This window comes from Enhydra lutris, unplaced genomic scaffold, assembly GCF_002288905.1.
Source record: "Enhydra lutris kenyoni isolate GAN:26980312 unplaced genomic scaffold, ASM228890v2 scaffoldscaffold9, whole genome shotgun sequence".
NCBI classification, from domain to species: domain Eukaryota; kingdom Metazoa; phylum Chordata; class Mammalia; order Carnivora; family Mustelidae; genus Enhydra; species Enhydra lutris.
In genome coordinates, this window is record NW_019154093.1 from 10,776,518 (window position 1) to 10,895,390 (window position 118,873).

The 118,873-nt window shown below is 38.7% G+C and overlaps 2 protein-coding genes across 2 annotated transcripts; both read left to right on the top strand.

The window, feature by feature from the left end:
* Positions 1–10,393: 10,393 nt before the first annotated feature.
* LOC111143462 (rearranged L-myc fusion) lies at positions 10,394–104,162 on the top strand. Its single transcript, XM_022497219.1, has 8 exons — positions 10,394–10,630; positions 42,970–43,124; positions 44,198–44,279; positions 48,207–48,339; positions 62,372–62,574; positions 81,372–81,508; positions 93,646–93,787; positions 99,048–104,162. The coding sequence occupies exons 1-8, from the start codon at positions 10,394–10,396 to the stop codon at positions 103,692–103,694; spliced, it is 5,736 nt and encodes a 1,911-aa protein (XP_022352927.1). The 3' UTR covers positions 103,695–104,162.
* A 6,190-nt stretch (positions 104,163–110,352) lies between these two features.
* Positions 110,353–112,972, top strand: LOC111142829 (transmembrane and coiled-coil domains 2). Its single transcript, XM_022496153.1, has 2 exons — positions 110,353–110,598; positions 112,661–112,972. Exons 1-2 carry the CDS (start codon positions 110,353–110,355, stop codon positions 112,970–112,972), a joined length of 558 nt encoding a protein of 185 aa, XP_022351861.1.
* The last annotated feature ends 5,901 nt before the right edge of the window (positions 112,973–118,873 follow it).

The window sequence follows — 118,873 nt, forward strand, 5'->3', positions numbered from 1 at the left end:
AAATGATAGAGTCAAGTTCTTGAACTTGCAAATCGGAAATTCTAGCCTAATCAGCAGCTTTAATGATCCACAATATAGGTCTGTCCTCTGACATTTTATGTCTCACACAACAGTCATGAAAATAGACTGTTTCCATAGTCACTATGTGTGGGAGTCTACCATAAGGGAAGCTAAAGTTATTCTCTGAGACTCAACCTCATAGAAACAATAGTAATCCTATTTATTGAGCACTTACTATGTGTCCAGCCCTCTTTGGTCACTTGAACAATCTCTCTCTTATTTTATTTTATTATTATCGTTGAGGAGGTTGAGAGGGGCAGAGGGTGAGGGAGAATCTTCAGAAAGCTCCACACTGAATGCGGAGCTCAATACAGGGTTCAATCTCACAAACACTGAGATCATGACCTGAGCCAAAGCAAGAGTCAGATGTTTAACTGACTGAGCCACCCAGGCATCCCTGATGATAGTTCTTTAGATACATGCTAGTATTATGTCCATCCTAAGATGAAGAATGTGAGACTCAAAGAAATTAAATGATCTAAAGGCACAGAACTAATCATGTAGTGGAGCTGGGATTCAGACCCGCCAAACTTGACTCTAGAATCCTCTGCTTTTCACGTATTTTGAAAAGAAGTTACCACAACCGTGGTAGATATCCACAAGGTTTTTTGAATCTGAAAAAAAGATCTGCAAAATGAAACTACCCTAAATCCTCATTTGTAAATGTATTACTGATGGCGTATTGGGAAATACCCAGCTTCATCAAGAACTGGGAGTCTGGGGGCGCCTGGGTGGCTCAGTGGGTTAAGCCACTGCCTTCGGCTCAGGTCATGATCTCGGGGTCCTGGGATCGAGCCCTGTATCGGGTTCTCTGCTCAGCAGGGAGCCTGCTTCCCTCTCTCTCTCTCTGCCTGCCTCTCTGTCTACTGTGATCTCTTTCTGTCAAATAAATAAATAAAATCTTAAAAAAAAAAAAAGAACTGGGAGTCTGTAGAACTAGAATACGACTCAAGACAAAGAAGTTAACTGTATTGTAGATTCTGGGGGAAAAATGCGAAACCCAGGGACATCCTTTATTCATGACACTGTTTTGTTTTTTTTTAAAGTATGTTCCACAACCCATGTGGGGCTTGAATTCATGACCCTGAGATCAGGAGTCACATGCTTTACTGGCTGAGCCAGCCAGGTGCCTCTGTTCAATGACCTATTTCTGCCTTGAGGACAGTACCTGAAATATAGCAGACTGGCCATGAGTATTTGTTAAACAAATGAAGAATGCCACCCAACACGGTGGCCCTTCAGTCTTCATGCACACATTTAGTAAGTATTCTTTCCTATCTTGCTCTGAAACAGCTCTAACTCTAAAGTTTCTTCTCTCCTCCAATGTTCAACATTGCTTCTCCCCACCTACTTACTGTCAGCTCAACACTTTAGCTCGTACTTCCTGGAGGAAGAAGCACTCAGCCAGCGACTCCAGAGTCGCCCACTGCCACATGGACACACACCTCCTCCCACCCAAACCCATATTTGCTAGCGTCCCTCCAGTTCACATAAAAACGTGTCTTTCATTTTTACCCTAGACCAAACCTTTTCCTATATTCTGGATATCTCCTCTCACCTTCTCAAGGACTTTTAGTTTGTCCTCTTTTTTTTTTTTTTTTAAGATTTTATTAGTTTATTTAAAAGAGAGAAAGAGAGCACATGAGTAGGGGGAGGGATAGAGGGTGAGAAAGAGGCAGACTCCCTGTTGAGCATGGAGCCCCATATGGGGCTCCATCTCAGGACCCTGGGATCATGACCCGAGCTGAGGGCAGATACTTAATGGACTGAGACACCCAGGTGCCCCTGTCCTCTTTTCAACATCACAGTTTTTCCTGTTTTCTTGTATCATTTCCATATGTATACAACCCATACTGTTTTGAAGTAAGGTAAGAATTTCCTTATCTTTAAGAATTCCTTCCAAAAATCTCACATCCCCATTTTTATGTCTTTTTTCACATAAAAAAACTTCTCAAAAGTTTAAACTTCCTCCCCTCCCCATCCTACCTTTTTCTTCAACCCTCTCCAATCAGGCTTCTGTACCAGAGATACACAGAAACTTCTCTAGTCAAGGCTATTAACATTACCTATGATGTCATTTCAAGTGGTTGCTTTTCTGTCCTCATCTTACCCAAACTCTTGTTAGCAGTCTACACACCTGACTATTCTCTTCCTGCCACTTTCTTCTTTTGTCTTCAGGAGTATTCTGCCCTTTTGGTTTGCCCCCTGCCTCTTCGATAACTCCTTTTCAACATTTTTGCAAGCTAGAGCCAATCCTTGTGTGTTTTGTGTCTTGTGGGGTGATTCTGGACCCTCCTCCTTTTTTATGTTTAAGGTCACAAATTATTGGTTCATCAGCCAATCTGAACGCATAGGTGGACATTATATGGCCTGTAGCTTTTTTTTTTAAGATTTTATTTTTATTTATTTGACAGAGAGAGAGAGAGAGAGAGAGAGAGATCACAAGTAGGCAGAGAGGCAGGCAGAGAGAGCAGGGGAAGCAGGCTCCTCGCTGAGCAGAGAACCCAAAGTAGGGCTCGATCCTAGGACCCTGGGATCATGACCTGAGCTGAAGGCAGAGACTTAACCCACTGAATCCCCAGGTGCCCCTAAATGGCCTGTAGTGTTTAAAAATCCAGATTTCCAATTTCTCTGGGAGAATTTGAAGATCTAACAAAATGGGATCTACATTTCCCCACAGCAATAATTTGCTGGAGTATCCGCTGCCTGGGTCATTTCTTAATCAGTTTTACTATTTCAAACATCTGATATCCAGCCTGCTTCATTCATTTAGGTTATTTGCCAAAGGTATACAAGAACATGAGCTTATTGGGGGTACCTGGGTGGCTTAGTTGGTTAAGCGTCTGCCTTCAGCTCAGGTCATAATCCCAGGGTCCTGGGATGGAGTCCCCGCATCAGGTTCTTTGCTCAGTGGGGAGACTGCTTCTCCCTCTTCCTCTGCTTGTGTTCTCTCTCTCTCTCTCTCTCTCTCTCTCTCTCTCTCTCTGACAAATAAAAAAAAACTTAAAAAAAAAGAATATGTGTTTGTGACTCCTGATTCACACTTTCCCTAAGATAGCTCCTCCAATCCCATTTAACACTACAAGCTTTTAAATTTCTTCTTTCATTTAATAAACAGTTGCCCACAATATGACAGGACCTATTGTACCAGAGACCCTAGGGTTACAGTATTGATAAAGCAAGTCACCCTATTTTCAAAGACCTTATTTTCTGTTATATGTCAGTTATAGCTCAATTGGAAAAAAAAAAAAAACCCTTACCTCTGGCAAGTGGAGACACACAAAATAATGATAATATAAAGCCAATTAATATGAAAAAATTAAAAGAAGAGCAAGGGGATAGAAAAAGCTATTTCAGATAGGTTCATGAAGAAATGCCTCTCTGAGGTGATAGTTGAACCTGAATGAAATGAGAAAAGGAAAAGTAACCAGAGAAAGCAAACAGTAGGTATGAAAGTCATGGGCCTGGTTTGTCTTGTTCAATCATGCTAAGGCCAGTGTGCCTGGAGCCACAACGGAGCAAGTAAGAAGTGGTGGGGACGTGAATTGGCGAGATAGCAGGGGACTCTGGTAAGGATGATGGGAAGCCACTGGAGTATTTTGAGCAGAGAGATACAATCTGTATTATGTCTTAGAAGTATTAATGTGGCTGTTGTCTGGAGAATTGAGTGCAGAAGGACAAGAATAGAAATAGCTAGTCTACCAGAAGGATTATCATGCATGTTTAGATGGGGGTGAGGAGCGGAGGGGCATTAGTGAAGAAGTCTGTGGGTAGAGCTGAGAAAGATTTGATTTGAGAATACATTTTCAACCTAGGGCGTGGATTAGATATGGAGTGTGTGAGAAAGAATGGAGATGAGCATGACTTCTTAGTCTTTGGCTTAAGCAGCTGAATGAGTACACAGTCATTTACCGGAAAAGGAAACTTTTGGGGCACTTTTTGCGTGAGATGCCTGCTAGATATGTAGAGGGCACAGGAGGCTGAGTCTGGATATGAGGACAGTGGTGATAGTCAGCAGGTTCACTCTTACTATTTGTAAGGTCAGGAACAAGAGCACAGATGGTGATCCATCTACCATATGTCTAGCTATTTAGAAGTTGTGACTAGAGGTGCCTGGGTGGCTCAGTAGGTTAAGCGTCTGCCTTTGGCTCAAGTCATGGGTTCTGGGTTTGAGCCCTTCGTGGGCTCTCTGTTCAGCAGGGAACCTGCTTCTGCCTTTCCCTCTGCCTGTGGCTCTCCCTGCTCGTGCTCTCTCTCTCTCTTTCCCTGTTAAATAAATAAATAATCTTTTTTAAAAAAAGTAATATATAAAATATAAACTGCCAAAATTGTTTTTTGTCTTAAAACATTCAAATTATCTACTAATATGCAAAATAAAATACAAAAATATCAGACTTTTAAAGATTTATTTATGTGTCATCTCTACACCAAATGTGGAGCTTGAACTCACAACCCTGAGATCAAGAGTTACATGGCTCTACCTGACCCAGACAGTCACCCCCAAAATAATCAGAATTTTAAATAAAAATTATACAAGCAATTCTGGAAATAGAAAGTTAACTTTATTAAGTTAAATTATTGCCTTATTAAATATTTTTATACAAATAAAGTTATTGTGGGTGCATTCCCAATTCATTGTTATCTATTGACTATGGAAAGAATCAGTCTCTCCAATATGTTACAAGCAGACAAATATACATATGAATATAACATTTAAGGGTCAAAAGAATTGTTTAGGATTGCAAAATTTTCTTCAGCCACTGTGGAAATTGTGCTAATACATCAATTGTTTCCAAACCATGAATTTGAACATGAAAAGAGGCAATTTTTAAAAAGGAACATTCACTACTACTGGAAAATAATACTCGGTTATGCAAGAATACGCTGCATTTGTGCTAAGAGGAAGAGTATGACAAGTTAATTTGTGTTTTCTCTTACCTAAGTACTTCTGCTGTTCAAATTCTCTTGGCATTGTAAAGCGATGCCTGTTTCTCTTAAGTGGTTCCACCCAAAACTGAGGCATTAGGAGGCAGTTGCCTTTCAGTTTTTTTTTTTTTTTTTTTAAAGATCATCTTTATTTATTTGAGAGAGAGGGAGAGAGCATGTTGGCGGGCCAGAGGGAGAGGGAGATGTAGGCTTCTTGCTGAGCAGGGAGCCTAACCCCAGGACCCTGGGATCATGACCTGAACCGAAGGCAAAGTTTTAACTGAATAATCACCCAGGTACCTCTCAGTTTTTTTTTTTTATATTGTGATAAAATATGTATAATGTAAAATTTACCCTTTAACCATTTTTTTAAAAAAATATTTATTTATGTATTTGAGAGGAGGAGGGGCAGAGGGAGAGACAAACCCAAGCAGACTCCATGCTGAGCCCTGAGCCAGACATAGGGCTTGATCTCTCGACCCTGGGATTAGGACCTAGGTGGAAACCAAGAGTCAGACACTTAATCGACAGCACTGCCTAGGCACTCACCATTTAACCATTTTTAAGTATATGGTTCCGTGGCATTAATTATATTCACATTGTTTTGCCACCTTACCACCATTCATCTCCAGAACTTCTTTATCTTCCTAAATTGATAATCAGTATGGGGACTCCTGGGTTCAGTACGGTTAAGCCTCTGCCTTCAGCTCAGGTCATGGTCCTGGGATGGAGCCCCACATTGGGCTCCCTGCTCAGTGGGGAGCCTACTTCTCCCTCTCCTCCCTGCTTGTGCTCTCTCTCACGATCTCTGTCTCTCCCTCTCTCAAACAAACAAACAAACAAATAAATAAAATTGTCAAAAAAATTGATACTCAGAACCTATTAAATACTAACTCCCTATTTTCCCTTTCCCCGGCCCCTTGAAATCACTGTTGTTTTTTGTCTCTGATTTTAAATTCTTAGGGTACCTCACATAGTTAGTATCATGTAATATTTGTCTCTAGGATTTACATATTTTACTTTGTAAAACATCTTCGAGTTTCATCGATTGTGTAGCATATGTCAGAATTTCCTTCCTTTTCAAGTTTGAGTAATATTCCATTCTGTATACTTGTATATATATGCCACATTTTGTTTATCCATTCATCTCTCAATGAATGCTTGGGTTGTTTCCACATTTTGGTGATTACAAATAATATTGTTGTGAACATATGTATACAAATATCTGCTCAAGTCTTTGCTTTCAATTCTTTTGGTGCCTTTCAGTTGAGGACATAGAGCAAAAGAAATGGGAAAATGTTCCTGAGCTTGAATAGTGGTAGTTATAAAAACAAATATTTAGAGTTGTGCTTTTTGGTGAGTGCTGGATCTTGAAAGATAGAGAAGCTTGTGTTCTCTAATATAATTATAAAGTGTATGTGTGTGTATGTGTGTGTATGTGTACACAGAGAGAGAGATTTTTGCCAGGGCAGAGTGCCTTTGGATGGTATTAATGGGTGTAAGTATTTAAGTGGTTTTAGAACTGGGTGAATATAGCAGTGAGTATAGATAGACAAGAGGTTGGGGAGCCTGGGTGATTTAGTCAGTTAAGCGTCCAACTCTTGATTTCCACTCAGGTCATGATCTCATGGTCATGGGATTAAGCCCCATGTTGGGCTCTGCGCTCAGCATGGAGTCTACTTGTCCTTGTCCTTTAGCCCCTCACCCTGGTCGCAATTTCTCTCTCAAATTAATAAATAAAAATCTTTTAAAAAGATTTTGAGGGCTGTGCCTGGAACATATAGAAATCAGAAAGAGAAGGGAGAGCAAGAAAAGAAACCAAGAAGAAACACCAGGAGACCATGGAGGCTTGGAAGCCAGGTGAAATCCAATATTGGGGAACGATCAACAAGCCCGATCACTGCCAAGAGAGTAGATAAAGGATTGATACTTCGCCATTTGATTCAGCAAAAGTGGAAATTACTGGTAACAGTAAAAAGGGTAGTTTCAGGGATGCCTTGGTGGCTCAGTCAGTTTAGCGTCTGCCTTTGGCTCAGGTCATGATCCCAGGATCTTGGTATCGAGTACCGCCTCAGGCTCCTTGCTCAGTGGGGAGCCTGCTTCTCTCTCTGCCTGCTGCTCCCTCTGCTTATGCTCTCTCTTTCTGAAAAATAACTAAAATCTTTTAAAAATGAAATAAAAATTTAAAAAGCAGTTTCAGTTAGGAGTGGGGATGAAAGCCTGGCTGAAAAGTGTTCAAGAGAGAATGAGAAGAAAGTATAAACAGAGGGCTTGGCCAGCTCTTTATAGGAGTTTTTCTAGAAAAGAGAGTAGAAAAATGGGATGGAAACTTAGAAGAGGATGTGGTGGAGTCAAAGAAGGTTTGTGGTTTTCTCTGTTGTTATCTTACAGCAGGAACATAACCGATGGCTCTGTGTCTCCAGCCCTGCTCTACCTGAAGTTCCAAAGACATATATCCAAGTGCATCCATTTGGATATCTCATAGGAAAATTAAAATTAATCTGTACCTGTCCCAAGCAGGACTCTTGGTTCTCTCTCCCTTTTCCCCCAATCTGTTCTTTTCTAATTCTTCATTTTTCTCGATAAGTGTCATTGCCAACCATTCAACCCAAAAGCCATGTGGCCACTTCAGATTCTTCTCTTTCCCTCACTCCTCATAACCCATGCATTTTCTGTTAGTTCTGCTTCCAAAATGTTTCCGTAATCTGTTTACCTTCACTATTGGGACTGCTACAATAGCTTCATTCTTGCCTCCTACCACCTATTCTGCATATGGTGGCAGCAAGAGTGTAAATCGGATGATATCACACAACCACTTAACACTTTCCAGTGGTTACGTGTCACATTTTATAAGATTTATTTATCTATTTGAGAGAGAATGAGAAAGAGAGCAAGAGAGAGCACAATAGGAAGGGGGACAGAGGGAGAGAGAAGATCAGCAAGGGAGTGTGGAGCATATGGCGATGTGGGGATAGATCTCACAACCCTGAGATCATGATCTGAACCAAAATCAAGAATCAGATGCTTAACCAACTGATTCACCCAGGCGCCCCTACTCGTCACACTTTTAGATCCCCACTGCTTGCCTTGAGCTATAAAATCGTATATTATCTGGCACTTTCCTCCTTCAACCTCATCTCCACCACCTTTCCTATCTGGAATCACACTACAGATACACTGACCTTCTCTCCATACCACCCAATCTCGCCTTTTTTATTTTATTTTATTTTTTTTAAAGATTTTATTTATTTATTTGACAGAGATCATAAGTAGGCAGAGAGGCAAGCAGAGAGAGAGAGGGAGAAGCAGGCTTCCCACTGAGCAGAGAGCCTGATGCGGGGCTCGATCCCAGGACCCTGGGATCATGATCTGAGCCGAAGGCACGGCTTTAACCCACTGAGCCACCCAGGCGCCCCTCGACTTTTTAAAACTTAATTATTTATATTCTAAAGATACCAAAAGAGCACAGAGAAAATTATAGAAAACCATGTTCCCACTACCTAGACCTAACACATTAATATTTAGTCACATTTGTCCATTAGAATATGTTGTTCTCTGAATCTGTTCAGTGCGCAATAGGTGCTAATTAATCAATGTTGAGGTATGCGGTTTACTATGCTAATATATGATGTTTTCATTCATTCAATTACTGGCTATATATTTCCATGTGTGAATATACCATAATTTGTTTGTCCATCTCTCTTTTGTTGAACATTTAGGCTATTTCTGATATTTTATCATTATAATAGTGTTACAATGAACACCAGCAACATAGTGGTTAAAAGGTCAGATTCTCGGGGCACCTGGGTAGCTCAGTCGGTTAAGTGATGGAATCTTGATTTTGGCTTAGGTCATCATCTCATGGTCATGAGATCAAGCTCATCCGGCTCTGTGCCTGCGAGATTCTCTCTTTCTCCTGCCCCACCTAAAAAAAAAAAAAAAAAAAAGGAAAAAGAGGTCAGATTTTGGAGCAGACTACTTAGGATTGAAGTCCAGGCACCATAATTTGCTAGTTCTGTCACTTTGGTCATGTTACTTAAATTCTCTGTGTCTGTTTCCTGAACTATAAAATGAAAGCAATAATAACTTTTCATGGTATTGTTAGTAGGATGAAATGATTTGAAATATGTAAGGAACCTTAAAAACTGCCTGACACATAATAAATCTCAATGAGTTATCAACTCTTATTAATGTTAGGAATTGCTGAGTCACAGGACGTTTGTATCTTCAATTTTATTAAATATTATACATTCTTCTAAGTGATGTACCAATAAATGCCTCCACTAGCAATATATAAATTCAATAATCCTAAATCCTAAAACATGGTACTAATTTAAATTTTCTGCCAATCTAATGGTATGAAATTATGTCTACATATAATTTATTTATCTAATCTCTACTCCCAACATAGGACTGGAACTCACGACCCTGAGATCAAGCATCACATACTGTTCTGACTGAGCCCCATATGTTGCCCCATATGTTGTTTTAATTTGTACCTTGACAGTTACAGTGAAGTTAAACATCTTTTCATGGGTTTATTGGCCATTCATATTTCTTTTTTGGTGAACTAGCTCTGTATACCCTTTATTTACTTTTCTACTAGATTGTATGCTTTTTTTCCTTTTGATTTTGGGAACTTTTTTTGGATATTAATCTTTTGCTGGTTTTATCTATTTGAATACCTTCTAGTTTTTGGCTTGTCTTTGTGTTGCATCTTTTTAAACTTATGTTGTTATAGAATTAACAAATTTTAATGCAGTCAAATCTAACAATATTTTCTCACATGGTTTGTACCTTTTGGATCTTATTTAAGAAATTCTTCCTTATTCTAATATCATACAGATATATTTCCTGAAAAATATTTCGAGGCCTTTAATCCTTCTGGGATTTATTTTTGGATATGGTTTGAAACATTTATTATTTTTCTTTCCTTTTGGAAAAAATTTTCTCAGCATCATTTCTTGAAGAGTTATCCTTTCCCTACTAACTTGTAATGCCCACTGTTAAAAACCACCTTCCCACGGAGCTAGTCTTCATTTCAGCTTCACAACCTTTGCTTATGTTCCTTCTACTGGTGATGCTTTTCTCTCGTTCTTGAGATCGCAGCTCCAGTGTCATCCCTCTCATATCTGGATTGTCTAAATGTATGTCAGGCTCGGTGACTTCGTGACTCTTAAGAGTCTAGAAGGGCTAAGGCAGGTAGGACTGAGGCCAGTAGCCTCCTGACGGTTGCCAGGGCGGCTGTTGGGAAGGCCGCTGAGAGAGAGTACCCTGGGACCCAGTGACGGAATCCGGCCCGCGCCCGCGTCGCCAAGGAGTGCGTCACCACGTGCGGTCGGCCGGGGGCGGGGCCGGGGCTGAATCACGTGGCTTGGTTGCCTACGCGCTGCTGGGCCGTGGGAAGATGGCGGACGGAAAGGGAGACGCCGCCGTCGCCGCCGGGGCCGGGGCTGAGGCTCCGGCGGGAACGGGAGCCGGAGACGGAACCGAGACTGAGTCCATGGCTCGGGGTCATCGCCCTGCATCTCCGGCGCCTGGAGCCCCGGGACTGCGACCGTGTCTGTGGCAGCTGGAGACAGAGCTGAGGGAGCAGGAGGTGTCGGAGGTCTCATCTTTGAACTACTGCCGGAGCTTCTGCCAGGTGAGGGGCTGGCTGACTGGCTGGGTGAGGGTGGCGGGGTGGGGAGGCCAGGGGAAGAGGCCCCCGATCCGTTGCCGCAGCCGGGGCCGGACTGAAAGGCGCCACCTTCGCGTCTTGCCGCGCCCCCGGGCCGAGAAGGCCCAGCTCGGGAAGCTCGACCGCTGGCCCCCCTTCACCACTGCCCGACTTTGGCCACCGCCAGGGCGGGTTGTGCTGGGCCAGACTGAGAGCCCCGAGGGCGCCGGCGGCTCCCTGGAAGGGCCGTGCCCTGTCGCCGTTGCCTGTCCCCCTGCCGGGTGGTTGGAGCGCCATTGCCTCCTGAGAGATTGATTGCTCGTTCTGCTGGGAGATCCTTTTTTGAGTGCATATCTCCAAACTGGAAAACCTGGGTTTTCCTGAATAATCCGGAGATATATGTTGTGGCCAGAGACTTATCTTTGGAGTCAACGTCATTTGGGCCCCTAAAAGATCTGACAGTTGGCTTTGAAAGGCATCTGGGGCTTTCTCATTAGGGATTGTGGAGCCCATTGGTTGTTTGTTTTTTTTAATTTTTTCTTATTTTCTTTTATTTTTTTGAGGCGGGGAGGGGGGGAGACTGTGAAGCTCTTCTTTTCGCCTCTCCTGTATTCCTTTGAGGCTTGTGCTACCAGGAATGAGGCTATTGAGCTTTGTAGTGGCTATTAGGATCTTTGAGTAGAAGAGGATTGAGAAAGGTGGGGGGAGTGTGGTCTCTTTTGGTAGTGGTATGACCATTTCTGTGCTATAGTGGGTCCTAACCTGTGGTTACGTATTTATTGGTATGTTTAGATTGGTCTGCATGGCCATTTCGGGATTTTTCTCTATAAAGATATGCCATTATGACTTATGCTGTTTGTTCTACCATGTTTCAGGGCCAGCCCTCTGCTCCTCACCTGGTGTATCTTAGAGAATGCAAAGTAATAGTATTATGTCGGTGCTTGGACACTTGATGAGTAGTTGAGTTAGCTGAATAAATTGCAGTGTTCCAAAGTTGTAATTTTAGGGGACAGTTTGCTCTGGTGGTCCAGTGGAAAATAAAAAGTAGACTTGTTTGATTGCTTTTCTACCTCCTCTCTGCCGAGCCAGAGACACCTCATCTCTTCAAATGGAATTTTGTTCTTGCTAATACATTGTATCATTACAGTTTTTATGTCTACACCTTACAGCATTTCCCTGCACTGGGAAGTGTTGAGGTGTAATTGTTCTTTGCTTTTTCTCTATTAATGAATATTCTTACTTACTGCACACATTTATTTTAACTAACTGAATGCATTGGATGGTGTCAGGCACTTCACCAGGTGCTGAGCAAATGAGTAAGACCGCACTTTACAACCTTGATGAACTTACAGTTAGGAGGAGGTGGTAGAAATAACTGTTTCCAAAACCAGTTTTGGTAATGATGGAAAAGGAGGTGTTGTAGAGACAATGTAGAGGGGAAAGTCATCATGGGACATCCTAATGGGAACGACAGTTAACTAGTAAAAATCAATTAAAAATTTAACTGTGATTTGTCGTTATGAACTTAGAAGTAATTGGGAGAGGCCGCTTTAGATAGGGTGGTCCAGGAAGCCCCTATGGCTGAAAGGATAAAAATGCATCATGGCAGTGTTAGGGGAAGGGAGGGGAGCGGAGCATTTCAGTGCCAAAAGGTAGAGATGTGAAGGAAAATTGAAGCTTTGGGAGAATGGGGAGCTAATTGGACAAGGAGGGAGAGTGAGGATGACGAGAAGATGTAGGTTTGGGGGAAGCCTAATTTTGTGTTGTCATCATAGAAAGATAACAAGAATGGATGTAACTAGTCAAATTGAAGTTTGTCAGAGGATACTATGTATATGTGTGTGTGTGTGTGTGTGTATAATTTCTTTCTTTCTTTTTTTCTTCATGCATGGTACTTGCGGCTCTCATCTATCTCATTTTAACTGAATGTTTAAATGTCTTGAGTCTTGGTGACACCTAGAAATGTCAGGGCACAGAAGAATTTCAGAAGGAAAGTACTTTTGTAATCTGTCTTTTCTACGAGTTTTCCTCTTGCCTAAAATTTTTCTCAAAATATATTTTTTGGACTAATAAATAAGAAAGATGTTTCTGTGATGACTGATATAATAGGAAGCACATTGGATTGAGAGCTAGTTGGGTCCTGATTGTGACTCTTCCACTTATTTGCTAATAACCTTGAGCAAACTGTGCCTGTGGAATTTAGTTTTCTGGCCTTTATCACCTTGTAATGCTTTATACAAACAGTAGACTAGAAAGTTTATAGACAGCTCTTCACAATATTTGCCACAATATTTTTGTCACTTTTTTTTTTCAATAGCCAAGATAAAATCAATTCAGGGTGTCCTTGTTCATAATTTTATGATGAAGGAGGAACAATGTCACCATTCAAATTTGGTTGAATAGCTCCTGGTTTCACATTTGAAAGGCAGAATAAGATTTATTCATTCCTTCACTGTGGTGTGCCTGACATTGCACTATGTGTTGGCGACAGGAACATGCCCTCTAGAAGTACTTAATATGTAAAGATAAGTAACCTGACTTGTGTTCTCTCAGATACTTAACTGACACAAAATATTTTCATCAGGTGTTCAGGTTTTTTTTTTTTTTTTTTTTTTCCTTTTTAAATATTTTATTTATTTATTTGAGAGAGAGAGCACAAGCAGGTGGAAGGACAGAGGGAGAAACACACTCCCCTCTGATCAGGGAGCCAGACTTGGGGCTTGATCCCAAAACCCCAGCATCATGACCTGAGCCAAAGGCAGATGCTTAATCAGCTGAGCCAACCAGGTGCCCCATCAGGTATTTAGTTTAGAAGTGTTCCAGAGACTTAGGTTGTACCAAGTAGATTCCTCCTGCAACAGGCTGGGACCATATTCTCTCCAGCTCTTGCAGTATGGCTCTATCTTTGGAATTGCACCAAATCAAGAAATAAACCAACATATGAAAGGATAGAGAGCTTGTCTCATTCTGGGCATGTTTTCAATTTTCAGAAGTTTGTGAAGATGATAAAAATGAAACTTCAGAAGTAATAGTTACTAAGAAAATGATACTTAGATCAACTTGTATTCAGTGAATATTTGTATTCAATGACTATGGGATGTGGCTTTTCCCTCCTTTCCCTTAATTCCTTTTCTGAAAACATTGTCTTCCAAGCGAGGTGGATAAGATTAACTCCAGAAAAAAGCCTTTCTCTGTTTTGTTGAAAAATTGATAATATCCTCTCAAGTTTTTGCTTTTTTGGGGCGGGGGCATCATGATTCCTGAAGTTATACAACTGGTAGTTTTTTTTGTAATATGTATTTTGAAGGCTTTTTAAGTAACCTTAACAAACTTGAAATTATTGAGTGAATGATTATACTATGAGAGTACCAAAGTAGTTTTAGCAAGAGGGGGAAGCAGGCTCCCCGCTGAGCAGAAGGCCCGATGCGGGGCTCGATCCCAGGACCCTGGGATCATGATCTGAGCTGAAGGCAGAGGCCCCAACCTACTGAGCCAGCCAGGCGCCCCAACTTTATAGATTTTTAAATGTTAAAATAAGTAAGGCATATATTTAAGTTTCTCCTAGGTTAGTAATTGAGTTCAAAGGGTCTAAAGCAGATAGGCATACAGGCTTCACCATTTAAACTAGAGAGGTACCTTGGTATGTTATTTTCTTTAACCCTTAGTTTTCTCATTGACAGATAGAATAATCATAGTACTTAGTGTTATCCAATTAAATGTATTGTTTTAAGGACTAAATAAGATAACCTGTAAACTACAGTGTTCCTGAAATTGTCTGAGTTTTCCAGATTTCTTAGCCTTAGAATAAAAAGTCTTCACCGCCTTACTCCCGGTTTACTTATCAGCTCTTAGCCTAGCCAATCCCATCATCATAATGCTGTTCTTATTTAGCGGTACTGAACTTGGAGTTCTTGGACCAAAATGCCATTTCAGTTACTCCTGTTATTAAAATTTTGCCTGTAAATTTCCAAGTGCATTACTTTGGGAAGGGTGATCTTAATTTTCATCTGATTCTTCAAGATCCCTCTTAGGCTTTCAGTAAATATTTACCAACTGCTTGATCTCCAAAAGGATAGAATTACTACTTTTACAAGATCTCAGGTCATTAAGCATTCTGTCTTCCCCTCCCACGGTGCTGTTCTGTCCTCTGTCCTTTACTTTCATTTTCTGTATAGCAAATTTTCCTTGTTTAGGGCCCACCGGCACATACCACCTCCTATGAAGCTTTCTCTGATTTCACTGGATAGATTTCCTCTTAGATGTTTGTGTTTTTTGACACTTTGTACATACCTATGCTTTTAACTCTTGCTTTTCATTCTGTCACTGTCTTAGTTCAGGCTTCATGATGTCCTATTGGAGCAGTCTGTTCATTAATCTCTCTTGCTTTCTGACTGGCTTCATCTACAGTCCATTTTGGTGTTCTTTCTAAATTGTAAATATAATCTCATTAGGCACTTTATTCCCTAAAATTCTAAAATGGTTTCTTACTCAAAGACAAGATAAAAGTCTGACTTAATAGCCTAGCCTGGCAGACAAAGCCTTTTAGAATCTGGCCACTGCCTCCCCCTTTCCCAGCTCCCATCTCCAACCTTTCCAGCTTCCTTTTGGGTGGGTGGGAGGGAGTCTACCTTCACTACAGTATCTCTCTCAGTTGGCCTCATTAACCTTAAGGTTCTTCCTTCCCCATCTGCCTATTTATCCTTTAAGACCAGGTTTAGATATTAAGTCTTTCAGAAGTGTTTTCTGATTTCAGCAGACAGAATGAGGTGATTATTTCACTTAATATACTCCAGTAGCATCTTTTATGTAAGTGTGGTACCTGAATAGTTGTTTCTTTGTCTGTTGTATTGACTAGTAAACCAACCTGAGTAGGGATCTTGTTTAGTCTTTTTTGTATACTTGGTACCTAGCAATTAATACAGTGCCTGGCACAGAAAACTAATTTGTTGAATGAATTCCATTGTAGAACCTAATGACATACTCAAGAGGTGAGTACTTCAAAAGGAACACTTGATGTAAAATCTGATATGTTAAAAAGCAACTTTATCGTAAGAAATTACTGTAATGGAACAGGAGAGGACACTTTGCGCGTTTCTTGGAAACATACCTTGTCAACTTAGTCTCCGTTCATATAAAAATGTACACATTTACATGTGTGGAATGAGGAGTAGTGTTGTTGGAGGGAGAAAATTGGAGGCATTATAGTATTGAGGAAGAGTTAGCAGCTGAATAAGGCAACAGTTCGAAGATGTTGAGATGGAGATCAGTCTTCCTAACTCCTTGAGATTGGTGGCCATGAAAACTTTAAAGCTCTTGAACTCTTTATTTTAAAGGATTTTTTAATACTTTATCTTTTCTTTTTGTGCTGCCTTCTCTTGGGAGATTTCTAAATAGAGACTGGATGACAGGTAGTTATAATAGCAGAAGCTAACATTGTACCGCATATGACCAAAACGTAATTATAAATGCGACTTGTGAAGCAGTGGGAACTTTGATGCTATCGGTTACTTGGTACCACCCAGTCTCTTTTATAGTAGTGATTTCTGTATCTACCTGTGGATCGTGCTCTTCTGAACAATGTTAATAAAAAGTCTAGTAGAAAGCACCACTTATTTCAAGCCTGCGAAGGCATCGGTAAACTAAAGTATGCTTTGTTTTCACTTAGTTCTAGACACTGTCACCTCTCCCAGAGGCCTTTCTTGACTACCTTATCTAAAACAAAGCTTTTTCATCTTCTTCCAACTCCTTAACATTGCTTTCTATTTCTTTAAATTACCAACTACTATCTGATATCTTATGACAAATGTGTCTATTTGTCTGTCTCTGCATTTCGAATGTAAGCGTCATGAAGGTGTTGACTGTTTATTTACCCAGTGCCTAGAATTGTCCCTGGCACTTAATGGGTATTCAGTCAAGATTTGTTCATCTTTTATCTTCTTCCTTCCTTAAATCCCTGACTAGACTTCTTGAGAGTAACAAGTCTTACACCTGTCTTTATTAAGAAATAGGGACATTTTTGGTTAGCCAGTTTATGTTGCTTCCCAGCAGGGATCCATTCTTATTCTTTATCTTCATTACTGAAGAGTAGAAATTAATTTTATTTATGTTTCTTAAGAATTTCCCATGGTTGGGGCGTCTGGGTGGCTCAGTGGGTTAAGCGTCTGCCTTTGGCTTGGGTCATGGTCTCAGGGTCCTGGGATCCAGCATCGGGCTCTCTGCTCAGCGGGGAGCCTGTTCCCCCCTCTCCCTCTGCCTGCCTCTCTGCCTACTTATGATTTCTCTCTCTGTCAAATAAATAAATAAGATCTTAAAAAAAAATTTCGCATGGTTGTCTATATTCCACAAATATTTAAAGACTTTTTTTAAACAGGGTTTGCTTAGCCAGATTGAAACATTTATTTTGGATATGATTGACATCAAACTGGAAAACTGGAACATAGATATGGGATTGAGCAAGATGGTATAAAAAAATAGATTCCTCATACTTGGATTGCTCACTAAAGCCAACATATAAAACATTACATGAAAAATTAGAGGGACTATTTATTTACTTATCAGTCAATCATCTTTTTTGTGCCAAGCACTCAGGTAAATGGTGTTATTTTCATTTTGCAGATAGAAAACTGAGGCTCAGGGAGGTTAAGTAACTTTCCCAGACACAGACTTTGCTGTGGCAGAGTCTTCAGACTCCTAAGACCATGCTCTCTTTCCTATATCAGCATTTCCTAAACTGTGTTTTGTTCCATGAGTTCTTTGTATTAGTTAGTACTTCTTGAACTAAGGATTCTGTGTTCATATAAGTTGGGATACATATTTTTTAATGTGTCATATATGTTAAGATGCATTATAGTCCCCCAGAGAGCATTAAGTGTTGTGCAGCATTTGCCAAACTTAGCAGGTCCAGAACGTTTAACATTTTGCCATGTTCTAAACCTGATATCACCCCCAAATTCCATGTTTTTCTTTCATTATAGCAAAGTAAATCACTGGGGAAGAGTGGATTGCTGTATGTATACATACCACTGAATTTTGATTCCCCAGTTTCAGCTTAAAACATGATAATGATCTTTTTTATGAAAAAAGTTTCCCTTTAAAGTTTTTGCAGGTTTTGAATTATACATACTGTCCCATATGAAAAATATTTCAGTGTATTGTAATTTTTTTTGAAATTGAGATTGAATTCTATTTCAGACATATCTTGATTTCAAGGTTATTCTTTTAGTTTTACCTGAATTTCTGCAGTGTAGCTAGCTGGGGAACTATGAATGTATTTGTCTCTTTCTTCTCATTTTTGTGCTGTGTCTGAATTCTTTAATGTGTTTTTTTAATGCCTTGCTTGTCCTTTTTGGGGTTATCTGTTAGGTTTTTGTGCTGACACTTGATTACATAGTATTTTTACTCCCAAGGAAATAGCCTGAATGTGTCACATTAGCCAGTACAGTAATGCTTTATTAATATGAACATATGTAGGAATTATTACCAGATATGATTGAATGACCTAGTTTGGAAATCGCATTTTTATGATATATGGTTGTATAAAATAGGCATATTTTTAATTGTGCTTTCATTTTCTTAAATTTGCTTTTTAAATATGTATGCTTAAAATACGTAAGATATATCTTAAAGTAATAAAATTAAATATGGGGGCCACTAGGTGGCTCAGTTGGTTAAGTGTCTCCCTTTGGCTCAGGTCATGATCTCGGGGTCCTGGGATTGAGCCCTATATCAGGCTCCCTGCTCAGCCTGGAGTCTCCTTCCTCCTCTCCCTCTGCTCCCCCCCCTCTGCTCCCCCCTACCCCGCCCCACTTGGACATGCACACATTCTTATGTGAATGTGAGGATGAGTCCTCTCTCAAATAAATAAATTCTAAAATCTTTAAAAAAAACTAAATATCTACATTTAAAAAATTTTGTGACTCTCATACATGCTCATTCTAAAAGCTTAAGACAAGATGTGTAAATGCAGAAAGTGAAACCACCATGTAATCTCATTATTAATAGCTTGGTCTATTAGTCTGATTTTTGGGAAAATATGTATACAGTATGTGTGTGTATGTAAGTATTAAAAAAGAAATTTTGAGTATAGTTGACACAGTGTTACATTAGTTTCAGGTGTACAATGTAGTGATTCAGCTTCTCTATATGTTATGCTATGCTCACAAGTGTAGCTACCATCCGTCAGCCATACAACGTTTTTACAGTGTCATTGAGTATATTCCCTATGCTGTACCTTTTATTCCCATGACTTACCCATTCTATAGCCAAAAGCCTGTATCTCCCACTCCCCCCAACTTTTTTTTCCCATTGTCCTACCCCCCCCTTCCCCTGGCAACCTTCTGTTCTTATTTATAGGTCTGATTCTCCTTTTTTTTTTTTTTTGTTTATTCATTTGTTTTGTTTTTTTAGAATCCACATGAGAATGAAATCCTTTGTTATTTGTCTTTCTCAGTCTGCCCTGCTTCACTTAGCACAGTACCCTCTAGGTCCAACCATGTTGTTGCAGATAGCAAGATCTTATCCCTTTTTTATTGCTGTGTAATATTCTATTATATGTATGTATATGCATTTGTCTGTTGATGCACTTAACATTGCTGCCATATCTTGGTTATTGTAAATAGTGCTATAGTAAGCACAGGGATGTATTTATCTTTTTGAGTTAGTGTTTTTGTTCTCCTTGGGTAAATTCCCAGAAGTGGAATTATTGGGTCATATGTACTTCTGGGGTTGGTTTTTTTTTTTTGTTTGTTTGTTTGTTTGTTTTTGGTACTTCTATTTTTACTGCCCCCCCATTTTTACTTTTTGAGGAGCCTCCATACTGTTTTCCACATCCTCACCAACACTTGTCATTTCTTGTCTTTTTGATTCTAGCCATTCTGGTAGATGTAAGGTGATATCTCCTTGTGGCTTTGATTTACATTTCCATGATAATTAGAGCTGTTGAGCAATTTTTCATGTGTCTATTGACTAGATATCTATATGGTTTTTTGGGGAGAAATTTGGTTCAGGTCCTCTACCCATTTTTTAATAGGATTGTTTGGTTTTTTTGGTGTTGGGTTGTTTAAGTTCTTTATATATTTGGGATATTAACCCCCTAGCAGATACATCATTTGCAAATATCTTCTCCCATTCAGTAGGTTGTCTTTTTGTTCTGTTGATTGTTTCCTTTGTGGTGCAAAAGGATATATTCCCAGGAGTTGATTTTTGCTTTGTTTCCCTTGCCTTGTGATATATATCAGAAAAATGTTGGTAGGGCTGGTGTTAGGGAAATTGATACCTATAGTCTTTTCTGGGTTTTTATGGTTTCAGGCCTCACATTTAGGTCCTTAATCCATTTTGAGTTTATTTTAGTATATGGTGTTAGAAAGTGGTCCATTTTCATTCTTTTACGTCTACCTGTCCAGTTTTCCCAGCACCATTTATTGAAGAGACTGTCTTTTCCCTATTTTATATTCTTGCTCCCTTCATCATATATTAGTTGACCACATAAGCGTGACTTTATTTCTGGGCTCTTTTTTCTGTTCCGTTGATCTGTATGTCTGTATTTGTGCCAGTATTGTACTTTTTGATCACTACAGCTTTGTAGTATATCTTGAAATCTGGAATTATGATATCTGCAGCTTTGTTTTTCTTTCTTAAGATTGCTTAAAGATTGGAATTTTTAATTGTTCCAACAATTCATGAATAGAATCTAATTGTAAAAAACTAGAACAGTGTAAAAGAAGAGCCAGTAAAGGATGACAGTTGTCACATAGCCTTATAGTTCAGTACTGTGTTTTTCTAGATTAATAGTTTTCTTTGGTTAACAGTTTGGGAATGTATACTTAGAGAATTTTTTTGTGAACAGTTTGGGAATGTATACTTACAGAATTTTTTTGTGTGTATACACACACACACACACACACACACACTTTTAGAAAAATAGTGTTGAGGTTATTTATTAAAACGTAATACAGACATCTTTCTCGTGGAATATACACATTTACTATTTAAAAAAAGAAAACATAGTATTCCATTGAAAAACACCCTTGATTTTAAATTCTGCAGGTAGCAAAGCCTTCTGTGCTCTTTTTAAAATTAATTAATTAAATATATTTTTTAAAATTTATTTATTTATTTATTTGACAGATAGAGATCATAGTAGGCAGAGAGGCAGGCAGAGAGAGAGAAGAGGAAGCAGGCTTCCCCGCGGAGCAGAGAGCCTGATGCTGGGCTCGATCCCAGGACCCTGGAATCATGACCCGAGCTGAAGGCAGAGGCTTAACCAACTGAGCCGCCCAGGCGCCCCTAATTAAATATTTTTATTTTAGAGAGTTTGAGAGAGAGAACACGAGTGGAGGGATGGGGAGAGGGAGAAGCGAGGGAGAAGCAGGCTTAGCAGGGCGCCTGCTTCAGGGCTCTATCCCAGACCCTGGGATCATGACCTGAGCTGAAGGCAGCTGCATAACTGACTGAGCCACCCAGGTACCCCTCAACACTTTTTAACTAAAAAAAAAAAAGTTTAACTATAAAAGCAGTGCTTTTATATAAAAAATACATAGTGCTACAGGAAGGCTTAAGGAAAAAGTAAAAGCCATCTTTTGCCTTCAGTCCCTCTAGTCACTCCCAGAAGAGTTAAATCTCTTGTGTATTCTTAAAAACTCAAATCTGCAATTTAGATTTTAATTTAGTATATTGAAAACAATTTTCTATATCAACACATGTTGAGCATGTACCATAATTAAATCATTGTTCTTCTTTATTATCATAAATAAGGTTGCAGTGAACATCCTTAAACATTAAGCAGTGGTTGTTAATACCTGTAGTATAAACTCTTTTTTTTTTTTTTAAGATTTTATTTGTTTATTTGACAGAGATCACAAGTAGGCAGAGAGGCAGGCAGAGAGAGAGGGGAGAAGCAGAGAGCCCGATGCGGGGCTTGATCCCAGGACCCTGAGATCATGACCTGAGCCAAAGGCAGAGTCTTTAACCCATTGAGCCACCCAGGCGCCCCCCTATAGCATAAATTCTTGGAATTGAAATTACTGTATTAAAGAGAATGTTTATTTTAAATTTTATTGAATATTAGCCTACAAAAAGCAGAATATGTACTTCGGTCAGTAGTGTTTGGGAGTCCCTGTTTGACTATATCCTTGCTAACACTGGTGTTATTGAACTTTTTAATATTGGCCAGTCTGATAGTGGCAAGTAATTGCTCTCATACCATTTTACTGATTTTCATCTTAACAGCATTTGCATGCTTTTTCATGTGTATTAGATACTTGAAATTTGTCTTTACTTTTTTTTTTTTTGCATACCTGTATTTTAAAGTGTTATTAGTTAAAAAAAATAAAATGTTACTAGTTGAAAGTCATTAAAATCTGCTTGTCTTGGGGCGCCTGGGTGGTTCAGTGGGTTAAAGCCTCTGCCTTCGGCTCAGGTCATGATCCCAGGGTCCTGGGATCGAGCCCCGAGTCAGGCTCTCTGCTCAGTGGGGAGCCTGCTTCCCCCCCCCCCCCCCGCCTCTCTGCCTACTTGTGATCTCTGTCAAATAAATAAATAAAATAGTAAAAAAAAAAAATCTGCTTGTCTAGGGATGCCTGGGTGCCTCAGTCAGTTAAGCCGCTGCCTTTGGCTCAGGTCATGATCCCGCAGTTCTGGGATCAAGTCCCGCACGGGGCTCCTTGCTTGGCGGGGAGCCTGCTTCTCCCTCTGCCTACTCTGCCTGCTGCTCCCCTGCTTGTGTTCTTTCTCTCTCTCTGACAAATAAATCTTTAAAAATAAATAAAAATGGGCCAAAGACATTAAAAAAATTTTTGATTGTCTAGTCTTGGAGAGTGATGATGTAATTTAAGATTCCATGCTGCTTTGAAAAGGCTCTAAAGAAGCATAGTTAGTTGCAGCCTAACCTGAAGCCGTTGGAATATATGATACCAATTAGTGATTGCTTGTTGCTGTGAGAAATGCCCATGTAGTCATTTTCCAACAAACGTTTATTGATGTTATATACCAGTGCTACTAGTGTCTAGGAAGACTTAAGTCATAGCTGAATAACTGGAAAGACCCTAGTGCTTTCCATTAGCTAACTTTTTCTTACATTGTTATTTTTATGTGTTTTAAGTAAGGTGCTACTGAATGGATGTATGAATTGGGCCAAATCAGTTTGTTTTGTGGGTTTCAGATTGCTGTTTAAATGAGATAATTTTTAAGCTTTGATTTTCCTTCAAAATTACATAATTTTTCTGTTGAAAAACATTTGCCAAGGATTATTTTCTAACTCTCCAAACATTTGTTATCCTTATTGAAATAAATGAATAATAAATCTTTTATTAATGCAGTGCCTATATTATAAGCAATCACAGAAAAATATTAATGTGATGAAATTTGGGGGGTTAAGTGGTTAAGCATGTGCCTTTGGCTCAGGTCATGATCTCATGGTCCTGGGGTTGAGCCCCACATCAGGCTTCCTGCTCAGTGGGAGATTGCTTCTCCCTCTGCCCCTCACCCCTCTTGTGCGTGTGTGCGAGCTCTAATAAAATCTTAAAAAAAAGAAAAGATGAAATATTTGAAAATCATTTAACATGTTAATACTGTATTTCTGCCCTTAGTAGGTTATTGCTTACCCCTGTAGTATAAATGCCCACCACAGTGGAAACCACTGTACTAATTTGAACTGAAGTTATTTGTTTACATTAGTTATGTTCATTGTCTTTATTTGGCTTTTTCCTTCAGAGTGAAATCTTTATTTCATTGTGTAAAGGACTTGATAACTGAATATGTTAAATACAGAAGAAATTATCCCACAAAGTTCTAACAGTAAATGTGGATACATCAACTTTGGTCTGTCTTATATTTTATTGTCTTATGAAATGGATAGCATATCCAATAGAAGTTAGGAGATTTCACTCTAAATATGCTTTCTAACATTCTTGTGACCTTAAACCTTGCCTTGGATCTTTTTCTTGAATATAAAATTGAAGGTAAGAGAAAGCTCCCTGATAGGTGATTGTGAATATTAAGTGGGACAGTATAACATTGCCATTAGCATAACTTTTGGTAGCAGATAGGTACCCAGTTTGTCAACTTCTTTATTTCCTTTCCATCCTGAGTAATGTTTTAAAGTATATCCTGTAGGGCAGCTTTCCACCATTTTCCTGTCGATATACAGCTCATTAAAAGAAAAAAGTTTCCTAGATGTTTATAGAGCATTTGCAATGTGGTTTTAGATTCAGAGAGCCGGTGATGAGCTTTGCAGACTGGAAGTGTAATTTACAGTAATTTTTTTTTTATGTTGAAACAATATGGATGCCCTTTAGGATCCATATCTAGTGGAAATAATGAGTTTGACCTGTTTAATAGATCATTCTGTATACAATTTTTTTTATTCCCTTGATTATTGGTTTTAATCTGGTTTACTGTTTGGCATTTAAATTATGTATCTCATTTTATTGAAATCCATACATACTAAAAGTGATTTGAATTTGTAACACATTGAATTTGAGTTCCTGGGTAAAAGGTGGCCATGTTTTCATAATCATATGTTTGAGGGAAGAACTTTAGAAGTTACCTAGTTCACTGCCTTTCCAGCCTAAAACTTTTTTTTTTTTTAAAGATTTTATTTATTTATTTGACAGAGAGATCACAAGCAGGCAGAGAGGCAGGCAGAGAGAGAGGAGGAAGCAGGCTCCCCTAGAGAGCAGAGAGCCCGATGCGGGGCTCGATCCCAGGACTCTGAGATGAGATCATGACCTGAGCCGAAGGCAGTGGCTTAACCCACTGAGCCACCCAGGCGCCCCTCCAGCTTAAAACTTTTAAGGGGGAAACTCCTCACTGTAGGATGTGGGCTGAGGATTCAAATAGGTGGTAGTATCAAAAAAATTCTGAACATTAACATACTTATTTACCACCAAACAAAATTCATGACTAGCATATCATTAATCTGTTAACACCCATCTAAAAAATAGGATCTAACCATTTCCTTGTAAAAATTCTCATTAGTGCAGTTTGGTCAATATTCTGCTGCTCTCCTTTGTAGGATTTGAATGAAGCAGTGAGAATCTGGAACCAAATCTACTTAGTTGAATTTGTTTTATTTATTTACATATTTATTTAGAATTTTTAAAAAAGATTTTATTAGAATGCACAAATGGGGGGAGGGGCAGAGGGAGAAGGAGAGAAGCAGACTCCCTGCTGAGTGGGGAACCCGACACAGGGCTCAATCCCAGGATCCCCGGGATCATGACCTGAGCTGAAGGCAGATGCTTCACCTACACTGAGCCACCCAGGCACCCCTGAATTTGTTTTAGTATACAGTCATATTTTACTCTCATCAAAGATGTGTATCTGAAAAACTTTTTTTTTTTTTTAAAGATTTCATTTATTTATTTGACAGAGAGAGAGGGGGACAGAGCAAGAGGCAGAGGGAGAGGGAGAAGGAGGCTCTCCACTGAGCAGGGAGCCATCAGAGGGCTCAATACCAGCACCCTGGAATCATGACCTGAGCCGAAGGCTGATGCTTAACCTACTGAGCCACCCAGGCGTCCCTCAAAAACTGTTTTAGTCAAACTTCAAAAATAAGTTAGCAAATCCTTTAAAAATACTACCAAGCATCAGAAGCAAGTCATTACAGAATACCTGCTATATACTACTCAGTATGCTGGGTTCTGGTCTACAGTGATGAGAAAACGGATATGGTTCTTGCCCTCCTAGTTTATTGTGTAGTGGAGAAGAGAAACATTAAACAATTTTTATGTTACATTTGCTTATTGCTACAATAGAGCTGTAGTCAGTGTTTGATGATCATATGTATTTTTCCATCTTCCATTAGTTTGCCCTTAGGTAAGAGGAGTATAAGTGAAACAATTCCATGTTTAATTATTGCTTAATAATTTTTTCTTTTTTTTTATTTAAAGATTTTTATTTATTTATTTGACAGAGAGAGATCACAAGTAGGCAGAGAGGCAGGCAGATAGAGAGGAAGGGAAGCAGGCTCCCTGCCAAGCAGAGAGCCTGATGGGGGGCTCGATCCCAGGACCCCAGGATCATGACCTGAGCCAAAGGCAGAGGCTTAACCCACTGAGCCACCCAGGCGCCCCTATTGCTTAATAATTTTGAGGTCGAATATAAATGGGTTTGAATAAACAACATTGTTCTTTTCCAGTTTGTATAGATTATAAATAAATGATTTTCCTTGCCACTTTTCTGTAGTCCACTTTGTTGGCCTTGGTTCCAAGCTAAAACATTGAAGCAAGTATATGGTTAAGAAGGGAAGATCTTACTAATTTAAGGGAGAGTAGGAATGCAGAAATCTTTTATATTTTAGGCTTGGAAATGCCAAAAAATTAAGTACCCTTTGAACATCACAAAACCAATAAGACATTTGAACCCAGGAGATTATTACAAAGAACTTGGAAAGCTTTTGTTTATGTACCTAAGGCATTTGTACCAAAATATTTTTAGGGTGTATTTGGAGGTTGGAAATTGGGAGTGGAATTAGATGGAATACAAGTGTGATTTTTCACTTCTTTTTTGCATACAAAATTTTAAAGTGGTGGGATTGTAGGTGAATTTTACGTTTTTGTTGTATTTCAGTATTTTTTTAAGTGAAATTTAAACAGATAAGGTAGTGCTATAGGTATTAGTATGAAAGGATATCCAAGATAAAAAGCAGTGATGTATAGAAAAAGTTTTGAAAGAATTACTAAAGTGTTATAGGTTACATGAGTTAGTGGGGCATTCATTTTGTTTCTTGGGTTTTTATATGGTTTGTACTTAACCTTTTACCTTTTTATTTTTATTTTATTTTAAGAAATATTTTATCTTAAAGTAATCTCTACACCCAGTGTGGGGCTCAAACTTAAAACCCCAAGATCAAGAGAATATAAGAGTTGTATTCTTGATCTGAGCCACTGACTGAGCCAGCCAGATGCCCCACCTGTTACTCTTTTAAATACGTTTTCATTTTATCAATTGTTGTTTTAGAACATCTTTTCTTCTCTCCCTCTTCTCTGTTTCCTACCTCCTGTGTCCTTTTCTCCTTTTACTCCCTTACTTTGGGTCTGAAGGAATACCCTCTAGTAGCTTTCTGAGATCTCTCCTATCTCTTGTTTGTGTTAGACTGGGTGAAAGAATCTAGGTTGAAAATCAGTTTTGCTCAGAACTTTGAAGCATATGTTAAATGTCAAATATCTCCAACATAGAAAACAGTAAAGAGAGTATAAAATGAACCTGACCTAAGAAATGGAATGATTGAAGCTACCTATGTACCCTTTCACAGATTCTTTTATCTCCCACCACCATCCTGATTTTGGTATTTATTTATTCTGCTGCATCTCTTGACTTAATATTTGTGCATTTTAATACAGTCTGTAGTATTATTCTATGTGTTTTTCAGCTTTACTTAAATGCTGTACTATATCTATTCTTCAGCTTTTTAATTCAGCATAATGGAAAAATAAAATAAATTCAACATACTGTATCTAAGATTTATCTGTATTTGTTTTATAGCTTTGGCACATTCATTTTTCAGTGGCATGTAGTGTCTTATTATGTAAGTATATTATAATTCATTTGTCCATTCTTCTATTAATGGATTTAGAGGCATTTATTTACATTAACTGTTGAGGTGGACATCTTTCCAGTATATCTTGAGATGCATGGGTACAAGAATTTCTTTAGAGTATATGCTTAAAGTGGGGTTGCTGGGTTCATATATAGGTCTGCCTTCAGCTATAATAAATACTGCCAAGTTATGCCACTTATCAGTGTGTGAAACTGAACATTGCCCCATGTTCTTGCCAATACTTGGTATACTTAAATTTTAGCCATTTGCATGGGTGGACTGTGATATCTCATTGTGGTTTTAATTTTTTTTTCCTGCTTACTTGTAAGGGGTTACAGGTTTAGTTATATTTATTGCTATTCATATTTTCTCTTCTGTGAATTTCTTTTTCTTATTTTTTAGTTGGGTTAATTGCCATTTTATTTTATCTTAGATTTTAAGTAGTCTCCACACCCAGCGTGGGGCTTGAACTAAGAACCAAAGATCAAGATTTGCATGCACTACTGATAAGAGCCAACCAGGCGTCCCTTATTTGTCTTTTTCTTTACTTTTTTTTTTTTTTTTAAAGATCTGATTTATTTATTTGAAAGCAGGTGAGAGAGAGCAAGCGTGCAGAAAAGTGCAGGGAGGGAGAGGGATAAGCAGACTCCACACTAAGCGGGGAGCCTGCTGTGGGGCTCAGTCTCACAACTCTGAGATCATGACCTGAGCCGAAATCAAGAGTTGGCCACTTAAACCAACTGAGTCACCTAGGCTCCCCGACTTTTTCTTTTTTTTAACCCCAACTTTTTCTTTACAGTTTTTATGAAATTATGTATGTTAAACATGAATCTTTTACTGGTCATATACCTTAGAATTATCTTCTCTTCAGTTTATCTTTTCATTTTTTACATTATATTTATGCACAGGAGTGTTATATTTTTTACAGTAAAAATTATAAGTCTGATCTGACAATTGAAACAATTTATTTAAATTCCTTTTATGATTTTTGTGTACTTTTGGCCCATGTCTTCTTTTTTTAAATTTTATTTTTGGTGCACCTGTTTGGCTTAGTCAGTTAAGTGTCCCGCTCTTGATTTCAGCTTAGGTCTTGATCTCAGGGTCATGAGTTCAAGACCCATATTGGGTGTGGAGCCTACTTTAAAAAAAATTTTTTTTTTATTTTTAAGTAATCTGTATGCCCATCGTGGGGCTCAAACTTAAAACTCTGAGATCAAGAGTCACACATTCCACTAACTGAGCCAGCCAGGCACCCTATAGCCTGTATGTCTTTAAAAACAGCTTTATTGAAGTATAATTGACATACAGTGAACTGCTCCTAGTTAAAATGTGCAATTTGATAAGCTTTGGCATATCCAGACACCCATGAAATAATCAAGATAATGAATATATCCATTACCCCTAGAAGTTCTTTCTCACTCCATTGCGTTTCCTCTTTCTTTCCCTACCATCTTTCCACCGTCACTCAACTATTGAGCTGCTTTCTGTCTTTATAGATTAGATTGCATTTTTAAGAATTTCATATAAATTAAACTCTACAATGTCTTTGACTTCTTTCACTTAGTATAATTATTTTGAAATTCACTCAAGTTGTTTGTATTACTAGTTAATACATTTTATTTTATGGTTCTGTCATGATTTGCTCATTCATCTGTTGTTGATAGACATTTGGCTTATTTCTCGTTTTTGGCTACTACAGTTAAAGTTGTTGTGAACATTAGTGTATAAGTCTTTGTGTGGACAGATGCTTTCTCTTGGATAAATACCTAAAGTGGAATGGCTGGATCACATGACATGTCTTTCAGAGTAGTTGTATCATTTAACATTCCTACCAACAATGTACGAGGGTTCTAATTTTCCACCTTCTGATCAACACTTGGTGTGGCCAGTCTTTGCTTAAGCCATTCTGAAATTAATAGTAGCTCTTTGTGGTTCTAATTTACATTTCCCTAATGACTTTATTTTATTTAATGACTGATTTATTCATTTGAGAGAGAGAGAGCACGCAGGGGATGGGCGAGGCAGAGGGAGAGGGAGATGCTTAACCACCCAGGCGCTCCTAATTTTTTTTTTTTAAGATTTATTTATTTTTGAGAGAGAGACAGAGAGAGGGAGCTATCCATGCATGCATGCGTGAATGGGGAGAAGGGCAAAGGGAGAAGGAATGGGAGAGAGAGAATCTTCAGCAGATGCCCCACTGAGTATGGAGCCTGACACAGCTTGATCTCACCTGATGAGAGCAAGACCTGAGCAGAAGTCAAGAGTTGGGCGCTTAACTGGCTTAGCCACCCAGGTGCCCCACTAATGAGTTACTATATTGAATATTTTTTTTTATGTGCTTATTTGCCATCCTTTTATCTTAATTGGTGAAGTACCTTTTGAGATCTTTTGGCCATTTAAAAATTGGGTTGTTTGTGTTCTTATTGTTGAGGTTTGAGAGGGGTGTGTGTGGGAGTCTGTTTCTGGACATAAACCATCAAATACCTATCTGTGTGTGTGTATGTGTATACACACAAAATATATATATTTTTTCATGTTGAGGCTTGATGGCAAAGAGTGGGCAGAATGGGGATGGTGATTTGTATCACTTCTAAGTTATACACATTCTGACTGTGGTTCACTTGGGACTCTGGAGGGAATACCCTTGGACTTGACACAGATTGCATTGTGGTGATGTGGCCAATGGTGGAAAGCCTGAGGTGCTCTCTACCTGCTCGTAGGGAGCAGATCACAAGGATAAGTTGAGGTGGATGTCACACATTCTGGACTGAACTGTTGGTGAACTCATGTGAGATACCGTGAAGAACTACTAGGAAATACTGGGTAAGACAGGAGGGAAAAGTCCTACATAACTAGGTGGCACACAAGCAGCCAAGCCATGGTTAATTTCTATTAAATTGATCCCTTCTATAACCATAGAGTTGCCGGGGTCAGGGGAAAAATGGAATTGAATATATTCTTTGCAAAAATACTCTCCTGGGCTGTGGCTTTTTTGTTGTTGTTGTTGTTGTTGTTTTTGTTGTTGTTCTCTTAACAGTGTATCTTGAGGGGTGCCTGGGTGGCTTATTGGGTTAAGCCTCTGCCTTTGGCTCAGGTCATGATCTCAGGGTCCTGGGATCATGCCCCACATCAGGCTTCTGTTCAGCAGGGAGCCTGCTTCCCCTTCTCTCTCTCTGCCTGCTTCTCTGCCTACTTGTGATTTCTGTCTGTCAAATAAATAAATAAAATCTTTAAAAAAATAAAAAACAACAAGTGTATCTTGAAGAATACAAGTGCTCGATTATGATAAAGTTCAGTCTATCAGCTTTCTCTTTTATGAATTATGTTTTTCATGTTCTATATGTAAGAAATCTGTCTGTCTCAAGACCATAAAGATTTTCTTCTATGTTTTTGCCCAGAAATTTGTTTGAGGTTTTACATTTAGATCTATGATCCACTTGAAGCTAATTTTTGTATATTGTATGGGGGGTGTTGGAAGTTTTTTGTGTTTTTAAAATAAATATCTAAATACTGCATTCCTTTGTTGAAAAGACTGCTTTCTCATTGAATTTAAGAAATTGCCTTTGCACCTTGTTAAAAATCAATTAGCCATATGTATGTAGGTGTACTTCTGGACTCTATTCTGTTCACTGATCTATTTGTCTACCCTGATGCCATTTATCATATTCTTGTACATTTCTTCACACAGAAAATATAATATGAAAGCTATATTGCACATAGACACAGAAAGTAGAATGGTGGTTGCCAGAGGGCTGAAGGGAGGGAGTAATAGGGAGTTACTGTTTAGGTGAAAATTCCTTTTTTTTTTTTTTTTTTTTTTTAAAGATTCTTTTTTTTTTATTTATTTGACAGATCACAAGTAGGCAGAGAGGCAGGCAGAGAGAGAGAGAGAGAGGAGGAGGAGGCAGGCTCCCTGCTGAGCAGGGAGCCCTATGCGGGACTCAATCCCAGGACCCTGAGATCATGACCTGAGCCAAAGGCAGAGGCTTTAACCACTGAGCCACCCAGGCGCCCCTAGGTGAAAATTCTATGGATGGATGTTCGTAGTGGTAGCATGACAATATAAATATACTTAATGCCACAGAACTGTACTTTGAAAAATGGTTAAGAAGGGTTTTTTTTGTTTTGTTTTTGTTTTGTTTTTTTCTTTTTTACTGAGCTCTTAATTATTAAAAGCTATATTGTATAATGTCTGGGGAAAAATGAATACTCAGTTTCAGGTGACAGATTTTAAAGTAATCAAGACCCAGAGAGGTCAGCTGGCAAATGATGAGGTAAGAGGTTTGAATGCACAACTACAGGACATAGCATTTCACTGTATTACATGGCTACGTCCAAATTGTAATACTTTTCCCCAATGTGATAAGGCTTGGATTTTAAAATCTCCAAACTTAAAAAGTATTCTAGATCAGTCCTTTTAGTAATAATGACTCACTAAAGCAGAAATGGAGGGTATTTGAATTTATCCTTTTCTCCTCCCCATCTTCCTGTTGTATGCTCGCTCACTCATGTTTCTTGAAAGTTGCCAATCGAAAATGACATGAAGTTGACTCTTTTTTGTTTTTGTTTTAAAGATTTTATTTATTTATTTGACAGAGAGAGAGAGAGACCACAAGCAGGGGGAGTAGCAGAGGGAGAGGGAGAAGCAGGCTCCCTGATCAGCACGGAACCTGATGTGGGGCTCAATTCCAGGACTCCGGGATCATAACCTGAGCTGAAGGCAGACACTTAACCAACTGAGCCACCCAGGCACCCCTTTTGGGGTGTTTTTTAAATTGTAGTAAATATAAAATTGTGCATAATATAAAATTTACCATTTTAAGCATTTTTAAGTGTATATTCATTGGTGTTAAATATATTGCATTGATAGGAAACCATCACCACCATTTATATCCCGAATATTTTCATCTTCCCAAACCAAAACTCTGCACCCATTAGATACTCATTCCCCATTCCTCCCTCTCTCCAGCCTCTGACAACCATACTTCCTTCTGTCTCTAAGAATTTGACTATGGTGCAACATAGGAGTGGAAACCATTATTTATCTCTTTGTGATTTGCTAATTTTACTTAGCATAATGTCTTCAGGATTCATCCATGTTGTAGTATTTTCAAATTTCCTTTTTTTTTTTTTTTTTAAAGATTTTATTTATTTGTTAGAGAGAGAGAGTACAAACAGGGTAAGCGGCAGGTAGAGCAGGCAGAGGGAGAAGCAGGCTCCCCGCTAGTAAGGAGCCCAGTGTGGGACTCAGCCACAGGACCCTGGGATTGTGACCTGAGCTGAAGACAAATGCTTAAGCAACTGAGTCACCCACAGATGTCCTTCACATTTCCTTTTTTTTTTTTTTTTTTTTTTTTAATTTATTTGACAGACAGATCACGAGTAGGCAGAGAGGCAGGCAGAGAGAGAGGAGGAGGCAGGCTCCCTGCTGAGCAGAGAGCCCGATGCGGGACTCGATCCCAGGACCCCGAGATCATGACCTGAGCCGAAGGCAGAGGCTTTAACCACTGAGCCACCCAGGCGCCCCCACATTTCCTTTTTAAAAAAAGATTTATTTGTTTGTTTGTTTTAGAGAGAGAGTGAGTGGGGGTGGGGGCAGAAGCAGAGGGAGAGAGACACTCAAGCAGATTTTGCAGAGCCTGACACGGGGTTCAGTCTCACAACCCTGAGATCATAACCTGAGCCAAAACCAAGAGTCAGACACTTAATTGAGAGAGCCGCCCAGGTGCCCCAAGTTTCCTTTAATTTTTAAGGCTGAATAATAGTCCATAGTGTGGGGTGCCTGGGTGGCTCAGTGGGTTAAAGCCTCTGCCTTCAGCTCGGGTCATGGTCTCAGGGTCCTGGGATCGAGCCCCACGTTGGGCTCTCCACTCAGCAGGGAGCCTGCTTCCCTTCCTCTCTCTCTGCCTGCTTCTCTGCCTGCTTGTGATCTCTGTCTGTCAAATAAATAAATAAAAATCTTTAAAAAAAATAGTCCATAGTGTGTTCATACTACAGTTTATTCATTCACACATTGGTGGATTCTTGGGTTGCTCCACCTTTTGGCTATTACAGATAGTGCTACTGTGAACATGGGTACAAGTACCTAATCAAGTCCTTGCTTTTGATTGTTTTGGGTGTATATCCAGAAGTGGATACTGGATCATATGACAGTTGTTAAATTTTGGGGGGAACTACCATGATATTTTTTGCAATGGCTGCACCATTCCTACTGACAACACCAGGGTTTCCACATTCTCCATTTCCTTGCCAGTACTTGTTATTTTTTGTTTTTTATTTGTGTTGTTTGGTAATAGCCATCCTAATGTATAAAGTGGTTATCTCATTGTGATTTTGATTTGCATTTTTAAAAGAATTAATTTTCAAAGAGAGAGCACGGGTGTGGGGAGGGGCAGAGGGAGAGGGTGAAAGAGCATCTCAAGGAGACTTAGCACTGAGTATGGAGCCCAATGGAGGGCTCGATCTCATAACCCTAAGATCATGACCTGAGCCAAAACCAAACCAACTGAGCTGCCCCAGGTGTCCCTGATTTTCATTTCTTCTTCTTCCTCCTCCTCCTCCTCTTCTTCCTTTTTTAAAGATTTATTTATTTATTTATTTATTTATTTATTTATTTATTTATTTGAGAGAGCACACATGTGCATGAGCCGGGGGAGGGGCAGAGAGAGAGAGGGAGAGAGAATCTCAAGCAGACTGCCCCACTGAGTATGGAGCCCAATGCAGGACTGGATCTCTTGACCTGTGAGATCATGACTGAGATGAAGTCATGAGTCAGGCACTCAACTAACTGAGCCACCCAGGCATGCCACTCCCTGATTTGCATTTCTTAATAGGTAATGTTAAGCATGTTTTTATGTGCTTTTTGGCCATTTGTGTATCTTCTTTAGAGAAATGCCTGTTCGAATCCTTTGCTTATTTTTAGTTGGGTTGTTTGTTTTTCTGTTGAATTTTAAGGCTTTTTAAAAAAAAGAGAAAGTGGCAAGGCAAGAGAGGGAACTCAAGCAGGGGGAGTGGGACGGAGAAGCAGGCTTCCCCCTGAGCAGGGAGCCTGATGCGGGGCTTGATCCAGGGACCCTGGGATCGTGACCTGAGCCGAAGGCAGATGCTTAATGACTGAGCCACCCAGGTGCCCCAAGACTGCTATATATATATATCACTTAGCAGATACATGATATACAAATATTTTCTTCTGTTCTTTGGGTTGCCTTTTTACCATGTTGATAGTGCCCTTGGGTGTATACAAGTTTTAAGTTTTGATATAATCCAATTTGTTTGTTTTTACTTTTGTCCTCCATGCTTTTGGTGTCTTACTTAAGAAATCATTTTAAAATCCAATGTCATGAAGCTTTTCCCCCTGTGTTTTCTTCTAAGAATTTTTAGCTCTTAGATCTGTATTAATTTTTGTGGATGGTATAGGGTAAGAGTCTAATTAATTCTTTTGTGTATGGATACCTAGTTTTCTAAACACTGTTTGTTGAGAAGACTGCCCTTTCTCTCATTGAATGGTCTTGGCACCCTTGGGGAAGCTCATTGACCATACATGTAAGGGTTTATTTCTGGACTCTCTGTTCCATTGGTCTCTGTGTCTGTCTTCTTGCTAGTATACAATGCTTTGATTACTCTGGCTTTGTAGTAAATTTTGAAATCAGGAAACGTGAGATCTATAACTTTGTTCTTCTTTTCAAGATTGTTTTGGCAATTCAGGGTCCCTTGGGATTCCATAACAATTTTAGGACAGATTTTTCTGTTTCTGCAAAAAAAAAAAAAAAAAAAAAAAAAAAGTATTTGAGATTTTGATAGGGATTGCATTGAATCTGTAGATTGCTTTGGGTAGTATTGGCATCTTAACATTATTAAGTTTCCTAGTCTGTGAACATTTCCATGTCATGTCTTTCCGTTTATTTGTGTCTTCTTTGATTTCTTTCAGCAAAGTTTTGTAGTTTTTGGTGTGCAAGTCTCTTTAGTTAAATTTATTCTTAACTATATTTTTGATGTTACTATAAATGAAATAACTTTTCAGATTATTCATTGTTATTGTATAAAAATCAGCTGATTTTTGTGTGTTAATTTTGTATCCTGCAAATTTTCTGAATTTGTTTATTCTCACTGTTTATTTTTAATGTGGAATCTTTATCATTTTCTACATATACAATCATGTAATTTGTAGACAGTGTGTTTCTACTCTCTCAGATTTGGGTGCCTTTTATTTCTTTTTCTTGGCCGAATTGCTCTCACTAGGACTTTAGTACTGTGTTAAATAGAATTGGTGAAAGTGGGCTTTTTAAAAATTTTTATTTTATTTATTTATTTATTTATTTATTTTTAAAGGCTGAAATTTTCTTTTTTTTTTTTTTAATTTTATTTATTTGACAGAGAGAGAGATCACAAGTAGGCGGAGAGTCAGGCGGGGGGAGGGGGGAGAGGAGAAGCAGGCTCTCTGCTGAGCAGAGAGCCCAATGCGGGGCTTGATCCCAGCACCCTGAGATCATGACCTGAGCCGAAGGCAGCGGCTTAATCCACTGAACCACCCAGGTGCCCCGAAAGTGGGCATTTTTTTTTTTAAAGATTTAATTTATTTATTTGTCAGAGAGAGTGAGCATAAGCAGAGGGAGTGGCAGACAGAGGGTGCAGCAGGCCCCCAACTGAGCAAGGAGCCCAATACCGGACTCCATCCCAGGACCCTGAGATAATGACTTGAGCAGGAGGCAGATGCTCAACTGACTGAGCCACCCAGGCATCCCTTTTTTTCTCAATCTTAAAGGAAAAGCTTTCAGTCTCACTATTGAGTTTAATGTTAGCTGTGGGTTTATAATTTATGATTATATTTTATGTTGAGATAGTTTCCATCTATTCCTTGTTTGTTGACTGTTTTTTATCTTCAAAAGTTGTTGAATTTTTCAGATGCCCTTTCTGCACTAGTTGAAGTAATCTTGAGGGTTTTCCCCTTTATTCTGTTAATTAATCATTATTACATTGATTGATTTTCATACAGTGAACCATCCTTGCATTCCAGGAATAAATCCCACTTGGTCATGGTATCTAATGCATTTTAAAATATCCTTGATTTTAGTTTACTAGTATTTTGTTGATTTTTTTAAAAAATCATGCTTATAAGGGATATTGATGTGTAGTTTTCTTTAGTCTTTGTCTGGTTTTGGTATCAGAATAATGCTGGCCTCATAGAATGAATTAGAGAATGTTTCTTCCTCTTTGGAAGATTAAAGTTAACTATTGGAGCTGTCCTCATCCAAGCTTTCTTCCTTACTGTTATTAATAACTCAGATGAAGACACTGTACAGATGCTATGGTGATTTTTTTTTTAAAGATTTTATTATTTGGTGAGAGATAGAGAGCACAGGAGCAAAGAGAGCATGGAGACATAGGCAGAGCAGCAGGCAGAGGGAGAGGGAGAAGCAGGCTCTCTGCTGAGCAGGGAGCCTGTTGTGGGGCTCGATCCCAGGACCCCAGGATCATGACCCGAGGCGAAGGCAGCCGCTTAACCTACTGAGCCACCCAGGCACTCTGCTATGGTGATTTTTTAAAATGATTTCATAAAAGAAATATATGAAAATTTTATATAACTTCACCATGACCCCAGGATCATGACCCGAGGCGAAGGCAGCCACTTAACCTACTGAGCCACCCAGGCACTCTGCTATGGTGATTTTTTAAAATGATTTCATAAAAGAAATATATGAAAATTTTATACAACTTCACCAAGAAATGATTGTAAATTGAATAAACAAAATAATTGTATTTCTCCTATACCGTTGATACTCAAAAAATTGTATTTACATTATAATATACAATAATTTTGACAGCTTCCAACTTGTCACTGTCTTAACACTAATAATAGGAATGTAAATTGGAACAAATTTTCTGGAGCACAATTTGGCATTATGTGAAGCCTTAAAAAATAATGCATCCTTTGACCCAGGAATTCCATTTATAGGATATTATCTTGAGAAAATTGTCATGGATACATGGAAGAAGTTGGAACAGTGCTTTCAACATTATAATAATGCAAAATTCAAACCATAATGTCCAGAAACAGAGAATTCGGTAATTGTGGTACACAACACAGGCCATGCAGCAATAACATACTGATGTTGGAGAAAATTTTATAAAACAATGTGTAGTACAATGCCACTAAAATGCTTCTATTTAGGCATTATTAAAAAAAAAACAACCTTTCAAACTTAGTGTTACTTCTTAACAGTGGTGTATTACTGAATGAGAGTAAGGATTCTTGATATTTTTATTTCTACTTCTCCATCTCTCTCTTTTTTAAAAGATTTTATTTATTTATTTGACAGAGAGAAATCACAAGCAGGCAGAGGGGCAGGCAGAGGGAGAGGGGGAAACAGGCTCCCACTGAGCAGAGAGCTCAACGCAGAGCTTGATCCCAGGACCCTGAAATCATGACCTGAGCCGAAGTCAGAGGCTTAACCCACTGTGTCACCCAGGTGCCCCTCCATCTTTCTATTTTTTAAACAGTAAATGATACTAGTTTTATGACAAAACAATAAAAGGTATTAGAATTCAAAATGGAAAGATTCAAGAAGTGTAGTTAAATCTTATGGCAGAATCATTATCTAAAAATAATCTTGGTAGGCTGGGATGATGGATTGAATCCAGTGAAGTTTAATCAGGATGGTTGAATTAGGTAGATACGATAGAGTAATAAGTCATACTTTTCTGGACTTAAAAAACCAACTATAACCAGTGCAGAAAGTATGAGGTGGGGCTCAGTAGCAACATATGTGAAAGACTTAAAGGTTTTAGTTGACTTAGCCACCTTCTGTGTGTGAGCAGCCAACCATTTTCCTCCCCTTCTATTTCATCTCACACCCAGTTTAGTTTCTTCATGGGAAGCCTCCATTGTTTCCTCACCGAGTGTTATTAAGTCTTGTTACCATTTGACCCCACTTGTTTTTTTTTTTTTTTTAATTTTATTTTTGATAAACATATAATATATTTTTATCCCCAGGGGTACAGGTCTGTGAATCGCCAGGTTTACACACTTCACAGCACTCACCATAGCACATACCCTCCCCAATGTCCATAATCCCACCCCCCCCACTCCCCTCCCCCCATTAACCCTCAGTTTGTTTTGTGAGATTAAGAGTCACTTATGGTTTGTCTCCCTCCCAATCCCATCTTGTTTCATTTACTCTTCTCCTACCCCCTTAACCCCCCATGTTGCATCTCCTCTCCCTCATATCAGGGAGATCATATGATAGTTGTCTTTCTCCGATTGACTTATTTTGCTAAGCATGATACCCTCTAGTTCCATCCACGTCGTCGCAAATGGCAAGATTTCATTTCTTTTGATGGCTGCATAGTATTCCCTTGTATATATATACCACATCTTCTTTATCCATTCGTCTGTTGATGGACATCTAGGTTCTTTCCATAGTTTGGCTATTGTAGACATTGCTGCTATAAACATTCGGGTGCACGTGCCCCTTCGGATCACTACGTTTGTATCTTTAGGGTAAATACCCAGCAGTGCAATTGCTGTGACCCCACTTGTTTTAGTCATTTCTGACTTTGTTCAACATTGCTGTCTCGTTGGAGTCCTCCTGTTCCTCTTACTTTTGCTTTTTCAAACTTGACCCATACTGCCGAAACCAAACTTTGTCTTGCTGGAAGCCTGTTTGTCATGGTGCAGTCACATTTTACTCAAATTTATTTAATTGTGGAAATTCTGATATGTTGAAAATTAAAATCTGTAAGATTTCTCACTTCATGTGCGAAATTTGAAATAATGTAAATCCTCTTCTATTATTAAAAGTGACGATTTCTGGGGCGCCTGGATGGCTCAGTCATTAAGCGTCTGCATTCTGCTAAGGTAATGGTCCCAGGGTCCTGGGATTGAGCCCCGTGTCAGGCTCCCTGCTCAGTGGGGAATCCGCTTCTCCCTTTCCCACTCCCCTGCTTGTGTTCCTCTCTCTCTCTTTGTCTTTCTCTGTCAAATAAATAATTAAAATCTTAAAAAAAAAAAAAGTGATGATTTCCTTTTGCCATAGGACATGTAGCTTTAATGATAAATACCAGATACCTCTTTTTCATTTCTTTGTGAACCACCAGCATGTCAGTCAGCTCCATTGCTGCAAAACCTTACCAGAAGCAGTCACTTCCATGATACTGCTTGCTGCTAAATATTAAAGATAGTGTGTGGGGGGAAGAAAGCAGAATTTAAAAGCACACTTAAAATAGTCATAGAATTGTGCTTTCTGAGAAGACCTAAAGCAAAGCCTAAAGTATGGGCTCTGGAGCCAGATGACCCTGAATTCAAATTTACATCCTGAATCCAGCAATTACTTACTGGGTGGCTTTGGACAAATAATCTGTCTGTGTTTTTGTTTTTTCATTTAAAAAAAAAAAAAAGATTTTAAAGTAATGTCTGCACCCAATGTGGGGATTAGCTTAAAACCCCGAGATCAAGACTTGCATGCTCTAACAACTGAGCCAGCCAGGTGCCTCTCTATTTCCTCATTTTTTTTTTTTTTTAAGATTTTATTTGTTTATTTGACAGAGAGAGATCACAAGTAGGCAAAGAGGCAGGCAGAGAGAGAGAGAGAGAGGGAGGGAAGCAGGCTCCCTGATGAGCAGAGAGCCTGATGCGGGACTCGATCCCAGGACCCTGAGATCATGACCTGAGCTGAAGGCAGAGGCTTTAACCCACTGAGCCACCCAGGCGCCCTCTATTTCCTCATTTTTAAAATGGGCTGGTGATAAATCACCGAGTTCACAGGGTTGTTGTAAATTGTGTTAGTAGCATGTAAAGCTCCTAGGAGAATGCCTAGCTTATACTATGTATTCAAAAATACTAGGAGTATTCCATTGGGAATACTCATCTTGAACCATTTGAGTTTTATTTATTATTTTATTATTTTTAATGACATTTTTGAAAAGGATTGATTTATTTGAAAGAGAGCATGCACACACATGCAGGAGAGCATGGAGAGGGAGAGAATCTCAAACAGATTCCCTGCTGAGTGTGGAGGCCTACCTGGGACTCAGCCCCAAGACCCTGAGATCAACAACCTGAACTGAAATCAAGAGTTGGATGCTTCACTTAACTGAATGAGCCACCAAGGTGCCCCACCATTTGAGTTTTAAATTGCAGTATATCTCTACATAAAATTTGACCATTCTGTAAAATGCTCCCTCTTCTGGGGCTCCTGGCTGGCTCAGGTGGAAGAGCATGCGACTCATAATCTTGGGGTCGTGAGTTTGAGCATGCTGGGTGTAGAGGTTACTTTAAATAAATAAATAGGGGCACCTGGGTGGCTCGGCGGTTTAAAGCCTCTGCCTTCAGCTCAGGTCATGATCCCGGGCTCCTGGGATCCAGCCCCGAATCGGTCTCTCTGCTTGGCAGGGAGCCTGCTTCCTCCTCTCTCTCTGCCTGCTTCTCTGCCTACTTGTGATCTCTGTCAAATAAATAAATAAAATCTTTATAAATAAATAAGTAAACTTAAGAAGAAAGAAATGCTCCCTCTTTGATATTTTTAGAAAATAGTAAGGATGCTGCCAATCTCTTTGAAACCATGTAGTGAGGAATATAGATAGAATTCGGATGAGGGGAGGGGCACTGGAGTGAGCCACCCAGGCGCCCCAGAGTGGTATTTATTATTTACCTTCCCTTTCTCTTTCAGTTTTGTTGGTGTCTAAAATTTAAATTTCTAAGAAGAAATAAGACCTCTGTTTTTCTCTACTGCTTCTGATGGAATGTCACGGATGGCTATAATTCATTTAACTTAATCCTGAATTTTTTTTAAAAAGGTTATAGTGAGGAAAATTGTTCCAGTAATTCTTTAAATGCTCACAATATGTCATAATGGATATATTAAAGGAGACCTGTTTAATTGGACTAATACATGAGGGTGAAAAGATTCAGGAATATAAGAATGTATAAGTCAATATAGGGCAAGCTATAAACATAAATACCCATGGGGTATTGGATCTTTGAAATTGTGTAACTTGTAGAAGAAGTCTTAATGGAATGATTGGGTCAGAAGATACTAGAATAGTGTCAGGAGAATTCTGAGTGGGAAGGTGGACTGGAAAGACCCACCTCATCTGTATGCACTGTACCCTTCTCTTTGTATACTTCAGGCACCAGTTGGTTAATTTGCATGTGTGGTTTCAACTGTCAGTCTGTGTTGACTCATTCTGAAAGCTCCATGAGGATAGGCCCCCCATGTCTTTTTCCCCAGCACTTAGCAGTGTAGGATTAGAGTAGGCTCTCCGTAAATATTTGTCCAATGAATGAAATGGTGGATGGATCAGCAAACATTTAGTGAGACTTGAGAATATTCTGTGGTGGTAGAAGTGGGCGGAGAATTGTTAGGCTTGTGAAGATTGATAACACATAATATCTGACCTCAGGGAACATAAAATCTGGTATTATGTATAAATTTGTCAAGTTCTTTGGTTTTAGATTAACCAGTGCAGACAATAAGTAATTTGGTGACTTGAAATGGGCTTTGTTTCTAAGAAAGATTTTAATAAATTTCTTAACAGATTATATAAACTTTTATTTATATAACAGATAAGCACATATTCTGTGTTCCTTCTCTGTACTCATTTAGCTGCAAAAAGGATTGTTATGGGGTGAGTTTTATGATCCTCTGTTATTAAGGGTGGTTTTTTTTTTATTAAAATTTGGGATTTGATCAAATGAGGACATAATGCTCTTCTGAAAATACGGAAGGAGCTCACATCTCTAAAATGTGGTAGGGTAGCAAGATAATTAATTGAATTGCTATACTAAAATAAATGGCTTGATCATTGAGGTATGCAAAGACCAGCTAATCTAGTATTATAATCAGATAATCCAGCTAAGCGTTTTTATCGTGTATGGTATAATTGTTTATCATGTATTTCCTTTAAGGTTCTTTTTTTTCTTTTTTTTTAAAAAGTAATCAAGGCTATTCTTAATTATTGGAACTGAGATAGGGACTGTTACTTTGGAAACTAAAATTGCAGAGAATCCAGTGGAATCCTGCAATGCTACCACCGCTATTTGTAGTTCTTTGGGCAAAAAAATTAAAGACAGGAAGTTAGAATTTTTTGAAGAAATTATTCTCAGAGTGGGGGTGAGTGGTAATGAATTCAAATCACATGTAATTCACTTAAGATAAAGCTACCTCTGAAAATAAGACTTTCCTGCAGAAGTAGCCCCAGTCAAAGAGTTAGGATTAGCCCAGTCAAAATGTGTTTCTAAATTTTAAAAATTTTTTAAAAATTAATTTTTAAAAATAAAAGTAGTTAAAAATACAAATAAACATCATTTTTTAATAAATTGGTTAGTGTAAATTAAGCCTAATCAATTCTCTGTATGTAGGAAAAAAAATGGATTTTACAGAGTTACACAGCTGAGGGTCAGGAATAAGTGTCTTTTTGTAGAAGGCAGGGATCATAGTTTTATTCTCGGATACCCAGTGCTTGGCACATGGTTGGGGCTCAATTTAATGTATAAGTGAAACTCATTATTGAATTTCAGAGATCGAAACTCCCAGACCTCTAGTGAGAACAGCCTTAGATATTTTATGGCTTTACTCTTAGATTTAGTCTCGTGTCAGAAGAGCAGTTCTGGCTTTTCTTTAACTCAGTAGAATCAGTTCATGAAGTGATGAAAATAGAATCTTCTAAACAAATCAGAGCCTAAAAAGTTGTATGCATTTATTAGAAAAAAAGGGGAGCAACCATGCATTTGAGAACAAAGACTGTTTCATTGTTTTTATTGTTTAATTAATACTTTAATTTTATTTTTTAGACCTTATTGCAATATGCAAGCAACAAGAATGCCTCAGAACATATGGTGTATCTTCTGGAGGTATATCGACTTGCCATCCAAAGCTTTGCCAGTGCACGCCCATATTTAACTACTGAATGTGAAGATGTCCTCTTAGTTCTTGGCAGATTAGTACTGTAAGTTGAAGTACTTAAGTCACTGTTAAAATTGAGTACTTAGGTTGTAATGTTTGCCTGACTTCTCTTTACTGTGAAATCCCATTATTCAGAGCACCAAAAGTCATACCTTCGGATGAAATTTCCTCTGCTCTGAGTCTGCATACTCTGGTTCCCAGGAGATTAAGTACAAGTGAAGCTCCAGCCAAACAACATAATCAACATAATCTTTAATTGCCTCCAGAGTCTCTTCTCACTCAGGCTTAGCATCCAAGAATGATACAGTTTCTTTCTTTAGGTATAGATCAGTATAACTAACAAGAGTATCTGGAAACTGTAGTGGTCTTTGAGGATCACTTTGAGGGGAAATACTATGAAATTCTGCAGTTCAGTTAGATTATTGGAACTAAGGACAATTTTACTAGCAGAAAATATCAGGATATATATAAGATTACCAGCCTGAGTCAATAATAATTTAGCTGCTGTTTTAATATTTGGCTGCCTAGTAGCAAATAAAATTACACCTTTCACGTAATTTTCATCTGCAAACTGAAGAGGTATAACAGCTATTCAATTTCTAGATTTGTTTAGCTTACAGATTGTTTGGGAGGATGATTTCTAGTCTGGGTGGCCTTGATATGTTAGAAGTAGAGAAATGATCTTGCCAATCTTTCTGTTCCTTTGCAAGTGACAAGAGCCTACACACATGATAGTTACATATATTTATCTCCTTATCAGCTGAATTGACAGTAGCATGAGCTCTTATTTTTGTCTTCTGGAATCAGAATGGTTCCTATTTGAGTACCCTCCTGTATCCTAATAAACTAAATAAAACTGCTTGGAATATGATTTCTAAAGGGAATATATTATTTTCCAAATGTTTTAAAGCCACAGTGTCCTTATAATGCCTCCTGGTTTTTCTTCTTTTCTCTTTTTTAAAGTTGAAAGCCAATATAACTACGTTGAAGAAAATTTTAAAGAATAAGAAGCAAATTTCAAATAAATGTGAAACGTATATACAGTATCATTGTCATACTGTATTTGATATGTGTATAGCCACATTTATATACTGACTTCATTATTTTACATTATAGGAGTTGTTTTGAATTACTGCTTTCAGTGTCTGAAAGTGAACTGCCATGTGAAGTCTGGGTACTCTTCCTTCAGTCTCTACAGGTGAGTTGATTTGGGCTGAAAAATGGTCTTTGTTTAGATATCCAAGACACCTACTTAATTTCTCCCAGCAAACTCAAATGGGAAATTTTGAAGAAAAACAAGTACATTGTATATTGGTATTCAGTTCATGAAATTTTGAGAAAGAGGTCTTCCAAATGAAGTGATGTGTTAAAAATTGTTTTTGTCTTTCATTTTGTCTTTCATTTGTTAGCCTTTGTATAGCTTAGCTTAGGAATCAACACAAGTTTTCATTACTCAGAAACAAAGTTTAAAAACAAAAGCAAAGTTTTTAGACAGAATAAAGCTATTAAAAATATAAAATTGTATGTGGTTATAAGGTAACAGTATTTGGATCATTCTGAGTACACTTATCTAGTAATTTTCCCCTAACACTTCAGAGATTGTGTCTAGCATAATGAGTCCCTCAGACAACCAAAATAGTCATCATAGATTCTATTCATGCATTTTACTTACAGAAGAGCTACATTGGCTCTCATATTGGCTTGATTATCAGCTTCCTTAATAGGTAAGTACATCAGAAAGCAGCAAGTTATGGAGGGTAGAATAGGATAGAAGGAAAATACTACAGGAGGCAAATTTGCATGTTACTGATAGAGACAGAAAAACTGTTCTAAAAAATACACATAATAGTAATAGCTGTCATCGTTATCACTGTATACTAAATACTGCTCTATTCGATGTGTTTTGTGTCTTGTAATCAAATTACAAACCTTATAATGTAGGGATCATTTGAATCTCCATTTACAAACAGGGAGACAGGCATAGAGAATATTAATTAGCTTGCCCAAAGGATTTATACCCAGAGCTTGCTTTTTGCCAGCTACTTCTTGGGACACAAACTCTAGTAGTCTGTACCTGTCTGATGTAGGCACAAGTAAAGATTTGCATATTAACATACATACTTCATTATCTGGACATTTCTTCCCTTTGGGATATATAACCCAAAATGAAATGATAATAATGTTAATCATCTTGTTTTGGGGAAAAGAGGATTTTTTTTTGGTCCTGTCCTTGGCCTGTTTTAATCCCTATAATGTGATCCTAATTCCTCACATACTCATAACAGCTGGTAAAATCACCATGCATACATAACACACCGATTTTTGTCACACTGTGTTTTGAGGCCTGCTAGTAGTTTTGTCCTGGCATACAATGGTCTAGAAGGGCAAATCTTACTATTCTTGTTTGGATTGTTACTGTTTACTTATAATAGTATTCTTTGCAGAGAGAATACTGTCTTATTTCTTTATTACTTTCTTAGATCTTATGCCTACATAAAATACTTGCCTTTTCCCTCTGTGTAACTTTTTCCACTATTTATCATATAGGATATATTTTTGAATATGTGTTCAATAAAATGAATGCAGTAGAGGTACAGATAAATGTAAGACATGGTCCCTATTGAAATCTAAAAGGTAAAAGCCCTGAAGTTTTCTTATTTTAGTGATAAAGGAACGAGGCAGCAGATAGTTGTTTTTTTTTTAAGTTTCAATTTTTATTTTATTTTATTTTTTATAAACATATATTTTTATCCCCAGGGGTACAGGTCTGTGAATTGCCATGTTTACACACTTCACAGCACTCACCATAGCACATACCCTCCCCAATGTCCATAACCCCACCCCCCCAACCCCCCTCCCCCCATCAACGCTCAGTTTGTTTTGTGAGATTAAGAATCACTTATGGTTTGTCTCTCTCCCAATCCCATCTTGTTTCGTTTACTCTTCTCCTACCCCCGTAACCCCCCATGTTGCATCTCCTCTCCCTCATATCAGGGAGATCATACGATAGTTGTCTTTCTCTGATTGACTTATTTCGCTAAGCATGATACCCTCTAGTTCCATCCACGTCGTCGCAAATGGCAAGGTTTCATTTCTTTTGATGGCTGCATAGTATTCCATTGTGTATATATACCACATCTTCTTTATCCATTCGTCTGTTGATGGACATCTAGGTTCTTTCCATAGTTTGGCTATTGTAGACATTGCTGCTATAAACAGCAGATAGTTTTGAGGAAAGTTTTGGTAAGAGAATAGTTTTATCAGAGCAGGCTGCAGAGAGAACACTCTCATTCACTACGTTCAGTTTATGTAACCCTCCCAGATCTTTTGCCTATGGATATGAAAATAAACCCTGAAATGGATTTTCTAATAAACAAAAATGAGGTCCTATTTTTTGCAACTTTTTTAAACCTAATTTTATCATGGGTGTGTGTCTAAGTTTGTATCTATAGTTCTCCCTTATTTGATGATTGCCTGCGCTTCTGTTATGTGGTTGCACCATAAGTTATTTGGCCACATCTCTGTAATTTATTGTAAATAGTACTAGGGTAAACTTCTTGTGCTAGTATTTCTTTATTACGGATTTCAAGATGTGGACTCGCATATTTTTTACCTTAAAAAAGAAACAAGTTTAAGTTTTAAAATGATTCTTAAAATTCTACCATAGTTTTTAAAGATTTTAATATTACCCTTTAATATTCTTAATATTATTTAATATTAATTAAATATTAATATTATTTAATATTCTTATTTAATATACTTCGCTATGACATATACCTGTTGGTAACAAGGATTATACACATCATTCTTATGCAGAATACACTATATTTTGAACAGATGAAAAACAGAAAGCTGTTTTTATTTTTAACCCAGACTGTGGTCTTTCATTTTAGTTTCTGTGTATCATGGTGGATGGTATTATTTTCTGCCAAAGTGAGATGATACGGGTCTATTAAATATTACATATAATTTACATATAAGGTAATCAGACACTGCAAATTCTGAAATTTTTACATGGAATCCTCATCTTCATTGTAGAATAAATGCTTGTCATCTTAAGTTAAGGAGAAAGAAGCCTGAAGAGAGTTCAAGCCCTTAAAGGAAAAATTGCAACATTGGTTGAATACTGCTTTTAGTAAACTGTTAATTGGAAATACCACTTTCTGTGTCAGTTCTAAATTTTAAAACCTTTCTCTTGAGAAGGTAACAGCATATTGGGAGTGCATGTGTTAAAAACCTACAATTTTGACACTAAAATTATGGGAAAAATGAATTTTATTTCTTATATTTTACTTAAGTGAATATAAGATTATATTCTTTGGTCTGTGAACATCGTTAACTTATATTTTCCAAAGAATATTGCTATAAATGGAAGCTTAATGTTTCATGAGAATTTCAGCATTCTAAAATAAGAAAAAAAAACATTAAAATTTTAGAATATGGGAACAACCAGTAATCCTCACTAGTAATAGAGGACAGTGGAGACATACACTTAATCATTTATGTCAAGTTAAATTTCTGATCCCTTTCTCCTGACCCTTTGTGTACATAAATATTTGAAGAACAAACTATTGGCAATTATATTTGTTTTCTGAGGAGATTGAATGAGCTAATAACCTAGGCTTTCCATGATATTTTAGATCCACTTTTCATTTAAAAAGTCATTTGATAGAAGAATTTAAACAATGAAAAAATATATCACTTGGCCTCATTAAGTAATACTTCTATTAGAAGGAATTGCCTTTGTGAGTACTGTAGAATCCTTTAAAAGAAAGCTGTACAGTGGCCTTAAAATAATTTAGTATTGTGAGGTTGTAAATTCAGTTGTGGTTATAATTTTACCTAAGGAGAATTTAGGAAAACATTTTAAAGGTGCCCTTCAGTTTAGTGAATACATCGTAGTTTCTTTCTTTCTTTCTTCTTTCTTTCTTTCTTTTTTTTTTTTTTTTAAAGAAAATAGTAATAGAATTCACAAAGCTTTGAGGAGTTTTTTTCCCTGCTTATTTCTTTTTAGGAAATGCAAGATAGTAGTTCCTTTTGTAGATGTTCAGATACATTGAAAAGGCAAAACTATTTTTCACATTGCTTATTAGCCTATTTTCTGGTTATGCTGTTTTTGTTTTAGGAGTCACATGATGCATTATTGGAATTTGGGAATAATAACCTACAAATACTGGTTCATGTTACCAAGGAAGGGGTGTGGAAAAACCCAATTCTTCTTAAAATTCTGTCTCAGCAGCCAGTAGAAACAGAAGAAGGTAAGCCTTAAAACTTTACTGACTATATTGAAGGAAGATTTAGATCTAAGAGAATTATAATTCATTAATGGGTTAGAATTTTGTGACTTATCACCTGTTTGTCTATACCCAGTCTGTTCTCCTTTGAGTAGTAAAAACTAACCATTAGCATTTAATGTTTTGCCTAAATATTCTTGTTTTAGGTAGTGTTTTAAATATTCCTTGTACTTACTTTAAAATGTTGCATTGAGTAACAGTGTTCATATAAAGTTCCTGAGATACAAATGAATAATCTGTTTCTAGTCTTTGGTATATGGTAGAGCTTTGCTCATATGTTCTTCACTGGTTACTACAGCTAAGAACCATGAAGAAAAATTGCTTTTTTATTTTAAACTTATAAAATATTGGAATTTAGCATTTTGTAGAGAAATGCAAAGAATGAAAATTTTTATTTGCAGAATCATTAGTTTAAGAACAGATGATTTGTGGATTTGAATTCGTATTTGCATGTTAAGCACAAAAAATTATCTCATTTGATACCACCAGTTGTGATTTCATTTGCTTTAAGTTATTAGAAAATTAAAAGGATCACATTTTGTTAATTAAGTATGTTTCTGTAACAAAAATGAAGTTCAGAAGAGTTTTTATACTTCTGGTATGTCTTTAATTTAGGTCTTAAACAGACCATTTGAATATTGATGCCTTAACATATGCCAGTTAATTTATTCATTCATCAAGTTTGACAACCTACTATACACATGCTGTTATAGTGAGAAGATTGGCGATGGGAGTTCTCAGAGTTTTCTCTTGGTTCTTTTTCTCTGCTAATTCTTTCGCTCATTAGGGAAAAAAAGAATAAGAGAAAGAGCTGTTAAGTAGAAAAAGGTTGATTTTATTGTTTTCTGTTGAGGTTCCCCATAAATCTCATCCCTTTGTAGATATAGGCAGATGGAGGCTAAAATATCACTTTTCTTATTAATAAAAGTTGCTTAGAGGACAGAACCAAGTAGTTTCAGAATAATCCCAGAATTAGGCAGATCCCAGTCCACATGAGGCTTGACTAGGGCCTAGAAGAATGCTTACTCTCTTACTCTCTATAGGCAGACCTAAGCCCAAGAGGAAGAAGGGTGGAGTGGTTATTAAATGTCCCCACTTTATTAAATATTCTCTTGATGTGCTAATCAAATACATCACCCTGTCTCAGAAATTAACAGTACTTAATTTCTTTTCATATAGAAAAAATCAAGAAATAGGGAGAAGCACTGCTCTCCTAACGTCTTGTCTCCTCTCTATTCAATAAAGATTAAATACCCGCTATCTTAAGACTCTGAATGAGTACACAACACCTGTATATCTAAGGAATCATTCTGTGAACAGCATATAAGTGGTGGGCAGCCTATATCGTCTTCCTGCTTTCTCATTTGGCTCTTAACCTAATTTTAGGTCAGGAGATGAGGAAGATTCTTTTATGGCTTCATTGCTCTTGTAGCCCAGGTATTAACATTCATTTCAAACTAGAAAGCAGTGATCATCATCTCATTAATTGTCCTCTGTTCAATAAAAGTACACATTTTTTAGCCTCCAAGGAACTCAATAAATGCTTTTGTTTATTTTTTTTTTTTGGATTTAAAAAAAAATATATTTTTCCTGTGGTGCCTGGGTAGCGCAGTTGGTTAAGGGTCCAACTCTTGGTTTTGGCTCAGATTGTGATCTTCCAGTGGTGGGATCGAGCCCTGCATTGGGCTCCATGCTCAGAGTGGAGTCTGCTTGAGATTCCTCCCCCTGCCCAACCCCCCACCCCCCGCATTCTCTCTCTCCCCCCCTCACTCCCCGCCTCCCTCTCTGAAATAAACAAATAAAATATTTTTATTTATCTTGCTTTGAATTCTTGAATTTTGTGTCCTCCCCGTCCCCTAAAAAAACAGTTTATTACTGAAAGTATGTAATAAATACCAGTTGTTGATGCTTCTATCTGGAATAGTCAGCAGAGAAATAATGGGTTCTCCCACCTAGATTTTAGCCCAGGTACTGAAGATCTTTCCATCCCCAGTGGCCTCCCATAGAAGGTGGGATGGTGAGACCAAGCCCACCTAAGGCTGCATTGATGGTTCCCATTCTGAGCGTCAGCTCACGGAACTGTCCCTCCTCGCAGCAGTGATGGCAACAGCTTCCTAGATCCAGGTAGCCCACTGACCAGGAGACCTCAGCCCACTGTGAACAGTGGGGACCCCTACCACCATAATGGAGTGATTCCAACTCCCAACTCAAAGGACACCCAGAGCTACCATCTGGTATCTGCTAGTTTTTCCAGTTGACTTCTACCCTACCTGGCACCCTCCTCCCCCTATTTCCCCATATCTTATGACATCAAAACAATGGCTTTTCCCCTTTTTCCTTGAGGCTCAGAGCCAGAGCTACAGTCTTTTTTTTTTTTTTTTCTCTCTCTCTCCCCTACTAAGAGTTAAAGGAAGGGTTTCATCCCTGCTCAGATTCACCAACTCCTTTCCCTAAATCAAGCTGACAAGGAACCAGCTCCTACACCATTTCCTTTCTTCCCCACCCTAGTTTATTTTTTGTGACCCCTCTACCCCTGACCTCTGAAGCCATTTCATGAATTGTCATGTGCCACTTGAGCCTCCAGTAAATAAAATGGGCTTTCCTGTTAAAAAAGAAGACTGCCTTCGGCTCAGGTCATGTTCCTAGAGTCCCGGGATCGAGTGCCACATCGGGCTCCCTGCTTAGCAGGGAGTCGTCTTCTCCCACTGACCTCTCTCCTTTCATTCTCTCTCTCTCTCCCTCTCAAATAAATAAAATCTTAAAAGAAAAAAAAGAAAAAGGCTGTTTTTAATGACCTTTACCATTTTTTACGTGTTGAAGTATACACAAGGTAAACTGTCACGATGTTTACAATTTATTTTTAAATGGCTCAGGAAAAGAAAAACTAAGGAAAGATTGCGAAACAGTTCGATTGTTGAATCTAGATGGAAGAAGGGATATATGATTAAAAATTATTTTGTACTAGGGGTGTCTGGGTGGCACAGTTGGTTGAGTATCCGACTTGATTTTGGCTCAGAATGTGATCTTGGGGTTGGGTTGAGCCCCGCATAGGGTTCTGTACTCAGCGGGTAGTCTGCTTGGGTTCTCTCTCTCCCTCCCGCTTGTACTCTCTCTCTCTCAAATAAATAAATGAAAATTTAAAAAATTTATTTTGTACTAAAATGACAAAAATACAGAAAGGATGAGACTTGTTGGTGTATACTTTATTTTCATTTTAAATATAGAAATGTATAGTTGAATTTCCTTTTTAAAAACAAAGTTAATGGACGCCTGGGTGGCATAGTCAGGTAAGTGTCTTACTCTTGGTTTTTGCTCAGATTGTGATCCCAGGGTTATGAGATGAGCCCCTTATCAGGCTTCCTGCTCAGTGGGGAGTATGTTTGAGATTTTCTCTCCCTCATCCTCTGCTGCTTCCACTTGTGCTGTTTCTTTCTCTCTCTCTAAAATAAAACTTTCAAAAAAATAAATGAAAAACAAAGTTAAGATGTATAATTTGAATTTTAAAACGCAAGATTAGGAGCACCTGGTGGCATAGCTGGTTAAGCAACTGACTCTTGGCTTCAGCTCAGGTTGTGATCTCAGGGTCATGAGCTCAAGCCCAGTGCTGGGCTTTATGCTCAGGGTGGAGTCTGCTTGAGACTCTCTCTTCCTCTGCCCTTTCCCCCATGTGTATTCTCTGGCCGTCTCTCAAATAAATAAATAAATCTTAAAAAATATAATGTAAGGGGCACCTGGGTGGCTCAGTGGGTTAAAACCTCTGCCTTCAGCTTGGGTCTTAATCTCAGGGTCCTGGGATCGAGCCCTGCATTGGGCGCTCTGCTCAGCGGGGAGCCTGCTTCCCCCTCTCTCTCTGCCTGCCTCTCTGCCTACTTGTGATCTCTGTCTCTGTCAAATAAATAAATAAAATCTTAAAAAAAAATAATTAAAATGTAAGATTGGTTTTTGTGTTAAAAGTTGTTATAGTGGTGTAATTGGTTGTAATATATTGAGTAAGGTAGTTTTGCCTCATAGAAATAATAGCTACAGTTTAGAGTGTTTGTTATGTGGTAAGCACCATGTTAATGCTTTCCATATCTCATTTAGTCCATAAACCAGGTAAGAGATTACACATGCCCAAGACCACGTAATTAAAATTGGAGGTCAGAATTTGAACCCAGGTGAGGAGATACTAAAAGTTTATGATTGAAGAGTGATAACCACTCAGTTGCTAAATACATGGTTTTATTAAACTCCTCTAAAAATGTAATCATGCTTAGTGCGATAGGGAATACAAAAGTTAACGAGACATGGTATTTGTTTACAAATTGCTGATGGTGTAAGAAGGGAGATGACAAACATAATAGCAGCTGGTGTCGAGCGTTTACCCTTTGCCTGGCCCTGTGCTAAGTATCTTATCTGCATTACTGGTATTTCACTTATGATTTGTTCCACTTGAGGCTCAGAGAGGTCAGTTAATTTGTCCAAGGGTCTCACAGCTTTGTATGTGCCAGAGTCATGATTCAGCTTCACATTGATGATTCCAGAACCTGAGATACTAACTTCTTTACACTGTAATCCTTTCTACCTGTACTTAAAGAGAAGAGTAAGTATAGTGAAAGAAGTAAAATGCTGTGAAGATTTATAGACGAGGGTAGCTTGTATAGATAACGTGCCTGTATTCATGGTGGGATTTGTGAATATGCTTACAACATATAAACAGCAGATAAACAGCAGAATGTGAAGTTAGGCAGAATAGTATATTGGTAGGACAGATAAACAGCAGAATCTGATGTTAGGCAGAACAGGATATTGGGTTGGCAGATGTGGCAGGCAATATATGGAAGAAATAGGTTGGAGACTTTAAGAAAGAATTGCTAGGATACAATGAGAATGTAATAATAATTGAGGGACAGAGTTGGTAAGGAAGGATCATGCCAAAATTTCATTTCTGTATGATTGAGAGAATACCATTACTGAAAATAGAAGTGAGGAATGAGGAGCCGTTTGAGTGGGAGATAGGATTTTGAGTTCAATTTAGTGCCTGTGGGACTAAAATGGAAAAATCCAAGTGGAAGTGATCTGTTTTCCATTCATATTTTTTGACCTTGACTACATATTAGAGCATCTACGGAATTTAAAACCAACACACACAGTCTCCCTCTCTCTCTCTGTCCCTCCCCTACTCCCCCTCTGTCTCTCCTTTCTTTCCTTTCTCTCCCCCTCCTCCCACTCCAGGTCTAGGCTTCACCTGCTAAATCAAAATCTGCAGAGTTGGAGCTCTAGAATCTAGACCTTTTCGAAGTACCACAGGAAGTAGGAGCCTTCCACCTATATAGAAGGAACTATGTGATATATTTTAGTGGGAAAAGAAATAGGTCCTCTGTACTCAGAATATTTCTGGAATGATAAACAAGAAATTGGGGAGGGAGACTAGAGTACTGGAGTTAGGGCAGAAAGGAGACAACTTTTATTGTACACCTTCTTTGTGCCTTTTGAATTTTGTGTCATGTGCATATACGGTATTACCTGTTTCTGGAAAGAATTTTTAATACTATAAACAATAGCCAAACTATGGAAAGACCCTGGTTATCCACTGACTGATGAATGGATAAAGAAGATGTGGTGTGTATGTATATACACAATAGAATGTTACTCAGCCATCGAAAAGATTAACATCTTGCCATTTGCAACAACGTGGATAGAGCTAGAGTGTATTATGCTAAACAAAATAAGTCAGAGAGACAAATACAATATGATTTCATTCATATGTGGAATTTAAGAAATAAAACATACGAATCTGGGGGGTGGGAAGAGGGAAACAAACCATGAGACTTAGCCGTGGAGAACAAAATGAGGGTTGATGGAGGGATGTGGGTCAGGGGTGGGCTAGATGGGTGATGGGTTTTAAGGAGGGCATTGTGATGAACACTGGGTGTTGCATGTAATTGATGAATTACACTGAATTCTCTTGAAACCAATAATTGCACTGTATATAAACTAACTAGAATTTTTGTTTATTTATTTATTGCTGTGAAAGAGGATAGGCAAGGGGCAGCGCTCAGAGATGAAGACCCTTTGCGCTTCTCTGCTCCTGCTTTTATTGGTTGGTCCTTCAGGATAGTCCCAAATCCTTTTTTATTTATTCATTTGACAGGGAGAGAGGGAACACAAGCCAGGGGAGAGGTAGAAGAAGATGCAGGCTTCCCGCTGAGCAGGGAGCCTAATGTGGGGCTTGATCCGAGGACCCTGGAACCACCACGGAGCTGAAGGCAGCTGCCTAATAACTGAGCCACCCAGGCACACAAAATCACAAATCCTCATCACTGTTTCTCAAGCACGTGATGTGTGGCGAGGAGTCTTATAGGAATTAAGAAGATCCCTTTATGGGAAAGATATGAAATGCTAATCTTTGTGTTCTTTGAGTTCTGCTAACATAGCCTAAGGGACAATGTATACATATCTTAGATCACAGAGTGACTGTTCTGGGCTAAGAAAGCTTGGGGGTGGGGCAGGGGACAGGCAGCTCCTCCTGGCATTCCAAAGGCCTAAACCCTTCTCCAAAACCTTCTGCCCTCAGGGACTCTGTGTTACCTTCTAGCAAGCCAGGTGTTAATGGCTGATTTCATGCTCTACATTAACCCCAACATCTCCCCCTTTTTGTTTTTTTAAAGTGGCAGCACGTAGTTCTTGAGACATTGCTCTGTGTACATATGCTTCACATCTCTGACGGCGGATAGGGCATTTATTCCAATTTTGCAGACTATGATGAGAAGAAAAATAGTAATTATTATTACAATAGCAAAGAATCCCCATTTTGTGTAAGAGAACCATGTGGCCAGGTTAAGCCACTCCGGATTGTTAGAAAGAGATCGCTGAGCTTCTCTATGAAGCTTACGATTTCCCACCACCATCAATGTGGTGAGGATTTGATCCTTTAGCTGCTGAATGTCAGAAGTTAAATTACCATGGAGCAATCCATGCATTTGCTTCTTTATCTGTTCCCAATCATGTATGGTCTGGTTCTGGGGCATGGGGGTAACACAGATGGATCTTGAGGCCTTGCCTGTAGGCTAAGACTTCTTGTTTTTCCCCAAGATAATCAATAGCAGCTCCCATTGGTTGAAGACGTCCTAATATTTTTGATCAATAGTTTGTTGAAGTTGAAATTCCCTTGTGGTCTTAATAGTCAGCTGATCCACAAAGGCATCAGTCTGAACTGAGTGAGGAAGAAAGGCAACTTACACGCTAGTGGGGGTAGTAATTGAGTTAGCCACGTTAATGGCACAATGAGTAGACCTAAGAAGCACTTGGGTCTACTGATGTCAGATAATGCCTCATTCAGAAAGCTAATGGATTTGGATTCTTCCCAACCTCTCGGTAAGATTAACAGGGATAGTGGCATGGTTGAAAATAGGAAAAGGTGGGGTGCCTGGGTGGCTCAGTGGGTTAAAGCCTCTCCTTCGGCTCAGGTCATGATCCCAGCGTCCTGGGATCGAGCCCCACATTGGGCTCGCTGCTCAGCAGGGAGCCTGCTTCCCTTCCTCTCTCTCTTCCTGGCTCTCTGCCTACTTGTGATCTCTTTCTGTCAAATAAATAAATAAAATCTTTAAAAAAAAAATAGGAAAAGTGGTATCTGCCCAAGTAACAGGTTTCCAGCGGGAGATTTACTGGTCCATAAAAGGACATGAAGCACCTAAGTGGCAGCAGAAAGACAAGAATACATACCATGGTAGAACTGGTGTTAAGCACAGATACCATAGCCAAGAATAGGTTTTCAGGAATAGAGGGTTTACTAGTCTGTTGTAGAATCTGGGTCATTTTCTTAAGGTCTCCCCAGGTCATGAATTTGGCCTTGCAGGTACTGGGGAGGCACCTGATAGCCAGCTGTTTTGTTTCTAGATTCAGGTGACTCTCTGAGGGCCTGGATTCTGGCTGTGCCAGGCCATGGTAATGTTCAACATTTCTAGCATGGATAACCTTGCCCACATATGAGGCTTAGGGTTATGAGTTCTACTGGTCCCTGCCAAATGCCCATGTTTGGGTCCTTCCAGAGTACTTGGGCTGGCATTTTTGGTGGGGAGTAAGGTTTAAAATGTTTTTCTTTGTCTGGAGTTTCAAAATTAGAATTTAAATTAAAAAGATTTAGAATAAGCAGTGCTTTCTGATCCATATCTCTCCCTTTGTGTTTTGTATTGTGCATTTAAGGGTAGAATGTGCTCTCTGAATAATAGCCTGATTATGACTGATTTGTCTCCCAATAATTTGCTGTAATTTATTGATGAATTCAATAAACGATTCTTGGAGGCCCTGCTTAATAGAGGCGAAAGAGCCTTGATGAGTGCCCTGATCAGGGATTCATTCCCAAGCTCAGTATGCGCAAAGAGCATTGTTCAAAGACTAGAGGGTCCTAAGAAGTTGTCCTCTATCTATGAATGGACTTCTCCCCTTAGGCATATTGTCGACTCTAAGAACTCCTGCTAAGTGATGGAGCAGCTTGTTGTTCACATAAATCGTCATACTCAGTATGTCAGATGGAATACTGAGGGTCCCCAAATACTGCTTTACATAAATGCTTTTGTTTACAAATGAATATTTTATCACATTTCTGTAAATCATTGATTTTTTTTTTAAAGATTTTATTTATTTATTTGATGGAGAGAGAAACACAGTGAGAGAGGAAACACAAGCAGGAGGGAGTGGGAGAGGGAGAAGCAGGCTTTCTGCTGAGCAGGGAGCCCGATGCAGGCCTGGATCCCAGGACCTTAATGACTGAGCCACTCAGGCACCCCAAATCATTGATATCTTAAGAGAAAGTTCCCTTAATCCTGGAAGAGCAAACCTTAGGAGAGTCAGCAATGATTTAAATAAGAGTCACAAAACTGTAGTAATCTCTTAGTTCATTTAGTCCCATGTTACTAATTCTTGCTTAATTTGAATGCACCTTTGGTTAGTTCTGGAAGTTTTTACCCATTTCAGTTTTTTAGGTTTTAAAGATATCAAATACCTTTATTTGTCCTAAGTCCTTTATATGAATTTCCTTAAAGACAAAGCTCATTTTGTAAGAGAATAAGGTTATAAATGATGAAAACCCAGAAACGGACATTGTTAATGATCTGATATGAGAATTCTTTATGATGCTGTTGACAAGGAAACTCAGTTATTTCTGTAACACATGAAACAATTCAGTAGCCAGAATATTGAGTGTTGATGACCTCATACCAGAAGGTAACATACCAAACAAGCCTAATTAGTCAACAAGACTTTGTTCATGATTTAAGTCTTGGGGAAGTTTGTTAAAAACTTGGAAAGTTTTAAAGGACATGCCTAAATGGGATTACGGATCGTCAAAGACTTAATAAAGGCAAAACATAGAAACTTTTTTCTGGAGATAGCAGATTTTCAGTCTTATAATACACCAGTCTGCTTACAAAATCCCTTTATTTTAATCTTAGTCTGTCCTGACCACACCTAAAATTCCTTTCCAAAAATTTTTCCTTCACACACTTTCTACACCTTCCTTTTGCATTCAGATTTTGTCCCAGACAATCTCTTTCCAAACAACCAATCTCATCTAGGACAAAATTATCTTCTTTTTGCCTTCAGCAAAAATGTATTTCCATTCCTTATCTTTCTTACATATCTCCTCCTTTTCTACAGAGTTGCCAAATTTTGCACTCTTAGAAATCTTAGTCTCCAGTGAAGACTAAATAGTAACCAGTTCTGAACCGTTACACCAAAACTTTATAGACAGCAAATTTGTGAATCAGTTAAGTGCAAAGCATGTTTACCAGCCGACTTAAATATCCTTAGTTTCTTTGCAGTAAGTAGTGAAAAGCAGAAACCTACGTCCAGTAATCAATGATTTAGGACCTTATCCTCTTTGGAAAAAACCTAGATGTCCAGTGAATTTAATCCCATTTGCCATCCTAGCAAAACTTTAAAGTTTCAGGTTACTAAAGACTTTGAAAGCTATTTTAACAATTATCCATGAAAACTTTGAGACAGGCAATTAACCATCATTTTAAGTTACGTTTTTGTTAAAAATTGCAGCAGAGAAAACACAAACTTATTTGGCCTTCAATAGATTTTGGTGGAATAGATGTTTCATATTCAGCACTGGTAACTTTAAATACATGTCTATCTTAATTAAACTGACAACTTTAACTTAACTACTTTAACTTAACTTTAAATACTGAATGGTGTTCCACCTGGATACTCCCCATTGTCAGTTTTTACCTGAGACACGGGTGGGGAATTCTAGAGTGAGTGGTGTTAGGTCCAGGGGGTACTCTTCTTGCTCCTTGATAGTGAAGGGAGAATCTTGGAGCCATGGTGCTTGAGGCACCAAGGATGGTCTGGAAGCCAGTAATGCAGACTGCATCCAAAGTGGTGCAGAAAGAGAAAAGGGAGGAGGGGGAAACAAAAGAGGCAAAGCGCTGCCAGAAGGCCGAGAAGAAAGGATTCCTGGTTCTAGAGCTCATCAGCTCCAACAGAGGCACAAGCGCCATGTTTTCCTGCCAACAAGGCGGAATAGATGGTCCATGTCAGGCTACAGAAGACAGAGAATTTCCCCCAAAAGAAAGGGAGTTTCAGCAGCTGCTTGGAAATATTCCTTAGAGTCCCCGTCCTCAGGTAGACTAACCACAGTTGGCTCTAGTTATAGCCATTAACTTGGGAAATAAGTGAGGGAGAAGCCCCCACATCTGTTAAAAACAGTGAGAGAGAGAGTCAAGAGTCCCCTTTGTCTGGGATAGCCTGTGTTTCCTCCAGTAACGTGGGTTTACTCAGAGGAGGCCGATTTAGATAATTATCATGCAGTATGTCAGGAGGGAGTTTACTAGCCAAACACGTTCTGCAAAAGGCTGTTAGAGTGCTGGTATAGAGCAATGAAGATACCCTGGGTAACCTAGGTCTCTTTGCCCTAGAAGAGATCTAACTGATAGATCCCAGATCAGTCGTTTCCTAAATTTGGCAATCCAAATCGTTTCCAGTGGGTTAAAAGGCACCCCAAAGGATAGTCTTTAGGAACAGAACAGAAGGTCCATCACCTAGAAAATCTACCTGACGCCCAGGTAGCATCCCACACAGGATGTCTGAGGTTCCTGATGTCAGACCAACCCAAGGTGTCCCCAGAACAAAATCCTATGACCACCGCCACTGATACAGGTCCCTATAGGAGGGAGGCCTGCCCTCCTCCCTGCTAGACTACCGTGGGTACCAGTGTATGGACCTAAATACTATGCCATGAAGGTCATGCCTTATTTTACCTTGCCTTGAAGAACCTGCTGTTTTTAATCCATGGAAAACCCTAGAAGTTTTACAAAGGGGAAACTGTCCAATTTTATAGGTTAAGTAGTTAGTAGAGGACATTGATGGAAAACAATAAAGATAGCCCATCATGGTCTAAGTAACATTCCAACACATGTAATCTTTACAGCCAACTTCTAGCCTAGGAAACAGTCCCATGAAGTATTGCTTGCTAGATGTAGCCCCCAGTAAGAATCGACTAAGTGGAGGGCAAAGGGGGCAAGGTGGTGGAATTTCCTAGTCGGGGTAAGAGGGAGCTCTTCCTCTTTGTTGTGTCCAACTTGAGAAGTTAAACGGCAAATTTGTGGAGCCAGAGGAGTTGTAGTTCCCCTTCTTTTTCTTTTTTTTTTTTTCTTTTTTTAAAGATTTTATTTTATTTTATTTGACACACACAGAGAGAAATCACAAGTAGTCAGAGAGGCAGGCAGAGAGAGGGGGAAGCAGGCTTTCCGATGAGCAGAGAGCCCGATGCGGGACTCGATCCCAGGACCCCGAGACCATGACCTGAGCCGAAGGCAGAGGCTTAACCCACTGAGCCACCCAGGCGCGCCCCCCTTCTTTTTCTTTAAAGACGTTTGAATTGTTCTCAGTATGTAAAGGGACCAGAGCAGACCTGACTAGACCTCAGATAGTAAGAAGCAAGGCATACCTTTTTACCTTGTTTATGGCAGTGTTTCACATTCTTTCCAGTTCTCTTCCATACTTATAAATCTAACATTCCTCAGTCAGGGAACCATGGTTTCAGTTTAGTAACAACCTGTAACAAACCCCAAGTTGGTCCTCCATTACAGAGGCCGTGCTCAGCTTAAGGAGCTGTTTCTCATTTATAGTAGCCCCGTTAACCTTTAAAAGTTGCTTTAAAACATGTATTGTCGCTGTTCAAGAAAGAGGCTTTGCCCGATATCTGGAGTTCTTAGAGAACTTTTAATTCCATAAAAATACCTAAGCCTAAAACTTCCCCACACTCGGCCATGACCCGATGCCAACTTATTGCGCACAGACTTTTCATTTTCGGGGCTGGGGGTGGGGTCTGTACGGTGTCCATTGCAAGCTGGTCATGTTGGGGTCACCACATGCTGGGAATGGTCAGCAATCCCTATACCTAGGGATGAAAGATTACTCCACACTTCACTGTGAAAGAGGAGAAGGCAAGGGGGTCAACGCTCAAGAGACGAAGATCAACTAGTTAGAATTTAAATAAAACTGAAAAAAAAAAAAAAACAACTGTACAGTTCGTTTTGATGTAGCTAAGACTGGGCCAGTGGTTTATCCCTCTCCCTGGAGTGGCTTATCATTAATATTAATGATTTCTACTCCATATATGGCCTGTGGGCAAGGCAGCATGGGTATCATCTGAGAGGCTTGTTAGAAAAGCAAAATCTCGGGACGCCTGGGTGGCTCAGTTGGTTAAGCAGCTGCCTTCGGCTCAGGTCATGATCCCAGCGTCCTGGGATCTAGTCCCACATCGGGCTCCTTGCTTGTCAGGGAACCTGCTTCTCCCTTTGCCTCTGCCTGCCATTCTGTCTGCCTGTGCTTGCTCTCTCTCCCTCTCTCTCTCTGACAGATAAATAAATAAAATCTTTAAAAAAAAAAAAGAAAGAAAGAAAAGCAAAATCTCGGGTCGCATTCCAGACCTACTAAATTAGAATCTGCATTTTAACAAATAACCCCTGGTTATTCAGAAGGCACTTTCAAGTTTGAGAAGGACTATTTTAGATGAAACACCTAAAGCAGTTTGTTCGCTCCTGACTTGTCTTGACATACAATACTCTTACCTCTATTCTTTAAATAATGGTGTGTAATGATGTCATATGCTCGTTGAGTATCTGCTTTTCATAAATTGAGGGATTGTCTGGAATACGGTAAAAGTCAGTGTTCAAATGCCTAGTACCGCTCAGAGCAGCGTTTTTCAAAGTGTGTACTGAACCAGGAACATATATTTTACATTGTACTAATAATATGTGTAAAAGGGTTCTCTGGTCAAATCAGTTTGGGAGACATTGGGTTAAATAAAAGTGAACAGTTTTCTTTATTGCAGGACTGTTCAGAGATTTGACCAAGGAATCCTTTTTTTTTCTAGGACTATCTCTCAGGTCTTTTGGTCGGTGGAACACACTTTGAGAAATTCCTGGTTTAGAGGAAAGAACACCACTGGCTTTGGAATCCTTGGCAAGTTACCTAATTTCTCTGAATATTAATTTTCCTAACCTTAAAGTGGGGATAATAATACTTGCCTTGGTGGTGGTGTGAAGAATAAATGAAAGGTATATAGAAACATTCAGCCTAAAGCTTGGTACCTCATAAAAGTGTTCACATGGTAGTTGTTAATGTTCCATGGGTTACTTCTTTTTCTTGCACTTGTGCTTACAGATCATTTCCGTATTCCTTAATATCCTGATCAGAAGAGAGGGAGGAGAAAGTCAAATAATTAATTTTGATAAAATGTTAGTAGTTTTATTAAGAGGTTTGGTGTTCAGAATAAAACTACTCAGTAATGTGGGAATCATTAGCAAATTTAATTTATTTTGCTCTATGCTCTATTAGATGAGTATTGAGATCAGAATAAATTTCCCAAGTTATATCAGCTGAACTTTTATTCAGCTGATATAACTAACCAGCAACAGAAGGTATCAAACTTTGATCACTTTGAACTTAACCTTGATGTGTTATGAGGTAATGTTATCAAATTCTTACTTTTCCTTTTTTCTAGTCAATAAATTGATTGCACAAGAAGGACCTTCCTTTCTGCAGATGCGAATAAAACATTTGTTGAAATCTAACTGCATCCCTCAGGCCACTGCTTTATCAAAACTGTGTGCAGAATCTAAAGAAATTTCAAATGTGTCATCTTTTCAGCAAGCCTATATCACATGCTTATGTTCCATTCTCCCTAATGAAGATGCCATCAAGGAGGTGAGTAAAGCAAGTAACCACTCTTGTCGTTCACAGTTACTAAGTAGATTTTGATAAATGTTGCAGGGCAGGATGAAAACCAAGACTCATGTTTTTTCTGACTACTGAAAAGTGCCGTTTTTAATTGCATATAACTGTTCAACGGTTCGAATATAAAGTTTGTCTTGTAGGTGGATTCGAAAAGTAGGGAATATGCAGATGGGTATTTATGTGTTTGGGCAATGGTTAGCTCTGAAATCTTTAAATGTGAAAGTTATTTTTTTAAATTGATTTCTCTGTGTTTGGGGAATGTAGAAATTATTACTGACATCAAAAGATAAACTAAACAGAATGGCGCTTCGCTGTAGTTTAAGTTACTTCATACATGTAAGCAGAGAAGTGTAGGACTTTAGAACCCATGAATACATTTTGAGCTATTACTAAGTGGATAAGCTGGTTACCATGGAAAATAAGAACAGTTGAGTCTTTTTAAAAACCTATTTTATCAGTCAGATTGCATTTTTTTAACCTGAATCATTGTCTTTAAAAAAGTTGGAATTTGCTTTCTCTAATAGTTTTTGATAAATTATATGGAGAAAGATGAGGAATTCCTAGCTATGTTCCATCATCTACCTATAATTCTCTTAGATCTGATACATGGATTCTCATTTTACCTGTACACTGAACTTTTCTTATTAAAGGTAAGAATCCCAAAGGTCTGGCTTTATGACATAGTAATTCTTAAACTTTAATGACAATTTCAGCTTACAGTTTTATATATAATTTCCTACTCCAAATGCAGCTCTCTTTCTACCTCCCTCATTCCCCAGGACCAAAAATCTGTTGATCCTTCACCTGTGTCACTCTCCCTCATCCTTCTCATGTACTTACTTCCCTCCTTACTCTGCTTTTCCATAGTCAGTCAAAATTATCACTCCCTCACTTTCTCTACTGGTTTCTCCCTTAATTGTACTTAATTTGACTAACCAGCATCCTGATTATCCCTAAATCTTTACTGCCTCTGTGTCTTTACCTGTACCAGTCAGTCACACTAAATTTTTTAAAGCCATTCTCTTTCCACTTCATAGATTACTATTTCATACTTTGTCATTTTTCTTCAAACCAATACTGGAATGCCTTCTGCCCCATTGCACTTTCCATTGATGAACTTTCTCCCTATTTTCTCTGAGGAAATTGAGGCAGTTCAAAGAGAATTTCCATAAGCTGCTTCCATGACATCTGTTCCGGTACCTGTATCTATGCATGCACACCTTTGCTTTCATTACCAAAGATAACTATCTGTTCTTCTACACAAGGCAGTCCCCTTGACTTCAGTATCACATCCCATCTGCTCTCACCCCCTCAAGAATAATGCTACCGTACTTCTTTTCTCTCCTGCATCATCAGTTAGACCCCACTGCTGAAACCATCCTGTCAGAATTTATGCTGTTCTTTCTTTCATCTTTAAAAAGATTCCACTTCCCCTTCCAGAGACCACCCGAATTTTCTCCTGGCCTTTCAGCATAATTTCTTGAACAAATTGTGTGAGTTTACTATTCTATAACATTTTTCTCTTTGAACACATTATTTGTTTTATAAGCTTTTATTTATTTAGAGCTCAAGATAGGGAGAAGCAGAGGAAGAGAGAGAGACAATCTCAAGCAGACTCTGTGCTGAGCCACCCAGGTGCCCCTCTCCTTGAACACATTGTACTATGGCATTCACCCCTGCCAGTCCACCACATCGCAGTGGTGATGATTTCTCATGTATTCATGATGATTTCTCAGTATTCATCTTACCTCGTCTGACTTGTTTGTCTTTTAAACTTTTAACAGTTTTCTCACTTAGATTCTAGGATATCACATTCTCTTGGTTTTCTATGCACTTGACGGGTTAGTCTTTCTCAGTTCTACCTCGTTCTTCCTCCTCATCTCTCTGATGAGTAAATATTGGAGTACTCTAAGACTCTCCTTGTGTGTCCTCTGTTTTTACCTATACATACTCTGTTAGTAATCTCTTTTAGACTCATGACTTTAAATACCAACTATGGTCAGAATGTGAAATCTCCAGCCTAGCCCTGTGCTCTGAATTCAGACTCCTATCCAGCTGCCTAATCACTGTCTCTACTGGCATGGCTAATAGCATCTCAGACTTCACATGTCTGTAATTAAGCTCCTGATTTTCCTGATATTAGGGCTTTGTTTTAATGAGCTTTATTCTGAATGAAGTCTGTAGCTGTCTAGTCTCTGTTAAGAAGTGGAGGTAGGCAGGTAGTGAATAACCGGCTTTCATTTTTTTTGAGTCCTTAGTGTATGTTAAGCACTATGCTAAATGCTTTATCTAGATTGTCACATTCAGTTCTCACAACTCCATTTTATTAGTGAGGAAAGTGAGGCTCAGTTCAAGTAATAAGTTTGTGCTTACATGAAAGTGATTAAGCTGAGATTCAAACCTGACTTTGGTATATGATTGCTAATATTATATAACAGATACAGAATAAATATTATCCTAGGTGATAAATACCTAAGGGTTTATATGCCAAATGGTATCTTAGGCATTGGGGTTACAAAGATGAATCCACAAGCCTCTGAACTGGCCTACTTGTTTTCACTCTTGCCCTCTACATTTTATCTTCCCAAAAGTAACTAGAATAATCTCTTTAAAATTTAAGTGGGGCCATGTCATTCCCTTGATCAGAACCACTCAGCAGCTTTCCATCTTCTTCAGAATAAATCCAGAAGCCTTTATTCTGTGTGTGATGGCCTCTGGCTACTTCTATAAATATCTCTGACAGTATCTTGTACAACTTAATGCTCACTGCTCTCTAGCTCCCTGTCTTTGCTGCTGTTTAAACAAACCAAGCACATTCCTGCCTTAGAGCTTTATAATTGCCATTTCTTCTGCCTGGAATGCCCTTCCGTAAGATTATTTGGATGGCTTGTTCCTTTAACATCATTCACATTCCTCCTCAATGTTGCCATACCAGAGAGACCATCCTCACTGTTCCATCTAAAATAGTATGCTGTCCCCCCTACACTGCGCTGTTTTTCAAGTAATACCTGTTGTCCTTATTAAAAATAAATACCGATACATCTAAAATGGTCCCTTTCATTCTCTGTTCCCTTACCTGCCTGTTTCTTCTTTGCGTTTGTATTACTGCTTCCACTAGACTTCATATTTGCTGCTTCTCTCTTTCCTCCCACTAGATTGAAAACTGTAAGGATGGGAACATAGGTTGGTTCACTGCTGTATCTCTACATTCGAGAAGAATACTTAGCATAATAGGCATTCATGAGGGACTAACTATAAACCTGTATGCTAATTTATTTATTTGCATTGTTGGGAAGGGTAAGGAGATAAGAGACTGCTTACCTCTAATAACAGCTGCAATATTTTGTGTTTGGGAAACTTAATCAGGTTAAATTACAGTAATGGTTAGCGCTTGGTATATGCCAGAAGAATTCAGAAGAAGTGAAAATGCTAGACATGAATTGATTCCTGTTCATTCTGTAATAATAACAACTTTTCCTTTAATGTCTCAGCCTTTGTTTATTTAAACCTTACATTGTTTGTAGCATTGTATGAGACATTGGCAAAAACAGAAGAATATGTATTACCTAGTTTGGTTGCCAGAAACAATTCTAGAAATAAATACTAAGCTATATGCTACTGCCCCTAAATTCAGGAGAAGTGTAGAATCTTTGCAGACTGGCATATAAAGTTTTATAAAAATCTATCCTTTAGTTGGACCTTGAAATGATGGTAGGGTTTGGATAAGTAAAGAATGGTTTTGGGATAACTGCCTGTGATAGTAAAGGCAGAGAAATGAATGTGTACATTACAGGGGCCCAGTAGAGCACAGCTGGCCATGGCAGAGTATACGTGTTGAGGTCTTATGAGAAATAAGACCTTTTGGGTGGGGAGAAGGGAAGTCCCTTGGGACTCTAGATTTGAGGGGCATTTCCTGGCTCAGTCAGTTGAGCATCCAGCTCTTGGTTTCAGCTCAGGTCATGATCTCAGGGTCATGGGATCAAGCCCCACACCAGGCTCTGTACTCAGCATGGAGTCTGCTTGAGATTCTCTCTCCCTCCCCTCAACCCTTTCTTCTGCTTACATGTACTCTCTCTCTCAAATAAATACACATTGGGGTGCTTGGGTGGCTCTCAGTTAAGTATCTGCCTTCCACTAAGGTCGTGATCCTTGGGTCCTGGAATCGAGCCCTGCATTGGGCTCCCTGCTCAGTGGGTAGTCTGCTGCTCCCTCTTCCTCTGCTCCTCCCCACCGCTAGTGTGCACACACTCTCTCACTCAAATAAAGTCATTTTAAAAAAATAAATAATAAATAATTTTTTCTTTAAAGAAAGATTTTTGCAGTAGAACGTAGGAAGGTTTTGAAGGTAGGAAGTAAAAATGACTCAAACTGTGTTTTAGGAAGCTTAGGGTATATTGGGTTTAGAAGAGGTTGCATTTAGCAAGAGGAGAAAGAACAGGATTTGCAGACAGGACCGAATTAAGAGGATAATGTGCAGAGACGCTGTCAAGAGGCTCATAGGGCCTGGGAGACCGGAAGAATGGCAGTGTTCTGCTAACTGACTAGAGTGGCAGAGGTGTGGACAACAGGGAGGACTTGGGAGAATAATTGGCTTTGTTTTATTCATGACCTGTCCCTGTTTATTGATAACAAGACAACAAAACAGGATTTTCCCCCTGAAGTTACATAATTAATTCCTTTTAGCAAATTTGTTGAGTTTGTAGGGAACAGGGTTAGAGGAAATGTGATTTGATCTTTCCACAACAGAGATTGGAAAACTATGGCCTATGGGCCAAATCCACCCCAGCTGCATGCTTTTGTAAATAAAGTTTTACTGGAACACAGTCATGCCTATTTGTTTATCATTTGGGGCTGTTTTTACTCTACAGTGGCAGAGTTGAGTAGCTGTAACAGAAACTACCAGGCCCACAAAGCTGTAAATATTTTATATCTGATACTTTATAAAAAATGTTGGCTGGCCTCTAGTCTACAAGAATCAGATTTTCCAGTGTATAGCAGACATTAAATATCATTTAGTGTAACCCTTCATGTTTTACTGGTGAAACTGAGGCCAAGATGATAATGTTTCCAAGGCCCTACCTGCATTAAACTAATTAGAGAGTTCAAACTCAGGTTATAACATAGATCTCCTTGCTTCCTGGCTGTACAGTACAACTTATTTCCAGTTGGTAAACATGGTGAGCCATGTTAAAATAGGAAATATCTTAGTGGTATATCGTTCTTTTTGTATTTATATATTTATGTATAGATGTGATTTAAAACAGTTTTATAATGTTTGGGATTAATTAGTTAACTATATCAATGTAAAAACATTTAACACACATCATAAAATTATTTCACTGCTACCGTCATAATTAGTCTCTTCTCCAGGGATGTTTTCTTTTGCAATTCTGACACAGAATTAAAGAGAATTTTAAAAATTTGCTTTGGAAAAGTACTATTGAATCACTAGATGTTCATTAATTGGAGTTTAAAATCAGCATATGTTCTAAGGTAACGGAGTTCTATACACATTTGCCATCTACTTCAACTGAGTTCAGGAGAAGAGTCAAATTAACTTGAGCAACAGCTGGGAATAAAAGTACTTGTATGTTGGCTCCTGTGGGTATCACTGTAATGGGTGTGTGTAATCGGAAACCTCTGCTGGGGAAGATTTAGCCAGACACATACAATTAAGATTAATTGAGGGGATCACCTTGAAAGCCAGAATTCAGAACCCCAAATTCAGAACTCAGTGGAATCCTCAAATTCTAGTTTCATTTAGAGTTGAATGAGATGATATTGCTATTAATTTTACAGATGAAAGGTTTTTAATTAAAGTTATAGACTTGGGGACGCCTGGGTGGCTCAGTTGGTTAAGCAGCTGCCTTCGGCTCGGGTCATGATCCCAGTGTCCTGGGATCGAGTCCCACATCGGGCTCCTTGCTCGTCAGGGAGCCTGCTTCTCCCTCTGCCTCTGCCTGCCATTCTGTCTGCCTGTGCTCGCTCTCTCTCAAAAAATAAATAAATAAAATCTTTAAAAAAAAAAAAAAAAAAAAAGTTATAGACTTGGCTGTGGCCTAGTGTCCCATGTGAATGTTTCCTATGTTTTTTTCATTACTAAAAGAGGAAATCTTTTCAGAGATCAAGTTTTCCACATGCAATATAAGGATAATGATGTTTTAAATATGGAACATTTCTTTTATATATGAAAAGCCAAGGAATTTGTCAGTAAAACTCCTGGCATAGTTAAAATAGGAGTCCATTTCAGTTTTAATCCCTGAATGAACTGTATCTTCAGTGTCTGATGTTAATAGACACAGCAGGAGAGGTTTGTTTCTTCTGGTGATGGGGAAATGAAAAGACAAACAGGACTTAATTTACTCACTAGTCTAACACTTGGGAATTGACACAATCACTAGGTATAGATGATAAACAGAGCAAATACATATAAACAGGACCCATTGAGAATTCAGTTTGGGAGTAGAAGAAAAAGTAAACAGGATCATAGAAATTTCAGGTGTAGCTTAAATAAGATGATTAAGATGGATCCTAAATAAGGAATAATAGTGTATAATTAAAATTAAAATCTATATAATTTAATTTTATTATATGGGAAATGAGTGGTACACTCAAAAAATACATTAAAGGTCAGAAGGCTATATGAAGAAATTGAAGATTTGCCTACTTAAATATTTTCTCTCCTAAGGCAGAGTTCTTTTAAATAGGTCTGAAGAGATATCTTCCCAGGTGCCCCAGTTCTAAAAGTCTGTTATGAGTAACAAATTCTTTGCATTATGTCTCAGAACTGATCAGAAAAATACTAAATTGAAAACCGCTAGAGAAAGATAAATGATAAAATATTTCAGTAATGGCACTGGCCAGAATACTAGTTTACCTTGGTAGCCTAATCATGAAAACAAGAAGGCAGATATCCTGCCTGTGCTCACCTTCTCTTGTATGCCACTTGGCTACCTGTTATACCATTGGTGTTCAATTGACTGATTATTATGAAAGTCTTCTAATTGCATCTGTTCTTGTCCCCAAGGTTCATTTTCTACAATATCCAAGGTTATCTTTTTTCTTTTCTTCTTAAAATGAAAGTGGGAAAAAAAAATGAAAGTAGACATTGGGATGCCTGGGTGGCACAGTTGGTTAAGCATCCAGCTCCTGGTTTTGGCTCAGGTTGCAGTCTCAGGGTCATGAGCTGAGCCTTGTGATGGGCTATGCCCTCAGCACAGAGTCTGCTTAAGATTTTCTGTCCCTGTGGCACCCCCACATGGCCTTGCATGCTCTCTCTCTTAAATAAATAAATTTTTTTTAAAAAGTTACTTTGTTTTGAGATCATTTTACATTTACATATTATTGTAAGAAATAGTATAGATCTGCTTTCCAGTCACTTAACATATATTCATTGGAGTACTCTGTTAGACACTAGGGGTATAACAATGAACAAGACGAAAGGGAGAAGAAAGGAGACAGTATTCACGTACTGTGAGACTAAGAGGGAGAGGTCTGAGTTGGAAATGAAAAGATCCAAGTCATCAGCATTTGAAACCAGAAAGCGAATAAGATTAACTTTTTCAGAACCCCAGAAATTAGCTAAAGCTTCACCGCAAGGATGTTTTATTCAAGGAAAACAGAGGAATCTCACTGAGAACAGTGAAATTGGTGGCATTTTAACTTGCCCTACTTCTCACGTCCTCCCCAGCTTCACAGTAACCTTGAAAACAAACACCTTTGAAACTACAGTAGTTATGAAAACCAGCAGCCTAGCAGCCAACTGAGGAAGCAGAATGGATTTTGGAACTCTCCTGTCCCCAGAGAATTACCAGTATTTTATCTTTCTGGCATCTTTCTGAAAAACTCCATTCTCCAGAGTTGTCTTTATTTGACTCACAGCTCACCATGCCAAAAGCTCTGTCCTGAGTGTATTTGTCAGAAACCATCAGTGGTAATTGTTTAACATGACAGTTTTCCTCAGACAGTTGTCTGAGGAGTCATTACCAGTCAGGCTTAATGACACTGGCCGAAAGATTGAAAAGAAAAGCTGGGATATGGGATGTCCATAGGGGATTTTGAAAACCTCTCATATATTCCTAGAATTCTGTAAGGTATCATGCATGTACAGAGCTATGTGTCTGGTGAGGAATGGCCCAGTATGGCCCTAATGCCTCACCTCTTATATACCTTGAGGCTCTCTGCACAGGTAGGGAATGAAAAGGCAAAAATTTAAACTGCCTACTGAAATATTGAAAGTATGCCTCAGCAGACAGAGCCGCTTGGCAAAAGCGGGAACTTATTCATGCATTTAAGTAAATCTCTTGAATATGTTGAACATGTAGCTGACCATTAAGCTAACCAGGTGGAGACTCTAGTGGCCATACATATGACAAAGAATACAGACTTTACAGAATTATAAATAGGGAAGTCACTAAACAAATAGTAACAACAGAAAACCCTAAAGAGGTGGGGGAATCTGATTTCCACAGTTGCCACAGTATGTTACTTAAAATACCACTTACCATGTAAAGAAACATGATAGTCCATACACAGGGAAAACAGCAGCTAGTAGAAACTTTTCCTAAGAACACCAAGATATTTGGACTTACTAGACAAAGAATTATAACTCAGCTACTACAAATACAGGCAGTTCTTGTCATTTGTGGTAGTTATGGTCTATATGGTGACTGCAAACACTGAATTACCAAATACTGAAACCATTGCTCCTAGGGGAAATATGTGGTTAGGTTCCTGCAGGAAACATTATCTGCCTTAGGTCATGACATTTTTGTCAGCTGATCAATACATAATTTTGTTCTATGTGTGCTTCTGTTAAAGACACCTTATTTAATATATATTGTTGATTCCTTAACATTGAACTCATAGCCCGCAGCATGGTAGCACAAGCCTGAGGGAAGCTTATCTAACACATGCATTTTCTCCCTGAGGCATATCAAAGCTATTGTTAAGATGAAGGTGGTGTGCAAATTGATCAACAGATTTAGTGCTATCTCTGTCAAAATTATGCCTTCCTCTTTTGCAGAAACTAAGAGGCTGATCTTGAAAATCATGTGGAAAATAGAGGGACCCAAGATAGCCAAAACAGTCTTGTAAAAGAACAAGTTAGAGGGGCACCTGGATGGCTCAGTCAGTTGAGCTTCTGACTCTTGATTTTGGCTTAGGTCATGATCTCGGGGTCTTGAGATCAAGCCTGGCATTGGGCTCCATGCTAGAAGCTGCTTAAGATTCTCTCTCTCCCTCTCCATCTGCCAGCCACCCCCCCACTCATGAGCCTTCTCTGTCTTTAAAAGAACAAAACAAACAAAGTTGGAGGACTCACACTTCACTAAAAAGTTACAGTAATAAAGTCAGTGTGGTACTGGCAAAATATAGAAAGATCAGTGGACTAGAATCTAGGAATAAGCCTTCACATTTACAGACAAATGATTATTTATATGAATACCAAGACAGTTCAGTGAGGGAAAGAATAATCTTTTCAGTGAATGAGTCTTTGACAACTGGATATCCACTTGCAGAAGACAAAGTTTGACTGTTAACACCATATATAAAAATTAACTCTAAATACATAATAAACTTAAATATAATAGCTAAAAATATAACATTTTAGAAGAAAATACAGGAATAAATATTTAAGGCCTTGGATTAGGTAATTTTTTCTTACATTTGACATCAAAAATATAAGTAACAAAAGAAAAATAAGATTTCATCCAACTCCATCCAAAGAACAACTTAAAGAATGGGAGAAAATATTTGCAAACCAAAAATCTTATAAAGGACTTGAATCTAGGCTATATGAAAAACTCCTACAAGTCAACAATAAAGAGACAATCCAGTTTTTAAAAATGCTAAAGGCCTTTTTGTTAAATTAATAGACTTTTTTAAAAAGCAGAAATGGTTTAAGAAAAATTGGACAGTACAGAGCTCCCAGGTGTATCTCCCAAATCCCCAGTTTTACCTGTTAACATCTTGCCATTAGTCTGTCATATACTAGGAATTATGTAGTATGTAGATTTTTCATATTGGTTTCTTTAACTTAGCAATATGCATTTAAGGTTCCTTTATACCTCCTTACCTCCTTCCTTCCCTACCTCCCTTCATCACTCCTATTGCTCTCTGCCTTTTTTTTTTTTTTTTTGAGAGAGAGTGAGCAGAAGCCTGTAAGCTAGGAGATGGGGCAGAGGGAGAGAGAGAATTCCAAGCAGGCTCCATGCCCAGTGCAGAGCCCAAAGTGGTGCTTGGTCCCATGACCCTGAGATCATGATCTGAGCTGAAATCAAGAGTTGCACAGTTAACTAACAGAGGCACCCTGTCGTCCCTCTGCTTTTTTTTTTTCCTTTCCTTTCCTTTTCTTTTTTTTTTTTTTTAACAAACCAAAGTCCATGGTTAGCGTTCAGTCTTTGTGTTGTACATTCTGTTATCTGATGTTGTTGGAAGTCTCATTCTGCTGCTTATTGTGTATGCTGCATTTTCTGAAATGACTGGTGTATTTGTGCTTTTTATAGTTTGGGATTTTGAAGTCAGTTTTGGTGGGGTGGGGTGGGTGGGAATAAGGAGTGCTTTATTTCTGAGAATTCTAACAGGCCTTAGTTAGCATATGTCTCTATAAATCAGTTTTATCTTAGCTTCTCCCAGGTGATTCAGAGATGTTACCAGCCAGAACCTTCTTTTTAATTTCTTTGTTCCTCATTTTGCAGTTTTTAGACAACAGCGTAGTAGTGTTAATGGCAAATTCCAAGTTTGAAAGACAGGTTATAAATTCTCAAATATTTTTTTATCCCAGCAGAACCCAGGATGAGATTGCCATCACTCTTTCTCTGAGTTTTTAGCTCTTTAGGAGTTCTAATTTTATGCAGAAGATCTCACTGCCTGCCAACTTCCTGTCCCTCAGTCCAAGCTAAATTAACTCCCAACCAGTTGTAAAACACAAGCCTCTTAGTGAAATTAACAATGATCTAGCAAGTTAGGGCAGTTGTCCATTCACACTTAAACATTCCTCCCCCAGTGATTTATTTTCTTAAGATTTTATTTATTTATTTGTCAGTAAGAGAAAGCACAAGCAGAGGGGAGGGGCAAACAGAAGGAGAAACAGGCTCCCCGATGAGCAAGGAGCCTGATGTGGGGCTTGATCCCAGGACTCTGGGATCATGAACTGAACTGAAGGCAGATGTGTAACTGACTGAGCCACCCAGGCATCCTGATTTTATTTTTTCAGTGTTCGGCTGTGTATTCTGTAAAAGGCATTTCTGTTTTACCCAGGATTTCTAAGTGCTTTGCCACAGGAGAACTTACTGACTTACTCTTGTCAGGTCCAACTCTTTATTCCTTATTTAGTGCCAGGGTTGGCAGGAAGGTATGTAACTCTCTCTCTGTATATAGTTACATATATATATATTTACACACACACACACACACACACATATATATATGCACACACACACACACCCCACAGATGTATATGGTTTTCATATATATAAAATTCATAGGGTAAGGTGGTACATTTTCATCTTTGCTACCAGAGTTTCCAGCATTTGCCACTTTATTCCTTTTTTTTCTTTAAAGATTTTATTTATTTACTTGAGAGAGAGTGGAGAGGAAGAGGGAGAAGCAGGCCCCCGCTGAGCAAGAAGGCCAGTGCGGGTCTTGATCCCAGGACTTGGGATCATGACCTGAGCCAAAGGCAGATGCTTAACCGAGTGAGCTACCCAGCATCCCTGAGTCAGAGACAGCACTTGATTCCTTATGCTGAAAGTTTTGATTCTTCTAAATACAAATGCCATTGATAGTGCTTATGCATGATTTATATTTTTGTATCATTAAGTTTATCAGACTTTATTATGAAGTAGATTTTGGTAAGGAAAAAATCTGAGGGAACTAGTTAGGATTTTGAGAAGGCTTAAGGTGTCTTAAGTTAAGGAGTGAATGTCCCTGGCTAGTCTTTCAGGTGCTTTGAAGCTCTTGGCTGGTTCTGCTCACTGTCCTTCCATTTCAATTCAGTAAATGTTTATTGACTACCCTTAGAAACAAAACAGTCACTTGTCCTCCAGTGTCCCATTATTGTTAGTCTATATGGGACCTTTATGGATATTGGCAGAAAGTACCTCTGTTTTCACATGGTTGCCTTCCAAAGGTCTCCCTTCTGTGAGGAAGAGCCTCATGTCAAAACTTAGGACTTGACAAGCTGACTGAATTTCAGCCTCCATTAACCTCCTTAGCTGGTTATCTTTGTGTAGGATGAAACTACAGAACTCTAGGGCATGACCTTATTTAAATCCAAAGGCTCTAACCTTATTTAATCCAGCCTTTTATTCACTGAATAGCTTTAGTGGTAAATATAATTCTTTACAATTATTACATCACATAACCTTTCCCCTCCTCCTTTGCCATGATTACCCTCACATTTATCAATTTGCATTTCTGGCATCGTTTTTTTGTTTATTAAGGCCATCCCTGCCCACATGCATCTAGACCCTCATATTCCCCCAAGAGCTATTTTCCTCAAACCCTTCTTTGCTTACTCTAGTTCACATTAATTTTGTCTTCATTCTGTCCCACTTATTTATCCTGTGGCCACTATGTTATTTATCTCGTGGTTATCTTTTATTCCTACAAATATTTATTGATGTTCCCTCAGGTGCCTAGTACCATTATAGGCACTGAAGATACAGTGGTGAATAAAAACAAATGTTTGCCCTGACAGAACATATATTCTACTAGGCAAGATAGACAGTATACAAAGACTTCATTATTTGATGCATGTGTCATACTTGTCTTAATAACTACAGAATGTAAACCACAGAGATATGAATAATATTTAAGAACAAAAAAATTCTTTCAGTACCTATGCAATATTTCCTAGATACTTATTAAAATTCTCAGAAGCTTGTCAGTGACCTTATTTTATTTTATTTTAAAGATTTTATTTATTTATTTGACAGATCACAAGTAGGCAGAGAGGCAGGCAGAGAGAGGAGGAAGCAGGCTCCCTGCTGAGCAGAGAGCCCCATGCGGCTCTATCCCAGGACCCTGAGATCATGACCTGAGCCGAAGGCAGAGGCTTAACACACTGAGCCACCCAGGCGCCCCAGTGACCTTATTTTAATTTACAGTAGCTGAAAAGTATTTTATGGCATAAATTTGGTTTTCAGTGTGTGGTTATAAGGTATTTATTAGAAAAGGTTGAGGACCAGTATTATAACCATACTTATTAGTAAAGTGTTAAAAGTATGTCATTTTAATTTACTGGGGTTTTCTATTTTTTATTTTCCTGTTTATTTACTTTTGTTTCTTTAACTCTTTTTCCTCTATATTCAAGAAAATACAGGTTTTGGAAGCAAAATACTGATATTCTTTTTAACCGAAAGTGTTAACTGAATGCCTGCTTTTCACATAAAGATTCTGAGGCAGACACTAAGTGGGATAAAAGCATGAGATAAGATATGGTACCAGCTTTCAGAGGAGTTAGAATCAGGGAGAGTAGGTAACAGATTGAAGGATTCAGTTTCTTCATTAGTAAGAATGATCAGATTTTTCTCATTACTTAAATGAAAGTGAAAAAGAAGTCTAGAAGTATTGGCTTTGTGTTGGTAGCATCGATAAATATGTGTGAGGCAAATGAGTTCTTGAATTGAAAGGTTGTATAAAAACCCTACTATAAACTAGTCCTATTTTCTTTCTTTCTTTTTTTTTTTTTTAAGATTTTATTTATTGAGAGAGAGCGAGCTGGCACGCCCACATGAGCAGGGGGAGGGGCAGAAGGAAAGGGAGAAGCAGGCTCCCAGCTGAGCAGGGAGCCCCACATGGGGCTTGATCATGACCTGAGCGGAAGGCAGATGTTTAACCAACTAAGCCACCCGGGCACCCCCAAAGGTAGTTTTAAAATACTATACATTCCCATTGTGGCAGTTAACATACATTGTAATTTCAGCAATTGCCTGTTGACTCATTTATTATCTGTGATTCAAATGTGAGTTCCATGAAGGCAAAAATCAAGCTGACTTGTATCCCCACTACTTTGTAAATAACACTGCTTTGAAAGACGTATACATTTTAATTTTAACATGGCTGTTTTTTTCCTGTGGATTTTGTGCACAGAGGATTTTGGGTATCATTTATAAGACTGTGCTCTTGTCTTCAAGGAATTCATAGCTCAAAACAGGAAAATAATAAAAAGGCCAGTATGAGTCACTAGTTCAAAAGCTGGCCCAAAGTGGAATAAAAAATAGCCTAAATAAAAATGTTGATGGGGCGCCTGGGTGGCTCAGTGGGTTAAAGCCTCTGCCTTCGGCTCAGGTCATGATCCCGGGGTCCTGGGATCGAGCCCCGCATCATCGGGCTCTCTGCTCAGCAGGGAGCCTGCTTCCCTTCCTCTCTCTGCCTGCCTCTCTGCCTACCTGTGATCTCTGTCAAATAAATAAAATCTTAAAAAAAAAAATATTGATAAGATGCTGTGAATTCACAGCAGGGCAAGAGATCTTGGACACTAGAGTAATCTGTAAGGAAAACTTCATGGTAAAAAAGTTTTCACTGAGTGTTGAAGGATGGGGAGGATCAGCTTGTCATGTCAGAGGAGGAGAGCTGTTTGTTTAGGCTTATTATACCCTATCGGGTAGTGTTTATCTGTAGAGTATTTGTGTAATAAATGGAAATAATAGAACTATCTATGCCTTCTAAACTACTAATCTGGGGGCACCTGGGTGGCTCAGAGGGTTAAAGCCTCTGCCCTCGGGCTGGGGTCATGATCCCAGAGTCCTGGGATTGAGCCCCTCATCGGGCTCTCTGCTCGGCGGGAAGCCTGCTTCCCTTCCTCTCTCTCTGCCTGCTTGTGATCTCTCTCTGTCAAATAAATAAATAATAAAATCTTTTTTAAAAAATAAACTAATCTGGGTTTTTCATATTATTTCCTCCTCCCCCATCATTTAAGGTTAGTGAATTTTTTTTTAAGGTTAGTGAATTTTGACTTGATACCTGTATTTCTAGCTTACTTCACTTTTGTCCCATTTTTCTTAACACTTTGGTTCCAAGGTGAAAATTCTATCTCTCTGAATTGTACTCCTTTAAAATGTAAGCGCTTCCCTGTAGGAATAAAATGACATGAGATTCATTTTTCATTTTGTTTATTCTTCTGATTGTTAGCCACAGTTCTTTAGGCTCATCTTTTATTTGTGAAGTAGAAATAATTTTATGTATTTATCGTGCTAATAAAATGAGAGAATAAAATTATCTCATTCAAGTTATTTGAAATGGATGAAAAATGTTCTAGAAATGCAAGTTGTATGTTCATTCTATTCTAATTTATATGTCTGACTTAGAGAGTTTTTCATGCTATTTCTCAGTGTAGAGATGTTGCTGTTACATTGCAAAATCAAATTTTAGAATTCTTGGTTTTGGACAGGAGCTTGAACACGGCCTGGACAGTAGATGGTTGCTCTGGAATAGCTGTTTTCATTTGCTGTGGAATTCTCATTTTGGTCCCTCAGTCACTTTAGTTTTAAAACGCCCTGTGGTGGACCTTTGTCTCTAGATGACCCTTCTGATACATTTAGCTGTGAATGCGGTTATGGTTGTTTAGGGAGGGCATCAGTGGAATTCCATCTTCACTAAGTATGATGAAGTATTTTTTTTTCTTTTTTCCTTACCTGAAAACTGAATTTAACCTGTGTTTTAGGCTTTAACAACTTAACTTTACCTCCCAGTACCCCTTAGATATAAATTTGCATCAGGTGTGATCTTGCATCTGAGAGTGATCTTTTGAAATGCTGTCTAGTATTCTTTTTTTTTTTTAATTTAATTTCTTTTCAGTGTAACAAAATTCATTGTGTATGCACCACACCCAGTGCTCCATGCAATACGTGCCCTCCATAATACCCACCACCAGGCTCCCCCAACCTCCCACCACCCCGCCCCTTCAAAACCTTCAGATTGTTTTTCAGAGTCCATAGTCTCTCATGGTTCATCTCCCCCTCCAATTTCCCTCAACTCCCTTCTCCTCTTCATCTCCCCATGTCCTCCGTGTTATTTCTTATGCTCCACAAATAAGTGAAACCATATAATTGACTCTCTCTGCTTGACTTACTTCACTCATGAAATGCTTTCTAGTATTCTTAAGGTTCACTTTTTTTTTCTTTTTCTTACATGTTTAATGAAAAAGTTTTTTTTTTTTTACGATTTTATTTTATTTTATTTGACAGATAGAGATCACAAGTAGGCAGAGAGGCAGGCAGAGAGAGAGAGAGGAGGAAGCAAGCTCCCTGCCGAGCAGAGAGCCCGATGCGGTGCTCGATCCCAGGATTCTGGGATCATGACCTGAGCCGAAGGCAGAGGTCTCAATCCACTGAGCCACCCAGGCGCCCCTAATGAAAAAGTTTTTAACAGCTCTTTAACATGCTCCCTATTAGCCAATTCCTTTTAGAACATATTTTTTAAGACTTAGCTGTAACTTTAATAGGCACAGATACCACATTTTTATTGAAGTATAATTGACATAGGTGTACAACATAATATTCAATATCTGTGTTAGTTGTGAAATGGTAACGAAAATAACTCTAGTTGATGTCTGTCACCAAATATAGTCACAATTTTTTCCTTGTGGTAAGAACTTTTACAGTCTGTTCTCCTGACAGCTTTCAGATATGCAACACAATATTAGCTATAGTCACCATGCTTTACTAAAACATATTAAATTCTTATAACTCCATGAGGCAGGTCCTGTTATTTCCATTTTACAGATGAGGAAACTGATACATAGAGTTACTGAGAAGTTTTGACTTACCCAGGGTCACACAGCCAGCAGCTATAGAGTTGAGAAGAGAATATACACCATCTGGTTTTAGAATAATTGCTTTTAGCCACTATACTATACTGCTTATTGTATCATTGCATTATCTTTGAAAACATTAGAAAAGCACAGAATTGTTTGAGGTTCACTTTGTAAACATGAACATTTTACTCCTCTACTCCATTCATCAGCATGTACTTACTCTTTTATGTGTTTCAGACAGTATTAGGTGCTGAGTTTTGAGCAAGGTATACAAGCCCCTGATCTCATTAACTTTACATTTTAGCAGAGAAGACAAATGCTAATAAGTTCTTCATCTAATGATTGAGTTGCAGTTGTGATAAATATTACAAAGGAAGAATTAAGAGTAGAGTTTTTGTATGTGGTTTTGTCCTTTTTTTAATTGAAGTGTAGTTGACTTTTGGAAGAATTGGTTTTTTGCTTTTTTAATTGATAAGAATAGAGATTTTGGTGGGGATTCTACCATGGTCTTAGAAGTGAGATGATTCTATGAGAAAATGACATTTGAGCTAAACTTTGAAAGAAGCCTTTCTGTGCCTACCTGAGGGTCTGACTAAAATTACAGACTTAAGACCACCTATTGGAACTGCATAGCACTTTGGAAGAGATGAGCTAACTCTTAAATACCTCATTTGCTCTGATAAGGCTTTATTTATCCTGAAATTTAACATTGTTTTGTACATTTGGTGTCTGGTGTAATTAACACTTTACAATACTGACACATAGACAAATGACAAATTATCCTTCATCATCTTTATTAAGATAGGGAAATGATAAAATAGAGTTGAAAAATGGTCTTTAAAAGCCTTATTCTCCTGTTTTATTAGTATGTAAAAAGAGCCCCAGAAAATTCTGATTTGCTGTCAGAGGTGGTTTTAAGATTTCTATAAATACCATAGATGAAAAAGATAGATTTCTAAGTGTTTCAGTTGTTTGAAAATTCACTTATACCAAAGATTTTTTTTCTTAACTCCATGAGAAAGTGGTATGTTACCAGCATTTGAATTTAAAACAGTTTTGCAACCAGCCTCCTTTAGCCTTACTGGCAGTAAGGATAAGCCTTGTATTTTTCTGTCTGTAACTAGAGTGACTTGAATTATATTGAAACAGAAATAGGGGCACCTGGCTGGCTTAGTTGTAGGAGTATGTGACTCTTGATCTTGGGATCGTGAGTTTGAGCCGCGCATTAGGTGTGGAGATTATTTTAAAATAAAAAAATATTTTTTAAGATTTTATTCATTTGACAGAGATAGTGAGAGAGAGGGAACACAAGCAGGGGGATGGGAGAGGGAGAAGCAGACTCCCTGCTGAGCAGGGAGCCCAGTGATGCGGGGCTCAATCCCAGGACCCTGGGACCATGACCTGAGCTGAAGCCAGAGGCTTTAACCACTGAGCCACCCAGGTGCCCCATGAATAATTTTTTTTTAAAGTAAGCTCCACACCCATTGTGGGGCTTGAACTCACAGACCAGAGATCAAGAGTTGGGTGCTGTATCGTCTGAGCCAGTCAGGCACCCCATGAATAATTTTTTTTTAACTGTACAGGAATGTTTTTATCTGCAGTCTGCTCTTTCCTCTGTAATATTTTCTTTTTTTTTTTTTTTGAAGATTTTATTATTTATTTGACAGACAGAGATCACAAGTAGGCAGAGAGGCAGGCAGAGAGAGAGGAAGGGAAGCAGAGCAGAGAGCTGCTGTGCAGAGAGCCCGATACAGAACCCTGAGATCAAGACCCGAGCCTAAGGCAGAGACTTAAACCACTGAGCCACCCAGGCACCCTCTTTAATATTTTCTAATATGAAATATTCCAGAAGACTCAGCCATGAGTTAATAGAAGAAAATTATATCCTTCTCATTGCCTCATCGATTATCAAAGATAGAAAACATTAAAAGAAGCTTCATATTGCATAACAGAATTTACAGGAAAGTCACCATTTTCTTTTCTACTTGCATCTTCTCATTTTTGATAGATTGCAAAGGTCGACTGCAAGGAGATACTAGACATCATATGTAATCTGGAATCTGAGGGTCAGGATAACACAGCATTTGTTCTTTGTACGACGTACCTTACCCAGCAGCTCCAAACTGCAAGTGTATACTGTTCTTGGTAAGTATATTTACTTTTTATTCTGTTTGTTTAGCACAGAGTATGGCATTTAGAGTTTATGTAAAACATAGGCTTGTTTCAAATCTAATGCCTAACTGATAACATGTGAATTAAATTTTGCTTAGAAGCTAAACCATTTAATTAAAAAATGTTACTGGTTTAATCTTTTCCAGAAGAGTCCAGAAGTAAAGAGAAGGTAAAAAATTTGAGCTCCTCTTGATCATCTTATAGAGGGTTGTCTGTTAAGATATGTTGTCTTTGAAGATAAAGTTATGGCAACATGAAACAAATTGGTATTAGGTCATTTTCCTTAACACTTACTATACTTTCTGATAGTCATTTTCCCCCTCATATTTGGAAACCCACTAATTATGTAGGTTTCTAGGTCAACCTTGCACTAGAGAAGGAAATCCATTTGAATAGTAATCTTGCAACTTTGGTACTAAATAGCAGAACCGCACTTAAATTTTTAGTTTTAATTTAGTTTATATGTGTTTGCCTACAAAATAGTTGCTAAAAAAGAAACAGTAAGTGTAACCCACAGTTCTTTCGTTCTAGCTGTATAGAATCTATTTAGACCAAAAGGACAGACCTGGTACACAGGAAACCTCTAGAATGTAAGACTGTAAATAAGTACCATATCAGCAGTATGGATAATGCTGTAGGATACTAGAGAAAGGTACTCTCACAGTATGTTTAAGAAAGGTGTCAAGGAGGAGGTATTATCAGCTTTAATTCAAAGAGTGGGTTGGATTTGCATGATCTTGATGGGATGAACCTTGAGCATTTTAGAACCTAAGGATGGCTTGAGGTTGAAGATGAGCATTTTGATTATAGAAAAACCCAGTAAAGCCCTTCATGTACTTTAGCCTTCATTGATCTCCTTTTGGAGCTTCTGTGTATATTTATACAATTTTATTATTATTAGCATTATTTCTTTTTATTTACTATTTTGTATAGAAATATTATTCATATACTATAAATTATCTTACCCAATCCTCATAGTTATCATTGTGCAGATGAGGCAGTGGAGGACAGAGGAATCCAAGAAGTCTTGTGATTGCCCAGGGTCTTAAGGCAGAAGTGACAGAGCTAAAATTCACATCCAGGATTTTTGACTGCTAATTCAGTGCTTTTCTTCTTTGGTTGTTTTCTTGGTACAGGGCAAGAATCCAGATTGTAATCTTCACCACTGAGTCCACCACGCCAGAGTTGTATCTCCTATGAGAAAGGAGATAGTGTAGGAATAGGAAGTTAAATATATTTTGTAATAATCATTATGGGCATTTTGTTAAGAAACTAAAAAAGTGGTGATACAAATAAAAAGAATTAAGTAGCAGTGAGGGTTTTGATTATTAATTTAAGTAGAGGAGTTTTGTTTTGTTTTTCATACATTATAGATTAGAGATCTTAGCCTCAGTTAAAACAGATGTATTTCTTAAGGAACAAACACCAATTTTTCTTGTTACAGTTAATTTCTTTGCCTGTAATGAAAAAGTATCTGCTAATGATACCTAGGTTTTCAGGGCAAAGAACTGTATTAAATCACATATGGGATGTGTTATAGGTTACGGAGGTTTTTGTGTTTTTTGTTTTTTTTTTTTTAAGTTTCAAATGTACAATATAATGATTCAGCATTCCTATACAGTACTCAGTGCTCATCACAAGTGTAGTCCCCTTCATCTGTTTCACCTGTCCCCACTCTCACTTTCCCTCTGGTAGCCACCAGTTTGTCATCTGTATTTAAGAGTGTTTTTTCATGTGCCTCTTTTTTTTCTTTGTTCATTTGTTTTGTTTCTTAAATTCCACATAGGAGTTAAGTCATATGGTATTTGTCATTCTCTGCCTGATTTGCATTGTACCTTCTAGATCCATCCGTACTGTTACAAATGGCAAAATCTCATTCTTTCTTATGAATGAGTTATATATATATAGATAGATAGATAGATATTACAATATATATATATTATATAAAATATATATCATATATTTATATATATATCTCACATCTTATACATTTGTCTGTTGATAGATACTTGGGCTGCCTCCATATCTTGGCTATGGTAAATAATGCTGTAATAAACATAGGGGTGCACATATCTTTTTGAATTAGTGTTTTTGTGTCTTTTGAGTAAATAGTAGTGGAACTGCTGGATCATATGGTAATTCTATTTTTAATTTTTTGAGGAACCTCCAAACTCTTTTCCAGAGTGGTTGCACCAGCCTACATTCCTACCAACAATGCATGAAGTTTCCTTGTTCTCTACATCCTAGCCAATACTTGTTATTTCTTCTGTTTTTTATTTTAGCCATTCTGGCAGGTATGAGGTGGTACCTCATTGTGGGTTTGTTATTACTTTATTTTTAAAAAAATTTTTAGTGAATACTCAAGCAGAGGGGAGGGGCAGAAGAAGAGAGAGAGGGAATCTTAAGCAGACTCCATGCCCAGACTGGTGCCAGTGCTGGGCTCCAGTTCATGATCCCAATATCATGACCTGAGCCAAAATCGAGAGTTGGACACTCGGCTTGACTGAGCCACCCAGGCGTCCCTCATTTGTGGTTTTGATTTGCATTTCCCTGATGATTAGTGATGTTGAACATCTTTTCAGTGTCTGTTGGTCATCTGTGTGTCTTTGGAAAAATGTCTTTTTGTATTCTCTGCCCATTTTTTTTAAAGGATTTTATTTATTTATGTGTCAGAGACACAGAGAAAGAGAGAGCTAGAGCAAGAGAGCACAAGCAGGGGGAGCAGCAGGCAGAGGGAGAAGCAGGCTCCCCACTGAGCAAGGATTCCGATGAGGGACTCATTCCCAGGACTCTGGGATCATGAACTGAGCCAAAGGCAGACACCTAACTGACTGAGCCACCGAGGCATCCCCTCTGCCCATTTTTGAATTGGGTTATTTTTGTATGTGTTCCATTGTGTAATTTCTTTAAATATCTTCTCCCATTCAGTAGCTTGTCTTTTCATTTTGTTGATGGTTTCTTTTACTGTGCAAAAGCTTTTTATTTTGGTATAGTCTCAGTAGTTTAATTTTATTTTTGTTTCCCTGGCTAAAGGAGTTTATCTAGAAAAATGTTTCTCTGGCTGGTATCAAAGAGATTGATTACTGCCTATGTTTCCTTCTAGGAATTTTATGGTTTCAGGTCTCACATTTAGGTCTTTAATCCATTTTGACTTTATTTTTGTGTATGGTCTAAGAAAGTGGTGCAGTTTCATTCTTTGCATGTAGCTGTTTGGTTTTCCCAACATCATTTGTTGAAGAGATTGTTTTTTTCCTGGTGTATATATTCTTGCCTCCTTTGTTATAGATTAATTGACCATGAAAGTGTATTTTATTTCTGGGTTCTTTATTTTGTTCCATTGAATAATATGTTGATTTTTGTGCCAATATCCTACAGTTTTGATTCCTATAGCTTTGTAATATGATTTTGAAATCTGGGATTGTGATACCTCTAGCTCTGCTCCTCTTTTTCAAGACTGCTTTAACTGTTTGGCTTCTTTTGTGGTTCCATGCAAATTTTAGGATTATTTGCTCTAGCTCTGTGAGAAATGCTATCAGTTTTTTAATAGGGATTGCACTGAATGTGTAAATTGCTTTGGGTACTATGGACTCTTTTTTTTAAGAGAGTGGGAGGGGTTGGGGAAGGGCAGAGCGAGAGGGAGAGAGAATTCCCAAGCAGGTTGCACACCCAGCATGGAGCCTGACACAGGGCTCAATCTCAGAACCCTGAGATCATGACCTGAGCCAAAATAAGAGTCATACTTAACTTGCTGAGCCACCAAGGTGCCCCAGGTAGTGTGGACATTTTAATAATAATTGGTTTTCCCAACTCATAACCATGGAATCTTTCCATTTGTTTATTTCATCTTCAATTTCTTTGATTAGTGTTCTGTAGTTTTTACAGTACAGGTCTTTTACTTCCTTGATTAAGTCTTTTCCTATGTATTTTGTTCTTTTTGGTGTAACTGTTAAATGGGATTGTTTTCTTAATTTTTCTTTCCACTATTTTATTAATGTATGGCAATGCAACAGATTTTTATATATTAATTTTATATCCTGCAACTTTACTGAACTCATTTATCAGTTCTAATAGTTTTTTAGTGGAGTCCTTAGGGTTTTCTGTATATTGTATCATGTCATTTGTAATGATTTGGATATGGATACCTTATTTCCTTTTGTTGTCTAATTGCTGTGGCTGGAACTCTCAGTACTGTATTGAATAAAAATGGTGATAGTGAATCCTTGTCATGTTCCTGATCTTAGAGGAAAACCTCTGTTTTTCACCATTGAGTATAATGTTTGCTGTGGGTTTTTCATATATTGTCTTTTTTATGTTGAAGTATGTTCTTGGCTAAATTCACCCACTTCGTTGAGAGTGTTTATCATGAATGGACATTTTGCTTTGTCACATGCTTTTTCTGCCTCTGGTGAGATGATTATATGGTTTTTATCCTTCCTCTTATTAATGTGACATATCATGTTGATTGATTTGTGAATATTGAATCACCTTGCATCCCTGGAATAAATACCACCAGATCATGGTGAGTAATTTTTTTTATGTATTGTTAGATTTGCTTGCTGATATTTTGGTGAAGATACTTGCATCCTTGTTCATTAGAGATACCATCCTGTATTTTTCTTTTTGTGTAGTGTCTTTGCCTGGTGTTGGTATTGGGGTAACACTGGCCTGCCTTATAGAATGGATTTGTAATCTTTCCATCCTCTTCTGTTTTTTAGAATAGTTTGAGAAGAATAGGGTACTAACTGTTCTTTAGATGTTTGACATTTCACCTATAAAGCCATCTGGTCTTGGACTTTCATTTGTTAGGAGTTTTTTGATTACTGATTCAGTTTCATTGCTATTGGTTGATCTGTTCACATTCTCTATTTCTTCCTGATTTGGGTTTAGAAGATTATATGTTTCTAGGAACTTACCCATTTCTTCTAGGTTATCAAATTTATTGGCATGTAACTTTTCATAATATTCTTTTGTAATCCTTTGTATTTCTGAGGTGTCAGTTATTTCTTTCATTTCTGATTTATTTTTTTGTACCCCCCCCCCTTTTCTTTTTTAAATGAGTCTAGCTAAAGGTGTGCCAATTTTGTTGATTTTTTTGTTTTGTTTTTTAAAGAACTGGCTCCTGGTTTCATTGATCTGTTCTGTTTTCTTTAGTTTCTATTTCATTTACTTCTTCTATAATCTTTTTTTATTTCCTTCTGTCTACTGGCTGTGATCTCTCTTCTTTTTGTACCTCCTTTAGGTGTAAGCTTAGGTTCTTTATTTGAGATTTTTCATGATTACAAAGTAATTTTAAAACTGTAGTCACACAGTTCTTTTAATATTCCTGATAGAGTTTCCCTTTTAGAGTGACCTATAACTTTTTTTTTCTTCCTTTCTTCACTCAGCCACATTAGCCCTTCCAAGGATGTTGGTGGCTCTAGGATTAATGCTGCTCCGCTGCAGCAGGAAGGGATTAACAGGGATTTCCCTTTTATTGGCCTCCTGAGGAGCTGTAATGAGTAGAGGAAAGAAAATATTAAGTCACTTCACACTTTGTTAAAAGTAAGCTTCTTCCAAGCATTCAAAGGAAAATAGGATCTAAAATTTTCAGATTTGGCAACATTTTTTTTAACCCTTTTGTTGTTTTCATAGGTGTTTGTTTTGCTCTTGGGATATTGGAATTAGAATAGCTATAACATAAAACGGTGAATTTTACTAAAGAAAATGAAACTCAGGAATTCTGTTCAAATAGGATAGATTCTTTTGTTGTGCTAGAAATTTCCTATATTGAAGATAGTGGGTATATGGACTAGGACTATTTGTCTAGAAAAGAAAATTTCTTTAAATTAAATGGTATTTTTTATAATAGGTATTTGTAAAAATGTGACAAAACTGGAATCTGACCAAAACAGTCACTTATTTTTATTTTTTTATTAATTTTTAAATTTTTTATAAACATATAATGTATTTTCAGCCCCAGGGGTACAGGTCTGTGAATCGCCAGGTTTACACACTTCACAGCACTCACCACAGCACATACCCTCCCCAATGTCCATAACCCCACCACCCTCTCCTGACCCCCCCTCCCCCCAGCAACCCTCAGTTTGTTTTGTGAGATTCAGAGTTTCTTATGGTTTGTCTCCCTCCCGATCCCATCTTGTTTCATTTTTTCCTTCCCTACCCCCAGAACCCCCCATGTTGCGTCTCCACTTCCTCATATCAGGGAGATCATATGATAATTGTCTTTCTCCGATTGACTTATTTCACTAAGCATGATACCCTCTAGTTCCATCCACGTTGTCGCAAATGGCAAGATTTCATTTCTTTTGATGGCTGCATTGTATTCCATTGTGTATATATATGCCACATCTTCTTTATCCATTCATCTATTGATGGACATCTAGGTTCTTTCCATAGTTTGGCTGTTGTGGACATTGCTGCTATAAACATTTGGGTGCTCGTGCCCCTTCAGATCACTACGTTTGTATCTTTAGGGTAAATACCCAGTAGTGCAATTGCTGGGTCATAGGGTAGTTCTATTTTCAACTTTTTGAGGAACCTCCTGCTGTTTTCCAGAGTGGTTGCACCAGCTTGCATTCCCACCAACAGTGTAGGAGGGTTCCCCTTTCTCTGCATCCTCGCCAGCATCTCTCATTTCCTGACTTGTTAATTTTAGCCATTCTGAACAGTCACTTATTTTTATTTTTTTTTAATTTTTTTTTAAAGATTTTATTTATTTATTTGACAGACAGAGATCACAAGTAGGCAGAGAGGCAGTCAGAGAGAGAGGAAGGGAAGCAGGCTCCCTGCTGAGCAGAGAGCCCGATGCGGGACTCGATCCCAGGACCCTGAGATCATGACCTGAGCCAAAGGCAGCGGCTTAACCCACTGAGCCACCCAGGCGCCCCAAGTCACTTATTTTTAAAAACATGTACTGGGGCACCTGGGTGGCTCAGTCAGTTAAGCATCTCCCTTCATCTTGGGTCTTGATCTCAGGGATCCTGGGATCGAGCCCCACATTGGGCTCCTTGCTCAATGGGAATCCTGCTTCTTCCTCTCCCTCTACCCCTTCCTTCACTTGTGCTCTCTTTCTCACTCACTCTCAGTAAAATCTGTAAATAAATAATTGTATGTATGTATGTTTGTCTGCCTGCCTGGCTGCTTTCGGCTCAGGTCATGATCCCAGGATCCCATTTTGGGCTCCCTGCTCAGCGGTAAGTCTGCTTCTCCCTCTCCTTCTGCCCCTCCCCTCTGCTTGTGCTGGCGCGCGCTCTCTCTCTCAGGTAAATGAATAAAATATTTTAAAAGAGAAATTTCCTTCAGAGGTATTTATAAACCACAATAAAATATATTACTTTATAGTAGTCACCACATTATTGATTTCAAAAGGTATATTGCTTAGCTTATTCATTAACCCTGGCCCCAAATGAGTTTTGGCTCTCTGCAAAAATCAAAGATGTGTTGGAGGAATGAGTTTCTTACAGCTGTTTGCAGTGGTAGTATTAGAGCAGCCATGAAAATAATAAAGATAACCATTTTTGAATGGGACAGTATGCATAAAGATGTGTAATTACTATTGCTACTTTTTTATTTTATTTAAATTCAAGTTAGTTAACATATAGTATATTATTAGTTTCAGGGTTGGAATTTAGTGATTCATCAGTTGCATATAACACCCAGTGCTTGCTTATATATTAAGTGCCTTCCTTAATAAGTCCATCATTACCCACACCCACCCCCAGTAACCCTCAGTTTGTTCCCTGTAGTTAAGAGTCTCTTGTGGTTTGCCTCCCTCTCTGTTTTTATCTTATTTTATTTTTACTACTGCTTTTAAAATAAAGTTCATACAGGTGAACCTTAAACCTCCACACAAAGCTTGCAGCAAGTATTTGATAGGTTGACCTTTGCTTGCTTGCCTTTTTTTTTTTTTTTTTTTTTTTAATTCATTTGACACAGAGGGAGAAAGAGAGAGGGGTCACAAGTAGGCAGAGTGGCAGAGACAGAGGGAGAGGGAGTGGGAGGAGCGGGCTCCCCGCTGAGCAGAGAGCCCAGTGATGCAGGGCTTGATCCCAGGACCCTGGGATCATGACCGTAGCTGAAGGCAGACTCTTAACTGACTGAGCCACCCAGGTGCCCATTTGCTTTCTTAGAACTGAGTTTAAATCTTGTATTTTGTACATTTGTGTTTTTCAGATGTAATTTTATGCCTGTTCTCTCCCAGCCTAGACTATGATGTACCAGGGTCGACATATATGTTGCCCTCAGTGCCTGTCAAAGACCAGATGTCCATATATATGTTTTATTTAACCCAGTTTTGTTGGAAATAAAGAGTAAAAAAAAGTGGTCATGAGAATCAGCTACTGTTTTTGCAGGAGCCGCCTTTAGGGATGGTCACTCCTTAATTCCAAAGTTTTCTTTGCCTTATTCCCCAAATGCCTAAATTCTGGTTATCAGTGTGACATTATTAGCTGGACTCCACGGGCTTCCTGTTGTGCCATAACACAGTGTAGCTTAAAGCTCTTGCTTGGTAGCTAGATCTCTGCCAAAATATGTTTCCCACTATTAATAGAACTAAATTTCCTTTCCAGTTTTTATGAATTTATATATAATTTATTGACTTACAGTAGGCAGGGGGCTAATCTGAGGCATTGGGTTAATAAATTATCTGAACACTAGAAGCATCCATATAGTGGAATCATTTTCAGTGTATTCTTTAACAACTATCCATTTTTAAAAATCATGTGAGTGTGGTAATTGAAGAAGTGTTTGTCCTTCCTAGTGCTGCATATACGATCCAGCAGGCTGAGTTACTATTTATTGGTGGTTTCAGTTTTCCAGTGTGCAGATTTGAATGGATGGCATCGTAGCATTTTTAGGAATAATACACTGTTTGTTTTGCTTTCATTCAGGCAAGTTTATATGTTTGGGTGGGTAATAGCATTTCTAAATTATTGAATTGTAATTGTGTAAATAATGTATAAAAACAAAATACATGATAAGAATGACCTTTTTTGGTCATAGTTATTTGGATTTAAGATAACTATAGCTTGAAATATTTAATCAAAACCACAATGAGATACCACCTCACACCAGTCAGAATGGCTAAAATTAACAAGTCAGGAGAAAATGACAGATGCTGGTGAGGATGCGGAGAAAGGGGAACCCTCCTACACAGTTGGCGGGAATGCAAGCTGGTGCAGCCGCTCTGGAAAACAGTATAGAGTTTTCTCAAAAAGTTGAAAGTAGAGCTTCTTTACGACCCAGCAATTGCACTACTCTGTATTTATCACAAAGTTACAATTGAAATGATCTGAAGGGGCACATGCACCCAAATGTTTAGAGCAGCAATGTCCACAATAGCCAAACTATGGAAAGAGCCTAGAATGTCCATCAACGGAAGAATGGATAAAGAAGTGGTTGTATATACATACGATGGAAGACTATGCAGCCATCAAAAAACCTGAAATCTTACCATTTGCAACGATGTGGATGGAACTAGAGGTTATTATGCTAAGCGAAATAAGTCAGAAAAAGACAGTTATCATATGATCTCTCTGATAAGAATTTGAGAGGCAGGGCAGGGGCTTGTGGGGGTAGGGAAGGAAAAAATGAAACAAGATGGGATTGGGAGGGAGACAAACCATAAGAAACTCTTAATCTCACAAAACAAACTGAGGGTTGCTGGGGGGTTGGAGGGAAGGAGGAGGGTGGTTGGGTTATGAACATTGGGGAGGATGTGTGCTATTGCAAGTGCTGTGAAATGTTTAAGCCTGATAATTCACAGACCTGTACCCCTGGGGCAAATAATACATTATATGTTAATAAAAATGATTTTTAAAAATATTTAATTTGGAATAAATCAAGCTCTAGACATTCTGATTTATTTTATTAAAAATATATTTATTTTTTATTTATTGGAGTTGGAGAAAGAGCACCCACAAGTGGGGATGGGGTGGGGTGCAGAGAGAGAAGAAGGCCCCCTGCTGAGCAAGGGTTCAGTCCCAGGACCTTGAGATCATGACCTGAGCTGAAGGCACACACTTGAGTGGCTCAGTTGGTTAAGCATCCAACTTTTGATTTTGGCTCACAAGTCATTTTTGGTCATGGGATCAAGCCCCGTGGTGGGCTCTTTGCTCAGCAGGGAGTCTACTTGAGATTCTTTATCTCCCTCTTCCTCTGCTTCTCCCCACTAAAATTAAAAAATCTTAAGAAAAATTATTTGAGGGGCGCCTGGGTGGCTCAATGGGTTAAAGCCTCTGCCTTCAGCTCAGGTCATGATCCCAGAATCCTGGGATCGAGCCCCGCATCGGGCCTGCTTCCTCTTTTCTCTCTCTGCCTGCCTCTCTGCCTGCTTGTGATCTCTGTCAAATAAATAAATAAAATCTTTTAAAAAAAAAGAAAGAAAGAAAGAAAAATTATTTGAAAGACTTTAATTCTCAGCTTTACTTATCAGTTTATCAGATTTGCCTAACTTTAAACCTCTAGCTGGTTGATGAATTTTAGATCATAGGTATTCCTTATTTTTTTCTCTTCATAATCAGGTTTTACTGTTTTTGGCAATTTTGTTCTTCTCAGATAGGACTTTTTTATATATATATATTTTGATCTCCTTTTTATCCCTGAGCATGTATAATTCTCTGTTTCCTTTGTTATTCTGAATTTTGCACTATTCTCAAAACTTTTTATTACTCAGGTACTTAATATCTAAAAGAAGCAATCTTGTGAGTTTAAAAGTGAACAGTCATCCAGTTACTTGCCTGGCCAGTAGCTATTTTCAAAGGAGACCTGTCTCACTTTTTACTTTCCTGGTTAGGAAAGCAACAGTAGTCACCAAAGACAAATATTTAAAGGCATTTCAAGTTAATTTTATTTATTTCAACTCAAATTTGTCACTATGAAATATTACAAGCTTTCATCATCCATCTTTTAAGGTGTATATCCATTTCAGTCTTTGAGGCAAGTTTTATATGTTTGTAAAAATTTCATCATATGAGAATCCAAGTTACCGCTTTATAAGTTCTGTTAAATATGTTTATTTCCTGTTATAAAAAGAGATACGTTCATTTGTTAAGCATTGTATTTGTGCCCAGCTTCCTAGAATAGTGTTTTAACAGCAGTAAGATATTAGTGTTCTAAAACTGGCTTGTGAAAATAATACTTTCTTAATGAAAATTATTTAACAAATATTACCCAGTAGATATTAGAGTGTACACAAAAAAAGTTCCTTTTTTTTAAGTGATAACATTCTTTCTTTGGTTTTACTAAGTAACTTACCTTGCATTCATATTTCACATTCATATTAGCATTTTTATCACAGGCATTTTTGAGTTTCTGGTGCTTTTCCTTAAGAGTATTCTCTTAACCCATTCAGTGCTTTTAATTAACTTAATCTTTCCAACCTTTTGTTTCCATAATGAATATTTGTAGGATTCTTGTATTTTAGCCATTTCCAAGAATGCAATTTTACTAACTGTATTAGTAATATTTAAACATCCCCAAGTACATGCCTAGCATCATAACATTTTAGAGCTGGAAAGGAGCAAGAGATTAGTGTGGAGAAGTGTACTGTTAGGATATTTATTAGTTGTGTATATTTTGTTAGCAGTGTAGGGATATCCGATGATCCCTGCCCATTAGGATAAGGTTTAATTCAGTCAATATAATTACCAATGTAAGGGGTAAAATCTTTTGGAACACAGTGGGATCTAAGTGTTTTAAAATGTCAACGTAAAGGGGCGCTTGCGTGGCTCAGTCAGTTGAGTTTCTGACTCTTGGTCTCAGCTCAGGTCTTGACCTCAGGATTGTAAGTTTGGGCCCCTTGTTGGGCTCCACACCTAGCCTAGTGTGGAGCCCACTTAAAAAAAAAATGTCAACATAAAGGGAGTAGTCTTTGTTGTTTTTACTTTTCCCCACCACAAAGAAGAAAGAAGTGGTGGAATTTTCAGGGAGGATTCTCAGCAATTTTACCAGTTTGAGAGGACACAGTAGGGAATATAGATAGCTCCCCCCCCTTAGTTTTTGATTGCTATTAACTTATTTTTACAAACAAACAAAACACCAAAATGGGGTGGGGAGGTGGACAGCAAATACCAGTTACTTTAAATGTTTTACCTTAATCTTTCTTTTTATAGGGAATTGACTCTCTTTTGGAGTAAACTGCAAAGAAGAATTGACCCTTCTTTAGACACTTTTTTGGAGCGCTGTCGTCAATTTGGTGTCATAGCTAAAACACAGCAGCATTTATTTTGCCTGATTAGAGTTATACAAACTGAAGTGAGTAATTTTGCTTTTTTATGTTTGTCCTGAAATGAAGAAATGAGTGGGGAGATAACTTCTCAGGCAACTCCTCTTAGATGAGGGAAAATAAGATATAATGGACTTTAATAAGATTTGGAATTGGACATATCTAGCCATTTCTGCAGATTGATCTTCTGGAATCCACAGCTGTTCTTAATGGAAAATAGTGATTTGAGGTGACAGACCATTGTAGGAAAGGAAGGTTATGTTTTGGGGCTGTCACCTCAACTACCCTATATCTACTTTTACTAGAACAGTTTTCTCTTTTTTTATGCAAGCATGTTTGCATATTAAAATAATTTTTTATAAATGAAAATACAATTGGATTTTTAATATTTTCCTTAAGAATGGAGTGATACATTTTCTAACTTATAATAGAACAGTTCCAGAATTAATTTTGTACAAATTATAAACTTTGGTTTAAATCAAAAGCAAATATTTATTTCCTGAAGAGAAATAAAGTGCCATATATAAAGCCTTGTGTTTTGAGGTCAGTCCTATATATGTATTGTATTAAGACTACCAGCCTGGAGATTCAGGATGAATCTTATCCTGTGCTCTATTTTTATGTTGTTTTTAGTATCTGCTCATGACTGAGCTCTCAGTATACCCATATCTGTAATGGCTAATGGATATGTTTTATGGATGTTTGACAACATCCAAGGATTATTTATACTAAAGTCAAGGCACAGTTACACTTTGATACATCCTGTCTTCTTTAATGTTGTAAACATCTGTATCCTATACTTTATTTGAAATATGTTGTTCTGGTCTTCTCCAGTGAAGACAGGAAAAGGTAAAACATTTTATTAAGAGCAAATTCGTGGTCAGATAAGTTAGGTGACAATTATTTCTAATCACTGTGAATGCATTTGTATCTCCTATCACAGAAACAACATGTACAAGTAATAATATTTTAAAAATTAGTTTTAGAACTGGTGTTTAAAAAGTTTTGTAATCTTTAAGTATTAGTTTTTTTATTGCTGCTTAAGAAATTACCACAAACTTAGTACTTAAGACAACACACAATTGTTAGCCGCAGTTTTGTATGACACAGTGTAGCACGGTGTGGCAAGGTTTGCTGCTCAGAGTATCACAAAGGTGAAATTAGGGTGTTGGCCAGATTGTTTTCTTACCTAGAAGCTTTGTGGAAAATCCGCTTCTAATTTCATTCTTACTGCTGACAGAATTCAGTTCCTTTTGATTGTAGGACTAAGGTCCTCACTTTTTTGCTGGCTGTCAGCCACATTGTTTTCAGCTACTAGAAGCCTCCCTGCATTTTAAGCCAGCAGACGTATAAGGAATTCTCCTAATTCGAATCTGACCTTCTCTAAATCTGACTTCCAGGCCTAGATTTAAAGACCTTAAATGTTTAGGTCAGGCCCCCCTAAGTAATGCACCTGTTTTAAAGATCAACTCACTTGGGACCTTAATTACACCTGCATGGTCCTTTTTGCCATATGACATAATTATAGGAATCCACTTAAACTTGAGATCTTTCAAAGGTGAGGGGTTACTTGGGGGTCATCTTAGAATTCTGCTTACCATGAAGAACCACAGAGAATGGGAAAGCTACTTGAGGACTAGGGAAAATGGGTTTCTGACACAGGCTAAGGAACTTGCTATCTACTTGCATAACCAGAACCCATTTCTCTTTAATGCTAGTCTTAGGGTACTTTCCACTATAATCATTCATGGTAACTAGCCTGAATGGTAGAAAAGATGTGGACTGGTAGGTGGAAGGGGAGTGAGTGTAGAATTACTTTCAAATTGAGAAACTCGCCTCTAGGTTTGTAGAGATGATCTAACCTGTTGCAATTAAGATCTAGTTCTGCAATGAATGGTAGATATCCCACAATAGTAGTGTTCTAAAGAAGATGGAAATTTCTACCCCTCTCATATAGGTAGATAATCTAGGCAGACAGGCCAGGGTTGCTTTTAATGGCTCCACATACCAGAAAGCCAGGAGTTTTTTTGTCTGTCTGCCATCAACACAGTTTCCATCTCATTCTAAGACCTATATATTCTAATCCTAGGTATCATATCTCCATTCTAGATAGCAAGGTGGCAGGGGATGAGGAGAGAGGAGTAAACCACACAAACCACACTATGATACATCTTTTCCTCACTCCCTCTAATACACACACACATGGCCATATGTAGCTGCAAGGGAGAGGAGATATGTTCATTATTTCAGATTATTTTGTAACCAGATAGAAATCAGGCATTCTGTTTTTGTAGTAAAAGAGGGGAGAGGATATTGGGAGACAACTAGTAACCAGTGACGTAGCCCTTGGAATGGAATAGGTTAATGATGCTAAAAAGGTTGTGTGGAGTTTAGGCCTCTTGGAGGAGGCAACTGTGAGTGTATAATGGCGAGGGCTTTATAATAGTACCTCTTTATTTTCTGGGCTTCCATTTTCTATAAAGAGCTTATACCAGATCATCACATAAAGGTGCTTAGAGTTGGGGCACCTGGGTGGCTCAGTTGGTTAAACATCCGACTCTTGATCTCAGCTTAGGTCTTAATCTCAAAGTCATGAGTTCAGGCCCAGAGTTGGGCTCCACACTAGGCATGGAGCCTACTTTAAAAACAAAACAAAAGGTTCTTGAAGTTGTTAGACTTTAAAAATAGTATGACAGAATGGATGTAGATGAGGTTATATTTTGAAATGAAAGTAACAAGAAGAGGGATCATCTTGAATCCAGTTTATTTGGCCATATGGCCCTTTTTGGTGGAACATGCGGTGCTTACTGTTTGCAAAACAAGACTTTGTCTAGTTTAATTCCTTCTCTTTAGTAATGAAGAGGTTGAAAATTGGAGGTGTGTGACTTGTAAGGATCATAAACCTAGTTTGTAGCATAGTGAAGACTAGCCATAGGTCTTTGGACAAACTGCATGTGATAGAAGATTATCACTTCTAAATCAGAGCACAGGGGACTTGGAGGGTCTGATAAGTTTTAAAATAACTCATAGGTTCTCAACAAATTATTATTATTTAACTCCTTTTTGGAAGACGAAGATAAACAGCAGAGAATGCCCATTCTTTCTTAAATAGCCAAATTTGTTTGAAATGGTAAAATCTATGAAATCGTTAAGCACTTTTCAAAAAACAGTCTAAAAACACTGTTATAGGGGCGCCTGGGTGGCTCAGTGGGTTAAAGCCTCTGCCTTCGGCTCAGGTCATGATCCCAGGGTCCTGGGATCGAGCCCCACATCGGGCTCTCTGCTCAGCAGGGAGCCTGCTTCCTCCTCTCTCTCTGCCTGCTTCTCTGTGATCTCCATCTGTCAAATAAATAAATAAAATCTTTAAAAAAAAAAAAAACACTGTTATACATTCTGAATAGCTATAACAAGAAGTTACTTGTTAAAAGAGTGGTGAATAAATTAGAATTAGGATATGGAATGTGGAGCTGAATTTTGAAGACATTGATGGACATGACTAAATTGATTTTAAACCAGGTAGCTGAACAAGAGTGGTGTGGCATATTATATCCAGAGCACATAGATTATAGCCATATTAGATAACCTTTAGAATTCTTACTGGCTATAAAGTGGTTAAGAACTGAGGTCATGCACAAAGATTGCTTTAAATTTAAATCCTTTTTCCTCTTCTCACTACTTGGTGATTTTGGGCAGTTAACATGATGAGCCATGATTTCTTCATCTATAAAATGGGGATAATATATGAAAAAAAGTATTTGGAATAGTACCTAGAATGTAGTAAGGGTTCTGTAAATTGATGATAGTTGTTTCTTTGTGTTCCTAGAATTTGGAATGGTGCCCAACACAGAATAATTGCTTAACAAATTGATGACCAATTTGAACAGTAGAACTTACCCTCAGTTATTTTACATGGTATTCTGATGAATACCCTCAGTTATTTTACATGGTATTCTGATGAATACTTAAGATGTGCTAACAATGTAATTATATTATCTTACTTCATTTTTAGAATAATGTTAGGAGGAAAATCTGATATTATCACTGCTGTTAGCATTTTATAGATGAGGCAGCAACAGCTTGGGAGTTAAGAACTCATCACTGCAGTGAAGCTGGGGTTCAAAGGCCTTCAAAGTCTGACTGAAAATTCTGTGCTCTCGGGGCACCTGGCTGGCTCAGTTGGTAGAGCATGCGAGTCTCGATCTCAGGGTTGTGAATTTGACCGCCACTTTAGGCATAGAGTTTCCTTTTTTATTTGTTTGTTTGTTTGTTTGTTTGAGGTTACTTTTTTAAAAACTTTGTTATGCTCCTAAGTACCGTATTTTAAGCCACTCAGCCATATAATTCCACTTGTCTTTGTTTATAATATTTTCACATTCCATTTCAGCCTCTCACATAAGTTGTTAGTATGCACTAGCGTTTTATCACATGACCAGATCTTTTTCCTGATTTTTTATTCGTTCTGAGAACCTGTTGCTATAGAGAGATTTTAAAATTTCTGTTGTTTTTCCCATGGGAAGCTGAAATACATTACACCTATAGCTAATTAGGACTAAAGTACTAATTCCTTTAGGAGAAAATGTGGAGGAACCCTTGGGTGGCTCAGTCAAACATTGGGCTCTTGATTTCAGCTCAGGTTATGATCTCAGGGTTTGTGAGACCCAGCCCCATGTTGGGCTGGATGCTGGGCATGAAACCTGCTTAAGATTCTCTCCCTCGCTGTGCTCCTTCCCCCTCTCTTAAACAAAAAAAGTGGGGGAGGAAATTGGGAGAATCATTTATTTTAGCCTTAAGATTTTGAAAATACCCAGCTGTTCATGACACATATGTTTCTTCAATCAAATTGATTCCTAAACTCACTTTTATACAGGCATTTCTTCTTATACCCATTTAAGCCCTGTCCTTCCTAACCAGCTCAAGACAGTTCTTTTTTGAATCCTTCAGTGACTTTATTTATCCTGAATTCCTTTGAGTTCGTGTACTTTATTGTTTATACATTTGAACATATATTCCTTAAGGGTTAGAGATTGCTTTGGTATGCAGTGTCTTATAAAGTTGGACATTCTATAAATGTACATTGTAACTGTTCATGGTTGTAACATTTAATCCAGTCCTTTGCATGTTGAGACAAGGAAGGATCTAAATGTAACTTGCAGGAAGAAAGATTAAAGATAAATTTAAGAATTCTAAAAGTTTTGAGATGTGTATGTCTTACCAGGGAAAGTTATGCAATATTTCCATAATGAAAAAGAATAATAACTCCCCTCTCCCCTCCCCCCGTTTTTCTTATAGGCACAAGATGCTGGTCTTGGGGTGTCCATTTTACTATGTGTCAGAGCTCTTCAACTCAGATCAAGTGAGGATGAAGAAATGAAGGCATCAGTTTGTAAAACAATTGCTTGTCTTTTACCGGAAGATTTAGAAGTCAGACGAGCCTGTCAACTTACAGAATTCTTAATTGAACCCAGTTTGGATGGATTCAATATGTTGGAAGAACTGTATTTGCAGCCAGATCAAAAATTTGATGAAGAAAATGCACCAGTTCCAAATTCTCTCCGATGTGAGCTCTTACTAGCTTTAAAGGCCCACTGGCCTTTTGATCCTGAATTTTGGGACTGGAAAACTTTAAAACGACACTGCCACCAACTGCTCGGACAAGAAGCCTCCGATTCTGATGATGATCTAAGTGGCTATGAAATATCAATTAATGACACAGATGTTTTAGAGTCATTTCTCAGTGACTATGAGGAAGGTAAAGAAGACAAACAGTATAGAAGAAGAGATTTGACAGATCAGCATAAGGAGAAAAGAGATAAAAAACCCATTGGTTCTTCTGAAAGATACCAGAGGTGGCTTCAGTATAAATTTTTTTGTTTGTTATGTAAGCGGGAATGTATAGAGGCCAGGATTCTTCATCATTCTAAGATGCATATGGAAGATGGAATTTATACCTGTCCAGTTTGTATTAAAAAATTCAAGAGAAAAGAAATATTTGTTCCTCATGTGATGGAACATGTTAAAATGCCACCAAGCAGAAGGGACCGCTCTAGAAAGAAATTACTGTTGAAAAGCTCTCAAAAAGGAATTTGTCCCAAGAGCCCCTCTGCAACCCTGGAGCAAAACCAGTCGTTAGATGAACAAGCCAAAGGAGAGTCTCATGAATATGTCACATTCAGCAAATTAGAAGATTGCCACCTGCAAGACAGAGATTTGTACCCATGTCCTGGCACAGACTGTTCCCGTGTATTTAAGCAATTTAAATACTTAAGTGTGCATCTTAAAGCTGAACACCAAAATAATGATGAAAATGCCAAGCACTACTTGGATATGAAAAACAGAAGAGAGAAGTGTACTTACTGTCGACGACATTTCATGTCTGCTTTTCACCTGCGGGAGCATGAACAAGTGCATTGTGGTCCTCAACCTTATATGTGTGTATCTATAGATTGCTATGCAAGGTTTGGATCAGTGAATGAACTACTTAACCATAAACAAAAACATGATGATCTGCGTTATAAATGTGAATTAAATGGCTGTAATATTGTTTTCAGTGACTTGGGACAGCTTTACCACCATGAAGCACAACACTTTCGGGATGCATCTTACACATGCAACTTTGTTGGCTGTAAAAAGTTCTATTATTCCAAAATTGAATACCAGGATCACCTCTCGATGCATAATGTTGAAAGTTCAAATGGAGATGTGAAGAAATCGGTGAAACTTGAGGAGGCTGCACCAGGTGAAAAGCAAGATTGTATTGATCAGCCCCATATACTTGACCAAACTGATAAATCGCATTTACCAGAGGATCTTTTCTGTGCAGGATCAGCTAGTTCTCAAATAGAAAGTACAGAAAATCTGAAAGAAAACAGTGACAGTAATTCTAGTGATCAGTTAAGTCATAGCTCTTCAGCTTCCATGAATGAAGAGTTAATTGATACACTGGATCACTCTGAAACCATGCAGGATATATTATTATCTCATGAGAAAGTCTTCATGCCCTCCAGTTTAAAAGAAAAATGTTCCAATGTGGCAGTTTGTTTTGATGGGACTAAGTTTACCTGTGGTTTTGATGGCTGTGGGTCCACGTACAAAAATGCAAGAGGGATGCAGAAGCATCTACGGAAGGTTCATCCATACCATTTCAAACCCAAAAAGATAAAGACAAAAGATCTCTTTCCCTGTTTGGGTAATGAACATAATCAAACAACTGAAAAGTTTGATGCAGAACCTAAACCCAGCTCAGATACAAATAGTGACTCTCCAGATGAAGGTCTTGATCATAATATCCATACTAAATGCAAACGAGAATATCAAGGTTATTCCTCAGAACCTTCCATTTGTGCTTCTAAAAGGCCATGTACAGAGGATACCATGTTGGAACTCTTGTTACGCTTGAAACATTTAAGCTTGAAAAACTCAATAACACATGGATCTTTCTCAGGGTCATTGCAGGGGTACCCATCCAGTGGTGCTAAGTCTCTTCAATCGGTTTCACCTACTATCTCAGATCTTAACTTTCAGAATCAAGATGAGAATATGCCAAGTCAGTACCTTGCACAGTTGGCAGCTAAGCCTTTTTTCTGTGAGCTTCAAGGATGCAAATATGAATTTGTGACCAGAGAGGCTTTGTTAATGCATTATCTTAAAAAACACAATTATTCAAAAGAAAAAGTCCTTCAGTTAACCATGTTTCAACATCGGTATTCCCCATTCCAGTGTCATATTTGCCAAAGGTCATTTACAAGAAAAACACACCTTAGGATTCATTATAAAAATAAACATCAAATTGGCAGTGACAGAGTAACTCACAAACTATTAGATAATGAAAAATGTGATCATGAAGGCCCATGCTCAGTAGATAGATTGAAAGGTGATTGCTCCACAGAACTTGGCGGTGATCCCAGCAGTAACTCTGAGAAGCCACACTGTCACTCTAAAAAGGATGAATGCAGTTCAGAAACAGATTTGGAGTCATCCTGTGAAGAAACAGAAAGTAAGACCTCTGATATTTCATCACCAATAGGTGGCCATAGAGAAGAACGAGAAGGACGAGAGGGACGAGGTAGCAGGAGAACTGTTGCTAAAGGAAATCTCTGCTATATTTTGAATAAATACCACAAACCATTCCATTGTATCCATAAAACTTGCAATTCCTCATTCACCAATCTAAAAGGCTTGATTCGTCATTACAGAACTGTACATCAGTACAACAAAGAACAATTATGTTTAGAGAAAGACAAAGCAAGAACCAAAAGGGAACTTGTCAAATGTAAAAAGATATTTGCTTGCAAATACAAGGAATGTAACAAACGTTTCCTATGTTCCAAAGCTCTTGCGAAGCACTGTAGTGACTCTCATAACCTAGACCATATCGAAGAGCCTAAAGTGCTTTCCGAAGCTGAATCTGCAGCAAGGTTTTCCTGTAACCAGCCTCAGTGCCCTGCTGTTTTTTATACGTTCAGCAAGTTGAAGCACCACTTGATGGAACAGCATAATATTGAAGGAGAAATACATTCAGATTATGAAATTCATTGTGATCTTAATGGCTGTGGTCAGATTTTCACCCATCGCAGTAATTATTCTCAACACGTATATTACCGACATAAGGACTATTATGATGATCTGTTTAGAAGCCAGAAAGTGGCAAATGAAAGGCTACTAAGGAGTGAAAAGGTGTGTCCGACGGCGCTCGCTCAAGGGCATGGACATCAGACTACCAGGAGATCATTTAATGCTAAGGCTAAAAAATGTAGTTTAATCAAAGAAAAGAAGGCACCAATTAGTTTTAAAACAAGAGCTGAAGCCCTTCATATGTGTGTGGAGCAGTCTGAGCACACACAGTATCCCTGCATGGTTCAAGGATGCTTATCTGTGGTGAAGCTGGAGAGCAGCATAGTGAGGCATTATAAACGTACCCATCAGATGAGTAGTGCCTATTTAGAGCAACAGATGGAAAATCTTGTCGTCTGTGTTAAGTATGGTACCAAAATTAAGGAGGAGCCCCCTTCTGAAGCAGAGCCCTATATAAAGAAAGAAGAAAATAGCTGTGAATCAGAGCACACAAAGCACAGCCATTCCCCAGGTGACAGTAGCGTGCCTGCCCAGAGCACGGATTCCCTTCATCCAGGTGAAAGGGAAGGAGGTCAGAAAGGATGTACAGAAAGCAAACCAGTGTTTGATGCAGGTAATCTGCTCTACAAAGGAACTTTGAAATGTAACCATAGTTCAGAAACCACTTCTTTGGAACAATGTAATATAGTTCAGTCTCCTCCTTGTAAAATAGAAAATTCCATACCTAATCCTAGTGGGACTGAAAGTGGGACTTACTTCACAAGTTTCCAGCTGCCTTTACCAAGGATCAGAGACTCTGAAACTGGGCAGCAAAGTTCAGGGCAAGAAAACACTGTAAAAAATTCAACCCATGTCCCAAAAGAGAATTTTAGGAAGCATCCACAGCCCAGGTCATTTGATTTGAAGACTTATAAACCTATGGGATTTGAATCTTCATTTCTGAAATTTATTCAGGAAAGTGAAGAGAAGGAAGACGATTTTGATGATTGGGAGCCTTCGGAGCACTTAACATTAAGTAATTCTTCACAACCCAGTAATGACTTAACAGGGAGTGTTATGGCAAATAATATGGTGAATGACAATGACCCTGAAGTTGACATACCTCATTCTTCCAGTGACTCTGCAATTCATGAGAACCTGACTGCAATCCCACCTTTGATAGTAGCTGAGACAGCAGCAGTTCCTTCCTTGGAAAACCTGAGGGTTGTATTGGACAAAGCATTAACAGACTGTGGAGAGCTTGCCTTAAAACAGCTTCATTATCTTCGGCCAGTGGTTGTCCTTGAAAGATCTAAGTTTTCCACACCAATTTTAGACTTGTTTCCAACAAAAAAGACAGATGAGCTTTGTGTAGGAAGTTCCTAAATAGCAATTTTGTTTTAGAAACAGACTGGCTCCAACACTGCAACATGGGGACAATTGCCAACTTGAACAAAGGCTGAGAACCAGCCACACCGTTGTTTAGGGTAGAATAGGCTGTGTATTTACATGAATGTATAATATCTATGTCAGCAGTATTGGCTGAGTCCATTAGCTCTCCAGTTGGTTTATTGATTGGGGTTTTTTTTGTTTGTTTGTTTATTAAAAAAATGGAACTGTACTCTTGTTTGGTGCTAATTAATACATCAAAATATATTGGGGCTTCCTTTTTCAAATTAAGTGTGCATGATTGTATATGGAACAAATACTAAGATCCCAGGGTGGGAGGGCTAGGGAAAGGGATATGGAGTTCTTACTTGACTTGAATGTGCACCTGAGGGTGCTTTGTGTAATATATTGTACACTACAGCATCTTATATTTTTTGAGTTGAGTTTCAATAAATTACAATTTTTCACCCATTTCTTGTTTACTCATAATGAGTTTTCATGCCATACATAAACTGCACTTGTATTTTCTGGAACGTGCACTAGTATTTTGCCCCACTAGTTTTTTGTTTTTATTAACCAAACCACTTAGATCAAGCTTCTTACTGAATGACTATTGTCTTAAAATTTTTTGTGCAAAGAAAATTCTGAAATTGAGGAATTAGCTCTGAGGGTCAAGGTAACTCCCAAAAGAGGATGTCCAGGAGTTGTTCAGGTAGAAGAAAAGTTGTCTGGGTAGAAAGCATAACATGATGGACATAGATGGATGCAATCATGTTTCCAGGGAACTACAAAGAATTTGGTAGGCTGCAGTGAAAGGGGAGCACTGAGGTGATGAGGTTATTACAGAGCTAGCCCACCATGAATGCTAAGGTGTTTGGACTTGAGTCCACAGGCAGCTGAGAGCCTTTGAAGGATTTGAACAAAATAACATAATATTAACTTTAATAATGTTAAATTAATAATTTGTAGATCATGAGCATGATTTGAGGGGCTGAGAATGGAAACCGATACGAAGACTGTTGAAGTATGAGAGGCGAATGTGATGAGGCTTTTTATACTGACAGCTGCAGAACAAGAAAGAGGAGACGAAACTGAGAAATTTAAAGAAAGGGTTGCTAGGCCTTGGAAGGTGAAAAAAATATTTTGAGGAAGACAACGATTTGGTAGTGATGCATCCAATTGAGGAGGAAATTCGGAAGGTGGAAATGAATTTGGGGAAGAGGATGGAAAGCCAAGATGAGCTTGGTCTTTGGATGTGTTGAGCCTCAGTGGATTGTGAGCCATGTATGTCTGATGACAATGAAAGCAGTGTGTTCTTACAAATAACGGCAGCTTTATTCTCTGTTCTTGTGAGATTCTCAGTCACTTTCATTAGCTAGCAGTGAAGTGATTCAGACACTCCTAACATCCCTTTCCATGTCCGTGGTTAGGATTTTAAGATCTTTTCTCTGACTCTTAAACCTTGTTCTTTTGTTTTGTTGACTCTTAAGGAATTTAATTCTGCCACCTCTTACTCTAAGTCTAAAGCACACCCCTGCCCTGTAGTTTCTTGGTTCAGATTCCAGAAGGTAACAGAGGGCTCTCAAATAAGAATCTTTTGCAAGGAAAAGTGGCAGAAACCGTGGAACATCTTAGAGGCTAAGGTTACTACTGACTCCTTGGGACCTTTAGCTAATTTCTGTTGGCTTGTTTACTCATCTGTGAGGAGATAGAGGATAACCTCTTGAAAAAGTCACTCTGTGATCTGAGTATGAGAAACATCTGGTGGCTTCATTCTTAAAATTCCTTATACTAGAGATTTTGAGCCCAGAACAAGAGAAAGTTGCTAATTTGCTTAAGACTGAACTACATCCACTCAGCTGCCCCTAATTTCTATCCCCTAAAAGGACCAAGTGAGTCTGTTTGTGGTGGAACCAAACCCTATTTTTCAGAACTCTTTTGAAAGTTTGCTTCAAGTGCAAGCCAAAGTGGTTCATCATAAGATTACTTTCTGTTCCCGCTGGAGCATCTTGCTTTATTTGATTTTTATTAAAAACTGTTTTATGTCAAATGTAGCATGTGCAGTTCTATGATAATACAGAAGGTCAGAGTTAATTCTTGTAGCTTTTAGTACTCATTTTTACTTGATGTATCTTTGGGATTTGTCCCCACGCTGGTACAAATCTGGAAGCATTGGCTTCATTTTTAAAGCCTTTTTTATTTAAAGATTTTAATTTATTTATTAGAGAATGGGGGAGGAACAGAGGGAACGGAAAAACCAAACTCCACACTGAGCCCAGAGCCCATGCAGGGCCCATGACCCTGAGATAACGACGTGAGCTGAAATCGAGAGTTGGAGGCTTAATTGACTGTGTCACCCAAGTGCCCCTCAGAGCCTTAAAAAGGCTTGAATTTTAAAAATTCAAGAATGCCCCCTAAATGATAGGTATAAGTTGGGAGTGCCCAACACTTTTATTCTGTCTTTTTACCCAGAATTCCCTGTTTCAGTGTTTCCCCATGTTCATGAACACATGTGAAAGAGAGGGTGGGGAATGATAGAGAAGAAAGTTTTTGATTAGTATTCTAGAGGTTCCATCCCAAATCTATCCTCTCTTCTTTGTCCCAGGTTGCCTACTTCTGACCTGCATTGCCAACACTGGAGGATGGAATTAGTCATTAACCAAATATTTAAGTGCACCCATATTTAGAGACTGTTTCAGATGCTTTGGGTGATAAAAATACCAAAGTAAATTTGTCAAAGCATCTTCATGTGAAGCTTTCATGTGAGGGCTGGGGTGGCTTAAACATTGTTAGTCCTGGTGTGATAGTGGACCAGCAGCATGGGCATCACCTTGGAGCTTGTTAGAAATGTTGACGGTCAGGCCAGACCCCACTCCAGACCTTTTGGCCCCAAATCTGGATTTTAGTAAAATCTCTATAGATGATTCATAGGCATGGAAAAATTTGTAAAGCAATGACTAGAACAAAGTGGAAAGTACTGTGAGAATTCAGGATAATAACGATAATTATAATTACACTTTTTTTGTTGTTGTTAAGAGAGTGAGAAAGCACAAATGGTGGTGGGGGGAGGGGCAGAGAGAGAGAGGGAGAAGGAGAGCCCAGCTCAACAGGGAGCCTGATGTAGACTCAGTCCCAGGACCCCGGGATCATGACCTGAGCTGAAGGCAGATGCCTAACTGACTGAGCCATAGATTTTCTTACTGAATTTTCATAACTTCTGTATTGGTACTTTTACCCTCATTTGACAGATAAAAACTTAAGGGTGAAGTGTTTTGTCTAGCTGATAATAGCTGGGTATGGATGGAGACTTGTCTCCCAATTTCTTTCGACTGGAAGGATATCAGGGGAACTTCATGTGAAGGAAGAACATTGGAAAGTTGCAAGTGGCATTTAAAGTACAAAAAAACCCACAGTTCTTTAATTAAACTGAGCATATTGTTTACGGAAGTGAATAATGGGAGATAAAGTTTGAAGTGTAATTAAAAGCCAGGTCATGCAAATCCAGTTCCAATCACACATCTATTATTGACATTTCCTCATTTGAGGAAAGAGGAAAACTTTCATTTCTGAGAGAAACTTGTAAAAGTCAGAAAAGTTGCTCAGTCCCTTCTCCCCACCTCCCACCCCTACAACAGACTGTGATACCTCATTGCTTTATCCTGCTGACTGAGGGGCAAAGCCTTCTGTTAGGCAGAGGTGAGTCTGGAAAGAGTGCCCACACTGTAATCTGACTTGCTTCATCTACACTTGCAGGAATAGATTCTGGGACAGACTGCATTTGGAGGTCTGAACCACTTTGAGAAAGGTAACCAGGATAGGAGATTTAAAAACCTGTCAACCTGTATTTGACATGTTTAGACTGGAAAATAGAGAAGACTGGAAGTGCAGCAAAGATATATCCAAATATTCACTTAAGCCTGTGACATCTGCTAGCTCCTGGGTGTTGAACATTGACACAGTAGGTTTCCTGCATTGTGGAGGTTAGAGTCTCCTAAAGAAGATAGATAGTCATCTTCTATCTAAAGAAGATAGACAATCAAAAGTGCTGTGGCTTCGATGGGACCTCAAAAAAGGCCAGGAAAAACTTCTTGAGGAAGTGATGTTTGAACTGAAACCTGAAGAACCAGTAGGAATTAGCCACCAAGGTAATCCTATTATGCGCTAATGCTTTGTGGTGTTTCCATGACACTGAGAAGTCTGCTATAGCTAGTGTTGAGAGTAAAGATGGGAAAGAGAAAGGAGAGGAGGCTGGGTAGGTCAACAGCAACCAGGTGGTTTAGTGTCATGTAACCAGCTTCTACATTTTGAATTCTGTTTGAAAGGCAATGAAGAACCTTCTGAAGGTACGAAAGTAGGCATTGCACGAGTCATTAAGCTGCAGTGTATGCCAACAAGTCCTGAGACAGTCTGATGTGGAAGACTATTGGGTGGAAGTAAGTGACTGCTGGCTGGATGGCTGGATAGATGGATGGGTGGCTCTGACTAAAGGTGGGCTGAGATGCCTTGCATGTGGTAATTCTTCACTGGAGGTTTTCAGGTATATAAGAAGGCAGTCAAACTATAAATGGGCTTTTCGGACTAGCTTCTTTTAAGGCACTTTACACTACCGAGATTTATAATACCTTGTATTTGGTCATGGATGTCACTACAGATAATAGTTGCAACTTACCTGTATTGGTAGCTTGTTCTTTTATACAAATTACCAAATTCTCATTACAGGCCTACACGGTAGGAATTACTCCCAATTCACAAGTGAAGATATTAGGACTCAGGTTATGTATAATTTGCTTAAGGTAACAAGATTAGTGAATAGGAGAGCCAAAATTTTTAACCCAGATCCATTGCACTCCCAAAGTCCTCTCCTCTTAACAGCTACTCGATAAAGATTCTATCTGAACAAGTATACAAATACAGTAATAGGCACTTGATGAATGAACAGATTAGGCCATAACGATATTTAGAATTCTTCCAAGGGACTTTGTATTCACCGAATATTTAATGTCTGCTCTGTGCCAAGCCATAGAGTTACAGTAGTCAGTAAAAGGGACATGGTCCCTGTGTTCCTTAGGTTTACAACAGTCAGGGAAGACAGATGTTAAGCCAAAAATTGCACAAATAACTGTAATTGTGTTAAGTGCTTTAAAAGTACGAGGTGCCATGTAATAGGGAGCTCTTCTCTAGTATTGAGAGTCTCAAGTAATGATTTAATTGTCACAGCCCTATCTTTCTCCAAAGTTTCTGGTTACCATTTTTTAATGGTTCCTGACCTATGTTTAACCTGTAATAGCCAAATCCAAAGTCTTATCTGAGTCACTGTTACGCCTTCCTAGAGAGGATTCTGACTGTTGACATTCACCAGCAGTCTACGGGTTCAGCATCAGTAGCAGTCACTTGTAAATCAGTACGTTATTTCAAGCTGTCATAATTACTACATTTCCAACAGCACATTAGACTCTGTTTTCTGGATGTATCTCTAACACCCCAAGCAATTTGCCAAACCACCCCTTCCTGCAAGAACAGAACAACTAATCCTCCTAACCAAGCCCCCCTATTACTGTTATTTCGACCAGAATGAACAAATCGGAATAGCATCAGACAGTATTTTTCTAAAAATTGTCATAACTGACCCTTTCTCCTCTTCCTTTTTGCCTCTCCCCCTCCTATTGGTGCAAATCCTCATTTGGATTCTTGCTGTCTTCACAGTTGATCTCAATTTAGAATATAAATGTGTATGAACTCTTTTCTCATAAGTGTTTTGGGTGCGGACCATACATACTATGTTTTCATACCTCCTTGCTGAATGTAGATAGGTACTAGTCAGTAAATAATTGATTTGATAACATGCCATATAAGTTATTGTATAGCACACTATAGTTTCCAAAGTGTTTAGAAAATTATACCATCTGTTTCTAATACAAGCTTTGCAAAGGATGTGGAATCCCCATCTGTAAACAGATAAGCAAAATGAGGCTCAAATATATTTAAATAGTATCCCCAAAGATCACAATTTCTAAGCAATAGTGACATGTAAAAAAAGGGATACTGCAAAATAATCCAGGAATAACCTCCCTCCATATTTACTGAGTAAACTATTAACTCTTTAGGAAAGCTTTCTTTAAGCTCTCTCCTCAAATCTCCACTTAACCTGTTTTCTCATTTGCCATGTGAAAATAATGCTGTCCCTTCCGTGCATCATCAGAAATGTTCTATAACTACATTCTTCAAGAAGGTAACCACTAGCCACACTGGCTACTTGAATGTAATTAAAATTAAATAAAATGTAAAATTCAATTGCTTGGCCACACTATTTACATTCCAAGTTACTAGTGGCTACCATACTGGACAGAGCAGATACAGAATATTTCCATCATTGCAGAAAGTTCTATTGGACAGTGCTGTGCTATAGCTAGAACTTGTCAAAAATCAAGGAAAGCAATATGACAGAACTGAAAATCCAAGCCAGTGTCTGGTTGGTTTTGAGTGAGAAAGTTCACCGGGTGAGTGGGAAGCAAGCTGACCTTTAGAACAGTGACATCATAATGCACAGTTCACAATGGCTCTAGAACACCTGGGCTCCCAGGTTGCTCTCACTAACTCATATCTAGGTTCCTGAAGCCTCTGCACATGTAGTTCCTGGAGCTGCTCTCTTATTAAAATGTCGACGACATCTCCATCATCTTCAGCTGTCTGGAACAACATCGTAGATTATCTTTCTTTGAGCTCAATATGGAATTGGCTGCAAGCAAGTCTTCTGGGAGACACTAGTCCACCTCAGCAAACAAATTTGGGTCTACTAGATAATCTTGCTCCAACTGTGCAAGTTATCCTGGGGATTTTCTTTTTGCTTTTGTTGGCAATAGGAGTATATGCCTTATGGAAACGAAGTGTTCAGTCAATTCAGGTCATACTCTTTTGTTACAGAGGAATTTAAATAGTTCTAAACTGAAATTTGGTTAGCTCTCTCCTGTCTGTATTGCTGCTACCCAATTTTAAGACCATGCGGATGAGAAAAGGTGAACCCTAGTCTCTGAAATTGGTTGAAACCAGGTTAACCTTAAAAACTTTTGCCCATTAGGTTTTGAGCATAGAATGCTCTTTCTCACAGTGGTCTTTGGCTTGTTTTAGAATAAAATAGGTCAAAAAAATTCACAAACTGAGAAGACAGCCTAACCCCAAGTTTATTTGATCACATATTCATCTTTGATTTCCTACTATGTGCCAGAGACCATGAGGGGTGCCTTTTAAAAGAATAGGCATTGCAAATATAATTGGGATCTTGGGTTTGGCCTTTCTATTCTTACTGTGACATTGTTCTGTAACTGATGCCAGGGCATGTATATTCATTTAGGCATCACAATATTTTCATTATTTCCTTGTTTTAACAATAGCAGGCTCAATATATATACTGGAGTTCTTTTGAGGACTAGAAGTATAATTGGCTGGGATTGTAAGAAACATTTAGGATTTTCCATACTTCTAATCACCAATAATAGTAATAGCTTAATCACCAGCAAAATAGCTATATTTGCAATATAGTCAAAATGCTTTTAGAATTCCAACAATTCTGTGAGTTGGATAGAGGTTATTTTCATATGACAAGTAAACTGAGGTCCATTGAGTTTCAGTGGAAATCTTAAGGGGGCAGAATTTTAAAAGGACTTTCTTAAGGTTTATTTAGTAAATGCTGAGAGAAGTTATTACTGGATCATTTTGTAGCATTCACTTTTTTCATATATCACTACTGTTGAGGAATCACGGTCACATGCATTCTCTTAACCTTTCAAAACCCTGCATGGTAGGCAAGGTAGGGAGTATCATGTCTGTCTTGTGGGCGAGGGAGCTTAGTTATCACTGAACCAAGTCGACAGATGGTAAAAACTGGCAAATCTGAGATTTGAACCTAATTTTTAGGATTCCAAATTCAAATCTTCTCCAAAATCTTATTTACTATAACCCAACTAACCTAAATACCCAACAAGGATATGTGGGTATATACACATTTCAATTAGCTAATAGAAGACTATAAGGTAAAAAAAAAAAAAACACCCCACACTATTATCTATAATTCTGGGTTCTGCTCTTGTTTGGTTGATGTTCAATTCAGTTAGATGAATTTGCAGCCCTCCAGACACCTCAGCCAAGAGAGAGGTAGTATAATAAGTGGTTAAGAGCACAAGCTCTGGAGTTGGACTGCTGGGTCTCAAACCTTGGTCCTATTACTTGCTGTGTGAATGGAGAGCAACCAGCCTCCAAAAACCCCACTTTCCTCATCTGTAAGATGGGTTTGTCAATAGTGCCTCCCTTAGGGTGGTCATGAGGGTTAAAGGAGATACTGTGTATAGAAGCTCAGCATATGATGAATACTCAATAAGCAGTACCAGTTACCATAATAAGGAAAAAAGATGATTGGTTTTTAATTTGTCTCCTGACAGGAATCTGTCCTAGGTCCTTTAAAAAAAAAAAAAAAAAAAAAAAAAAAAGTTTCCCCCACGACCAGCAAATCTAGTTTTTCCGACCACTGTGTCCTGAGGGAACTTAACATGGAAGTCAGAATTCCTGGATTTCAGTCCTGGCTCTGTCATTCCAAGTATATGACCTTGGACAATGTCCAAACTGGAAGATGTTTAAATGGCTACCAGTTCTGGGCTGTTTCTACGTAAATAGGTCACTCGTGGGCAAGACAACCTCCTAGCACAGGGCCCTGCTTGTGGCAAATTTTTAGTAAATGGTATCTATTATTATCATCTTTATTAATTAAATGCAAATAACAACCCTTGACCTGCCTATCACTCTGTTTTGTGAGAAAGATCAAAAGACAAAATAGATGTGAAGATGTTTTGTGAAACAGACGCTTGGCATAGGAATGAGGGATTATCGTTACTATTAGGTTTTTGTTTTGTTTTGAATCTGAAGCATTCCTACGAATAAACAAGTAACGCTCAACTTCTGTTGTTTTGTTTTAGAAAATACTGTTGTTTGTAATCACCCTCTACAAACTTTACAAGAAGGGCTCAGATTTTTTTCAGACTTTGCTGGTCAGCCCAGAAGGGAATCTTCCAGTTCAAGACAATAATCTCTTCCTGTCCTTGGGCCTGCAAGAGAGAATTTTGAAAAAACTTCAGGCAGTGGAAAACAAAGTGAAGGACCTGGAGGGAATGATCATTTCCCACAAACCTGCCACGAAGAGGGATTGCTCCTCGGAGCCTTACTGCAGCTGCTCTGACTGCCAGAGCCCCTTGCCCACTTCGGGGTTTACTTCTACATCTGAAATGTGATGGACTCCAATCTTTCCCAGAAAAGCACTGTTTTTCCCTCATATGTGTGGTGGTGTGTCAATAAAGATAGAGAACTATATTGAAATTACCCTGCAAGGACTGGCTCTCTCTTTGATAGGGTTCAGCTTCTACTTATGTGTGTGGTGGGGTAATGTAGGGTGTACTACTTGTCAAAAATGTCTCAGGGATGCCTGGGTGGCTCAGTTGGTTAAGCTTCTCCCTTGGGATCAGGTCATGATCCCAGGGTCCAGGGATCGAGTCCCACATCCGGCTCCCTGCTCAGCGGGGAGTCTGCTTCTCCCTCTGGCCCTCCTCCATCTTGTGTTCTCTCTCTCTCGCTCACTCTGTCCCTCAAATAAATACAATCTTAAAAATGTCTCAGAGAGGGGCGCCTGGGTGGCTCAGTGGGTTAACCTTCTGCCTTCAGCTTGGGTCATGATCTCAGGGACCTAGGATCGAGTCCTGCATCAGGCTCTCTGCTCAGCAGGGAGCCTCCTCCCCTGCACTCTCTGCCTGCCTCTCTGCCTACTTGTGATCTCTCTTTGTCAAATAAATAAAATCTTTTAAAAAAATAAAGAACATTTGTTATCATTAAAAAAAAAAGTCTCAGGGGCGCCTGGGTTGCTCAGGGGGTTAAGCCTCTGGCCTTCGGCTCAGGTCATGATCTCAAGGTTCTGGGATTGAGACCCGCATCGGGAGCTCTGCTCATCAGGGAGTCTGCTTCCCCCTCTTTCTCTGCCTGCCTCTCTGCCTACTTGTGATCTCTGTCTGTCAAATAAATAAAATCTTTTTTAAAAAAAGTCTCAGAGATAATGATGCCACTCGGTAGGCTGGAGGCCATAAACAGCCATATGGAAAAGGAGAGCCAAACTGGAATCCATGGGAAAAAAAGGGAAAGCGGGCAGAGAATATGGCCTTGAGCTCCATGTTGAAGAGGTTGGATTAGATATAATAAAAACAGCAAAATAGTGCTGTTGAAGGGCGATGCTGTGTACTGTCCTGTAGAGGTAGGCCAGTTTTGTGCTGGCCTTCAGCCTAAGGGGAAATATGTGGCCTATGAGTCTGTCTGCATTAATTACCCAGAGATAGACAAGGATGGGGTGGACCTAAGGGCCACTTTACTTTTATCCAACTTATTGATACTTACCCTGGGCTAAGCATTATGATAGTCCTTGGGAATCTGGCCTTTGTGCTTCAGGAACACCCAGTTTGGCTGGTTGGGCAGGTATTTTCAGAACAAGGAGTTATATATAATACAGTGGGATCACATCATCTTGAATTTAGCTGAATTCTCCTTTGTGAATCCCAGCTTGGGGAGGCAGGGAGGTACCTACCTGTCATTTCACTTGATGAATGTGTACTCTGATGGGGCAGGGCAGGGGGCGGGGAGGATGGCCATAGACCATGCCCTCAGTGGGTGCGTCTCAGAGTCCACAAGCCTTATACTGTGTGCATTTTTGCCACAGTAAATGTGATTATACAGTCATTGAAATACTTTGTAACTATCTGACAGCCAAATGAAATATTTCATTTGTGCAAAGAAAGAAGCAGTGATTTATTGCCATGCTGAAGAAAAAGTGACTATGCAATCCAACAGGAGACAATATAACAATCTCCCTGGTGGCATCTTCCTAAGGGATTATGAGGGTAATTTTGATCATAATTTTTGTCCAGTGTACTAGTATCAAAAGGCAACCTCTGTGTACTATAGTGTACTCAGTGTAAACAAAGGTCAGTGAGTACAGGGTAGGGCCAGGAAAGGCTTCGCCCAGGAAGTGACACAAAGTAGTCCCGCAAAGGATTACATGGGCAGACAATGAAATGGAAGGCATTCGTGCTTCAGGAATTACCTTGGAGACATATAAAAAAGAGGGTGGCTTGGCTGGAGAACAGGAGAATTTCAGGGTGGCTGAAGCCCTGGCTATTTCCTGAACTACAACAAAGAATTTTGGCTTCAGGGTAAGACACTGATCTTATCCTCCCATCAGCTCTAATTCATGATGTGGTGAACAGAACAGATGGAAGTTACAAACAATGTGCGTTATCTGGAGTGTAGGTGAGAAGTTTGTGAACTCTGCCGCTGAAGGAGTGCCACGCAATCTTTTAAAGTCAGTTTCTCATGGCGCCTGGCTGGCTTAGTCGGTGGCACATGTGATTCTTGATCTCAGGGTCATGAGTTTGAGCCCCACGTTGGGTGTAGAGATTACTTTGAAAAAAATTAAAAGAAATTTGAACAAGTCGAAGTCAACATTTCACTTTTTGCACTGTCTACATTTCAGTGTCTTCCCTTATAGTTCCAGTCATCTTGCCTTAGTTACGTCTCTGGGGTATTTCAAAGGGAAGTGTCAGAAGAAGGGCCTAGACGATAGACTAATGTCAGATAATGAAGGCACTTAAAGATCATACCATATTGTTGGAAATGGATCACTGTAGGTTTTTAGACAGGGGAGTAACATAGATACGGTATTCTGTGTGGGAGACAGAACAGAATGAGCTAGATGTAGATAGAACAGGCTGGCTGCTTCTCTGAGGAGGCACTGTGTGGTAGAAACTGAGGGAGCCACCTTGTTTCTGGTTCTCAGCTCCCCAGAAAGGGTGTGTAATTCACACCACAATCACAAGAAATTGACACCGAGTATTCATTCCCAGCGTGGGGGTGGGTCATTCTTAAGACCAAAGCACTTAGGTACAGGGCATCAGTTAAGGAAACTCAGACGCGTGGTAAGCAGAGAATTAGGGCAAAATGGAGAAAGGGCTCGAGAGCTACTTTATCCTTCAGGTTAGATGGGGTAGATGAACTATCCTACACCATTGTCTACCACTCTAGAGAGGAGAATCTTTATCCTCCAAATTCAGTCTGTCTCCTTTGGCAAAGCCCTGCCAATAACCTGTTTTGAGGCTCCCATTTCGATCTTCACACACATCAGTCCCTCTATTTACAAACACTATCTTTCTTTTTTTTTAATTATTATTATAAAGATTTTATTTATTTGACAGAGATCACAAGTAGGCAGAGAGGCAGGCAGAGAGAGCGGGAAGCAGGCTCCCTGCTGAGCAGAGAGCCTGATGTGAGGCTCGATCCCACGATCCTGGAATCATGACCCGAGCTGAAGGCAGAGGCTTTAACCCACTGAGCCACCCAGGCGCCCCCAAACACTATCTTTCTGCACAGGGGAACAAATGATCACTCTCCCTACTTTACTTCTCCTTCCACTGATACCACCTTCGGCTAAGCCCCCCTCATTTCTCAACCGGATTCTCAAAATGGCCCCTTAATTGGACTCCCTGCTTCCATCTCTGTCCCCATTCAATTTATTCTCCACTCAGTGGGCAAAGAGATGTTACTTCTCTGCTCAAAACCTTCTAATGGCTTCTTATTTCACTCTGAGTAAAAGTCAAGCTTTTAACTGAAGGATTGTGCATGTTGACATGATCTGCCCTCCCCCTCCTTCTTACTCTCCTTTTTCCACACCCTCTTACTCCTCAAATATGCTAACCTTGTCTAGCCTTAGGGCCTTTATTTGCTATTCTCTGTGGCACACTTTGCCCACACACCCATGTGGCTTCTTCTCTTTCTTTGGGTTTATGCTCCAATGTCAATCTGAGAGGTCTTCCTTGACTATTTTTTAAAATATTTTATTTATTTATTTGACAGAGATCACAAGCAGGCAGAGAGACAGGCAGAGAGAAAGAGAGAGGAGGAAGCAAGCTTCCCGCTAAGCAGAGAGCCTGATGTAGGGCTCGATCCCAGGACCCTGGGATCATGACCTGAGCAGAAGGCAGAGGCTTTAACCCACTGAGCCACCCAGGCACCCTTCCTTGACTATTTTAAACTCTTTTTTTAAAAAAGATTTTATTTATTTATTTATTTATTTATTTGCGCAAGAGAGCGAGAGCAGGGGGAGGACCAGAAGGAAAGAGAGAATACCAAGCAGATTCCTCACTGAGCCTGGAGCCCAACACGGGACTTGATACCACCACCCCGAGCTGAAGTCAAGAATTGGATGGCCAACGGACTGAGCCACTCAGGCACCCCTTCCTTGACTATTTTATATAAACAAGGTGCCCCTCATGCCAACATGCTGTATTCCCCTTTCCCTGCCTTTTCTGCCCAGCACCTATCACCTCCTCCACTTTTACTCTTACGTATTTGCATATTGTCCATCTTCCCCTCCATCTACCCCAGCCCACTAAGAATGTAAACTTCAGAAGACAAAGTTCACTGTCTAGTTCACTGCTATATCCCAGGAACCCAGAACAATGCCTGGTACTTAGCAGATATTCATCATTCACTGAGTGAACAAGAGAATTCCAGTCTTCACTTTTAGAAACCTCTTACCAGCATCCTGTTCCCTTCTCTCTTCAGACACATGGTGACAGATAACACTGTGATGTGTTTCTCCCATTACAGGGAGCTAGTAGCTAGTCTTTATAGAGCCAGACACATTGCCAAAAGTTTTATACGATTTTTCTCATTTTTTCCTCACAATAGGAGGTGGTACTATTTTTTTTAAAGATTATATTTATTTATTTGACAGAGAGAGAGAGGTCATAAGTAGGCAGAGAGGCAGGCAGAGAGAGGGGGGGAAGCAGGCTCCCCGCTGAGCAGGGAGCCCAATGTGGGCCTCGATCCCAGGACCCTGAGATCCTGACCTGAGGCGGAGGCAGAGGCTTAATCCTCTGAGCCATCCAGGTGCCCCGGTGGTAAATACTATTATTCTCATTTTACTGATGAGAAACTGATGCACAGAGAGGATAAGTAGCTTGCTGATACTTGGTGCAACTGGAAAAAGACAACTATCATATGATCTCCCTGATATGAGGAAGTGGAGATGCAACATGGGGGGTTAAGGGGGTAGGAGAAGAATAAATGAAACAAGATGGGATTGGGAGGGAGACAAACCATAAGTGACTCTTAATCTCACAAAACAAACTGAGGGTTGCTGGGGGGAGGGGGTCGGGAGAGGGGGGTAGGGTTAGGACATTGGGGAGGGTATGTGCTATGGTGAGTACTGTGAAGTGTGTAAACTTGGCAATTCACAGACCTGTACCCCTGGGGATAAAAATATATGTTTATAAAAAATAAAAAATTTTTTAAAAATTTAAAAAAATAAAATAGTTTCTAAAAAAAAAAAAAAAAGGCACTCAACCAGCCTCATTCTAAATCTGTGCTCTTAGCCACAGTTTGGTTGGCAGGAGTTTCTCTGAGGCTTTTGGATAAACTGCAGCAGGATGGAGCTGGAGGAACCCAGACAGATGAAGACAAGACGACCAGAGAGGGCATGGCAATGACACACTAGGGAAAGAGAATTTTGAAAAAATGTTTATCCCCTCATATTTTTACGTTGATATTTAAAAATTTTCATCATAGGGGCAGCTGGGTGGCTCAGTGTTAACCCACTGTTAACCCAGTGTTAACCCACTGGAGTTAAGCCTCCAACTCTTGGTTTCAGCTCAGGTCATGACCTCAGGGTTGTGAGCATGGAGCCCTGCTGGGCACGGAGCCTGCTTGGGATTCTCTCTCTCCCTCTTCTCCCCAACCCTGGCACTCCTACTCATGCACACTCGCACATGTGGTGCACTCTTTCCCTCACTAAAAATTAAAAAAAAAATGTTTTCATCATAAATTTATTTTATTTAGTTTTTTAAAAAATATTTTATTTATTTGACAGACAGAGATCACAAGTAGGCAGAGAGGCAGGCAGAGAGAGAGAGGGAAGCAGGCTTCCTGCTGAACAGAGAGCCGGATGTGGGGCTCGATCCCCGGACCCTGGGATCATGACCAGAGCTGAAGGCAGAGGCTTTAACCCACTGAGCCACCCAGGTGCCCCATCGTAAATTTAAATAGTTGCAATAAATGTAAACTCTGGCAAACTGTAAATAATGACAATTTGAGATAAA

What these genes read in the sequence shown, in the direction of transcription:
- LOC111143462 (XM_022497219.1), top strand. Translation starts at nt 10,394, where the DNA reads ATGGCGGACGGAAAGGGAGACGCCGCCGTCGCCGCCGGGGCCGGGGCT. An exon ending in GTTCTTGGCAGATTAGTACT is followed by an intron (nt 43,125 to 44,197) that starts GTAAGTTGAAGT and finishes TTTACATTATAG; the next exon opens with GAGTTGTTTTGAATTACTGC. An exon ending in ATGAAGATGCCATCAAGGAG is followed by an intron (nt 62,575 to 81,371) that starts GTGAGTAAAGCA and finishes CATTTTTGATAG; the next exon opens with ATTGCAAAGGTCGACTGCAA.
- LOC111142829 (XM_022496153.1), top strand. Translation starts at nt 110,353, where the DNA reads ATGTCGACGACATCTCCATCATCTTCAGCTGTCTGGAACAACATCGTA. An exon ending in GAAGTGTTCAGTCAATTCAG is followed by an intron (nt 110,599 to 112,660) that starts GTCATACTCTTT and finishes GTTTTGTTTTAG; the next exon opens with AAAATACTGTTGTTTGTAAT.